Source organism: Anabrus simplex, chromosome 1 (assembly GCF_040414725.1).
Source record: "Anabrus simplex isolate iqAnaSimp1 chromosome 1, ASM4041472v1, whole genome shotgun sequence".
In the NCBI taxonomy this organism is placed as follows: domain Eukaryota; kingdom Metazoa; phylum Arthropoda; class Insecta; order Orthoptera; family Tettigoniidae; genus Anabrus; species Anabrus simplex.
This window is the reverse complement of record NC_090265.1, coordinates 306539651-306683829: the sequence shown is the minus strand read 5'-3', so window position 1 is coordinate 306683829 and position 144179 is coordinate 306539651.

The following is a 144179-nucleotide window of genomic DNA, read 5'->3' as shown; positions in this document are numbered from 1 at the left end:
CATCTAATTAACAGTTCTTATAATATCATCTATACGTATGAAATATAGGAAATGATTAGTTGCAAACTGAAGTCTTTCAAGACAATATTATTTATTTCCTTAGAATACTTCCATCTTACGTCCCTGAATTTGCTATTTACTCTGAAGTGTTCTCGCCTACTGTAGCAACTATTTGTAAGACTTGTACTCTGTTCATTAAGAATTGCACCGTAGAGTTTAATATACATCGATTTCGTCTTCGTTTAGTATAATTCTGGATTCCTCTATCAAATCTGAAAGAAAGAGCACAATAATTGAAAATAAATAAAAAATCCGAGAAGGAAACAGAGAATCGAATAAGTTACAGTAATCCCGCATGCTAAGGCAGAGAGGATAACCATATTTATAATGATTAGATAAGTTTACACGATTTGGTAAGTTACATCTCCCATACACCGATACTCAGTAAATAACTAACTTCAAAAGCCCTAACAAACAAAATTCCCCTTGCATGTATGAGGTCCTCAGGATTTCTGCAGCTTGTAATTACTAACTGGACCCAAGCTGCCTGTCCTTTCTGCTACCGGTACTCGTTCAATCTAGCTTAGCAGATACAAGTGGATTTCATTAACCCCATCAATCCTAGAGGGAATTGGAAACGATCTATTTTTGACTGGAGTCCAGAAAGTCCTTGATCATTCATGGATTCTGTTCAATTAAACAACAAGATAGGTAGTATGTCAGTCATAAGCCATTTCTCTTCTTCAGTATGATGAAATTGGTTAATATTTAACATCATCAACCCTGAGGATAAATATAAGGGTATTTTCTGAAATAATGATAAGAACTTGTATGGGGTCAATGATACCAAGACATAAAATTAAAATATAATACATCTCGGAATCGCAAGATCGCGGCTTCAACCCGGCAGAGGTAGGTGGGTTTTGGAAGGCGAAATACAGTCCATTCGACATTCTTGTCGTACGATGTCGACATGTAAATGAGCTCTGGTGACACATTAGGTCTTGACTCGACAAAACTAATAACTCAAGCACACATCACCCAGCGGACATGTGGTTCACCTTGGCATGTTGTAGAGTTAAACGGAATGGTGAAATTGTCGCTCAGGCTGACTGAATATCGAAAAATTGAATGCCTACACTTGGTATCTGAGGTCATATGATGATGTTGATTATTATTATTATTATTATTATTATTATTATTATTATTATTATTATTATTATTATTAGTAGTAGTAGTAGTAGTAGTAGGTGTAGTTCTGTGGATAATTATTATGGCTTATTCTAATTGTGTTTTTTTTTTTGCAAGCTGTTTTGTGTTTGAATCAATTGCTGCCTTCTATACTTGGTCTATTTCTTCACTTTTCGTTCGACTAATTTTTTATTACAATTTTAATACAGTCAACCAACAGGCAAGCAGGATCAGACTCTTTATAAACTTGTCATCCACCTTCCCAAGCCTGTATTTACTCCCGGGCAGTTGTAGATTTCATTCAGTAGTGTCAAGAATCCGGGAGATTTGCAAGTAGTAACTCAAGATACAAAGGACAAAGGCCTAGAAGGTGATAGAGTAAATACAATGAATTGTTTATAGAAAATTATTGTTGTATAATCATTTAACTATGCAAGTTATGTTCGGCATAGGTAGACATAACACAGAAAATGTTCAAAGTGACTTACTTCGTTAACTCCGATTCCAATAGCGTTACGTATTTCGAACGGTATAGATAAATATTACAGTATACATTCTTCCTAATTTTTTCTACTTCAAACAATATAGGGAAATAATATCATTTATCTCTGTTGGTTCTGCATCTTACATATGATACTAACGGATTGAGTGAGGGTATGAGGTGTTGTTCATTATAAATATAAATGTTCTGTGGTCAAATGCGTTAGGTATGATTCTAACTTTGTTTTGTCCTTCAAGTAGGTTTGTGTTTCATACGACGGCTGTCTACATTGTCATAACAGAAAGTTATTTTTCCACACTAATCCAATTCTTAATTTTTCATAAGTGGTATTATTGTACAGAAACAATTTTTAAACCATCATTCAGTAGCAAAGCAGGGATAGACACCTCATAAATTTGGCCTCTAGCTTCCTGAGCTTTTTACTGACAGACTACTGTATGTGTGATTCAGTCCTGTTAATCCTGAAGATTTACCAGTTAAAATTCAAAATACAAGTGAACAAAGCATTTAAGGTGAAAGAGCAAACACGAAAGTTTTGTTTTCAGGAACAATTTTTCGACAAATTATTTAACTCCGATGGTTACGTATGTTATGTATATAATATAGACAGAAAGAATACAGAAACAGTGTTATGTGAAGCTCTGATTTTACTTCTGCTTCGTACTTCGAACAGTAAAAAGAAATATTATTTTAACCTTCTTTCTAATTGATTTCTTTGTACATAAAACAGGAATGGGAAATGTAACTTTCAAATTATACCACCCTGGTGGTACTGCATGTTATAGAAAGGGTGATGTGTTAGAGGAATGTTTCAATATAAAGAGAACAATGGTGTTTGCGGTTATTTGCGGTATGTTTAGTTATAATTTTGTTATACCTTTCAAGCAGTTTTGTGTTTCAATCAATAAAATTGATGCTTTCAGGGACGCAGCTGAAAGGCATTCTGTTTCATTTTTAACAATCCCTTATTGTAATATATAATAATTTATTCATTAAAATATTCAAATATTCGTCCAATAGGGAAGCAAATCTTGCTACTCCAGACCGCTTGTTTTTATTATCTTGTCATAAGAAACTACAGCTAAGTAAGAAGCTAATGGGTTCATATCTCGTTTATTAGACCCTATTATTAATATCCCCGTACTCAAAAATACTTTTTTTCCTAGTTGTTTTATGTCGCACCGACACAGATAGGTCTTACGGCGACGATGGAACAGGAAAGGGCTAGGAGTGGAAAGGAAGCGGCCGTGGCCTTAATTAAGGTACAGCCCCAGCATTTGCTTGGTGTGAAAATGGGAAACCACGGAAAACCATTTTCAGGGCTGCCGACAGTGGGGTTCGAACCTACTATCTCCCGAATACTGGATACTGGCCGCACTTAAGCGACTGCAGCCATCGAGCTCGGTAATACTTTTTATTTCTTCACCATGTTCAGTAGAAATTCATGATCTAGTAATATTCCCACTGAACTCTACTTTCTCAATCATCAAAATACTGTTCCAGTATACTTATTATTGTATTACCATATGTTGGCCGAGGTTACGGGCGATGTATAGTAAATTCATTTAGGATACAGTGTCCACCTCTTCTAATTTAGTAAATAATAGCAAGGCTGTGTAGCTTAGACAGTAGAGCGCTGGTTTTCTGAACTCACTCACCAGCGGCGATATAGAAGACAAGAAGGCCATGCAAGGCTATATCGTGTGGAATCTCGTACATTATCTCCATACAGTTAGGATATGTATATCACACCACAACGTGCTTTCTCCTTTCATCTTTTCATCTATTGTAGTATTTTCACTTTCCAGTACGTTATAGAAGTCTAATGAAGTATATTTGAGGCATTTAGAGTCTCTACCACTTAAGTCCCGTAATTAGGAAAGAACGCATACTTACATCACTATGGACACACACAGTTTCAGAATCACATTCTAACGATTGTACACAATGGCACAATTTTACTTGCTGCTTTGTGAATCAAGCTGCCGCATAAATAATATATTTTAATATCGCCTGCACGTGCTGAACTGTTATCATTACCTGACAGATCTTTAGGTCTGAGGTCTCGTTCAATATCTGTCAGTCCAATCGTCCATTTTCATGAATATTTTCATTTACCTCCCTACTTCTCCGTCTTTCATCGCATGGCATCGATCTTATCTGTTGCTTGAAGTAAGACAGCTTGCGGTCAATAACAGCGAACTGTGAGTGGTATTTTAAGTGGTACGTACACAGACTGAAGCAAACGGAGGTGAAAAATATCTGCAAGAGGTGGGACGGTCGTCCCTGATTAAGCTCCGTATAAGACCAAAGTGCATTTCAGCGGGGTGTTGGTTTAATTTTACTGTTAAAACATACGTGTATCCTGAAGACTGAAGAAAGTAAGCCAAATATAGCGTGCATTTCATGATGATTAGAAGCGATTGCAAAGTCACAGTAGATGTAAAAGTTTAACCACTACGTTCGAAAATTTCGTGGAACTCTTTAAATGTGTTTTGATGCTTTTCATCACTTTTGAACCTCCTCAATCAGTACTTTCAAATCCATAACATCGAAAATATTGTTCATACCACGTGTAAATATTTCACTTTCTTCGCTGTTTTCTAAGCCATGTATACCAAGTTTTCTACAAAACGCCCGATCTATCACATCTGACGTGCTAAATACCTGTGTTGCCAACTTGACATCTTCTGAAAAACCTTAGAAATAATTTATCTACCGTTCCCATTACCATACTCAGACTTACAACTTGACGCAAAGCAACGTGGCATTTAGATGATGATAATTTATTTTAATAATACACAACGTCGCATTCAACCACTACTGGTTCATACCAAATAATGTGTGTGGTGCGTGGTGTTGAAATATGGAACAAACGTTCCTGGACAACGAAGCTTCACGTAAGTTCCAACACTTGATCATCTATTCGGCCAGATATTATTAATAATGTATTAATATTTTTGATTGCCTATTGTAGTGAACACTAGCTATCATATCCGATACCACAAGACTGTACCAACATGAAATATGACGGTAAAACATTTAATACATTGTGATACTGCTGGCTCGAAACACTTCACGTTTCTTAATTCTTGGACACATTTCAATAATCCCGTGTATCCCGTATGGTATTTCAGGTCTGAAGAATTAGGGGACAATTTTTTCGAACAACTCATAGTATTCATGATGACAAACATGGTTTTCTAAAGTCCAAAATAGAATTATTCCGTGTACAGACTCAGGGGATGCTCGCGGTGGAGTGATTGGGGGATGAGGGACGTAATGTGTTTAGCATTTCGCTTCCACCCAAACGTGATTTCCTGTCGCCTTAAGGTTAATGATCAGCCACATGTTCTGAGCAGCTTCGAGCATCCCTTCGGCAACACAGCCTTAGAAATTCCCTTCACAAGTTATAACAACTAGGTATTATATCCCCTACAATATCTAATCGACTGTCCCTAAATACGAGTACATTACAAAGGCAAACTGTTTATTGAAACGACTTTGGGCCTATACTGTACAAATCTAGAAGCTTATCTTTTTACCTTGAGAATTTCATTAGTCATACATAAGGTCACTACCGACCTACATGATTGTTTTTTTAACTTATATCTAAATAACACAGACCTGTCTTAAGAAATGCACAGAGTACATAGATACACAAACATACATTATAGACTGTTATGCCTTTAGACGCTCAGTCTGTAAGATTCTATGAATTAAATATGTGCCTCCCCAATGTTTTATTTTCAACTAACCCTTTCACCTCGTTTAATACTACTTCAGTTACCTGTAAATCATGGAAACCTGAATACAACCATCATCGTTTTGGCCTCAGTATGCTCCTCTTATCCAGAGTGGTCGGGGCAACCTACCTTCCTTCATCCGCATCACATGTCCCACCCGATCAGAACCGGTTTATAAGTATAATTTCATCCATCCAGTTTATTCCCAGCAGCCTCATACCGAAAATGCTCATACCGTTGTTCCAAACTGCTTTACCGTCAATCGCCAAGCGATTGGCTGCGTGGTTTGGGTCACGTAGGTGTCAACTTGCATTCGGGAGATAGATGGTTCGAACCGCAATGTCGGCTGCCCTGAATATGGTTTTTCGTAGTTTCCCATTTTCACACCAGAAAAATGCTGGGTCTGTACCTTAATTAAGGCCGTGGCTGCTTCCTTCCTGCTCATAGATCTTTCCTATCCCATCTTCGCCAAAAGACGTACCTGTGTCGGTGCGACGTACAGCAAATTGTTGACATTTACCGCCAATCATTCTTCCTTTAGTATGATTCTTCCAATTTATGAGTTAAATATCCTGATCCCACCCAGCTTTCACTCCCATACATAATAGTCAGTCTGAATACAGACTGAAGTGGAGAGAGTTTCATTTTGGAGCTGACTTCTTTCTTACGGAATACAGATTGTCGCATCTAAGAGCTTACTGTATTAGCTTTTGTGCAACTTAACACAATTTCCCTTAGTGCACTACCATCCTTGGTGAATATACAGTATAGGTTGTCCCGGCAGGAAGGGGCCATGCATTAAGAGGTGATAGTATTGGTAATTCTCAAGCGAAAACATCATATGTACATGCTATATTTTCATTAGTTCCCGAGATACAGGCCGTATTATGTGATTGTCATTTGCCTCTTTCCCTTTGCAACTTATGTGTAATTATTGTGTAATTGTCCACTTACCTTTACAATTTATTCTCAAAAATACTCCCACAAAGTTCAATGCATTTTACAGCTTTTGCAGACAGATGCTCTCTTACTAATCGGAACTGATGTCTCTCTTCTTTCATGTGCGCACAAGCATTTAAAATGCGAGCAAGCAAGTCCTCCGTTGTTTGCACTTTTCCCTGTAGACATTGTTCTTTAACCAACCCCAGGAGCAAGAATCCAGCGGCGTGACCCTGGTGGCCATGCAACATCACATACTTTATTTCTGAGAGCGAATTTCCGTCTACTTGGTGTCGTGTCCGAGTCACAAGTGTTAAAATATCATTTACGGAGCCACTTCGCTCGTGTACCAGCTCCTCCGCGCCATTTTATTCTTGATCTTCGCAAGAATTTTTCAACGTAGATCTTAACCAGCTGGCAATTTTTCAGTACTCTTTTTCATTTCTACGTTGGACATGATCATACCATTTTAACCGGGCGAGTTGGCCGTGCGGTTAGGGGCGCGCAGCTGGGAGATAGTGGATTCAAACCCCACTGTCTGCAGACCTGAAGATGGTTTTCCGTGGTTTTCCATTTTCACACCAGGCAAATGCTGGGGCTGTACCTTAATTAAAGCCACGGCCGCCTCCTTCCCACTCCTAGGTATCTGTGTCGGTGCGACGTAAAGCAACTAACATACCACTTTAGTTGGTCAGTATCCATGTTCTCGATGATATCAGTGATATCCGTTGATCCTCGTAATATTGTCATTCTTGGTCCGAAATATATTGTGTATAAATTCTTGGTACTTGCTTAAAGAATGTACAGTTCAACTACGTTAATTCATACACACCGAATTAACTTGTAACGTTTTAATGAACGGCATTGTTCATTTTACGCTGATAGGGCTATGAGGAAAGAAATAATTCAGTGGGTTGGAAATTGTTTACGCGAGAAGAGTGGCTCAGGAGGTAGAAGCACTGGCCTTATGAGTCCAACTTAGCGGGTTCGATCCTAGCGCAGTCCGGTATTATTTGAATGTGCTCAAATATGCCAGCCTCAAGTCGCTTGATTTACAGGCACATAAAAGAAACTCCTTTCGGGCAAAATTCCGGCATTTTGCCGTCTCCGAAAACCACAAAGGTAGTTAGGACGAAAAATATTATTATTATTATTATTATTTTATTTTTATTACTACTCACATTATACCGAAGGTATACCCACTCAGTGCATTTAAAACGATCGCCTTTTGAAAGGGCCATCTGTGATATGAACTGCGATACTTCCAGTGTAAAAAGTTTGAACGTTAATTGTCATATGTCTCTACTGTCAATGTATGTGCTCCCTCTGGTGAGAGGATGAACAGTTAATTTTCTAAGAAGTTTGTAATTTTGAGGTTTTCAACACTGAAGTGTTGCAAATTCCTTTTGTGTTCTTAGATTATTAGCACTGCTATCCCTTCCTTCTACTTCTAAATGTTCGACCAATCAGGAATTTTTGATATTTACTTGATTATCCAGTGATATTTGAGGATGCGTCCAGGGCTTTGGTTCAAAGAATTCTGGAACATTCCTCTCTGCTACAAGAGCTAGGACCTTTCGGGTCATATTATCTTTCGATCGCTCCAGTCCAGCAGTAGAGTGTGTTCGTAGAGGATGTAGGAGAGGGCATGCTTCATCCATCTCCGGAAGGTCCACCAGCTCAAGGTGATGGCAGACATCTTTTACTCATGTAATAATCTCTGAAAACTAGTTTGAGGGGTAGATTGCAGAATCCGTTCTTAATGGAATTCTTCCCAGGTAAAACTTTAAGCATAGTGTAATGATCTTAGTCTGACCCTCCTCCCACCCCCCCCCCCCATTCAACTTGGTATTGAGGTGACTATGATTCCGTAAACTTTAAAATTTATCTCTTTCTTTTGTAATTTAAATTTTCTGTCAATCCCGTCACCTTAGCCTCTGTAACGTCCGGCCATAAGTCCACATAGGGTTGTAATTATGTTCTGGTGAATTTCAAAGGAGTGCAAGTGTTGCCTCCTAGCATTTTGATTTTCGGCCAATAACGTTAACCCTCTCTTTTTTTCCACCAAGGCCATGTAGAATGGGTATAATTCCAAATTTTGAAATTTTAAATTAAAATTCGATCTTCTCTCTATCCACCCATCCATGCCCGCACCTTCTTACACCTCTATGCTCCATGATATTCCTGTTACTATTATTATTATTATTATTATTATTATTATTATTATTATTATTATTATTATTAGGTGCTCGAGGAACTATACCTACATTTTTTGTCAACTTCTGCAATACCTTTGGGCTGAATTGAGATTTCATATATAACATCGCGATTACCATACTCAAGAAGTCCATCATGATCTTCAAGAACCATGCTTGAGGACCTCAAACAAATGTTTGACATGCCTCACTCGACTGCCTACACGTAACATCATACGATATTCATATATTGCTTTTAAGGTACTCTTTGTCTGTTGGCATCCTGCAGCTGTTGCAGGAAGGTTGCACAATAAACAATATTATTATTATTATTATTATTATTATTATTATTATTATTAGTTTTTAACTATAGTTTTGAAGTTCTATCATCTGTCTGCATGACCTATATGCATTTCATATTCACTGTTGAGTAGTTCTGAGAACTGTTAATATTCTTGAGAGACGAAAACATAGAATTGACTTGCCAGTCTAGAATAGGAAAGGTGACTTTACGTCAAGAGAAATTCCATTTCAAACAGTTAACGTGCAGAAGTAATCTGCTTGATCAATACTCCACTGGTTAATGTCAGCTGAGCAAGGGAATGTTATTGAGATGAGAACAAATGAACACTTGGCACCGAGTGGCATTCCTACGCGCCAGCTTATATCGGATGAAACATTCATTATCTCTGTTGTTGCTTTGGGCTCCTTTAGGTTTCTTCTGAGAGATTCAATTATTAGATGCCGTCACAAACACTGAAGGTGGAGAAGCATTGCAATTAATTTGACAGTAATGGGATATACGTGAATGCCATGCCTAATGATGTGTTTGCAAACACTAGTATGGATCATAAATTGGTTGAGTGCCAACAGCAAGATAAGATCGGCCTTGTTTGCCATAAGTGAGTGGATCGCTACAAATCGTGGCAGGTTATGCTAGGCGACAGATACTTAACACAGATGTGTACTGTACTTGGCTGCTGTTGCGATGGAATATGAGCAACAAGAAATTCATGTTAGTGTCAATGTTTACCTCGCCAAATGGTGTTAACTGTGCACTAGTAATAATTTCACTTTTGGCAATTGTGAACGTCCAGTAGGATTACCTAACCTTGTCCACGTCAGCTCATACAACTTCCCCTAGTATCCCATTCATATTTGATTTTTACCTGCTATCCCTAAACATAAACTTTTAATATAAGCGCACTATCCTCGTAACGACCTGCAGGGCTTTGGTAACTGCAAGTGACAATGTTAGCGCAGTAGCGGAACTTGTTTCTCCTCACCGCAACAATAAGCTGTGTCCATTAATTTGTCTCATTCTCCAATAGCAGCGATGCAGCAGCATACCAACGTTTGCATGTCTACTACACGCACAGCGAGCTCAGCTTGACAAAAAATCGACATTGAGGTCTAATTATACCGCCTGATAACTGTTATCAAAAAATTATCGAGTTAGGAAGAGGAAAGCAATCTTAACAAAATGCTAGTTTGTGAAAAGGGTTATGATTATATATTCTTTAAAAATGTTATGCTTATAGATTCTGATATTTACAGAAAACGCATTGAACTCAGAAAGGTGTATATTTTGAGAGTTTCTAATGGCATAGATTGGTTTATTGCCATGAGAGCTGACAGTGTTAATGTAGAGGAAATTATTTCATGTGAAAACGAACTCATGCGAATCTGTGCTTGCAGACCTAATATTGAAGAGAACGAATGTGTTGACTGGGCTGAAAGCAATTATTAAAGGTGCTTTTGATCGTTTGAGGTTCTTGATATACCAGACTGGTCACTGGAGCTATGAGATTAGTACTGTAGGATTCATATAATTTGAGCCTCCGTGGCTCAGGTGGCAGCTCGCCGGCCTCTTACCGCTGGGTTCCATAGTTCAAATCCCGGTCACTCCATGTGAGATTTATACTGGATAAAGAGGAGGCGGGACAGGCTTTTCTCCGGGTAGTCCTTTTTTCCCTATCATATTTCATTCCAGCAACACTCTCCAATATAATTTCATTTCATCTGTCATTCATTAATCATTGCCCTAAAGGAGTGCGACAGGCTTCGGCAGCCGTCACATTTCCTATCCTATCCTCGCCGCTAGATGGAGGCTTCACTCATTCCATTCCTGACCCGGTCGAATGACTGGAAACGCTGTGGATTTCCATATTTTTCCATATATATAATTTATAATTTATTGTTCTGCCTGCTGTCATTTCTTGATGGATACAATACTTTTACATCCATCTTTTGGCACAGGCCAGAGCAAAGTGTAGCTTCCACTGATGTCCCATCTCATCCATGGCTGTGACAATATGGAAACTGCTGGGGTATGAGTGGTGCTGATTAATGACATTCACAGCACAACCAGTGTGTCTGAGTGTCATGAAAGGTGTTGCTCATAAGGGTAGTCGTGCTACCGTAGTACTGTCTGGCCCAGTGAGGAAAGCAATGGCAAACTACCTTATTCCTCATCTTGTCTAGTACGCCTCATTTTGGTACTGCCATTGGTTTTTGTGGTTTCCCTATAACTGCATAGCCTTTGGTGGTGCTATTTGAGGATCCAACCAGCCTCCGGGCGGATGACCTAATAGACAGACAGATAATTTATTGTATTGCAGAGTCGTAAAAGGTCAATAATTGTCTCTGATGTGTTTTATTACATCTTGCAAGGGTCCGCACACATGCCACAACTTCGTTAAAATTTGAAATAGTTCACCGAAGAATGGTGCTCAGTACGTGTTCCTTCGGAAATTGACATATTATTTTAAAAATATATCTCTCTCACCCGGGATTTAACCCAGTATGTATGTGACCGAGCTCGATAGCTGCAGTCGCTTAAGTGCGGCCAGTATCCAGTATTCGGGAGATAGTGGGTTCGAGCCCCACTGTCGGCAGCCCTGAAAATGGTTTTCCGTGGTTTCCCATTTTCACACCAGGCAAATGCTGGGGCTGTACCTTAATTAAGGCCACGGCCGCTTCTTTCCAAGTCCTAACCCTGTCCTGTCCCATCGTCGCCATAAGGCTTATCTGTGTCGGTGCGACGTAAAGCCAATAGCAAAAAAAAAAAAAAACCCAGTATGTTGGCAAAAAGAAAACGACAACGACTACTGTACTACGTCACTGGGGTCTGTAATATTATTAGTATACATCTGTCCATTACATTAAACCAGAAATGATAAAATGATAAACAATTAATTTAATATTCAAGTAATATTGCTCCTTGATTGCTCTGCAATGTGCTCTTTCGTAAAGAAAAACACACTGCATTATGGAGGCTTCGTTACTGAACCAAGTTAGTAACTTATTGTTAGTTCCCCTGAAGAGTCCACTCACCTGTTCTGCAGGCAAAGCAATCGAGTGCTCCTTCAAGTTTGACGGCAGTCCTTGACAATGGCGCTCCAAGCGACGTCTTGTTATTGTGTCTTCGAGTTGCAGAGTACTCATCACTCTTTGTTACGACCAAATAAAGTGCAAATTTCTTCATTTATCCTCAGTAACGACTTTGCATTAGGTCCTTCTCAGAGCAGTTATGACTAGTTTCTAATAGTAAATTGTGCCAAGATGTACAATATTAACTGAACTCAAAGCAGAACCAGGACATCTTACTCGTCACTCTTAGTTTGAAGTAGCGAATCCAGTATGTTAATTGTGTTATAGACAAATCTGTTTAAAAGTTCAAAATTAGACAAAGTTATGTTTCTATCTGGAAGAGATTTTCTTACTTCTTATCATATCAGTAATGTTGCTAATGTATTTGCTATTTGCTTTACGTCGCACCGACACAGATAGGTCTTATGGCGACGATGGGATGGGAAAGGCCTAGGAAGTGGAAGGAAGCGGCCGTGGCCTAAATTAAGGTACAGCCCCGGCATTTGCCTGGTGTGAAAATGCGAAACCACGGAAAACCATCTTCAGGGCTGCCGACAGTGGGGCTCGAACCCACGATCTCCCGATTACTGGATACTGGCCGCACTTAAGCGACTGCAGCTAGCGAGCTCGGTCCAATGTATTTGAATGAAATTGCCTACCTACGTTGTTGTTCATTTGTGAAATATAGTTTTAAAATTCTTAGTCATATGTGCTGTTTATGTGTCTACCGACATTGTGTGAACATCTCAGTCATCAATACAGTAGTGTTGTTTAAAGTCTGAAGTAAGTATTAGGAGATGTGGTGTAGTTTCTTTCAATTTCAAGGATAACCAACGTTTGCAAATGGTAGCATAAAAAGAGGGAAGTCCTGTAAGGTGTAGGTAACCTAGAAATCTTCAAACGTTAAATTCTCCTCAGACTGAATATTAGTTCTACAATAATATTTGTTTTCTACATAGTTGAACAGAGCTCATTTGACATTGTTTCCAATCGTTAGATCCTAAATTATGTTTACTATGCATTTAGCCTGTAATGAAAACACACCTCTATACAATTAGGAAACTATAAACAACTTTGTAAGTTCTTACTCGGGCAATATGGATCGTCCTAAAAGAGGAAGGTTTGTATTATGAGGAGCAATATATATTTTACTTAGTATAAAAATATGTATCAAATTCTATAACAGAATGTTTATTTTGAAGAAATAAGTACTGATCTTAGCGAGCACAAATCATTTTGTTTACGGAATCATTTATATTATAAACTAGCATGTAGCCACGGCTTCACCCGCGTTTTTTAATTAAACAGCTAGATGTTTTTGAAACCATTTACTTAAAAGCAAAGCAAAGAAAGTCTTCTGCGTACAGGCCATGTTGGCCCTTGGAGGGGTGGAAGGTAAAGGCTTCCATTATCCGTAACCTCGGCATTTGATGCGGTAGATTGGTTAGCTCTACGCCCGGCCGCCTTTGCCCCCAGGAATTAACCTGGGACTCGTTTTTGGTGTAGGCTGAGTGAACCTCAGGGCCATATGCACCTCCGGAAGTGGAAATCTCATTTCTTACATTTTACGACTTCCTGACGGGGATTCGAACCCACGTCCTTCCGGGTGAATCGAGCACGCCTTTACCGCCTCGGCCCTATTTATTTATTTATTTATTTATTTATTTATTTATTTATTTATTTAGAAGCTGATCTACAATATTTATTAACACACATCGTGTTTATATAAATTACATTATTTTATTGTTAAAAACATTGCAACTCCAAAGCTTAAGACGTACCGGGTTGTTGAATGGTACAAATAATATTAAAACAGTATAACAGAGCTTCCGGATAAATTATATTAATTGCCCATTCATTTGGAGCTAAGATGTATAGTGTGTTTGCCTTTCGAACTCTTGATCAACCTACATACAGTTCACCATTGGAGAAGCACAGTTTTCGATGATCCAGTCCGACAACTTTAAGCGATTGCCCTTGTGCCTTGTTGAAGTGGATATCAAAACTGTACGTATTCGTTCAGCAAGTACTGGCAGTACAGTACGCTACATAATACGGCTATTGAAACGCATGATAACGCTTCAGATAGTCCTACTCTCTGGCTGGCTGTCAGTTTGTTCGTTGTAGCCCTGAAAGGCCGTCAAGCCATTTCTCTCTATATCCCTCTGTCCATCTCGCCTGTCAACCATCGCGTTTTCTGCTAGGCTGATACTATTCACTCACCGATTCTTTCTGTCAAGGTGTCATTGTAAACACACATATTCTTGTCTCGTCTCTTCATTCATCTGCACGTAATATTCATTGCATAACGTTCCTAGGCATAGATATAAGACTTTTATTGTATTCTGGTTCGAGCTGTCACGGTTGTAGTTTTAACCAGCAGTATATCCCAGTTCGAAGCCAAGTTGTTCAAAATCTAGACATAGGAAAATTAAGTGCTTTGCAAACTAGTACACATTTTTTCAAGATCCTTTTTTTTTTTTTTACTAATAATGTTATGTTTGAAACACTGACTACTATGACTAATACAATAATCCACACTCCCAAACAACCCCCTTGTTATTTTTTGGTGAGCATGTTCCTGTCATCTAGGGTGACAATATCTGGACGCTAACTACAAAACACTACACTCCGAGGGCACCCCAGGTCAAATCTCTATATAAGGATTATACACGGACCTCAAACTAGACCTTTTTCACTTTTCAGTGTATACAATTTTACACAATATAAACGGAGAATGTATCAAACTAATACTCATGATAGCAAATATGTTAAAGAGTGCTTTGTAGGTATGACAACCACATTTTCATCTGCTCTTTGGCAAGAAGAATCTGGAGAAAGTATACAAAGGGATAAGATGTTTATCATATGAAATATTTAGGATAGCTTTATGATGACAATGAAACTTCAGTCCTTTTTCATGATAAAGTGAGTTTCTGATTCGAAATAGTCAAATGCTTATTGCGGATATTTTACTCCGACTGATTAAATCATTTGTCCTACAGAATAGTATCCTAGTATTGAGGATAACGCCAGCAGTGAAAATCTTAGCATCGATCACTAATAGTCTCAGATTTTCTTGCGAAACATGGAGGATGTACTCTTAAATCCCACCTATTCGATTGGCTCTGTCCATTTCGACTTTTACTGCTTTCTAGGGATGAAAATATCATCTGAAAGAAAGTCATTTTGCATCACGAAATTAGGTTGAGATCAGCATCGCAAAAGGCATTACGGGAAGTTGTAGAAGATGGCTTTTGGGGCCTGTTTAAAAAATACTTCTTTAATTCTCCAGTTACTAGTTACCAGTCGCAGTATATTTTGTTTCTTTAAAAATTTTACCAATCTGGTAACTTGCAATATTTTCATTATTTGTACTAATCACCTGTTTACAATAATTTAATTTTGTTGTTTATATTTTGATGATAAACATAAATAATGTACGTAATTTTGTATCCAATGCCCTTGATAGAACACGATATGATTTTTCTTAACATGGTAAAAGAATTAAGTGAAAAATTGTTTGATTCGTTTTCAAACAGTTTAACAAAATAAGGTAAATCAATAGAATGGATAGGGAATTTTGAAATTTTGTGGAAATGTGAGCTAAACCGGCCCTGAAAAGGTTTTCCGTGGTTTCCCATTTTCACACCAGGTAAATGCTGGGGCTGTACCTATATTAAGAACACGGCAGTTTCCTTCCCACATCGTCGCCATAAGATCTATCTGTGTCGGTGCGACGTAAAACAAATTGTAAAAAAAAAAAGGGAAAGCTAAAACCACTTAAAAGGAATTTATTTCACTAATAATTTAGTCATCACAAAAAAGTTGTAACTGATAATCAGAAACCGGATACTGACCTTTTAATCTATTTTCACCTAGCATGTTAATTAGAAAATGCATATAATTTATGATGATTACAATGCGAGATGTTATTGAAGCTAAAAAATGGCTAAATGGGACTTTAGAACGTCCCTTTTCAAAATCCGTTCAGTAAATCCAATTATTTCCTCGAGGTCATGTGAAGCTACCAATTATTTTGATTTTTACACGGATTGCGCATATTAAATGGTAGCTGTAGAAGTGGGGCTGCTGGCAGATTATAAACGGAAGGAATGCAATATCCCCCGGAAAGAGAATAGAGTACAGTGGGTCATTAACCTTGCCTCTACAAACAAAAGACTGAAAGGCGAATTTCACTTTTGGAGGTTGGCCTGAGTTTCACTTTACGTCGCCTTTCTGTCACTAGTAAGTGCGTACTGAAGTTGCCTTGTGATGTTAGTATCTTAAAATAAGAGTATAGGAGTCATTCTCTTTCTCATTGGGGAAGAAGCCAATTTCACATTGACGGAAAAAGACATTTTCTGTTAACCCTGTCAAAAACAAGTAAATGATCTACATAACTATGTTTGAGTTTTGTCGCTAGGATTATATTTTCTAATGAACAGCAGAGTATTTTACATGATACTCCACATATTGATTATAAGATGCGATAAGAATTGACATAATTGTGTCATAATGCATATCCTCCTAATTCCTTTATTTATATAGTCTCGTCCATAAACTTGTCTTACAATTTCTATGGAAGTGTAAGATAATTTTTAAAACCTAACTAAGTCTACTCTGTGATACGAAAATGAAAAAATGTCTTTCATAAATTGTGGACTCTACGGATAGTATAGAAATTACTAGTCTTCAGAGGTTTCTAGCAATACTCCTGTAAAATACAGTCTAATTTAGCGTTAATTGAGCTATGAAATTGACAGATATAGGAACTAGCACCTTAATGTTATTTTGGAAAATTCCAACTTGTAAAACAAGCAAGAAATACTAATGTAGAGACTAGTTAATGATTTCTGAAAAATTGGCCACGTCAGTTCATTCAAAAACTTTAGCAGCACTAGAAATTAATTCAAATTTTAAAATACAAGCATTCCTACTTGACATTTCGCAACAAGCCCTGCATAACTTATGATGCAAGTAGATCGCTTGTACTGCAGTCACTTCCATATTGACCAACAAGCGGCTACGCGGTTCGAGTCACGTAGATATCTGCTTGCATTCGGGAGATAGTGGATTCTAACCCAACTGTTGGCAACCCTGAAGATTGGCTTCCGTTGTTTCCCATTTGTTACACGACCCTAACCAAGGTCACGTCGAATGATCTAATGACATTAGATATACTTCATCTATATATATTTTCTCTCCTTGTAGGTATTTACGAGTGACATACATATAGCTACTACAATCATTCACACGTGCGTGCCTTAGAACTCTAATTCTCGAATTTATTTTTTTAATTACCACTTTGAACAATTCGATATTACTTTGAGGAAATCTAAGTCTAAATAATGCAAATAAATTTAAGATGGAGTAATTATACGAAAAGCTACATATCATAATATAGAAGATGTTGACAAGAGATATTTGCATGGAGGAAAAGAGAATATTATGGTCACCGAAATGTTTAACATTTTAAAGCTAAATGTCCCCCTTTTGAGTTCATTACCTTTGTAAATAAGGATAAAACTCATCACAATTTTCTCATCATAACTTCTCTTTTCTATCTTTTATCTTCGATATGATCATACCCGCAGTCAGTCTCCAGCATTTCAGAAAAATGCCTCATAATATGCACGTACATTACTTACTCCACTGACTCGAAACCCACTCTTGCTAGCCTTGAAGATGTTTTCTTGGTTTCCCATTTTCACGGCAGACAAATGCTTGAGTTGTATGTTAACTACCGACACGGTCGTTTCCTAACCAGTCCTAGCCCTTTCCTATTCCATCGTCACCATAAGAGTTATATGTGTCAGTGTGACATAAACCAGATCGAAAAGAAAAGAAAACGAAAGCATCTCTCTCCTCACTGTGAGCCCAAAATCCTTATTATATAGCATTAAGTTCAGGTAATTTGTTTCTTATCCGATTTACTACGCATGCCAGTATGACAATACAATATTAACGACCAAGTGCTGTGTACACATTAATCCAACTTACTAATTGTTTTATGCTACAAATATCCACAATTTAGAAATTGGGTTGTCCCGGGTTGATCTACGCTTTTTTTTTACAAATGCTCGTGTCTACAACTTAATCATGTCGAGTTATATTAAGCACCTCATTATCAATAATTAGTTTATGGAGTGAACGAACAGAACTTACCCACATTACACAATCCTTTACTTCGTTCATAGTTGGATCGTGACGACGCACGCTTTCAAATTGCATAGGAATACAACTTCCATATTTACTTCACGAAATACTATTGCAATCGCCTGAAACAACAATCTTTTATTATGGAATTGCAAATTACTCCTCGCTATCGGATGTACAGAGCTCTAACTGGTTTCGAAACAATATGGTTTTAGTTCATTCTTGTTCATACTGATCAGGTGATTATTTGACAGCTAGATTCACGCAGTCTAGTTGATGAGTCACAAACTACGTAGAGAATTGAAGTATTGTCATTAACAAAGACATTACACCTCTTATTTTTAATCCCAGCTCCTTCAGGAATTTCCTCATTCGACTCTTTGTCTTGAAGCCTGTAACGTATATCCAGGTCTGATGTCCCTTATTCCCTTGTGTCCTCTATGTTCTGCAAACATTGCCCACACAACCTGCGTTGTATCGAGTTATTTTCCATACATTCGGAAGTAGTTTCTGCAAAACCCGTGACAGTTTCCACATTATCCTTGCTTGTACCAGCTACTGCCTCAACAATATTTTTTTTAGATAAGCACAAGTACCATGTTTAGATTTAGGTAAGTCTGAAGATTTGTCTTTCAGACAAAGAGTTGTCACCGCTTTTCTTTCCAGTTGAGTACTACTTTTATAGACTTACATAAAATTTTCTTTATTGAGGTCTTGACGTCATCCTTTGTTTGTTTTAAACGCACTACACTTGTTTTTAGAAGATGAAGTTCTTTGTATTTCAGTTTCCCAGCATTTAAGTAATTTGGGTGACTTTTCACGATTAGAAAACCGATGAAAGGAGATATCATTGTTCTTACCAGGATTATAATTACAACGAAATACACAAAACAGAAGGATCTCCGATTTCTTTACAGCCATCTCCTGATTGATGTTTAACTACAGAATAGTAAGGGTAACGGAGAGAGAGCAGCTTATCTACGAAAATCACCATCGGATTTTCACTGAAAAAGTACGGTTGTGTTTCTGTATTAAAAACTTTATTTTTTGATTTTATATCATTTTTCTCTTGACTCTTCCTTTAAGATCTGAAAGATACAAGAACATAAGTGCAGTCCTTTAAATCCACCTCTTAGTTTACTGGTGCGCTTTTTACCAACGACTTTGACATTACTCTCTCATACTCAAACATAATCGTACTATCTTCATCTATATTCAGTACATGGCTCGGAATACCCTTCAAAGTAATGCTTTCACAAGCTGAATGTCTGTCTATATCGGTCCCTCAATCCTGAGGATCGTGATCTCCATCCTCCACGGTCTTCTGCTATACGGGTAGATTATGCCATCTGTCCCATAGGTGTTCGCCCACGCTCCATCTTTTCAGGCACGTTTCCCAAGATGATGTGCTTTTGAAAGCTTCCTTCTCCACGACGCATAATATGACTAGATAATTGGAGAATCTTCTGTTGACATTTTGCCGATAACCTGGTACTGATGTTCAGCTCCTTGAGGATGGATTCATTGGTTCGAAATTCAGTCCAAGAAATGCAAAGCATTGTTCTCTAGCACCACATCTCGAATGAGTTGATCTTATTCAAATCTGAAGCTCGTAGAGTCCACGTTTCAACACCATAGAGGAGGATAGGGAATACCAGTGTCTGTACTAGTCTCATCCTTAGTTTTACAGAAATGGAGCGATCCTTCCAAATATCAGATAACTAAGACAATATTCTTGGCCAAAGCAATCCTTCTCCTGATTTCTGTTTCACAGCTGTCAATAATTGTTACAGTATTTTACATTACATATTTTGAATTAAGGAAATGTGAAATGAAAATTGTCACTAAACTTATTTATGAGAATGTGATACTAGCACACAAATATGTGACCGTTCTAATTTACTTCAAAAATGTATAGAATATTCAGTTTAGTTCCAACCCATTGAGTTACCATGCCCTAAAGAAGAGTTCTATATTTAACTGTATAAGTACTTCAAGTAAGTTCACTGAAGTATACAGTACACATTGTACATTACCTTAAGAACCTCTTACAGCTTAACTACTGTGCTGAGTCATCTCCCGTTAAAGAGCGAGTTTAAGATCAACTTAACTAATCTCCCCAAGATTCACAGTTTCCTTGACACCAGACAAAGTTTCAGAGAGTAGCATACTATCATATGAAAGCTGCCAAGCGAATTTCAAACTTGCAGGTTCATGGAATAGTGGCTTTAATAACGCAGTTGGTTGGAACGGAAGTGAGAAGCCCTTGGGGGAATATTAAGGGTACGATATCTCCTGGGTTGTACCGTTAGGCTATGTGTGAACTAATGAGAATGTGCCTCTGTATGAGAAAGTACAATCCTCAGTAAGCTTTCACGAGAGAATCACACAACTCCGAAGTTAATTCACTATAATTAAACCTGATTAATATATCTGAGATGTAAATTTTCTAACATTTTGACCAAGTAGGTGTACAGATCTTGGAGGAACTGTTATCATATTTGCATTGCACGCTGAAATTAAATTTCAGTTTCTAAAGACATGATAATCTGATAAAAATCTGTAAATTAGAATTCTATTCCAGTAAGGAGATGGCAAACTCGTGCGTCAGTAATTTTGTTCCGTAAAATCAATTATCATTCTGAAGGCTAGTTACTAGACATTTTAAAAGATATTTGATTGAATATCTAAACATCCTGTGCCTATTTTCATAGCAGTCAAAAGTAGATTTCTACTGTTATTAAGGCCACGGTCGTTTCTCTCCCTGCCCAGTCCCATTGCCTCCTTAGGGCATATATTTGTCGGTGCGAAGTAAAACAAATAATAATAATAATTGGAATGCACTAGAGTAAAGTGTAGTAAAAGGCCAGAGAACGTACTATACTACCAACTTTAGTGGTGGTACTGATGTGCAATTAACACTTAGTATTAGCAAATGAAATAAAATAATTGCTTTTAAATCCTGAGAGCAAATGCAACATAAGTATATGAGTAAGAAGAAGAAGAAGAGACGGAGACAATGGTAAAAGGGTAATCGGGATTAGGAGATAAGGACTAAGTTAGGAGTATACCTGACGGATGACGCTATGTGCATAAGCATTCTTCGGTGGCGGGACAAATAGTGGAGTGTAGGTTATCTAGGAGGAAAATGGACTTGATCATGGAGAGTAACAGAACTGGAAGGAAACAATGAAGAAAACTAGTAGACCCAGTTTTTATATATTTACTTTAATGTGAAACTAAACGGGACTACAGAGCTAGTTGAAAATATAGGACGGTGTATCTACATGAATTTTAAAGGACTGGTGGACCACTCTATTTTTAAAGCACCAAGATCCTAGCGTAGATTTATGTTTGCAAGACGGGACATAAATCACCACTGGACTAATATGACAGTAGTATTAGACGCATACTTAATTCATAGAGACTTGCATATTGAATGCTGAAAGTTATAACATTCCATAATATGTGAGTCCCTATACAGTATATGTACTACTAATACTACTGTCATATTAGTCCAGTGGTGATTTATGTCCCGTCTTGCAAACGTAAATCTACGCTAGGATCTTGGTGCTTTAAAAGTAGAGTGGTCCACCAGCCCCTTAAAATTCATGTAGATACACAACCCTCCTAACACCGCTTGTCACTAAGGTTCTTTTTGAAAGCTACGGTACATGTCAGCATTAAACTGGCCAATCTTGCCCAGAAATAATAACGTCTATATGACATCTTCGCGTCAAGAAGAAAGGACTAATACACAAACATACTGTTTGCTGAGTGTTGAAATAATACGAAGTTAGTAGGTTGTGCAAATTGATCTGTTGTGACAGAACCCAAATGAACGCTGTCAATTATACATAAGAGGTGTGACGGGGATGAGATATGAACATTGTTATACGGTTGGAATCCTGCTCTATGCAAATATTTTTGAGGGTATTCACAGCTTCATTGTACCTATGTTGTACGCATGTTCCGCTGAGTGTTTCGTATGAAACCGTGACGTTGTGCTATATGAATGGTGCCTGAAATTCATAAGCATTAAACTATTTACTAGACAGTGATTATTCGTTCACTCGTGTAGTGAAAGCAAAAATATAATTTATACTCGCTGTGCATTTAATTGAGAAGTACATTGATATGTTCTCATCTTTGGAGATATATTACAGAAGTCATTATAGTCGCAACGCCTGTTTCACAAGCAATTTCCTGAGAGAAGGAAACCGACAGCCAATATTACGGAAGCTTGAAAGACGTATGCGTTCAATTGGGGAGCTTGAAGGGAAACCTAAACTCCGAAAAGGTCTGGTTATGATGAAGAGGTTCTTCTGGACGCTATTGGGATTGTAGCGGTATATCATATCGATAAATACACAGGCATCCGACTCGTTGACTGAACGGTCTGCGTATTGGCCTTCCGTTCAGAGGGTCACGGGTTCGATTCCCGGCTGGGTCGGGAATTTTAACCTTCATTGGTTAATTTCAGTGGCTCGGGGGCTGGGTGTTTGTGCTGTCCCCAACATCCCTGCAACTCACACACCACACATAACACTATCCTCTTTCACAATAACATGCAATTACCTACACATGGCAGATGCCACCCACCTTCATCGGAGGGTCTGCCTTACAAGGTCTGCACTCGGCTTGAAATAGCCACACAAAATTATTGGTAGTACACAGGCACTTGCACAACAGACCAACATCATCCGTTCATCTGTTATGTAATTATTACCTAACAAAACATTTCATCCGTGTCTTCTCTAATTATATTACAAGCTTCTCGACATAATTGGGATGTGATGCAGCCCTTTTTATCAATTGTCCTCTTTTCGAATGAATCATGCTACGTACTATACAACTATAAACGGACCTGTTCATTCTTTGGAAGTGAATATCTATGTACCCATACCATGTTCTCAGTAAGAGACAAGTAAAATAAAACTTACTGTCCGGTATTTTAATCAGCCGCTGCATGGCCGCTTTCTTAACCATACATGTGTGTGCTTTTGTTGGTTTAGTCAGTGCGAGGTTTAGCAGTCTAAAGGAAATTTTGAAGTATATGCAAAATGTGTTCGTGTTCTTAAAGAAAACTTTTCCTCTTCTAACACATGCGTCATTCGCGGGTGTGATCGTTTCATGCATGCATTACGGATTCTGACTTTGAATTACCATAGGCTCAATTTCGTTTGTATTGTCCAGCTTAACGTTGCACTTATCTTATTTATGGTCCGGATCCATGGCTAACTGGTTAGCGTGCTGGCTTTTGGTCACAGGGATCCCGGGTTCGATTTCCGGCAGGGTCGGGAATTTTAACCACAATTGGTTAATTCCGCATGTACGCGGGGGTGTGTGTATGAGTCGTCTTCATCATCATTTCATCCTCATCACGACGCGCAGGTCGCCTACGTCCGTCAAATCAAAAGACCTGCATTTGGCGAGCCGAACTTGTCCTCGGACACTCCCGGCACTTATAGCCATACGCCATTCCACTTCATTTCCTATCAGGAACAGAAACCGATATATTTAGGTTGACTATAAAGTGAGGGTTGCATAAAACCTAATTTTTAGTGGCTGGTGGACCACTCTTTAAATCCGAATCTTTGAATTTTACATGTTTCTGATATTTCTCTCTCTATATATAGCCTATATATTGCAATTTGCATTACGTTTCACAGTCACAGATATGTTTTACGGCGACGATGGTATAGGAAAGGACTAGGAGTAGGAACGAAGCAACCGTGGCCTTATGTGAGGTTCAGCCCAATAATTTGCCTGATATGAAAATGGGTAACCATAGTAAACCATCTCCAGGGCTACCGACAGTGAGGTTCGAACCTGGGTGAATATTGACTGATCGACAGTTGAACCACACAAAATACGTGCCTGACCTGAAATCCTATCTAGAAATAGGTCCAGAGTGGATGGACCGTTCTTTCTGGAGGTTGTGCGTTCGAACCCCATTGTCGGCATCGCTGAGGATGGCTTTTATGATTTCCTATTTTCAAACCAAGAAAATGCCGAGGGTACACTTAATAAATAAGACCAAGGTTCCTTCCTTCCACTTCTATAACTTTCCTGTTCTATTCCATCGTCGCCATAAGACCTGTTCATGTCGGCGCGAAAACAAATAGCAAAATATAAAATTAAAATATACATGATTTGTTGACGTATTATATCTCATAAACTTATCCTTATGTCATTTATTTCTGTTCCCTTGCTATACTTTGCGGGCATGTCCTGATTAAGTCGTACAGTGATTTCTGCACTGTTTGCGGATCACAAGTGGAACGCCGGTAAGAGTTGGGTCGAGCATGTGGAATCAACCCCATTTTAGGGCGAAAATCCTTCCTTGACACCAACTGTATATTGAGGGACGTCTTTCTGTAGTGCTTGGTAGCGTAGTGTTTTGTGTGAGTTAGAAACAAACATCACCCAGTCCTTCGGCAAGAGAAATAATCAGGCGTGGACAGAATTGCCGACCCACCTGAGAATAGGACCCGGGACCCGGAAACTCTTGGAATGATAGAACTTGTTTTCTTCATTACGATTAGATGCTACGATAGAATCTGTGTAAGAATAGGACAAACCAGGAAACGGAATGTTCGAAATCTATCTGTAGTTATATTCCCAACCATGTAACTAGGATTTGAATGACTGTTACGATAAACCACACTACTCCATGTGACAACGTATCCCTCTGCATCTGCGATGCGTCCTTCCTCTTTCGTAAGGTGTCATCAATACTGTTTCAGCTTCAGTTCCCATCATGGTATCCGTACCTGTAGGTTCTCAGTGGAACAATGTAGTGACATTCAGATGGAGCAAGGAGGCTGATATATAACACTATTGTAAATTATATAGTGTCGTCACCAATGTGCCACTTACCTGAATCATATCCTCATACAGCACAGGGACTCATACTACATCATTGGCTCTTACGTTTAAATATTGAAATTTCTCTAGTGTGAAGCCTGCAGAGAGAAATAATATTTGCACGTCTCTTCATGTACCTCTTATTCTTATTAACCTTTTGCGCCCGATGACCCAGATAAGAGGCTCCTTTGAAACAACACGCATCATCATCATCATCATCATCATCATCATCTTCATTATTATTATTATTATTATTATTATTATTATTATTATTATTATTATTATTATTATTACTATGATGATATCATCCGTTCAGTCGAATCTGACCATCGGCATTTCTATGAATTAGTGATCTCCAAGTTGTCCTATTCCACACTGCCTCCTTTAGTTGTTCCAGGTGAGGGTTGTGTCTGTTTTAATGGTGTCTAACCAACGAGTCCTCTGGCGACCTGGTCTTCTTGTACTGATGATCATTCCTAGCATGATTGTTTTTTCCAATGCATCTAATCGCATAATGTGGCCAAAGTATGCTAGTCTCAGCATCATAATCTTACCAACCAAGTACACACAGGGCTTGATGAGCTCTAAAACTGCCTTATTGGTGAATTTTGCGGTCCATGGTATTCGCAAGATTTTTTGCCAACACCAGATCTCAAAAGCGTCGATCTTCCTTTTGTCTGCCTGTTTCAGCGACCAGCTCTCATATCCATACACGAACAGTGGGAATATAATATCATTGACTAATCTGTACTTGGTAGCCAAACTGATATCTCTGCTCTTCCAGATTGGGGACATAGTCATCATAGCGATACGTCCAAGCGAAATCCGTCTTTTGATATCGGGATTGCTATCTCCACTTTGACTGATTTTGGCTCTTAAGAATATCCCGCACTCTCCCATTTAGCTTTAGACAAACTGAACCACACTAATCCGTAGTAAAAAAATTGGCATTTTTAGTATTGTGATACAGGCCCAATTTTCACTTTCATCATTGAGGTGGGAAATTAAACGCTTTAGACCTTCTTCTGATTCTACCAGCAAGATTGTATCATTAGCATATCTCAAACTGTTTATAGTTCTTCTTCCAATCTTCACACCAATGTCGATTTCCTCTAAATTTAACTTCCGCATAATTATTTCTACATACAGATTGAAAAGAATGGTGAAAGAATGCGTAATTTACGGACACCCTTTTCAATTTTAAACCATTCAGTGTCGCCATATGGTGTGCGAACTGCTGCCTCGTGTTCTGTATAAAGCTAACGTATCAACTGAGTCAGATGTAAGGTTACCCCCAAGTCCAGCATGGCTGTCTTGCTCGACACAGTCAAAGGCTTTTCTGTAGTCAATAAAACACATTTAGACAGTTTTCTGTGGTATTCACGTGCTTTCTCCATGATCCACTGCAGATTAGCAATATGATCACGGGTGCCACGACTTCGACGGAAACCAGCTTAAGCATCAGGTAACTGAGCTCCAAGGATGGGTGCAAGACATTTCTGTGAAAGTCCACAATTAATGAACAAAACGTTGAAACCATGGTTAAACTTGTACCTACGAAAACAATTACAATTTTCACATTTCTATATGTTATGAAATATTACAGAACGGATAGTCATCACTCAATTTAATCCTCTCAGAGACATCAATTTTAGGAGTTTGGTGTGCCGTACGATGTTACAAGGTGGCTCATTATTCAGGTCACAATTCTTAACCGTAGCAAAAATAACATTGTTCCGATAAGAATCGCGTTTTTATATAAAAATCATGAATTAATTACGGTAATTAATTAAATAAATAACTTTTCTGATTTTATTTAAGAACAAGTCTAAACAAACTGATTTTTTATTTAACTGAAATACGTTTAAACTTTCTACATAAATTAGGGTTAGTAGTCAGTAAGCAACTTCATTTATTGCTCAACATTTAATCATAATTTGGTTAAACTACATATTGAAAAATTTCAGTGAAACGAGATAGAAGACAATACTTCGTTCTGCCACGTGGTGCTCCATATTTCTCTTTTCTTCCGTGTTTTCCTAATGCCATGAGGCGTAGGGCCATCGTCCAGTTTCTTCACTAGTACCAGGCCTACTCTGAATAAAGTGATTTCACTCTACGGGGGCAATCAACACTATGAAAGCTAACTCGAGAATGGACTGAATCCTTACCACTGTTGACAGCGGGTTAAAAAATATTATTGTTATTATTATTATTATTATTATTATTATTATTATTATTATTATTATTATTAATATTATTATTATTATTATTATTATTATTATTATTATTATTATTATTATTAAAATTAAAATCGCAGTTGTGAGAAATCCAGAGAGCAATACCTCCTTACTGTAGAACAATAACGAAATTATCCCAAATTAAAATCGAGAAACAAGAAAGTATATAACAATTAAATATTACTTACGAGTACTGTAATCTTCTTCTCGGTCCATCCGAGATTTGTTGAGCTCAGCACTTGGCGTGGATATGGCCCAGTTTTAAGTCTGGATGCTCTTCCTTACGGCAACTCTCAGTAGATTCATTATTGCAAGTTGCGTGGTTGTTGATAATGTGTTTCTTATGTAGATGAAAAAAAAATTATTAAGATGAACATACATACCCAGTCCCGAAGCCATAGGCAATAATTATGCGGAGTTAAAAATTAACCATAGGCGTACGCAGTTAAATTCCGCAGCCTGTTTGGGAATCGAGCCCGTAATTATTTGAACTGGAGGTCAACACCCTGAACATTCATCCTAAGAAGCGAACATTTACGAGTAGTATAATATAATAATTAAAATATTTTGTATACAATTTCGTACAAAATTAAAAAGTTATATTAAATTATTCTGTTACAGGTTACATAACATAATCACTAATCAGTCACTCAGAAATACACTCAAAATTTACAAAATATTCCACTACATGTAGCGTACCACAATAATAGTACGAAATCACATACTAATTCACGGATAAATTAAATATTTCGAATACGTTAACAAAACACTTTATAGTAGATTGAGTGATACAGTGACTCTCAACGTTGTAAATACAACTCCACCACATATGATTTTTTTACAAAATGTACAGGACTATAGGACGTACTGCTCTATTTCCTACCATTGTCTTCCTAAAAATTTGGAAGTTCCCTACTGAAAAAGAGGCAGCAGTTTCCCTCCCTATCAACCCCAAAGAAGGAGAGTGAATCTTTCGCCACTTACACCGGTCTAAAATGCATGCAATTTATTTATTTATTTATTTATTTATTTATTTATTTATATATTTATTTATTTATTTATTTAATTAATTAATTAATTAATTTATTTATTTATTTATTTATTTATTTATTTATTTATTTATTTATTTATTTATTTATTTAGTTGATAATGTTATTGGTTTTACGTGTCACTAAATACTTCTGCATTCGGAGATGCCGAGGTGTTGGAATTTAGTCCCGCAAGGATTCTTTTACGATCCAGTAAATCTACCACCACGAGAATGACGTATTTGAGTACCTTCAAATACCACTGGACTGAGCCAGGATTTAACCTGCCAAATTAAGGTCAGAAGGCCAGCGCCTCAACCGTTTGAGCCACTGAGCACGGCATTTTCTTTCTTTCTTTCTTTCTTTCTTTCTTTCTTTCTTTCTTTCTTCCTTTATTTATTTATTTATTTAATTTATTTTGCTAGCGGTTAGGTGCTGATGATGTTGTGGTTACAAGTTTTTACGAGGAAGTAGAATGCTGGTTGTTTAACACTGTTCTAACACACAGTAGGTTTGCGGAAGCAAAAGGATGGGGAAAGCCTAGAATTGGAAAGATATTGGATAGTACGATAATTAATGTATTTTTCAAGTATTTAACTGATATATAAAAATTTTATGACTGCCAACAGCGGGATTCAAATTTGCTATCTCCCGTGACCCGTTATGATGTCGCTGAAGTCTTGATCGCAACCCTGGTAAAGAGTCTATACGAGGTACTACAAGGAGGAACCAACTGGATTGAGACTTTACTCCTAGCTTGAGAGAGACATAACCTTGCTTTGCATTGTGGGCTCAGACTGGCGGGTTTCTCTGTCCTTTTAAGAAGTTAAATTTCATAATTTTTAAGGCTCATATATTCTTTCACGCTATGCGAAAAGAATCAGATTTAAATGAGGTAAAATGGTCAATATAAAACATTTTCCCGCCTTAACGGCTCGTGCGTATTAACGATTATTGCACACTGTACATTTATGAATTAAGATCCTATAAAATGTTTCATTCGATCACCAAACGTAACGAGTTATCCGTGCAATAATTTATGTATATTTCCACTTGATCGCACCGTTCGGGATGGATTAAGGTGTAGACCTTCGCGAACCACGGACACCATTTTGATTGTATCGCGGTCTAGTTAGCCAGTTCCCACCCTCGGGACTTAATCTGAGCAACCGGAGGGCTCGTTAATACTCAGCACGTATTTATGTACATAATTAACCCTGAATTGTGTGGCCACGCGATAGTCACTTGGGAAATATACAACTTAATTTACAATGCATAGTTAACTCAATGGTTTGTCCTCCTTGTCCCCAGTAGATAGGTGCAGACTGCTTGTTGCTAGCTAATAGTGAAAAGTCTCCACAGAAAATAACACTAAGTGTCCGAACAATGCCTATAGATGGTACTGAAGCTGACGTTAAATTTGGACATGTTATGTTTTTCTACAAGTTGCTTTACGTTGGACGGATACAGATAGGTCTTATAACGACGATGGGATAGGAAACGTTTAGGAGTTTGAAAGAAGCAGCCATGGCCTTATTTGGGGCAGAACCCCAGTATTTCCCTGATGTGATAATCGGAAACCATGGATAACCGTCTTTAAGGTTGCCGATAGTGGTGTTAGAACCCACTACCTCCCAAATGCAAGCTAACAGCTGCGCGCCACTAACCGCATGGCCAACACGCTCGGTGGACGTATTGTACCCATCCCGGGCATATTAGGGCAACTATAACATAATTCGGTTTCACAAACAGGTGCATAAATGGAATTGCTGGATGAGAACCTTCAGAATCAATTCCTGGGCTCGAAGTCTCGTCCTCCCTACTTCCATTGCGTCAACGGCTAGAGCTCCAAAGCATACGGGCAGTGGAATGTTCGTAAGAGAAAATAGGCACTACATAAAATATAACGAAAGTAGGGTTCTCTATAACGTGAGAGGAATACACTAATATTATTACATGAGAAGAATCTTTGTTGAAAATATTTGCTAAATATTTTATTATACTGATAATATCATTCGGTAAGTACACGAGATGATGCCATATTACAAAATATAAACAAAGAAATAATCAAGACAGAAGCAATAATTATATAATAGTATGCCTTAACATCATTTTAGTTTATTCACAGTTGTAGTTGTCGCTTGGCATACCTTAAATCATTTGATTAATACACACTGATACGTGGATTTATTTATCTATAACAGTGATATTAAATGCCATCTATTATTTTAATAGGCTAATAAAAATGCCACCTTGTTGAATCATATCTTTATTTAACTATCATGGTTGTGGAATGTATGCATTCCATTAGTACACTTACTTTTACACACGAGATTGCATCACCGTATATCAAACACATGATCTATTTGACCACGACAATTACATATTACGCTGAACATATACGCGTATCCTGAGTTTACCTAATAAATTATATTCAAAGTAAAATCAGCCAACGCTGGTATCGAACCCATCACCATAAAACATATTAGGAACAATAAAACACGTAAACACGTTACATAGAAAAATATCAAACATATATCACACAATACATCTTGAAGATACGGCTTAATCAAGCCATAGAATCAGGTTAAACGCATGGTTGCGACATGACTCGAACTCAAGTCCTTCAGCTTGCGAGGTAAAAAAATCTGAAACCCCTATCACGAGCTAATTTAATGCATAAAATGGGGGGAATCCATCCTTCGCAAAATCATGCAATTATCCACGTTACTCATAACATATCATTAGAATGGGATCGATACTGCACTGGCAAATGAAAGAAGTCTTGCGGGTAAACGCTAAGCTTGTTGGAAACAACACAATCTCACTTCAGACCCTACAAGTCCTTACGTCGTAAATCCGTCAATCATGACAATAGCTGTCTCTCCAGCTCTGTGGCTACGAAAACACATTGTACTCCTTATTTCTTTCTTTCTTTTTCCTTTGTATCATCCCGGCTCGGTCTCAAGTACGCATTCATTTGAGAGCCACTACTTCTTATTATTCATTATCTGGCTATATATTCATCCTAATTCAATATATCACAACAGCCATAATTAATATAATCCTTTATCATTCCAACATCTCAAACATCTCACAAGCTTCACCTTCTCATAACATACCACCGCATCTCAGATCCGTTCTGTTAATTTACAGAGAAGACTCCGTTCTCACAGGTCATTTAACTAATTTAATTTCACACGCGTATCTAAAAAAATCACATATTACCTCGGTTTGAACATCTTCAATGATCACTTATTATTATACGGGTTTTATATACAGAGTGAAGCGTTATTCGCGCACTCGGGCGTCGCAGTGCGACTCCTCACATGCCAGCAATACAAAAATGTCTCTTACAAAACTTCGTCTTGCGAGTATATCTGGCAGAAAAACGACGTTGAAAAGTAGCAATCTGGCAACACTGTAATCACATGTAGGGTAACTACCTCTAACAACAGAAGTTAGTCGTACTGTACAGTTGGTGCAGTGGATAGAGTTTTGGGTTAGCATGCAGGAGGTCGAGTGGTCGATTCTGTGTTGGGGCGTATGGTATGGTATGGTATGGTATCTGGCATCTTAATCGTCAACAGCGATTGCAGTGGGTCCTCTAGAAACCATTTGCACTTACATACTACGATCCTAGAAATGGACGAACAATCGTTTTCATTGGTCAGCTTTGAAAGGCGCACTTTCCACGTCGTGGGCGTGAATTTATTCGCACCAGTTCATCTACTAGATGTGAAACCTGTTTGTTTCAGCTGTCTATTTCTTATTAGTCTAACCAGGTATTTGTTGTTTCAGCGTTACAAAATATTGTAAATGTACGATACATGTGACCTCAGAAACGGTGTCTTACTGTGTTACAGTAGGTATGTCAGATGGAGTCCGCCTCTGTGGTGTAGTGGTTAGCGTGATTAGCTGCCACCCCGGAGGTCCGGGTTCGATTCCCGGCTCTGCCACGAAATTTGAAAAGTGGTACGAGGGCTGGAACGGGATCCACTCAGCCTCGGGAGGTCAACTGTGAGTTCGATTCCCACCTCAGCCATCCTGGAAGTGGTTTTCCGTGGTTTCCCACTTCTCCTCCAGGCAAATGCCGGGATGGTACCTAACTTAAGGCCACGGCCGCTTCCTTCCCACTTCCTTTTCTATCCCTTTCAAACTTCCCATCCCCCACAAGGCCCCTGTTCAGCATAGCAGGTGAGGCCGCCTGGGCGAGGTACTGGTCATCCTCCCCAGTTGTATCCTCCGACCCAGAGTCTGAAGCTCCAGATTGCTACTCGTCAACGTCCGTTTTCTACCGGACATACTCGCAAGACGAAAATTTGTAAGAGACATTTTTTTATTGCTGGCATGTGATGAGTCGCGCTGCGACGCCCGAGTGCGCGAATTACGCTTCACCCTGTATACCTGAATCGCCTTGAAACAAACATATAGTCTATATTCAAATTACTATGGAAATATTTACCAGATAGTAACATTACGAAGAAATTATAAATTTGGCTAAAGCGCTATTCTTCTCAAAATATGTGCTTCATATGCAATAAGAATTTATGGGATCTATATAATAATTCATGCAAATAAGCCTGCTAAATATCCATGATTATTCTTGAATCACCTAAAACCCCTAACTAAAATAATAAATAATCTTTTCCAGTCACACGCGTATAGTATTCCCTACATTTAATATTATTAATTATAACATTTTAATATTTACAAAATAAAAATTGCTACTGGCATGAAAATCTCGTGATTTAATATATTAAAATTAAATGTACTTATCGAATGCTGGGTATGGTTTGCTGTCATCTCGAGGTACACTTGAGATTTTACACCACCATGATGACTGCTCTTCTCTTTGATAGTTCTTGGTTCCTCTTCATCCTAACACGATCCATGTCTCGAACTCTGGTCTTCTTAGTGGAGTCCCTGGACGTTTCCTGAAGAAATGACTGCAAGCACTTAGGCGCGTTTCTCGTAGGCTCCAGTCCTCGGGGTTCGACGATCACTCACGAACATACAGGCAAAAATCGGAAAATCAGTTACTAAACACTCTTTATGTGCTTTCAAAGAATCTACTGGTGATAAGATGCACTAAGAACTTTAAATAGATTAATCCAAATAGTGGCAAGTTTGTATAAATCACTATTCATTTCCCCATTAATCACACAGTCTAATTAATTATCACCACAAGTATCCATGGAGTATGCAAACGCTAAATTTGTCAGGAATAATTCTTTAATTTTACTGAACGTCATTCACTCTTAAATGCTTTAGATCGGTCACTATTAATTACTGAACGTAATTGGCTGTCTCACTACTTCTAAACAACCTGATGCGTTTGCCCTTTCACTAATGATTGCATCATGAGCCGCATCTGAATGTCGTTGATATTTAAAAGATTAAATGTTGAGATAAGACTTCTATTCATCACCACTGTACACTATATTGTACTACACGGCTTATTTCGCGATATATTTAATCGCACTGATATGTTTTTCTTCCTCGACACAACACTTCATACACTGATATCAAGGTTCACTCCTAACGTGTGAGTACTGCGGCTACACAAATTGCAATGGGATACTGTATCTAAGTCCAGGTTCTACTTATAGCATCCGGACTGAGTGGTCGGGGAGGAGGTAAACCACGCCCCTGGTCGTAATGAAGCTCCGGTAAACGGAATCTTTCAGCGACGTGAAAGTAATCAAATTATATCTCGTGACCCCCTACTTTCTACTGATCTCATTAAAAACCAAAACGATCAATGGGTCATTCACAATCTCCAAAGCGCCCTTTTAGAAATTCACACGTCATGGTTCATCACGCAAGACCTCCCACTTTTTTCCACACGTTGTCAGATTTCGGCAGTCATCTTTAATCTGCGTACTACTATATGACAGGCGTCATTACCGATCCACTATTAAAGTATTGCATTTATATGCATCAACAATTAGCATTAAGTACATCGGTTCGAATGAGACCTGACTCAATAATTTCCAGAAATTATCTCAGGTGAAGGTGTTCCTCTTCTTCCTCTTTTTAGTTAATTATGGTGAAGTGGCACCAAGGGATGCGGTGTTGAATTAGTAAAGGATATTTATTTCTTGGGGGTTAACACACTTTAATTCAGCCCACTCTCCGATAACGTACATTTCCACGCGTAGCGTCCTCTCTCCTTCTCGCTCGCATGAAAAGAGAGAGCGATTTCAAAGTTCAGCAGTAATGCGCTATCCTTTTCTCGTTACAACGCAGAAAACTGCTCCCTTCGGGCTGGCGAATCGCAAATCACATCCCGGTTCGGCATGTAAACTGCTAAATACGACATTATATGTCGCAGAATGTTGCGGAAAACGGCATTTATGATTGACTAAACCTCCTAAAATGCCTATGGCATGGTGATTAACGGTCACAGTATTATTGAATGATCAACACTGAGGCCTTCGATCCAAAGATATATTCACTATTTAACCGGGCCCGGTTAAATGCCTCTGGCTCGGAGACTCGGTACTTGTGTTCGTATTTGATCATACCTATTCATTCAAGCACACACTGCAGATCGCCAGAGAATTACGCAATAGTGAATATATCCCTCCATATTTATGGTTGGCATCAGGAAGGGTATCCGGCGATAAAAATGAGTCAAGTCCACGTGCGACACAGGCTTTTACCGTTACTCCATCAAGGAGTGGGAAAAGCGGCATAAGGTTATTATTATTATTATTATTATTATTATTATTAATATTATTATTATTAGGAAATATACCCGTGCTTCGCTATGGTATAGTATATTGTTTACGGATATTGATTTGTAAAATATTAATTATAATGGCAGACATACCCTTTCAACGTCATTTCTTTTTTTTTTTTAATTGCAAGTCTCTTAGCGTTATCCAGAAACAGCAGGGGGAGGTTCACATACATTGTATCCAATGTAAAGTGCGAGTTGCGGAGTTGTGGTTATAACGACAGACTCAATTGCCTACTGTCATTCACAATCGAGTAACGAAGTTTTCATTATTATGGCAGGCCCCATTACCTACTGCGCGGTCACAATCGATTTGCGGAGTTTTCGTTGCAATGCCAGGTCCCCTTTCCTACATCCATACCGATTACAGTTGAAGAGTTTTTATTATAACGGCAGACACCTTTCCTACTGCCAGTCAAAACTGAGTTGTGTTGTTACTATTATAATGGCTGGCCCCTTTTCTTAATGTCAGTCACACCGAGTTGGTGAGTTTCCATTATAAGAGCAGGCCATTATGCCTAATGCCAGTCACATTCTAGATGGGTAAATTTGTTTATAATGGTAGGCACACATGTCTACTGCCAAACACAATCGGTTTGGGGAATTTTGAACAAAATTGCCCGCTCCCTTGACTTCTGCCAGTCAAATCGAGAAGGGAAGTTTTCATTTCTATGGTAGCCCCTCCTTACTAATGCCCGTTACACAAGAGTTGGAGAAGGATACCATTCCTATTGCCAGTCAAAACCGATGTGGAGCATAATGATTACAATAGCAAATGCCCTCCTGCTGAGAGTATTGATTTGTAAAATATTAATTATGATGGCAGACATATCCTTTCAACGTCGCTGAAAATCGACTTCAGTGAATAATTATGGTTCCGTGAGTTTTTCTTGCAGTTAACTTGTCACCCTTTATCTCGAACCACACGTTTTCACACCATTGTACTTCAACTCCACTTATCCAGAGAGGATTTTCAATGCACCAGTAATGGATTTATGACCATTTATAGTTCCATTGTTGCGAAATCTGTAAAGATAATGCCCAATAAGAAATCTACGTCAGCTTCTACTCGTTTCAATATCCATTTTTTCGAAGACATCTCTGTGACGTTCCTGGTATAGTTGTTGATAGTAAGGGCTGTACAATATGCGCAGTATAGATACATGGCTGATAGTTAGTTCATTCTCACTGTACGCAGTTGCATTATGAACAGCTCCTTCGTTATTACGAGACGTCGCTGGAGAATTCCGAACGGTTAAAGTATGAAATGATACCGTTGCATGCAACTGTATTTCAACTCTATAAAACATATATGCAGTTAGCAGTGTTAAACCAGGATATCGTTCTTGATACAAGCATCTGGCTTCCTGTGAATTCTACCTTGCTTCCCCATAAAATACTGCCATATGCACATAATCATCCCATGAATACCTAATGTTTGTGTAACCGCTTTAGGCTTGATTACGGAAATTAGAAGTAATAATAAGGAATGAAATTCTAAACAGTAAAAAACTTGAGGTTCAACAAATGCATCGCAGTACAAAACGTAAACAAACAGGTTAGGAATCATGACAACTACAGAATGGATGTGGAAAGCGGCATGGAACACTGAGAGGAGATGGAACGTAGTATTTTGCAAAGAAAGGAAACGGGAAGGGAAATAGCCCTTGGTTTACACACATTCATTTTTTATGAAGTAAAGGAATTCGAAATTCAAAATTGAAAGATCTTTAAAATTGGAAATTAAAGAGTTATTAAGCATGACTGCAGACCTGCACAGTGTGCTAAAGGAAATTTAATCACTGAATCTCAATCCATTGAAACACTATTTAACGATACATGTCGAATAAAATTAGGGCTAGTCACAGTCTACACAAAAATAAAACCAAGCCCACAGATACAGTAAATTTGCATCACTGTCTGAAACACTTCAGGTAATGTGCATAGATTTTCCGTACTTATGCAAGGTGACACAGAAATACCGGGAGGCACACCCGGGAGATAATTACGTTACAAGTTACAAAGGTAAGAAAAATGGAATTGCTTCCGAAATAAATAGTATAAGATCTTAGCTGAAAAGCTAAATCATTTCGACAAATTTAAAGGTGAACGTGAAACTCGAGGGTAAACTTCTGCGTAAGAAAAATAAATGATCACATCTGAATGAAGTTAAAAACCGAAATAAACGTAGAAACACGTGGGAACCGAATGAGGAGCACGTCCGCTCGCTAAGATGGTCAGATGATCAAAGGCACATACCCTACCTCGCTCCCACCGAAGGAGCGCTGTAAGATCAAGAAACAGGAAATGGTACAACCACCAAGAAGAACCGATCAGAATGCAGTCTTTACCTCCGACTTTCGTATTCACCAATTACATTTAGTCCTATTCCCTCCAATAAAAAGTCTCTTCTTTCTTGCTGACACAGTGATAATAAATGTTCAAAATATTCTTCGTGTACGAAACAGGAAGTGAGCTTCCAATACTGCGCGCGCAGTATAGTCTGTTCCATAATTTTAGACAAGAAGGAAAATATTAAAATTCACAGATAAATGATAATGTTGATACAACCCATAAAGAAGAGTTTCTAAAACTTAATGTAAAATGATCTGAATAGGTCCAGGTTTATGAGATCAAGACCGTTATTCCACGTCCAAAGGTCCAAAGAGAGTAAAATCTCATACAACGAAAATAATCTTTTAAAGCAATAAAATAATAAATTCCAATCCATTCCCACCGCTGTCTTTATACTGTCCCAGTTAGCTTTTGCGATAACCCTGACTGATACGTATGGTAGGTGCAAAGATTACGATATGCTGATTCATCTGCCCTGCGTCTTAGATCTGGACATCTGTTAGTCGTTCTTCAAGTTGAACGTAGGGTGTCATAATAGTGACAATACATGCAGTATACTTCGTTTATCGCAGTCGTTTCTCATATGAAAATCGCAAGATATTGTTCCTTTCATACGTATGCTTTCTGTCTAAAGGTGAAAAATGGCATTTCAGACAACAAAGGTAAACCTTAATTACGAATGCCCCCATGAGTATAATTAGGGAGAGGATTCTTATGTGCTAAAATGTGAAAAATATTTATTTTTTATGTGCTGAAAAACTTTATAATATGTGATAAAAAATGAAATTATTTTCCTTTAAATATCACATAACTAGTCGCGCTCAAGAAGTAAATAATTATAATGTTTTGTATTAGAATATGGTGCTACCAAACGTGCTCCTTAAGGCAAAATGATGTCTGTGTATGGAAACGAACTGTATGGTATATTAATTTTTGATATGCCAGCGTAGATATTATGAATGTTTATTTTTTAAAGGTAATGTTTTGTTTAAATATGGCAAAAGCAACCTATCATCTTTGAAAAAATAGTACCAGTTCGTACTCACCCATCACACGCTGGAATATTAGTTGCTAGAAGTAGTCTCAGAATTGCAGTGAACAACAAAGGTCATCTCCAAATTTTCCATCACAAATGCATGCCGATTATCTCTAAAGAACGCCTTACACTGAAAAAACGTTCGCTGCACATCACAGGAAGTCAGACGAGCATGGTTAAAGAGAGGAATGTCACCAACAATAACGCCATCAATTTCGCCAACATTAACACCCTCTAATACATTAGCAATTTGGCACATAGTTTGAAATCCTCTGTTTTTCCTGAACAAATTTTGATATTTGACCTTTAACAGTCCCTGCACCTGCGAATCCGGGAGTGAATCTAATTTATTTTCAACAGCACGCACTTCCTTCACTGTTTCGGACAACAAGTTAATGGATTTTTCAAGTATGTCTACAGTTTTACACAAGAAGCTTAGATTGGCAGATATAAACGCCAAATCATTTTTCAAAGAGCTGTCCTTTAGTATCTCTTGAAGAATCTCAATTGACGACGCGTCGTTTTTATCTAGCACGTTCATAACGGATGCAAAACTTTCGAAATTGTCTGCGTAGTATACCACAGCGCTAAGCCAGGTACCCCACCGCGTAACAATAGGCAGAGGAGGAAGCGCAAGATCCGGGTTTTTCTCTTTAAAGAGATCGATTCTTGAGGGTGCTTTTACGACGACTTTTTTGCCATTAGACACTAATTTATCCACTTGAGGATACTGAGCCCGCACAGTTTCACGTAACCTGTATAGAGCATGAACAACGCAAGTTACGTGTATCATTTTCGGAAAGCTCACAGAAAGGCCTTCGGCTGCCTTTTTCATGTAAGCTGCACTGTCAGTAAGGAAAAGCAATACATGGTCGTATTTTATACCTTTTGGCCAAAGTAAGTGCATGGCTTCATTGAATAACCTAGCTACAGTGACATGGTTTGCAGCAAGCATTTCTTTACACGCTAGCAAATAAGAATGTTCGCAAGCAGTTTTGTCATTCTTCAACACACCAACTACAACATTTCCTACTTTTCTGCCACTTGAATCCGTGGTTTCGTCAATGCTCACCCACAGTTTCTCGCTATCACATACTGCCCGAATTCTCCGTAAAGTTTCTTCGTAACATTTTGGGAGATAGTTTTACCTTAATGTGGATTCGTCTGGAGGTTCAAAATTAATGTACTTTGTTAGGAAATTTCTCAGTCCCGGATTATTTATTTTACCAAGAAGAATGTCGGCGCAAACAAATGCTCTGCACACATCTAAATAATACTGGGAATATTTAGATGGGCCTGCATTTGAAGTAGCTGTTTCAGCTATTAGTAATTGTCGCGAACTCACACGCAAAGTAGCCGCAGTATGCTTATTTCCAGACAAATGCTGGATTACTTGAGAACGTTGATCTGCACGTACTGTTTTACCACACGGTTGGCAAAATAAATACTTTTACATCGGTAGTGAAAATGCTTTTAAATTCCACTACATATTGTTGAAGACGCGACCTTGTACTCGACTTCTCTTTTGGCATTATTTTGCAGGTTACGACACACGCATTTACGATGAATCACTGTTTCAATAAAAGGAATAGCAGCGGACACTGAAGGAAATATTTCTTATAAATCCATACAAAATCACACGACCACGGGAATGATATATGGACCCGAACAGCTAACCTTATTCTTAGGAGTGATGAAATTCCAGTACCTAATGGTGGGGCAATATTCATCCGAGTCTCCCATGTCGTAACGGAATTACGTCACCTTATCTCTCCGTGATTGCCTTTCGCTGATATTCTATAAACAAAACCCGAGAGCGCTGACTCATAAAGAGTTGAAATGACATCATGCAAAGAAACATCTTGTGCAGCAAATCAAATCGCTGTCTAAATGTAACGACGTAGCCAGTGACCAGCAAGTTTTAGAACTTATGGAGGGAAGTCCATAAATAGCCGAAACATTCAGATACATTCTGTTAAGTACACTGTTAAAAACAATGCCGTAATCGTAAAATGAAAATATGAGCATTGTTTTATGACACAGAAGCATTTTAAATTTTATTGATCAACAAATATTGCCGATTTATGTGCTTATTATAGATTTTCTTAAAATATGTATTTACATAAAAATGTGAAAATATGTGTTTTTATGTGAAATAAGATTCAGTTTTTACACTTGGGGATGCACAATAGAAATAATGAACTTCGTAACTTGCGTTAAAACTTACGCAAAAAAATATGTAATTACATAAAAATCCGCTCCCTAAGTATAATGTAAAATTTAAAATGTTCGAAACTAAATTAGAACTCTCATTCCCTTGCAAAAATTCGCATTGTTTGCACTTAGTACCATCTAGCCAATAGAAGGGATAGGAAGCATTTTTCATAATTCTGCCCTGGGAATGATCTCGGCTATCGGTTCGAAACTGATGTTACAAATTCTGAATTCGAATGTGCAATAGGCTTGTCTTAATGAAAGCACCGCAGTGCGCTGAAGAACCATATCTCTCTTAAGCCCACAGAGCTTCAGCCATTTGCTAAGCGTGAAGTATATACCTATTTATTTATTTATTTATTTATTTATTTATTTATTTATTTATTTATTTATTTATTTATTTATTTATTTATTTAATCAATGCGTTTACTCTCCAGGATTAGTATTCCCCCGGACTCCGTGAGGAATCTCACTTCTACCGCCTCAAGTGTACTGTCCAGGAGCGTGAGACATTTGGTCGTGTACAAAATTGGGGAGGAGAAACAGTACCTCACCCAGGTGGCCTCACCTGCTATGCTGAACATCGGCTTTGTGGTGGACGGGAAATTGGTAGGGATCGACAAGGAAGAGAAAAAGAAGCGGCCGAGTGCGAAACAACGAAAAATCACTTCGAGAATACCTGAGGTGGGAATCGAACACCTCTCAACTCAGTTGACCTCCCGCGGCTTAGTAAAGCCCGTTCCAGTCTTCGTACCACCTTTTAAATATCGTGGCAGAGCCGGGAATCGAACCCGGGTCTCCGGGGGTGGCAGCTAATCACACTAACGACTACACCACGGAGTATATACGTTCTACTTGGTTGTATTAGTCCAGCTTGTTGAGAGTGGTATTCGCAATGTGTTTCTCCGTAGTCAGTGCTTTCGTGACGATATTTATTACGCGTGTCCGACTCGTTGGCTGAATGTTCAGCGTACTGGCCTTTGGTTCCGAAAGTCCTGGGTTCGATTCCCGGCCGGGTCTGGGATTTTAACCTTCATTAGTTAATTCCAATGGCCCGGGGGCGCGGTGTTTGTGCTGTCCCCAACATCCCTGCGACTCACACACCACACAAAACACTATCCTCCAGCACAATAACACGCAGTTACCTACACATGGCAGATGCCGCCGACCCTCATCGGCGGGTCGGCCTTACAAGGGCTGCACTCGGCTAGAAATATCCACACGAAATTAATTATGTGTATTTTATTTATTATAACTTCATTGTAAGTATATCTGAGACTTCGGAGAGGAAGTCTTCGTATAAAGAATGCCTACCCGAATACGAAATATAAAATAAAAAGATATGAGAGAATGAAGGTGTGAACCTTCTCTGCAAGTAGCCGTGTGGATCTACCATGCATAATTTTACGCAGCTATTTCAAGCGTGAAGTTTAAGCATTACTGCTCTTTATTTGGGAGAAGAGTGAAAGAGAGCAAAATTTCTCGCTTCGAAAAATTCCTGATGTGTTTAAATCTTTATTGAACGCTTAAATGGTAATAATTACATGGCGTAAGCTACCACATCTACCGTACAACGTTTACGTATCGCATATGATAAATTAAAGTGAGAAAATATCTATCAATGCCACTGTGATGAGACTGTACAAAATGGCAGCGAATTGTTGTGTCTGTAAGACATCCTAACCTACCACGTCTTCTACAAATCCGCGACCGCCCTTTTCTATCAAATGTAAATGGCCTCTTTGATCAGTCTGGTTTGCAGTTCTCTGGCGACATTTGTAGGGGTGGATATCGTAAAGTAGAGTAATATAGACTATCGTAAAAACGATTAGAGAATTCGAATCCGCTCTATTTAAAGCGGTACAGTGTTTTAGAGACGGGCTTCACGTACTAAATCTTACTAACCGAAGGCTATTGGATTTTATTCCCTTGATTTTTATTCACTCATCTCGCTGCCGTATGTAGGAGTAGGTATAGGCATTGTTTTATATCATTTTAGGAGTGTTTCTTATCTCTGAATATTCAGCTAATAGTTCAACACATATACTTAAATTGGTATCCAGCTTTTTGTTGAATGATGAGCATACTAGCCTTCGGTTCAGAGAGCACTATTTTCCGTTTCCGGCCGCGCTGAGAATTTGATCTGATTATGGGTGATTCCTTTGGCTCGGGGACTGGATGCTTTTTTCGTTTTAGTACATTCTTCTTCATCTACGTGAACACCACACTATTCACTGCCAAAATCGCGCGCACGTAGCTTTGGCGACTAGACGGGCACCCGGCCATAAAACTGCCCAAATATACATCAAGTGCCGACCCAATAAATTGAAAAAAAAGGCCAGCAAGGTGACGGTACACTGAAATCGATTAAGCTGCTTCCTCAGGTCGATATCAACGTTGAAGGAGAGTTCACATTCATGTGGAGACATTTTCCCCTGCCTGACCGTTAATTACTAACTTTTAGCTTTACTCTAATAGGATACTTCCTTCCCCATACCAGAACTTTAGGGAGTTAAAGTAACGACATCAGACTAAAAGCTGGTTATCGATTACTATCCTTAAGCTAATGTCTCTCCTCCCGCTCCAGAAGCGGTATTGACAAATGAAACATCTAAATTACACGAGCATTACAGACTCTGTGAATGATAATAACTCTAATAAAAATGTACAGGACGTTGGAGGTATATGCTTCTTCACAAGCATGTGGCGTAAGAAACGGTGTCAGTTTAATTTAACAACTTGCACATGTGACATGGATTAGAGTGATAAAGGATCAATAAGACTTGCGATTAGTCCAAACATTTCCACATGATGTGCAACAGAACAAACTTGCCCAGAGATGTATAGCGTATAGTCTGCTGAGCAAGGTTGAGATCAGGGAAATGGTGTGCGGATCTGCTATATCGCCCATAGGTAGGATTTGTGCATTCATTCCCCCCCCCCCTTGAAATCTTGTTATAGTCTTCACGGGTTACTTCTCTGTACACCTGGCTTCTTACAGTGAGGAACATGGGAGCCGAGTGACATTGTCAGTGCTTTCTTACTAAGTTGGTCGAGGTTTGAAATTAAAATTCATGTCATGGATTTGCTTTATGGGCCATAAATAGGAGATGTGCATTCATTTCCGCCTCGAAATGTGTAGCATACTCATGATGGGTAACGTCTATGTACACCTAGTCTGTTACAGTGTATAGAGGCACTTTGTCGGTGCCTTCTTATTAAGAAGTGGTCGAGGTTTAAAACCCGACGAAGCTTTTGAAATTATAAGTCAAGCCTCTTTTCGGATTATTCGTAAAACTGGAGTTTATAAACCTATGGTCCACGAACCTGCTACGTTGGCGTAGCAGGGGGAGAGGTGATACTCCCACGTGGCGCGTCCCATGTGGCGGATAGGGGGGTCCTAACCGGCTTGCGGCGGACTTGAGGGAAATAAAATACCTCTCGCGGACCAAACACACACCCCCTGTGGGTGGGGGAGGCTGACGAATAATACACCCATGGTATCCCCTGCCTGTCGTGAGAGGCGACTAAAAGGGACGACCAAGGGATGATTGAATTAGAACCATGAACCTACTTTTGATTCGTACCATCACACGGGGAACACCATGGGTTGCCTGTACTTGCGAGTTGTACCACTCTGTTAGGTACGAAATGGGTTTGTGTTTAGTAGTAGTCATGAGCTTGGCCTGGGGGATTCCAGTACCCGTGCGTCGTACCCATGTGAGCACCACCGCGGGTCTGGGCGTAGCCTGTGACTTGTACCACTATATGAGCGACACCGTGGGTCTGCGTTGCCTTTGATTAGTATCCACTATGTGAGGAACACCACGGAGCCCGTGGGACCGGCATCCGTGCCTAGTATACCTAGGTGAGGAAACTCATTGGTTTGCGTTGGCTATGAGTGGCGCCAATGTGTGAGGAACACCATAGGTCTGCGTTACCTGTACGAAGTACAATACTTGTGAGTAGTACCGTCTTGTGTGGAACACCGTAAGTTTCGCTACTTTTGATTAGTACCCCAACATGCCAATACCATGGTTCTACTTTACTCGCGACATGTACCATTCTGTGGGGCCCTAGACATGGATTTTGCACCCCTTTAGACATCAAGCATCATCGTGCTTTATGAGTGGTCCCTTGGTCAGTAATCAATTATGTATGATCTTTGTTTGAGTCTGATCCACTGTATTTTGTTTGTTTGTTTCCTTTTCCTTTTCTATTTTTTTGTTGGGTTCATGTCCATCCATTCAATCTTCATGACATTATTATTTTGTTTGGTGAGTGGATGAATTTGACATTTTTGTTCTTCCATTTCGTACCATTAGGGGCCGATGACCTCGATGTTAGCATCATCATCATCAAACCTATGGTCACGATATCAACAGTTGATGAAAAGGTAACAGCTTGCTTGCTTGCTTGCGTTAATCTCTTTTCTATGGCAAAAAAAAAAGGAGGTGACTGGGGTGATGATATGGAGGAGAGTAAGTAAAGAAACGTGGTCCAATACACTACTACTGTGTATTAATTACGATTTATCAAAGTTGGTGAAGAATGCGCATTGTTTTGCATTGATTCTAGCGTGCCGACGAAAGTTCCATTTTTTCTTTTTGTTTTACTGGTGTATTTTTCTTAGGGTCTGCCTGGCCGAGGCGGTAAAGGCGTGCTCGGTTCACCCGGAAGGGCGTGGGTTCGAATCCCCGTCAGGAATTCGTAAAATTTAAGAAAAGAGATTTCCACTTCCAGAGCTGCATATGGCCCTGAGGTTCACTCAGCCTTCACCAAAAATGAGTACCAGGTTAATTCCTGGGGGCAAAGGCGGCCGGGCGTATAGCTAACCACTCTACCCCATCACGGGCCGAGGTTAACAATGGTGGAAGGCTTTACTTTCCACTCCTCCAAGGACCTTCATGGCCTGTATGGAGGTGACTTTGCTTTTTGGTGTATTTTTCTTATTTTTCTCTCTTTGTTTTCCTTGTATTTTATGTTTCAGGACAACACCCATACCCATTCCCCGGGCCAGTGGAAATAACCAATTAAGGTTAAATACCCCGACCCGGCTGGGATTCGAACCCGGGGCTCCTTGAACCAAAGGCCAGCACGCTAAACATTTAGCCATGGAGCCAGACATTAATAATACTAATGTTATTGGCTTGACGTCCCAATAACTACTTTTTCTGGTTTTCGGAGACGCCAAGGTACCGGAATTTTGTCCCGCAGGAGTTCTTTTACGTGCCAGTAAATCTACCAACACGAGGTTGGCGTATTTGAGCACCTTCAAATACCACCGGACTGAGCCAGGATGCAACCTGCCAAGTTGGGGTCAGAAGGCCAGCGCCTCAACTGTCTGAGCCACTCAGCCCGGCACTTCGCAATTGCTGTGGAATTGTTTCTCACCCTGCCCAGCCTAGACCTTATTTCACGAGGCTCCCGCAGCTTGCTGTACGATAAGGCTCTGTACACACCCACTACGACCTCTTCCGTATAAATTCCATATAGACCTATCATGAGTGATTGTTACTAAGGAGTGACAATTGCTCTAGTGTCATCAGATGCGGGCATACGGCTGCAGTACAAAAAAAAAGGTAGTGAATTGATCTATACATTTTTTTCTATTTGCTTTACGTCGCACCGACACAGATATGTCTTACGGCGTCGGTGGGATAGGACAGGCCTAGGAATTGGAAGGAAGCTGCCGTGGCCTTAATTAAGGTACAGCCCCGGCATTTGCCTGATGTGAAAATGAGAAACCACGGAAAACCATCTTCAGGGCTGCCGACAGTGGGGCTCGAACCCACTATCTCCCGATTACTGGATAGTGGGCGCACTTAAGGGACTACAGCTATCGAGCTCGGTGATCTATACATCTTGGCTTTGTCATTTTCCCAATCACCTCTTAGCATTTTGCCATAGAAGAGTGATTTGTCTTGTGTTTACTAGTATGTAAGCCTGACTTCGACTGTAAATACTACTACGTGAGAAGTAATTGGGTGCTCGAAACATATTGTTGGATTACACTCCCCAAACCCAGGGGCAAGAATTCTATCTCGAGCTTATCACGTTGCATACTCGTGCATGGTGAAAGTAGTTAATTCTCTAAAAGAATATATTTTCCTTAATAGTTTAAATATGGTGGTAATCATTGCATCGATCTTTTAAACTATATCTGCCGCTAATGTACAGACTTCCAAACGTACTCATTTTCTCAGTATCATCGCGGAAGGTGAGAGAACTTGGGGATGGACGTAGATCAAGCTCGTACCTATAGATGTAACTGTGCGTGTTAACATGGCGAAGAAGACATAATTACCTTACTGAAGTAAACATATTTTTCTTTTATAAAGTACAAAAGTTGTCGTTGGTGACTTGTTCGTTGTATTTTTCTTCAAAGGCGAGATAAAAGCCTATATCCACTGCCAATTTTAGCTGTACTCGACAAATTTGTGCAAGACAAACATACATAAGATTTGTATATTATGAAGAAGATTCGTCTACGTGTAAAGCCCAACACCATCTTGTCCCACATCATATTGTTCTAATATCTGTAAAAAGGGTAAAAAGTTTCACATATGTGTAATGTCGTGAAATATTGGGCTAGTAACTAAGTTACAGTTGTTAATATTACATAACAAACAATAAAGACCTTTGCTTAAAAAAAATACTGGTAGAATGGTTGTTGCAACCTTTTCCAATTACTTAAAGATAATTGAATCCAGTTTGGAAGTAACTTACATCATTGCTATGACTTTCCTTGACGTTTCATTGTTTCATAGCTCTTTAAACTGATATTCATGAAAATTGCATACTTCAAAGCACATTCATCCAAACATCTGAGTGAATTACTTAACAAGTATCACATGTAAAAATGACGTAACAATTAAATAATAGGTCAAAAGCCATAGCCTTTGCGATAGTTCCGCTGCCAGCTGACGACAGAGGGAATGCTTTTAATATCTCTGTCTTCAAATCCGCTACTATCAATTCAACACTCGTTTTAGAAAAGTATGCGGTAACGTGTACGGAATTATGTTTTGACGCAAAGCGTCTCTAGCATTCTGGATCGGAGGATAGAATAAATAAGATTCAAATTTATATCTTCGACGGTTGAGGACTTACAGGTTATCCCATTTTTCGAATGAAAAATGTGCCATTTTTTGGATCAATTCAACTAGAGCTTTCGAACACCATAGGAACTGTAGAAATCTGCCCACTTAAATACTAAAAATAGGCGTTAAACCTTAGCCTTTTATACAGGGTGAGCCATCTTAAATTTTCACCCCAAATAGGCCTATTTCTGAAATGTAAGGTGCTGTCGACATGCTGTTTCATAGAAATGAGGTTGAATCAAGGGCCCAGAATTGTATTCCATACACACATTTTAATAGTTATCATAATGGGATTATTTTACAATTGAACAATGCCTATTGTCATTAACAAAATAAAACTTGAGAAAATTTGACTGTCAATGCTTTTCTTCATCTGTATCCACCTATGCGTCACTGGGAAATTATATTCTGTTGCACTGCATGCAGTAACTACAAGTTCTATTCACCCTTCACCACCCTACACTACGTCGACTATACGTCTGTTATATCGGTCATCAAGTAGTCTGCCATCATGATATGATTGCCGGGCTGAGTGCCTTGGACGGTAGAAGAGCAGGCCTTCACAACCCAAAAGGATGAGTTCGATCCCGGCTAAGTTTGGTGATATTTGAAGATATCCAGTAAAATCATATCCGTTGTGGTTATGAAGTCCAATTTAAGAGTAGAAGGTGTAAGTGTATCTCCAAACCTTGCCGACTCGTTTCCAAAGTGTATAACTTCTTGACGGTAAACCGAACGCATTTACTTCCAGAGGAAACAATAATACCTTCATTACCGCAATTAACCATCTCTCTATGATGACGATGATGATGATGATGATGATGATGATGATGATGATGATGAACATACAAATCCAGAGCCACAGGATATAATCAGATGTGATTAAAATGTCCAACGTGACTGGAATTCGAAACGGATATACTTTGAAACTAAGGATCGTTATTATTTTGTTAATACTGGTTCATATTATCACCTAACTCTCTATCACCGAAAATTTTACGCAGCGTAAACAATACTGTTCATGCATATATATATATATATATATATACATTATGTAAGTGATCTGATAGAATCTGAGGATGTTCTGGTAGAACGAAACCTGTCAATATTTGTATAAGAGTGGGTACTTTTTTACAGGCGTGTTTATAGTGTTATAATTTTTTGAAATGTTCGTGCGTTTGACAGACTGGAAAGTTTTCATGTTACATGAACATTCAGCCAAGGACTAATAACAATACTGATCAGAAAAAGAAGAAGAAGATATGTGGAATATTTAATAATCATCATAATCTCACTAATTATACGAGTCCATATGAAATTAATTTACATATTACAGTACCTATATGTTGCATGTTACAGACCAGAGATTGTTTGGATCCTCATAGCATTACCAGAGATTATATGGTTATTGGAAAACGCAAAAACTGATTGGGGCGCTAAGATGAGACGTACCAGGCAATGTTGGGAGTGTGGTAGTTTGGAATTGCTTTCCTCACCGAGTCAGTATGACTGGTCGTATGAGTAACACCTTTCATGATGCTCAGACGCACTACTCGTTCTCCTAAAGTCATTAACCTGTTCACCTACACCACAGCAGCTTCCATATTGTTATAGCCATGGATGAAACTAGAACTTCGCTGGAAGCTACCTTATGCTCTCTTCTGTGTTAAGAGACAGTTGCGCCCGTCAAGAAATATTACAGGTGATTTACTTACGTGCACTGCACGAGAAATAGCTAACACTGATGTAATTACTAAGGAACATAGAAAGTGAAAGAGAAATATGAACCTTAGAATTACTGAAAAATGTTTTATTACACTTCGACTTTGTAATTGTTGCAGTCTCAAAGTTTAGAGTCTCTAGTTCTCTTAAAAATTTAATTACGAACCTAACTAATTTTACAAGAAATATTCGCTTCTTTCTTATATTTACGGAGCGTACCTACAGATAAAAGATTTATAACTAAGTATTAAAACGCAACTGCGAAACTTCTCAATTTCACTCCATGCGTGGTAAGTTTTTATTTTCTCATTTCTGAGAGTAATATTTAGACAGCAATTCTCCTTGAGGAAAGCAGAAAGTTTAATTACACCACTCTTCCGTTGTAATTTCTTATCTTCCCATGAAAGGAAAACTTTCTCTTTTTTAGCTACTGTGACATTCTACGTTCGCTCTTATTTTCTACTTGTAATAGGTATATATAAAAAATAGAGAACGTTATTATGTATTCTTGATTGGGTATCAAACAGAGGTTTAATTAGATATCATCTTATTCGAGAGTGATGTATTTCTGTTTTTCATTAAAGTATATTTTGATTTCGATTTATGTAGACCTATATACAGCAATTCGTCATAATTATAATGCAAGTTAAAACGAAGAGTAGCAGTTTTGATTGTATCCTTCACTTTCAGACTTTCTCAAATATTTCCACATCGGCTTATGATACCAAAATTACGTTTTCGCTGAACACTGCCACAATTTTTTAACAGGTATAGACATATTTAAAATGGACACGTGTGAAATTCCACAAAGGACTTGCGGCGGATATGTGAACTGACACAAAGCTACCCTCCTGCAAGTGTCGAGGTGGCGTGATTACCGCCGACTGTTGTACGTCGCTAAAGGACCCATTGTCTGTCCTGTTCTGCTTCGTGATGGAGGCACACCTGTTGTACAGCCAAAATAGTAAACAGCTCTTAGTGATCAGTTAGTTTATATTTTATGTCCACTACACATCTAAAAGTCATAAGTGTACAGTCGCTCAAAATAATGAGCGCATGGTATTATACAAGTTCCTCGCAAGTAAACTTTCTTCATAAATATTCTAATTGAACCTATAGATGTAATATTGATGTGTGTATCCACTGAGTTTGTATCTACATGGGAGGTGAACACGTTAATAAGTTGAAACACGTTGAAACTACTGTGTTAAAAATAATTGTAAATATGAAATTAACATGTTAATGTATGTTATTAAAATAAAATTTTAAATATACTGTTAATATTTCTAATGAATGAAACCTACAGTTTGCGTGCTACATATGCGGCATTTGAATTGAATCAGAACAGCTATTATAGTATTTCCTTACAGACCATAATCAAGTATAGACGGAAGTTGCTTTTAAACGTCTGCGGATCTATGTAATCTTCAGAAAGGGATTTATGCAACTGTATATGAAGTTAATTCTTGCGACATAGAAGACTAAATTTAGAAGAAATTTACTTAGTTTAGGAACAAATGGTATATTTCGATTAACAGGTGCTAAATATGTTCTTGAAATCAAGCACTACCTTCATTAAACTGAACCCGTCAGAAAATGTTTATAGATAATATTTTGTCTAGCTTCAGTACACTAAATCTTGTTCCGTTGCACAAACCAGCCTAATTACCTTATTTGACATTATCGCACTCTACGTAGCCAACACTACTGCAAGTTAATTGGTCATCCATGAAACTCTTTAGAAACTGTTGGTTGAAGAATTTAACTTGTTCTTTTGATGAGCACAAAATTCCTACTTTAAAACTGAATTCTCACTTGGATTACAATAAGAAAACACTAAATTCCGTAATATATATTTTGAAATCTGGTTTTGGGGAATCTCGATAACGCAATTTTGACCTTAGTTCTCCGCTGCTGAGTTTTAGGAGTCATTCACTGAAGTTCGGATGCACAGCTCTTACATTCTTTTTATTAGTTAAAATATTATTTCGAACAATAGAAAAGAATATCTTAAACTTTCCTGAATAAAAGATGACCTGTGACTGTAAGGAATTACTGGCAGGCACTGTCGAAAGTCTCGCCAACCAATATCACTTTTCATTATATTTTGAAATAGGTGATCTACTGCTGAAAGAGCGTAATCGAGAGAAATGATTGCTTCGTCCTATACGATTATCTTAGCCTGTCTTATTTCCTCTGCATATTCTGTTACCATTCTCATGTTAGACGTAAAGATACGCAAACTAAGCATAATACTCTCACTTTCCCGTCTTAACGTTACTCAGTTTCTCTCCAAATGTATCGTTTTGGATTCTGTATTTCCTCCCCGTAACTGCACATTGTTTCAATAAATGTATCACTTTTACCTTCGTTTACTCTTTTAGATCTTTAAAATTTGCTGATTTAACACAGGAAATTCGTACAACCTGTGACGAACGAAGATTACTTTCAAGCAAGACACTATCCAATTTGATATTGTAGAGTGCTTTTTATTTTATTAAAATTGTCAGTACACAGTTAACGCATGCTGCGATTATTTTTACATGCTTCTGTATCTTCAGTTTATGAGCCCTGAGTTGCAATATACAATGAATACCTTGAACACATTTTCAAGTAAAAAGATTTCCTATTTTCAGCCAACAATGCCTTGTACTTTGAAAACTTCGTTCTACTTCAGCTGACACAAGAGACCATATTTCAAATGGACAATATCATTTTAATCTAATTCTACATGATTACGAGAAAGCTTTTCACCCCACACAATGTGTGATAACCTTCGTTCTTTTCTAACACCTTTTCCATTTTTTAAATACGTCTTGTCCCACTTTACCACAAACAACATTAAATTTATTCACAGTTATTTTCACTAGTTCTATCTGCTTCACTAGTGGCACTTCTGATTACTCCAGAACAGTTACAGTAGCAGGAAGAAAACCAAAATTTGATTTAATGTATGAAAGTTGACCTGAAATGTCAGAATTAGACATTAATTCCTGGGCTAGTCCACTTGAAGCGGCTTCACTGCTATCACTGGTAGTTTTCACAATGTTGTAGTTCTGGCAGTAATAGTTGTATGATACAATCCAATGAACTAGCATCAGTGAAGTCCATTAATTAAAAATAATGTTTTCATGAATTTATTTTCATGTAGTCAGTTTTTCTTGTTTTCATTTGAGAATATTATTTTCAACGTAACCAATGAAGCTAGCTCAATAATTCTAGTACATTTTCATATTTTCTAAGAAATATACATACATGCAAAATTTCATCTGAAATTTCAGAGTTATTAGGTAAACGGTTCTGAAAAACAAAAGTTATGGGAAACAAACTACAAACTTACCAATAAATGGCTTGCTTGGATTACAAGGTTCTATGATTTTGGGCATAACTTCGCAAGTATAGGAGATATTAACAAACATTTTACACTGTTATAAAGAGAAAAGTTCAATTTTTAATTACAAAATAAATTTTAAAGTCGCATTTGTAAATATTACAGGGCTTGGCAGCTAAATATTAAACAATCAGATCATCTGAATACAAATCTATAACGTTGAGTAAAATGTTACGAGAGAACAGGGGAAACAAATACTGATATGAACTCATGCAGTACATTTATTATTAGGGAAGCAAGAAATCAGTCCAGAATATTATGGCCCTCTGTGACTGTAAAAACTGCAACATAGGAAATTAAGATGTTTTGAACTATTTTTAAAATCAGCGGGCGTAGAAAATTCTCAATTCCTACATGAATACCACAGTTCAGATAGCCACGAAGTCGATGACGAAGAATCTCTTGTAAGTGAGGCAGACATACGCCAGACTATGAAAAAAATGAATATTGACAGCGCTCCTGGGCGTAATCGAGATTTGTTGAAAGTGGTTATCGAACTAAAATTTCACAAAATCTAGTTGTATTGCTAATTTAATGTTAATCTGTGTAAACATTTTCAGTACTAAGAAGGTTCATACAGAGGACACCTGAGAGGAAGATTAGGCGATACTTCGATTGGTGAGAACTACAGAGAGCTTTTATTTCATTGTTTGGTTCATTCATTAACTCTTCACTCGTAAACGGCTGCCTGAGAGAAGTAAAGACAAATTAAAACGACTGCTGTGGTACATTCTTTGATGAATCGAAAGTAGTTGATACAATAGGCCATAAACATCCAGAGTTAACTTTGAACAACAAACACATTCCTCCACGTCTATGGTATTTAGTGGAACACTAGTTCCGAATCGCTTGGAACTGAGGAAGGAGTAATCATTTAATGCAATTCATATTATTTTGATACTTGCAGAATTATCTTTTGTCATTTAAATTTATCTACTGCTATCTTAAAAATTCCAATTACACTGATACTTCGTATTACAATTTATGTCCGGCTCCATAGCTAAATGGTTAGCGTGCTGGCCTTTGACCACAGGGGTCCCGGGTTCGATTCCTAGCAGGATCAGGAATGTTAACCATCATTGGTTAATTTCGCTGGCATGGGGGCTAGGTGTATGTGTTGTCTTCATCATCATTTCATCCTTATCACGACGCGCAGGTCGTCTGTGGGTGTCAAATCAAAAGACCTACACCTGGCGAGCCGAACATGTCCTCGGACACTCCAGGCACTAAAAGCTATACGGCATTTCATTTCACTACAACTTATGACAAACAATACAGTCAATGTCTAAATTGATATAGCGACGCTAACCAAAGACATTCACTTTCGTTGAAGTGTAGCTCATTGTTCACCCTTTTTAGCTCTATTATCCAATACTAGTATTGATTTTATATTGCTTCTGGACTTGGGCATACACTTGCGGATGATCTCGAAAATTTGGTAGCGCTGGGCTTCGCCAATGATATTGCCCTGGTATCTAATGATGAAGACACCGCTGTAATTATGATAGATATGATCAACTAATGTATTGTGCAAACTGGCCTCAATCTTTAGGTAAGGTAAGGGTTATTCTGCCCGAAGGCAGGTCCGAACCTCTACAGAGGTGTTCCTGAGCCGGAGTTTACGTGCGGTAGGGTGGCCAGTTCCTGTCCGCTCCTCCATTCCCTTACCCCCCACCAACAGCTCGTGGCAACCCATCCAACTCCTGACCACGCCCAATGTTGTTTAACTTCGGAGATCTCACGGGATCCGGTGTTTCAACACGGCTACGGCCGTTGGCTCTCAATCTTTAAACTGATCAATACATATATTAACATATGTGACCCAGTTTGGTATATTTGTTATAGTGCGCCCCCTTAGCAAAATTCGGAATCTGGAAGACATTGTTACAGTTAGTCAAATATGATATGAAAGGAATAGGCTTAATTGGTTCGTGTGTTACGGTGGATTCATGGGAAGCATTCCGTCAGCACATTAATATATCGTCACTGCCGGGACAAAACCTCCTATGTGAAATATTTTGGCTTAGAACGGCCGGTAAGGTTCTCTCATCTAAGGTGCAATATTGTGTGAATATTGTCAAGGCATTCTCGCCCTTCATAATGTATGTGCTGCGGGACAGTATATCTCCCAAAAGTATTATCACATAGGAGGTTTTGTTCCGGCAACGACGATATGCAACCGCCTTAAGCTCAGTCCAAATATGTTTTAAAACCGTTCCGAAGAAAATTATAAATAAACTCCGCGATAGCAATTTAAAACGAGGAAGGGTTTACCCGATCGCGGCAGAGTAGTGTGTCTTTTCTTGGAGTGGAGGAAATCTAGTGGTTAGAATATGGGCAAATTATGGGTTACCTTCTTTTCAATGGACGAACGTCATAAAAATGAACATCAGTGCTGTCGCAGTTCGTAGTGTTCCCTTCAGCAGCAGTTGCCGTGAGTGCAACGACATTGATACCCTTCCTCACAGGCTTGGTTTCTGCCACAAAAGGGGAGCTCTTAAGAAACAGCAGGCACCGTAGACTCAGAAGAAGGATAGTGGACTGCTTTAGAAATGCAAAACAGTTCGAAGGTTGAAATAAAACGAGCGGACATTGTAGTCATCCATAGGAAATCCATCCAAGGCGTCATTATCGATCCAATCAGATTTGAGGGAGATAAAAACCAGTCGAATGAGGTTGATAGAGAACAAAGAGCACTATGTGCCTAGCGTTTGTGACGTGAGACACAATTACTGGGAAGTTATTGGTATGTTGATTGGTGCGCGCGGAACAATCACAAAATGTCTTTGTGAATATTTTCAAGCGGTTTCGACTCACTAATAATGTTCTGTAAGATTATATCAACTGCGATGAGATCTTCCCTCCAACTTGCACAAAAGCGTATGTATAACTTAAAGTAATTTGAATGAATAGAATACCTTAGGGAATATCTGCGTATATAAAAGGTATTTCCGAAAAGATATTAAATGCGAGAAATAATAACATGCGCTTATTCCTTTCCCTAGTGACACAACATAGCGATAAGTGGTAATAGAACCTAAAGACGCTGCTCTGGAGAAGTATATCAACTACTTTTTGGACAATTAACATGAGTAAAGGCAACATTTTCCCACCGGAAATCTGGTCACGTTTTTCATTGCGTTCAGCGACACCACGAATGTCAGCGATTCTTTCCATTGAATTTTGAATGTAAACTTCATCATCATCTACATATATTTAACTTTAAAGAAGTGTTAAATGCGTTCAAAGGAATACTTACGTAAAAATAGGCTATGGCATGTTATGCAACAGCGAAAAAAGTAAAACTTTGTTAAGGCCATGGATAAGTATTCATATGGATAAATAACGGAAATTATTAAGGAGTCCCACAGAAATAAATGATGTTTTTTAAAGTGTAATTTTATGGGCCCCCAAATTAGTCTAGTACATTATTCCGTTTTATAATGTTTAATGACGGTGACAGCACAGCTTCCCTGGTTCCGCTACCCTGTGGTGCGCCGTGCTGTATCCATACGACTGTCTTACACCAGCTTCACTCAGGAATTACTGGAAACAGTAACCATTCCTCTTGTAGTACTTTCACTGTCAATAAATATCCTTTAGTGGAATATCGAAATCGACTAATTTTGCTTTATCGCCTGGACACATACAATTGCACTTTAAACAGAGTTTGCTTGCAGTGAGAACCAAGAAGTAGTTTTCCATTGACGCTGGATTTCGTATGGTATACTTGATGGGTAGTCTTTGTTTGGTCTGACTCTATCTATACATTACAAAACAAAAATTGAAAATAACTTCCAAAAATCCCGAGAAAAGGCACGTGGCTGTTCTTAGGTGAGATACCTGAAATATATAGACGCTACTTATTTATGAGCTGAAAATTCTCATAACAGTACATTAATAAAACGAGAGAAACAGTACTTTCATAGACTTATGTTCGAATAATCTTTGAAAGAGCCTGGAACAGTGTTTTAACAGCGACCCACACTCAAGCTGCTATAATGGATTCCAAGATATATTTTATTTTTACAAGTTGCTTTGCGTAGCAACGCCTTTACGTATTATGGCGACGATAGGATAAGAAACGACAAGGAGAGGGAAGGAAGCGGCTGTACCTTAATTAAGGTACAATTCCAGCATTTGCCTGGTGTGAAAATGGGAATCCATGGAAAACCATCTTCAGGACTTACGGCAGTGGGGTTCGAACCTACTATCTCCCGAATGAATCCCTTGCCGCACGGCCAGCTTGCTCGGTGATTTCATCAGAAAGCATACCGAAAATACTTATAATTATGGTGATGCAGCTCGACAGAATACAAACTGCGTCAGGAATGGGCGAAAATCAAACACGATTGGCTTTACACGCCTTCAGAAGGAAATAAGAATCACCATTTTTTACCCTATCATTAGTCTTGAAATGTGTCATGAAAACGCTCAGGTAATGTGTAAATGGAAAGGAGTTCGTCGCAACATGGGGCGAGTGATGTTTATTTCCATTTGTAAACAACACTGGCAGAGCGTCATTGCGCTGTGGGCCGATCGAACTCAGTCATATTTACACACATCTTAGCGTTTTCCGTTAATGCTGGACGTCGCACTACGTACAGGACGAACCGTTTTTGTTTGGGTTAACTCTACCTACACATTACAAAAATAAAATTGAAAATACCTTCCGAAACACCACAATAAATGTACCTGACGATCCATAGGTGGGACACCCGGCATATATTAAAGACGCGTGGAAGAGCTGAAGGGCGAATAAAGTGATTTTCATTTGACACCGTGGATTTCTTACCAATTGGTAATTAGTTATGAAAAGTTTTGTATAACATGAAATTTTTATAGATTTCCATAAAATTCATGCAATTTTTACTGGGTAATAAGATCTCAAGATTATAAATCACAAAAATTATAATTCCACTCCGTCTCTAAATATCCGCAACAATGGCATAAGTCATTTGGACAACTAACATAAAAATTCAATATTTTTGAAAACAAAATGGTCTTATTGTGGTATCAGGATCTCTCCAGTGAACCATGGGCCTACCAGGAAATAGGAAATCTGTGGTGGTACTGCGGATGGTGTCTGTAGTGATTATTGTTTTAAAGAAATATGAAATTAAAGCAGGCTCTCTTTGTGGACATAACCAACAAGAAAATCTTGTATAAGAATATACCAGTGTTTCCAACCTTAGGTCAAACATTAAAAACTAAGTTAGCAGGTGATTCTGATCCTTTGTCGCGGGTGATTCCAGTCAATTATTCGCGTTTATTTTAACGACTTAATCTGATTTCCTAGAACTGAAAAGAAAAAATAGTGACATGGAAGAAATTAAGTTTATTTAGGGAAGTGACGTGCCACTAACGCGTGAGCTCTCAGATGAAGAAAGAAAATATGTCATGATCTTTCAAGGACATGTGTGATGATGTCATCTCTGAGGCTCGTAGGTAGTCCGTATTGGTGGAGAAAATTCTCAAATGACTTGGGGATAGCAACTCGTGCACAAAAAAGGAGGCCAACTAAACGCACACTTTCCCGTCTATACTGATTCTTGAAGTATGGGAGGGTTTTTAATTGTTCAAGTTAATTTTATTGTTGTACACTTCCAAGGTACGCCAGGATGACAGAATTTTAACCTGCAGGAGTTATTTATCCTGGTGGAAGCCAGTGACAATGATCTGTCACATTTAAGCACCATCGTACGTCAGCAACTGCGGTTGGAATTGAATCCGCTACTTTGGAAAGAGAAGGACGACGATATCAAGAGAAGTCGAGCGAATAAAATGAACTAAGGAAACACAAATGTACTAGTGTCCGTTACAAAGTAACGCCCTCTGTTTTCCACAACGAAGGCACCAAACGAAAGCATACACGGTGTAGTTCAGTTAGCGTTGACACCCCCAACTTTTCCTCAAAATATCAAAATGAGGTTACCACTGAATGATAGTGTGTAAGGGAGCGAGTAGTGAGTCGTACAGTTACTATTCATAACGCTTGTAATTACGGAGAAATTGAACAAAATATGGTTTGGAAATGGAAACATACATATTTTCAATTGTATTTGATAGTCATCTCCAATGTGCGACATATAAGTAACTTTGCACGCTACTGTGCTAAAATCAACATGCATTTAGATACTGCGCTTATCATTACTATAATAATATTAGAGGAGAGTAGAGTGAAGCCTTAGGGTTACCTTTATTGAGGAGTAGCGTAATAAATATAACCTATTGCTGTGTGTGTGTGTTTTTGCATTGTTAGCGAGCATACCAACTGACTTAATTGTAACTGTCAAGAGTTGCATATATCATCCGTGTGAATCTTTTGGTATTATAATTTGAGTCGAAAATGATAAACAAAGTCCTCAATCTTTGCAAATTTAGATTATGATAATTACTATTCTTCTTCTTATTATTATCGGTTTACTATTCGCAGCCATGGTCCGTAAATGCTCGCTTGATTAATTCCCCTCCCATGAGATCAGGTTTGAACTGATCCTTAATTTCAGTCGCGTGGATTGATGTGAGTCTCACACCACTAGATGTTGCCCTTCGAACTGAATTACATAGATTTCAAATTATTTCAAATTATTTCAAACTATTTCACTGGGTGAGAACTATCATTTTCTGACAATTTTTTATCAAGAATACCATTTTAATAAATAGCCTAATTTATGAACGGAAACTCTTACATAACTGCCTTCATGCACAAGTTAATTGGTCTATTTAAATAATGCGTTGAACGGCGAGAAGGCATAGCTAGTAGAGAATTCAATTTCTTAGTAGTCCTCCCTAAGTAGAGGCTGTCATGGTGTGGGCAAAGTTTCCATTCCATCTCTAGTGATAATAGTTGCGAGGATAATTCTCATTTCTTCCTTTTCGCTGTGAATTTTGCTGTTTGTTAAACTTAGTTAGCTTTTACAAGCTTCGAATATAAAAATGACGCTCTCATACCTTGTACAGTAACGTGAGATATACTGGGTTAAGGTGTGGCGCTGTCCTGAATAATAAAGTAACTTCTGTGGGAGTAGAAATGCACTGTGACGTGACGTTCAACTCATAAATCATGGCCATATTTATTTGTTAGCTTGCTGTCTGATACCGCTGCAGTCAAAGTTAATCTCTGTGAATATGGGACTTCATCATTCAGACATGACGTCAAAGGGTAATGAAGGGAGATTCACCTCAATCCACGTGAATGGGCTTTGGATACATTTCGAGACTGATTTCGTTTTTTACTGGTTTTCAGCTTGATATTCTAGAGGGATATTTGGGAGAGTACAAACACCCTGCCCCCAAGCCAGGCAAATTAACATTTAAGGTTATAATCTTCGACCCAGCCGGGAATCGAACCCAGGGCCCCCTGAAAAGAATTCGACTACATGGCCCATTGGTAGGTTAGCGAATTTCTTCCAAAATATATTAAGTTTCATGAAAATAAATATCAATTGCCGTAAAAGATACATTTTTCCCGCAACATGTGGTTTCTAAGGACAATTTAGCAATTCTGCGTTGCTCTCTTCTACCCTGACTGCACAATTATCGATAGATGGAGCTGAGGTCGTTTTATTGGATGAAAAACGTAACCTAACCTATTGATTGCACATCAGTTCAGAGATATCCCACTCTAGGTCAAGTGCCTCATCGGGACGAGCACTGTGCTAAGGTGCCAGTTTTAAAGGTAAGTTGCTGCACATTTTTTATTTGTGGTACTCGACTCTCAGCTTTGACAATAAACAGCTGCACTAATTTGTGGTTATGAAAACAGGAAATCTTCCGGTAAAGTCTTGTAATTTTGTGGAAAATTAACCCAACGGAAACTTTAAATTATTTTGAACGACGGAGTCTAAATATATTTTGAATTCCAATGACCCTTCAGTAAGGAAAGCTAAGCGTATTCTGGTCAATATCTTACAGTCTGCTTGTTAGATGGTAATTTCTGTTTGGTTTACATATAGTAAGAATTTGTACATGTTTGACGATCTTATTCGAATTGTTCTCGTATTGTCTGCATCATTATATTATATTAATAATGTGCCGTGTAACCTTGTGCAATATGGCAATGTGAGTGCCCCGAGGCGAGGCCAGCAGGTGCTGATAATGTAGATATCATGTAGTGTGTGTATGAACGCGCGTGACATGCAAGCAGCACGCATGCAGAGATTAGGCACACCTGTTGGTGAAGATAGCACTTGTATCTATAGAACTGAAAAGGGAAGCTAATTTTTCACTTGTAAAAACCATTCTCTGATATTTCAACCACAAGAATAACCAGGCAACACTATATTTGTTTTAGAGGATGGTCGGAAATAACGCGAACCGCGTATATCAACGTTAGAGCGTTGATCAAACTAATAAAATTCTGAAGAAAACGATATCTCATTCCGTTGTAATTTTATCAGCTGCTGAAGTTACCCGATCAGACAGTTTATTTATTTATATTTATTTCCAAAGGGTCTATACAGTGGTCACCTCCAACTTAGACCCTGTGTTCTTAGTAATGAACACAACAAAACAAATATACAGTTATAATAAAGAACCATGCTGTGATAGATCAGATATTCGGCGTTTGCCAGGAATTTCGAGGCTAATCACGATGTTGTAAGGATTTTGAAATAAAGGAATATTAGCTCCCACCAGTGGTGATAACCACTGGATGGAGTCTGGTGATTAACAAAGACGAAGAAAAGCGTAGAAGGAAAGATTATGCAACCGTGTGTAGGCCTACATCTACAATTTCATCTGAACCCGTCAGCCTGTCTGGTAGTAACTTACCAGCCCACGCTAACCTTATCATAACACGGTCAGACAGTTTATCGGGCGAATTCAAATAGGTTTTCCGAAGTGGTGTTACTAAATCTTCACGTGGCTTCAGACCAGCTTGCGAGCACCAATCGAAGTAAAAATCTTCGCCTGGGGTGGTACGTGAACACGACCTTCAATCTGACAGGATCGCGGTCATAGCAGTACGCTACGGATGGCACCGGCTGACTCATGGTGTGTTTGTGTTCGGTATGGATGTCAAGCCAGTCTTATGTTACGTATACATTCAGAAAAATCACCTCAAAAAGCCGTTTTGAATTCGCCCGCGAAGTGATCTGATTGGCTAACTTCAACAGCTAATAAACCGAGAACGGCGTGGTATATCAATTTATTTTTCAAATTATTTATTAGCATGAAAGACCCACTAACGCTTATATATCGAGTTCACGTTGATTCCCACCACCCTGTATATCATTTACCTTTAAATTATCTGATCACCACGGTGATTATTCTGAAACAAAATAATGGCAGAAAATGTAATCGACCCAAAGAAGACGGAAAGAACACCACCAGTCCAGAATCAAAAACATTGGTAATTATAATTATCAGGAAAATGATCAGTAGGCAACAATCATACTTTAGCACAAACCAGAGGAAAGCAAACACGGGGTGGGCTGTGATCAGTAGCGGGAATTGGGATTTTATTTATCGTATGACGAAAGGAGGAATATCGGCTATTTATAAAATGTGTACAAAAATACACACATACACACCCACTCTCAAGTTCACAAGAATATTCACAATACTATGTCCATTTGGTTAATCCGCTCAACGGCTTCTTTTGTTAGGTTGTGGAGGTCTTTCATTGAGCCTCTAAACGCTCTGAGGGGACATTCGAGCACTATATGATCCATGGTTTGCTGTTCTTCACCGGAGTCGCAATGAGGAGAGGACTTCCACCCCACTCGTTGAGTATTGCTCCGCACCTTTCCTGGACAGTCCTTACCCTATTCCAGGGCCTCTCAGGGTGCATGCGCGTGGTGCATGCACTGTGCACGGTGCAAAAGACGACATGGCTTGGTTGATCAGAGTGCAGACCCCCCACTCCTCGATTTGGAGCAATAGCGCTAACTCTCTCTTTCCTCACGCCTGTCTCGCTCGCTCCCCCTGTCTCCCTCTCCCCCACTTGCGCCGTAGCGCTCCAAATCCGGGCTGAGTTGATCCGAGTATAGCCGAGTAGAGCCGAGCATAGCCGAGTAGCCCAGAGACGAAGCGTTGATCCGAGCCATACCGAGCGGCACCGATGCACAGTGCACGGAGCTCTTGCGCCTCGCTCTGCACGCGTGAGATTTTGGGCGTTTGAGAGGCCCTGCCCTATTCAGTACACACCACTGTCGTCGAGGTGAATGAAAACCTGCGGGCTGCTCCCAAGGAGTTTTAATTAAGTAATGATGTGTCAGGGAGTTTTGGTTCTGCCACTGATTGTCCCATGTATCTAGTACTTTGAAGTGAGTCTCGCAGATTGATTGCTGTTCACCATGGTGGTTGTCTGGACTTTAATCGCTGTGGTAATAATACTGGACAATCTGAATGCATTGGTAACAGTGGGTTGTTTTCAATTTTCTTCCATGTGTTCAGAAATGGCTGAGACCTTCTTAGGGGTGGGGGTGGGATGTTACTTAGAACCGATAGCCAGTGCGTGTTAGTAGATCGGATACACCCGGTGATGAGGCGCATTGCTTGATTGAGCTGCGTGTCAATTATTTTAATGTGAGCACTGTTTAACCATGTAGAACAGCAGTATTCTGCAACTGAGTACGAAGTGGATCTAAGGACTGATCCATTGGCACCCCAGGTGGTTCCTGTTAACTTCTGTAATATGTTGTTACGGGTTTTAATTTTAGCTGCTACATTCTTGAGATGCATTTTGTATGTCAGTGATCTGTCCAGGGTCACTCCTAGGTATTTAGGTTTACTGCAGTATTGGAGAACCTCATTTCTGAAACTGAATATAGGAGTGTAATTTGCATGTTTGTTTCGCAGATGTAAAGTTGATACAACAGTCTTTTGAGGGTTCGGTCGAAGAGAATTATGTTTGAAGTATTCATCCAATATCTTCAGATCTGATGTTAATGTTGCTTCAGCTTGGGGGAAGCTTTGATACTGGGCTATCAAGGCAAGATCATCAGCGTAAATAAATTTCTTGGACTTGGTATTCGGAAGATCGTATGTGTACAAATTAAAAAGGAGTGGAGCTAGCACAGATCCCCGTGGGAGCACGTCATTTATTTTTGTGCACCCTACTTGCAGAGTTTTTTGAAAACACTTGGAAATACCTATTGCTCAGCAGATTGCCTATTATAGTGGTTAGTTTCCGACAAGGGATGACACTAATGAATCATGCCGAACGGTGTCATAAGCATCAGTTAAATCTAAGAAGACACCCATGCTTGTCAACTTCTTCTCAAAACCATTTTCGATATGAGTTGCTACTGCTAGCACCTGTTCCCCACATCCTCTTCCTGGTCTAAATCCAGCTTGTTCTATAGGGACAACCTTGTTTATGGCTGAGGAGATTCTACTGTGAATCAGTCTCTCTAGCAGCTTGAATGTGACACTAAGGAGTGCAATGGGGCGGTCGTTTTCAACTTTTAAAAGGTCTTTGTTTGGCTTTAATATAGCATTGATCTTGGTTTCCTTGAATAGTGGGGGCAGATAAACTGTTTCTACAATGTTGGAAAAGAAGGTGTTGAACCATCTGATAGTAGCTGTACGACAGTGTAACAGAAATTCGGGGTAAATGCCATCAACACCTGCTGCCTTTCCAGGTTTCATGCACTTCGTTCCTTCTATAGTCTCTTCTAGTTGAAATGGGGCAGATAACTCAGATGATTGTGGAGCTCACCTTTTCCTATTATTTAATTGATGTCTGACTTCTCTCATGATATGTTTTTTTTTAATTTCTTGACTTGGAGGTAGTGATCATGTGTTTGGCCATGCCATCTAAGTTTATGTTACATCTTCGCTTTGTCTCACCCCTGTACAACAAATTCGATATTTTGTTTATTTAGCCTATTATTTTATATCTCCGCCCCCGTGCCCCCCAATTCGAATTGTTTTGAAAATAAAATACAGCCCATGTTACTCACTGGCAATGTAGCTTTCTATAGGTGAATTAGTTTTTAAAATCGGTTTAGTAGTTTTTGAGTTTATCCGTTGCAAACAAATATACAAATTTTTCCTCTGTGTAATATTAGTATTCCTTTTTATAATATTAGAATAGATATTAGTCTCTAGATGATCAGTCAAATAAGTTGGCAACGGGTAGGAAATGCTCGGGGTATATAATTAGCCACTCGTGTTGTTATGCGAAAAGTCAGATATGTTAGGTCGCAATAAATAAATAAATAAATACATAAATAAATAAATAAATAAATAAATAAATACATAAATAAATAAATAAATAAATAAACACATGAATAATAGCTCATTCTGATTTAGATTTGTTCGTAAAATAATTGTAATAAAATACCCAAGAAACATGAAAACATAAGTAAACCCTAAAACACACACATAGTGTATAGCTAATATACACTTTCTTTGCAGATTTTAAGTCATAAAAGTTAAAATCTAGCTTTCAGTGAAAAGGAAAGTGATGATATAAACAACATGAAGTGAACTTGATGAGATGAATCGAACACTAAAATAATTGCCAGGCTACCTACATCGAGTCAGAGAAAACATTTGAATACTCCAGACCGCAGCATAACTTAAACGTGACAACTGAGTCATCTTAACGCATCTCATCACGTGACCGGACTGTCCCTAAACAACGGCACAATCAAGGAAAATGCAATAAGCAGCAAGCTAGATTGCGACAAGTGAAAGAATTAAATAAAAAACAAAGAAATAAGGCACCAGAAGCGTGTCAAGTCCCCAAACGTTCCCAATGAGGTACATCGCACAGTACCAGCCAGGTTCCCTCACAGCCAGCACCGGCCACTAATTCTCCAGACTGATCTGTTCATACCCATTATCCTCTCCCACCCGAGACCACGATGGAACTTCAACAAAGCAAATTGGACAGAATTTTCAAAGCAGACTGACTCCAATATAAGATGGATTAAACCCATTTTCAACAACTACAGCAGATTTATTGGTATACTAAAATGTGCAGCAAAACGATGCGTACCAAGAGGTTACCGCAAAGAGTACATTCCTGGCTGGAATGAAGACAGCGAAACGCTTCTCAAGGAATTCGAAGACAATGGTGATCCTGCAACTTCCTCTGTCCTTCTATAATCACTAAATGAAAACAGAGGAAATAAATGGCAAGAAACCGTAGAATCCTTGGACCATACTCACTCCAGCAGAAAGGCCTGGTCCTTAATCCGGAAACTGGATACAGCAAAAAAAAAAGTACCGTCAGGGGGTGAAAAGAATAAGAAAGCGGGCGAATGTTTAAAATGAGAATTTTCTTCTTCTACCGCTTTACTCACACCTGAGGGGTTGCGGGTGCGAACTGCTTCGCACATGTGGATTTGGCCCTGTTTTACGGCTGGATGCCCTTCCTGACGGCTTTCGTATGTGTAGGGATGTAACTACTATTGCGTGTTCCTGTTGTGGAAGACGAGAATGTTGGGACAAACATAAACAACTGTCCCCGAGCCAGAAGAATTAATCATACTTGATTAAAAACCCCGACATAGCCCGGAATCGAAGCCGGAACCCTGTGAACCGAAGACTTAAACGCTGACCACCCAGCCAACGAGTGGGTCAGTTTTTATGAGTATATCTACAGTATATCTCATAAACGTAACATGTTACAGACGTGAAAATTGGTATTTGTAGTCTTGAAGAAATATATACTTTCGGTTTTCGGAAAATAAACTCAAGCTGGAGATCGAAAATAAGTGAAGAAGGAGTTGAATTATCTTTACGAGGATACTTATATCTCAAAAACTAAGACGTTATAGACGTGAAATTTGGTATTTGGAATCTCCTTTAGAAATAAAGAAAACTTTTTTCGACATAAAAGAGGACTGTTTCTCTCACAGATAGTTCCATGTCCCGTCTTCGAGATTTAGGTCTGCCATTAGCTTGGTCATCTTAGCCCTAAAAAGGCAATGCCAAAAACGTGGTTTACAAATAGGTTCTGGGGTAAATGAAATGCAGTTTTTCGGTGAGATTTTATACTTTACGGTTTTTCAGGTGAGTGCAGTACCGAGGAACATGTAATTCTTATCAAATTATGAAATTCTCTCGAGCGAAGCCGTGGGTAGCAGCTAGTAATAATTTTATATAGCCCGGGCTTGTCCTCCGTATTATTCCGTACCAGTCGGCCTGTGTACTTATGTTATGTCGAAAACCATGTAACTTCCACCCTTATGGTCTTAAATATACCACAGTGGTACGTTATGTCAGGCGACACAATCTCAGTTCAGTGATACGAACTTTCTGAGTCCGAATTTACATTCAGATATCGTTATGAAGTAAATTAAGAAATTCTCCTCTTTTCCACTACCCGTAGGGCAGCTGCCGTGGTAGCCTCATGTCGCGGTACATTATAAAAGGGACTCGATATTGATATTTCGATAGTCGATTGCTGATTTGGCTTGTAACTGGCCAATAAAGCTATTATTTTAGTTATAAAGTCACTATGCGTGTTTGTTGTTTATGATTTCGGTTATTGTATTAGTTAGTCTGTCTACGCACTAAGTAATACCATCAATACTCCGACCAGATGAGTCCATCGCTCGCTGCAGTGGTTCGAAGCGTACTGAACCATGCAAAATCAGAGGTTTGTGAGACAATAACAATCTCCCCCACCTCTCTCCACGGCCTGATGTCTTCAACATAGTGAGCTTATCTGTGAAATATGTGGTCCGAGGACCGACCTATGCATTGGTATATTTACATTAAACGTACTGCTTATTGTTGAAAGGTAATTTCCCAAGGATGTGAGAACAACATTTCGTAACGCTGAGACTTAGGACGTTGTAAAGTCAAAATGAAAGGGTTACGACTTTTCGAAGAATGAGGCGTATCGATGAAAGAGAGAAGGGCCACGAAGGACATGAAAATGAATGATGTGCCACACGCCTCGCCAACCTTATACCGTTGGGTTCGAAGAGTTGACCAAGGGAGATCGGATAGGCAAGATGGAAGCGAGGAGGCCGGCGGAAGGAACTAGAAGCAATGACAGACTTCAATAGGGACCTCGTGATCACCTAACTATGCTCCCACCTTGAGAGTGAAGTCCCTGTTCCTACCAGACAGGGAGTCCGTGGATGTATTCTACGCCCTGTTGAGTTTGAAATCAAATGACCAACAGTAAGTTATATGTGACTGTTGAAGTCGTGATCATGGCTACGGTACCTCCATTTGTACGCGGAATCCGAAATACAGGAATGTAGTCTTCCATTTCGAAAATACCATATACATGGACTGTGAATCAAACCGTGCATGTACCGAGCAAGTGGCAAGTTATCAGCTTACATTCGCTAGATCAGGATCAGCCAACTGCGTGTATGTGTGATGTTAGGTAACACGTCACACACTCTGTTCGGGCAGCGAAACGAAGTACTTGGTACTGTAACTGAGAAGTGATGGCTAGAGGGGCGAGGGAAAACACAACGTCATTCGTAGGGTGAGGCCCATGGTCTGCAGGTACAATGCGGTATGTGTAGTATATATTTCTCTCTATATATTTTATTGTAACGTAACTTTGTTATGAAGTAGCATAAGAGTTATAAAGCAACTTTATTTCTACGTATACAAACTAAACATTTAGCTATAGCATTCCTATCATTTTCAACAAATAAATATAGATCTTCCCATAAAGTTAAAAAGATCGGAGGGGTAGGTAGCTTGTCGCACCGTGATGTGCCCGGTTCATCCATACGTACTGTACCACTACCACCAGCACCACGTATGGCACTGCACGTGTTTACAACAAAGTGAGGATGTCTCTTCGTCTCACTCTACGACAGAGGCTCCCCACCTTCTACGCTCATACGTCACATGGGCTCTCCGATGTCACACGGGCCTTCTTACACCACACGCCAGTCAGTTGGCTGACCCTGCGCTAGATAGTGTGTTCGAACCTCACTATAGCAGCCCTGAAGATGGTTTCCCGTAGTTCCCCATTTTCACATCAGGCAAATGCTGTAGCTGATCCTTAATTAAGGTCACGGTCACTTCCTTCCCTATCCCATCGTCACCATCCCCGAGCTCGATAGCTGCAGTCGCTTAAGTGCGGCCAGTATACATTATTCGGAAGATAGTGGGTTCGAGACCCACCGTCGGCAGCCCTGAAGATGGGTTGCCGTGGTTTCCCATTTTCACACCAGGCACACCTGGGGCTGTACCTTAAATAAGGCCACGGCCGCTTCCTTCCCAATTCTATCCCTTTCCTGTCCAATCGTCGCCATAAGACCTATCTTTGTTGGTGCGATGTAAAGCAACTTGCAAAAGAAAAAAAGACTTATTTGTATCGGTGCGATGTAAAGTAAAATTGTAAAAAATAAAACAAGTGCCACATAAATGAGATTTAAAAAAATGAGAAACTAAATTTCACTCGGCTTGTAAGCCCTTTAGTTTAAACACCGTTCATCTCCTAAGCATGTAAGCGAGCGATGATTATGCTCCATTAGTGCAATAACACGTTATGCAGCATATTCCTGAAGCAGTTCGTCACCGTTTATTTCAGTAGAGCATGTGTGCTCACCACCGTCTTCAAGGACTACCGTTAGGAAATCATAACAAGGCTACCAGACTGCAGTAGTTCATCGAAGGTTGATAATGCAGTGAGGAATGACAGAATCTGTATGGTATTTCTCTAATAAACACTCTTACGTTTAAGCACACTACGTTCGAACGCAAGGTACTGCTGGGTATGAGACTAAATCACTTTTAGTGTGCACACTTACCACAATTGCAGGTGCCCTTTGTGCCAATAACGGTCTGTAACATGTAGAACTTCCCGTTCGTGTCAGCCAATCCATCAATTTCTCATGCTGATGACTCCACGCAAAAGCCATTCTATCCGTGCCGTTACTTGGAAGATCATTAATGATCTTTGCCAATTAAAACGTCTCGAGCAAGGGCATACGAAGGGTGTACAATATTTCACATATTTATCCGTAGGCCTATATTCTCAACATTTTCTGACACAGGAGAGAATTTCTTGTTCTTTATTAACTGGCTACATATCACCCTGCCGAGGCCACTAAAATTCTACTTTCACATAATTTATCACATGCGCTATATAACAAATGGCGTTACTCATGTTGCTCATACCTCAGTCATTTTCATATTGTGAAAACCAAAGATAAGTCTGAGGCAGGTTCATGAAAGTATCCAAGTTATTCTAGCTCATGCATTATAAAGTACACATTTCAGTTACCAGCCGTTCTGCTTATTGTTGAGCGTCGAGGACTCATTCCTCCGCTCCTCTGATAGTACTTCCTTGACGATGCGTTGCCGGTCAGAGCGGTCCTCAGCTCTCTGTAAGATAAGGTGAAGAGGTAGGCCGGTGATTTTCTTTACTTCATGGAATCATCTACTAGCTGTCCTTCCTCGATGACTGCTGCCTCCCAGTTTGCCTTGTAAAACCAGACTTTTACAAATTCTTCCCTTCCCTCCTTAAAATATGACTGGGGGACCGGAGGTATCTTGCACTCACACGGGAAAATAGCCTTGTAATGATGTTTCTATGGTGGAGTACTCGAAGGGTCGGAGGAAAAACAGGTGTATCAACTTCCTTCACGCCTCAGAAAAAGGACATTTTAATTTCAAAACGTTACTAAATAAACAAGTAAAAAAATTACAAAAGTATATGCTTTTAATAACTGAAGTCAGAAATGTAGTAAACTGAATTAAGCTTGGTTCGCTGCCCAGTATATCACCGCTAACTCGATTACGACAAAAAAATTTGGCTTACCTGTCTTCCCCTTGGCCCTTCATTTGTTCTTCTCTCCGTCCGCTCCACTCGTAGCATTCTCCGCCAACAACATATCTCGAAGACGTCAATTCTACTCATATCTTTAGCCTTAATCGTCCACGTTTCACAACCAAGACGGAGAATTCCAGAAATTCGACCAGACGTATGTTCGTAGTTGTTAATATTACTTGGTTCGCCAGATATTATAGAGTTTAATCAAAATATATATTAAAACGCACCGTAAATAACGGAGAATAATAGTAATAGTAATAATAATCATAATAATAGATTACAGAAAGGCATTTGACTCAGTGCCACATTCCTGGCTTGTTGAGGTCCTTAGAATATATAAAGTTAATCCTAAAATAGTGACATTCCTAGCAACTACCATGCAGACTTGGAAAACTACTATTAACCTCCACAATGGAGAAGAATGTATGATAAATAACCTCATACCAATTAAGGCATTTTCCAAGGGGATTCCCTCAGTCCGCTATGGTTTTTCCTTGCTCTGAACCCAATATCAGAGTTACTGAGTTCAATAACATATGGATTCTCTATCAGAAATAAGCAAAGAACAATCTACAAAATTTCACATCTACTGTATATGGATGATCTGAAACTGTATGTTGCATCACAAAGACAACTTGAACACCTTGTTTCAATTACCCACAATTTCTCCACAGACATCTGCATGAAATTTGGACTCGATAAATATGCTACTCAGACAATTAGGAGGGGCTCTTTCTCGGCACAGGGCATCCACTCTGAAGCAACGGATATCTCACCACTGACAACAAATGAAACATATCGATATCTTGGATATAACCAATCAGCAAGTATTCAACACAAGGACATAAAACAGGCATTGAGAATGACATATATTGAACGAGTAAGACGAATCGTGCGTTCTAAGCTCACAGGAAAAAGCATCGTTAAGGCCATCAACACGTTTGCTATACCTGTTCTCACATACTCATTTGGAGTCATAAAGTGGACTACAACTGAGTTGAAGGATCTTCAAACGAAAGTGAATGTGATACTGACAAAACACAACATGCATCATCCAAAATCAGCCTTAGAAAGACTCACTCTGCCTCGTTCTGATGGTGGTCGTGGACTAATAGACCTTGAGAAATTACACAATGGACAAATTACATCATTAAAGTGCTACTTCAAACATAAACCAGAAACCTCTGCCCTACATAGTGCAACGGTTGTATCAAATAACGGTTTTACACCCCTCAATCTGAACACCACGGCTTCACTTACAATGTCATTCTACACAAATGAGGAAAAGATAATTCTGTGGAAAAATAAACCTCTTCATGGACGGTATCCAAATGAGTTAAATTAGCCATATATCGGCAAACAAGCGTCGCATGAGTGGCTGACACACTCGGATATACAGTATACCCAGAAACAGAGGGCTTCATGTTCGTCAAACAAGATCAAGTCATTGCCACAAGGAACTACAGAAAGCATATACTCACGATCCGTCTGTCTATTCAGATCTGTGCCGACGATGTAATACATCTCCAGAAACCATTCAGCACATAACCTCAATTAATGGTAAACACGGACTACAAGTACAGACATGACCAAATTCCAAAAATCATTCACCAGAAATTAGCCCGACAAAATAACCTAATCCATTGTATCACAGCATATTTGAAGTACAAACCCCAATCAGACTTGGAAAGCAAAAATTACAAACTTTACTGGGATAGAAGTATCATTACTGATAAAACTATTACCTGCAATAGACCAGATATAACTTTTGTAGATAAAAACAAGAAAATCTGCTACATAATTGGCATAGCATGCCCTAATACTCACAACCTCCAATCAACACATACAGAGAAGATTTCCAAATACACAAATCTGGCCACATAGATAAAAACCATGCGGAAACTCAACAATGTTATCATAATTCCAGTAGTGATTGGACGTAATGCTATTATACCAAAGACACTACACAGGAGCATTGAAGCCCTTAATCTCCACCCTCTCACTTATAGAGAATTACAAAAAGCAGCAATCCTGGCCACTTGTCATATAGTGAGGAAGTTTATTGGCATGAACTATCCACCATATACAGAGGACTAATGAAAATCGACCACTAATAATGTTGACCATTTATGTATTGTAAATATCTCACTAATATCTGTCAAATTTATTTGTTAACAATGTAAGTATATGCCGATACGTATGAAGCATATGTGCGTATGTATTAAATAGTACTTCTTCCATATACATTGTACCGAAGAAGGTCATAAACCCAATTATAAAATTGTGAATTATACATAATAAAATATAATAATAATAATAATAATAATAATAATAATAATAATAATAATAATAATTTCTAACGCTCTTTATGAAAGATCACTCAATTACAAAATAAATAAATAAATAAATAAATAAATAAATAAATAAATAAATAAATAAATAAATAAATAAATAAATAAATGAATAAATAAATAAATGAATGAATGAATGAATGAATGAATGAATGAATGAATGAATGAATGAATGAATGAATGAATGAATGAATGAATGAATTGTTTTTTATTTTTATTGAGGACTAACATCTTTTTCAGCACTGATATTCATCGACAGACATTGTGAATAGAATGACTGTCTAGAGTGGTTGGTTAAGATAATGTTTCCGTAGTGGCATCAAAACTCGGAACGGATGATTAGCCCTTGACAATTCTTTTTAAAGTGAAAAGCTCTCATGTGTTATTTTTCTGGCCCGTTGAAGATCTCTTCACATGTTACCATTAATGCTTTCACGGCCTGTACTTATAGACATGTTACTGTGTAGGCTTTTGGGTTTATGCCGTGTCAAAGAAAATAAGGTGAAATTCTTAAGAATTTAAAAATAAGGTGAAATTCTTATTCTTAAGAATGTTTAAATTCTTAAGAATTTCACCTTATTTTCTTGACACGGCATAAGCCCAAGAGCCTATAAAATATCTCTTCACAAGGTCGGAGGGTATTTAGGGCTTACAATAAGGATGTAGAGAAGGGGGCGCATAAGTCTCTGGCAATATCCCGGTTAGTGTATACTCTAGTTCCAGTGTATGGGACTCATACCATTACTACTTCATACGAGAACTGCAGATTGATTGATTGATTGATTGATTGATTGATTGATTGATTGATTGATTGATTGATTGATTGATTGATTGATTGATTGATTGATTGATTGATTGATTGATTGATTGATTGATTGATTGATTGATTGATTGATTGATCTCCTTTCTTACTATGTAGATTGTACTTTGATGTCTTCAACAGCTTCAAGTTTGATAACCTCATAGCATTGAAATTATTGTTTTAATTTTGAATATAAATTATTTCATTGTTGGTTCTTAAGATATCCACAATTTTCCTCTGAAAGAATTTCTTACAATGCCCATCGGTTACGGGATATTAAACCTAGTTGGGAGAAAAAATACATTGTAATTTGTTCTGCGTACACATAGGAATCTATACAATATCTATTAAAGGTAATGGCACCAACTGTAAAATATTGACACATTTCATATAGAACAAAAGCACCTTTGAATTTTTGTATTCATAGTGTGCTTTTGCATATTATTTGGTTGATGCGATTTGTATCGCACGGTAAAACCGTCCTCACCATTATTAAACTATACGGTTTAAATAAACGGATTTACTATATTTTACCTGTTATTTCTATACCATGCTATAGGCTGGAGTTCCTCATTCTGCTCTGTGTTTGTTGGCATCGCTGTTCAGGCACGTTCGTCGTGGGAACAGGTAATCCATTTAAATCCTTCAAGCGTTATTGCAATTTGGTTTATATATTCCATTATGTTGCTACAGCCATTGGACCTGCAATTTTAGTTCTCCAACACCAGCAATGTGACAGAAATAATTCAATTATAAAAAACACACTGCTAGCGCATCTTGTAAATTGGTAGCATAAAATTGTCCTGTCATATAATGGAGCGGAAAACGTGATGAATTTTACACGTCATTAATGATCACTTTTAAAGTGTGCTAACGGAAAATGTGACCTGAAAATTAAAACAAAACCTGATGAAATTAGTAATGTTGAGCAACGCTAATAGCTAGAACAATGTTCATCATTTGAGATATATCCGACAATGAAGTTTACTCGTGATAAGATGAAGTGAAGGTTCTAATTGAATTTTAAGTTATGAGGCTAATAACTGAATGGGCAAGTAACATAGTCCTGTTGCTAAACAGCGTTAAAAAATTTTAAATCCAAATAACCATTGATTTGCACAACTAGTGAAGACTGAAGTAAAACTAACCGAGGTAACTGGCTACCATGATTAACAATTGAATTAATTGCAAGTAATATTCTACTACTACTACTACTACTACTACTACTACTACTACTACTACTAATCATCCCTACCCAACGATAAAACGGGTAGAATGCCTGCCTCCTTCCCAGAGGGTGCAAATTTGGGCTTGTCCATGGATTTAAATTCTGGACTGAGGGTGGGGTCGAGGTTCGCTGTCTCGTGAGATCAAAAGTGAAACTCTGTGTTATAAGAGGTTACGGACACCGTCAGGAAATCAAAGCACTACTCAAGCTAGACAGCAATCATTTTGGCAGTGAAATGCTTCCGATGGACGGGATGTGGCACAGCTACTTTTACTGATGATGCTTGCTTGTTGTTTAAAGGGGCCTAACATCGAAGTCTTCGGCCCGCTACTTTTACTAGCAAATCTATGAACAAGACTTCCTGCACTGAATACTCTTACCCCGATGGGGCATAACTTTGTCTTTAGAAGATTTCCTTAATATTAGTTTCAATGGTGTGCTTGGTTTTGCCCGAAAGGCCACCGGTTATACTTCTTGTCTGATGTCAGAAAATTGTACAAACGGAATCACTACTTCCAATGATACACATGCTCCTGAGGTTCAGTCAATCTACAGTAGCAGTAATTGCCTAAATTTGCTTTACGCCACATCGACACGGGTGGGTCTTATGGCGATGATGGCATAGGAAAGGGCTGGGAGTGGGAAGGAAGTGGCCCGAGCGTTTGCCTGGTTAGAAAATGGTAAAATATGGAAATCTACCTTCAGGGCTGCCGGTATTGGGGGATCGAACCCACTATCTCCCGAATGCAAGGTCACAACTGCGTACCCTTAACCACACGGCCAACTCGATCGGTGGAATATTTGCCAAGATTGTACCTAGAATCAATCCCGCTACTATGAGCGTATTACTATATGAAATTAGCAGATTGTCCAAGGATATTCTTCCACCCCTAGGTTGGGTGTGGTAGAAAACACCCCTATCTATCTGAAAGGGGTGATTAAACGGGGCACTCTCTCATATGATCGATTTGCGGCCATACGGCCTCTAACTGAGTCTGAAATTGTTTCCATTCCTCGCGTTGACCTTTACTGTCCGGCTTCACTTGGTTAATATTTGTTCTGCTTCGACCTCAATAATTCCGGTTTACGACGCCAACGGAGTTTTCTTTCACGCCCTTTGTGTCCCTTTAAATTCATTCGATAACTCTATTGTCCGAATGGTCTGAACTCTTCAGTTTTCCCTCTAATTATTGTTATGAGAGGATGGTTCCTAATTTTATTTCCTCTTTGAATGGCTTTATAAAAAGGTAAACATAACTTATTTTAACTTTTATAAAATAAACGTAACTTACTAACACACAGGACTTAGTAAACCATGATTTTGTACCCTAAGATGAACTGTTTTGGAGATACGGGACTCACTGCATGTTAGCACAGTACCGCATGATAGTTCCATGCGCCATACCCCGCCATTTTCGCCATCACGATGGCCGAGCACGATCGAGGTACGTGCATATATACATACATAATTATATTAGAAAGTATTTGAAAATAAATTACCGAAACTGTAAGAGCAGATTCTGCTCTGAACCAAAAATTGCTGTCCAGTTTTTTTTTTTTAATTTCCTCCGAGCGAAAGCCAGCCAGAAATTCTACAGAGGAATGTAAGTTCAATCATGAGCAACTTCTGCATCAGCGTGTGCAGCGTGTGGCCGCCCGAGCTGCCTTGATTGGTAACATGGGGCGGTGCGCTACCGCAGCATATTTACATGTAACTCGCTCACACGCAACCTCGATAGTAATAGCGGCGTATCACAAAACATCATCTGATCATCATACGTGGATAATGTAGCGTCTTCATATTGATTTCCATGCGCCAAGGTGTGCTGAACTGACTGGCGTGCAAAACTTACGTCCTAGATTCTAACACTACTCTCGTTTGGGGTGAGCAAAATGCGGCTGTTTTATGGAGTATGTAGGTAATCATAGTATAATTCGTGCGTGTCAAGTTCGCAACTTTGGGATAGGCCTATTTGCAAAATAATGACTGAAATGACCTACACCCTTAACGTAAATTTTGTAATAAAAGTAAACATTACAAACGCCGAGCTGAGTGGCTAAGAACGTTAAGGCACTGGCCTTCTGACCCCAAGTTCGAGCCCCACTGTCGGCAGCCCTGAAGATGGTTTTCCGTGGTTTCCCATTTTCACACCAGGAAAATGCCGGGGCTGTACCTTAATTAAGGCCACGGCCGCTTCCTTCCAATTCCTAGGCCTTTCCTATCCCATCGTCGCCATAAGACATATCTGTGTCGGTGTGACGTAAAGCAAATAGCAACTTCGCAGGTTCAAACCTGGCTCAGTTCGGTGGTATTTTAAGGTGCTCAAATACCTGAGTCTCGTGTCGGTAACTCCTGCATGGACTAAATTCCGGCAACTCGGAGTCTCCAAAAACCGTAAAAGTAGTTAGTGGGACGCAATGTCAGTAACATTACTATTAGCATTACAAGCACGTCCTGTAGTAGTGACAAATATTAAAGGATATGTTTATTACAGAGTATCCCAGGACATAGACTAATAAAATAATGTTCGACGTAAATCTGTACATTATTGTTGCATCTTGTTGCACGCTCATGCCTACTTTCTGTTCACTACTAAAGTTTATCGTCATTTCTGCGTATCTTATGCAATTTCCTCGGGAATTTGGAACGCTAATGCAATATTAACATTCTTCACTGCTAATGTTATGTTACGAATTCTGTGCAATACATCACAGGACGTAAGAGATATTATACCTGTCCCGGGCATTGATTATGTACTAAGTATCAAAACCTGCTTCACAAATATGTCACGGGTGGAGATCTCATCGTTGAAGAACTTCGGAGAATCAAACCCGAGCATCGAAGTCCCATCATCCCTACTTTCATTCAGAGCAAAGGCTACGCTCGAGAGCACATGGGTCATGGTTCTGTCCGGTGAAAATAAATTGGGCATGTAACAGAAATATCCTGAAAGTAGGGCACTATAGTAACAGGAATACATTAATCTATGAAATGATAAGAATGTATTTATGCCAAATTAATAAACACAATTACTTTAGTCACTGAGAGATCATTGGTGAAAAATTCTATACACACATGAAATGATACCGGGCTGAGTGGCTCAGACGGTTAAGGCGCTGGCCTTCTGACCCCAACTTGGCAGGTTCGATCCTGGCTTAGTCCGGTGGTATTTGAAGGTGTTCAAATACGCCAGGCTCGTGTCGGTAGATTTACTGGCACGTAAAAGAACTCCTGCGCGACTAAAGTCCGGCACCTTGGCGTCTCCGAAAACCGTAAAAGAGTAGTTAGTGGGACGTAAAGCAAATAACATTATTATTATCACCCATGAGATGACAAATAATTGCCTGCAGAACAATTTTTAAGATCTGCTACACGTGACATCGCATGGGTAATGCCATTTAATGTGTTTACGAGTTCGTTATAAACTCTTTAATTACATTCTGACATTGCAAAGCCGAAACCGCTCACAGCTGCATATATTTTAAATTCAGTTACATATTAGGGACTTTTCCCTTTCACTTGAATAATGATATCATTTGGATATCCATTGTATTGTGAAAGAACACATAAATTGCATGAAAACCGTGGCATCGCGAGAGTTTTATTTTCTTATGTCGTGAATTGTAAAGTATTTGAAAAATACATTCCTTATTACATCAAAAAAATTCCTAGTCATGAAGATTCCGCTGTCACCAATCATTAATGGCTCCTATTAATATCATATTGCACATTACCACGCTACTGAATATATGTGTCTCTCCGGAGTAACACATTTATCACTAATATTTACAATGCAGACATTAGAATGCTGGTTAGCCTGTAACGCAAAAATGTATCATCACACAATTACACAAAGCACAAACAACAAAATGCATTATATGGTGGAGCATTATCCCTGTAAACAAGACAGTAAATACACTCCAATGTTCTCCAGAATCTGTGATCCCACAGGGGTGTTCTGGTATCGATCCAAGGACTTCAATGCCAGTTGGGTGTCGAACCACGCCTTCTTGACTTCGAAGTGCTAGTTGAAACTCCCTAACTGCGACTTTATTTTAATACCCTAATTGGAGGAGTGCATCAACTACCGGCTTATTAAACAAAAGCCTTCCGCTGGTAAAGACAAATTACTACGCAAGCGAATATTTTAATACTGTGCTTTGAAATGGGAGAGACTATCTCTGCAGGTCAGAAGCACCACATGCCTGGCGACAAGGCCCTTAAGAAACAAACAACTGACAGATCTGGTGGTTTCACCTCCCTATCACCCCTCTACTCTGAGGCCATATATCATTCGTCTAGGGAAACACGCCCTGGCCAAATGCAGCTGAACGGATATACACAATTCCATTCGGAATAAACGATCAATCATTAATTCTTATATCACATGTTTCTAGGTATATTACCCTCCATTGTCATTATTCACATATCATTCACTTTCTCTCAATGCCTCAGCAAATTACACTACTGGCTTATATTATTATTACTTCTCATATCCTGTATATCATCACATATTTTCTCTATCGCCCTCAATTTCAAACACATGTACATAATATCCACAAGACTCAAATACACTCTAGAATATATTAAGATGACCTTTACCGACAAATAATAGCAATATAACATTTTACACACTCGCGTATCTTCCTAGGTCATTAGCTCGCACCACGAGTCATCGTTTTCTTTCTTCATTTATCAGCATCCCTAACTAAGGGAGGATTATCATAACCATGCAATATTTTAACTTGTAAAGCACTTGGACAATTAATAATCGGAACTTAAGAAGATCCTACCAGCAGATTTAAAATGGAAATACATAGAAGTCTGGCGAATTATTTAAATTCACCCATCGAGTGCTTCACTAAACGCACATAACGTATAGGTCAGTAAACACTAATTCATGCGTATTCCGGGGGATAACTTTGGTGATTTACAGCAATCACCCAGAAGACAAGAAATATAAATCTAGTAAGAAAACTGTACCCCTTTGAGTATCACATATCTCGCTATTTACACATGAAATCAAAATGGATGCTGCTTAATTTTCAACAAAGTTAAATTACCATAGTAATGCGACCTTCGTCGGATTTTCATGCTAAGATATCTTTGAACTGTACTTATCATTTCGGTGTGTAATCTGCTGTCATCTGGCGATACTCATATAGGTTTAGTTATCCATGACCGCCATCTCGCTGGTAGAAGGTCCTGGGTTCATCTGGCTCCGCGTTGACTACATTATGCACTGGAAATTGCTACCTCCAAGCCGTTGAAATCCCACGCTGTCCTTCCACTCAGGAATACTGCTGACACATAGGCGCGATCTGGTAGTTGTAGGTACTGGGTTCAAGGGGCACTTATATACATGCGAACACAGATGTAAGTGAAGATATTCAACGTACTGTTTATCTGACTTCAAGATAAATTCAATAATGGTAGTGACCACTCAGGATCAAGGTAGACTACCACAAGTAGTGATTAATGTCCCTGAAGATCGCCACTGGCATCCCGTTCATTTACAGATAGCGATACTTGAGAATTTACCTCTCCTCCGAACTGAGCGTCACATTTCACTTACTCATTCCTGGCTAATATCACTACATTTATTTGGTAGCGTTTATAGCATCTGATAATTTCACATGGGCTAACTATAGCGCACTGATCTTTAGCTCTCCGTACTCACTGTCTTACTACACACTGACTATTACAGACAGCTTGACCTGGCCTCTTAATGAAAATCATTTATTTAGCCTGTATATAATATCACAATAATGACTTGTATTCACTCTATCACAAGAATAGTACTGATCACCCGTACTTGACGTAAGTATTACACACACATACCACACAATGACTCTAGAAAGAGACACTTAGTCAGCACTGTGGCATGAACCACACAAACCCTGATATAGAATGAGCCTCAATGTGCAGGGTGAAATACCTTATATAGTCGACTATTGCCTTTCGCTATGGAGAAAGCGCCTCCCATTGTGACATATTCGCTCTGCTAATAGTCATCTTTCATAGTCCAATGGATGTCCAATTTGTAGCCCTCTACATTCTCTATTTACTAAACTATTTTCATTCAGATCGGATCGCAGGCTACATGGCAATTACGAATGCGTCCTTTGGATTTTGAGCGCGCTGGGTTGGGGTAATGGGAACTCCCCACTCTGGGTTAAGGAAACCCCCAAAGACCATCTGGTCTTCGTCACTGCGACGGTGTATCAAGTTGCGTCATTAATAATGCGCCGAGAAGTAAATCATATTTAACATCATTAAATACTGTAAATTATGCGGACTTCATTGGTCCCTTTTATGTAGTTTCCCTGTGTTCTTGATTACTATTATTATTATTATTATTATTATTATTATTATTATTATTATTATTATTATTATTATTATTATTATTATTATTGTTAGTGAGCCCGCGAAATCTGTAAGTTGGTATTCAGGAAATAGGCAGGGTAATAACGGTAATATGCAGTTCTTAAGTTGAAACCATGTAAATTAACTACGCCTTCTGACACAGACATCATTTTAAGTCTAGCGTCCTATCGCTATCTCTCTTGCACTATAGAGAGGGTAATACCAAGGTCACGCGGTACTCCGAGCTTCTCATTCTCCTTACGAGTAATTACGGCTCCCGCCTCTGAACTCGCGCAGCGTCGTTCGTGTCCTCGACAGGGAATAAAATGCTACTTACAATCTAATATCTCATAAATTGATGCGAAAAATGGCACATATATCTTACTATACTTCCCGACATGTCTAACAAGTAGTATTGAACGGTTTCAATATGAAGCAGTTTTCGCTGGCAATTAAACCAAACGTGTTAGGAAAAACTGGATTATTGATTCGATCATACATAATTGGGTACATTATGCCCATGAATTTTCTGTAATTTATTTCAGACATTGTATATTCGTACATAGAGGATTGTTCCAAGATAGCTGATCAACTGCGATATTGTAGATACTAGAACAGAAACGATTGAGAACACTTCTGCAGACTGATGTCAGCGAGTTAAAAGTGGAACATTAAGCATCTATACTGCTAATAAAAAGAGTTGGCGTCTGACATTTCTTAGAGGGAGGTCCGTTTACTGCCTGCCGAGGCGGGATAAAGGGAGTGGCTGTGTGGTTGCCATGGAAACGAGGGTGGGGCGACTGCGGTTGCCATGGAGATAACACTTCAGGGCAGCTCGTCCTGCTAGGAGTTGCCAAACCTGTCACTGTCACTGATAAGAACCTGATTGTTTGTATAAGAGTGATCGCAAATGGGACGACACCGCCTAGCCAGGTAGTCTACAACAGATCACAGCGGTCAGAATGAAGGAGGGAACAAGTGAGCCGGAAGCGAGGAGTAAGAGTATGTAGAAAGGAATGTTGGAATGTGGCAACATCGTGAAATGGCACGTGCAGTGCTCCTCCCTCCAACCTTATCTGTCAGACGCCAACTCTTATTATTAGCAGTATAGGTAGATGCGCAGGTCATTGGTTTAAGGTTCCATGACATTTGTATGCTTACCCGCCATTTTAGTTCGTACTTGCGCGAGAGTCACGTAATCAAATTTAAGTTTCTCACTTCATTACGATCGCCAGAATTAGATTCAGCCACGGTAATATTCCCCGTCATTTATTCCGTACTCATGTTGCCAACGCTTCGTATTGTACATGCGACAGAATGCCTCGGAGTACCCTGATCACATATTTTTTCAGTGCAACCGATGTACAGAACTTCTCTCCTCAGTAACAAAGTAAAGCAGAATTGTAAAATACATATATCTGTTTTATTTGTTTTGAGTTTTAGTCTATTTCATACTATGTATCTGTATTGGCTGGATGGTAATCACCGGGCCGTAAATCAAAGCATCTGAACGAGAGTATAAATGCATTACAGTAATTGTTTAACGCATATTATGTATCACAAGAACAATAAGATATGTGAAAATCTTCACGTGACGTACATTGCCCAAGTCTTCGTGCTTTTTTAGAAAAGTGCAAGAGAAACATAGACGATTAAAATATTTATTCTAATAAATCGAAATTCGATAACACCAGTCAAAACTCAACCCCTCGTGTGTAGATATATCTAGATAAATCTTTAGCACTTCAGGATAGCAACCGGCAATCTGATTAAAGTAATTTACGACGGAGAAGTAAACATAGGCCTAGTATATATTTGAGACCCGTATAAAAATAAAATAAATGAAATCAGTGTTCAATATAGAACGTCATACATTTTTTAAGTGCTCACTTCCCCAGACTAAAAAGGTAGTGCTTTGATGTTATAAGGTTAGTTTGTAACTGTGAGGTAATAATGATAATTTCGTGCGGCTATTTCTAGCCGAGTGCAACCCTTGTAAGGCAGACCCTCCGATGAGGGTGGGCAGCATCTGGCATGTGTAAGTAACTGCGTGTTACTGTGGTGGAGGATAGTGTTATGTGTGGTGTGTGAGTTGCACGTATGTTGGGGACAGCACAAACACCCATCCCCCGGGCTAATGGAATTAACTAATGAAGGTTGAAATCCCCGACCTGGCCGGGAGTCGAGCCCGGGACCCTCTGAACCGAAGGCCAGTACGCTGACCATTCAGCCAACGAGTTGGACAACTGTGAGGTCTTATACAGACATTGTAGGCAAGGTTTGATGCAATATGGTGCGAATTTATTTATGTGAATGATAAAGGAACTTCTTCGAAGTTCGTTTATACGCTGGGATGGATTTTAGGCATACAATACATTAGGAAAGTCTTCATCTTGCCCCCACTTCCTTCTGATATCTTCTGGTAACAGGCCAGTTTGGTTTTAATATTCGCGTCGTTTTCTCCCCAATTTGGAGTGTCGTTATGTCCTGCCAACTATTTCTCTCAGCAGTCATTCAAACGTCCGTACTTATCAAACAGCTATCAGACTAAAACAATATCGTTATAGAAACTATTCGTGATAAATTTAGATTCTTAGCCGTAAGTATCCATTTTGTTATTAATGATGAATTAGGAAGGAATTGAGAAAGAATGTATCCGTTGTTAACAGTTTCCTAACAACGTGGGAGATGTTATTACGCAGACAACTCGCTCGGCGATTTTGGTGTTTACTTTGGTCGATTTGAGGTGAACGTTTTCTAACCTCTTATTTGCACTCGTTTCTATGCATATTACTGTCGTATACTTACGAAAACAGTTTAGGTTATTCTGATTGATTGACAGGTTATGTATTAGGCCTACTTTATTGTATCTTATAGTGGGTTTCATTAAATTTATGTGTCAGATAATTTTATAATGTGCGTATTTGTTTCAGCGGGTTTCCGTTAACTCCTGAGGAACAAAATGTCTGGGACCTCCACGTCTCCGAAAGCCGTCAAAATAGTTACTAAGATGTAAAACCTATGATACTTTGTATTATTAGAAGGAAGAGTATTATAGTATTATCTCAAAAATACGTTATTACAGTTAGTTAAACGTAAAAATCTCCGATCATAAACATGTTTGCTTCTATTCTCTATTTTCTTGCCACCATCGCACAGACATCGGACTGCTGTGGACCCTTGACATCCGCCTAATACATGTTTTATTAAGTTACAGAAATTGTACAAGTAAGGAATGCATAACCAGAGATGTGGAAACATAATTTCCATTCCATTCAACTCAGTATGCTGAATGCTGGGAGCGTCTTATTGTGCACCCTGAGGATACGCCAGCCGGTACGTAATTAAGTCATATTGTGGTTGTCCCGACCTCCTTCTCCCCCCGCTGCTTGCTAGCCACTGCCTTAGGGTTATTGCCGGAGCGACACGAATTTGTCATGCAGATCACTGACATAAATAATGCATGACGCAGTTCTTATCATCAGTTCCTTTTTATATCACTCGAGTCATTTATTTCCCAGCTAAAACGAAAATACATTACGTCAGTGTCGACCGATAATCACATTGACAGGTTGACATGAACAAAACCAATGGGGAGGCTGCTGAAAGTTGTCATGCTAGAAAAATCACGTACGTTGTGTTATTTTTAGAGCTCACGTCACAAGCGACTGTAAATTTACAACATATTATTTTTAGATTTCTACCCACAGTTATGATAGAAATGTTTTCCTGTCCTGTCTGCCTAAGAACGACATATTAGAATACTTCATCATGCAATGAAATTGATTTATGCGAACACTTCCGTTCGAACGAATTTTGTTTCTATACTTATACCGGGTGGTTCACCAGCCCCTTGCGATTTAGTTTTATGCATCCCGCCGCCTTAACTACTTTTTCTTCTGTTTAATCTGTTTACCGTTCAGGGTTGGTTTTCCCTCGGACTCGATGAGGGATTCCACCTCTACTGCCTCAAGGGCACAGTGCTGGGGGGCGAGGTGAAACAACTGGAGAAAAGGACCAGTACCTCGCCCACGCGGCCTCATCTGCTATGCTGAACAGGGTCTTTTGGGGGGATGGAAGATTGGAAGGGATAGACAAGGATGAGAGAAGGAAGCAGCCAAGCCCTTACGTTAAGTACTGTACTCTCCCGGCATTTGTCTCGAGGAAAAGTGGGAAACCATTGAAAACCATCTCTAGAATGGCTGAGATGGGAATCGACCCTCTCCCCTCTACTCATTTGACTTCCCGAGGCTGAGTGGACCCCGTTCCAGACCTCGTACCACTTTTCAAATTTCGTGGCACAGCCGAGAATCGAACCCGGGCCTTCGAGGGTGGCAGCTAACCACTACACCACTGAGGCGGACACCGCTTTAATTACAGTTCTGAAATACATCGGCCCCTCTCCCTAAATCGGGGCAATAAATCGAGATGTGTGTTTAAGGGCTAGAAGTAAGCAGGAATCGTAGAGCCACTACTAATTAATTATGGGTACCTCGAACGAACCCGTAAAATGAGCACAGATACGAATAACACGTATCGTACAACAGGAGGTGCATACGCAGATAAGGAGAAGGTACTGTATAGGCCGGAAACTGCGCGCTTCATGCGAAGCCTCGCAACAGCTCACTTGGCAGAGGCGCGGTGGGAGTTATCATAATGGACTGTCCTCGAAGATTCGAACCTCACGCAAGTAATTTTTTAAATTTATTTTGCAGCCGATTGCCTGGGATATGGTAAGGTTGCATTACTGATAGCTTCCGCAGACTGAATTGTTTATTTAGCCCTGTAATGATGGTCCAAGCTTCGTAGACAGCAGATAGGGAAAGGTGATTCCTATTGGAACGATAACAACATGCGATGGCAGGTAGGTATATACCAGTGCGAATTCCTCACCTTCGAGGCAAGTCACAATATAACACAATACAACACAACACAACACAACACAACACAATACAAAACAAAACTTATTCACTGCCTCGTGATGTATTCCTACGAGGAGTATGTGAATATGTTCCTTATCTGTGGAGAAAGTAGACAGAATACATACCAAGTACAACACCTGTATCAAAAACGCCGTCCGGACGACAATCGACAAGCATGCCATTTTGAAGTGTGGAAAGACATCTGCAGACGACTGCGTCCGTGGGAAGGGCACGGCCCGTTTGAAATCATCCCGTGATATCTCCAGAGGTTGTATGAGACACTGTCCGACATAACCCTCAAACTAGCATGTGGGCCATTGCACAAGAAACGAACATCAGCAGGGCGTCTGTTATGCGGATAATGCATACCAAGCGGTTTCACCCGTAGCATCTTTGCTTACAACAGCAGCTCCACGGTCATGATTTCGAATCATGGGCGGCGTTCCTTCAATGGACCATACAGCATGTGGACTCTGATCCTGCCTTTTTAACCGAGCTCGATAGCTGCAGTCGTTTAAGTGCGGCCAATATCCAGTATTCTGGAGATAGTGGGTTCGAACCCCTCTGTCGGCAACCCTGAAGATGATTTTCCTTGGTTTCCCATTTTCACACCAGGCAAATTCTGGGGATGTACCTTAATTAAAATCCCCCCAACCCTACTTAATGTTGAATTTTTTTACAAATATTTGTTCTTTCCCGCTTTATCAGACTTACAAGTCTCTCTTTTGTTGAGCCCTGTATACCAATTTTCGAACACCATATAGCGTATGGTTGACCCGCCCCTTGCGATCTAGTTTTATGCAACTTACAAGTTTATTACAAGCAATAGTATACCGTAATAATAACCTCTAAAGAGATATGTAGTTATGGGCTAGGAGCGCCACTATTAATTCATTATCCGTACCTCGAACGAATACCTAAAAGGAGCACAGATACGAAGAACATGCACCTTACAACAGGAGGTGCACACACAGACCAGGAACCGGTATTGTATATGCTGGGAACAGCCCGGTGTATGTCAAGCCTCGCAATAGCTCAATTTTCAGGGGCGCGGTCGGAGCTTTGAACGTGAGCAGTGTTCGAGTGTTAAGAGGTTCGAATCCCACCCAAGCATTTTCTGTATTCTTTTCACAGACAGTTCCCTGGGACTTAAAAAGTACTTAATAGTTTAGACATAAATTTGATTATTTGGCCTCGGAAAGGGCCGTTGGTATGGTGGCACATGGTATGAAGCTGGGTTGGAAGAGGAAACATGTGACAGGATTTCAGTTAATTACGTCGTTTAACGCAGCATCTGCTCAAACTGAAGACCTCCGTGGTCGACACAGAGCTGCGCGCGATGCTATAAGGACCGTCTGGCACGTTACAACATCTCCGGTGTAACAGATCGGCATGTCTCGGTGATGAGCTCTCTAAGGTTACCAGGATTGCTCGCTCCTGTGCATACAGCAGTTGTTTTACATGGTCCCACAGAAAAAATCAAGGGGCGTAAGATAAAGGGATCTGACGGGCCAGGGGACAGGTCAACCCCTTCATATGCATGTATCAGGATACGTCGCGTGGAGAGCACAGCCGCGTGCGGTGGAGCTCCGTGATGTTCAAACCACACCTTGCAGCGGTCAAGGAATGGCACGTTTTCCAAAGAACGGTGGAGAAACTGCAGATGGCGTTCTCCCGTCAGAGGTCCCTCAAAAAAGGGGGACCAATGAGGTGATCATGTACAATGCCACACCATGCCTTCAAATCCCACTGTACCTGAAAAACTGACTGTCGTACCCAACGAGGATTATCCACACTCCAATAATGCATATTATGTCGATTAATGGTTCCATTGTTGTGGAACCGCGCTTTTTTAAAAATAAAATTGCCGCTAAAAAGGTAGGCAATTTTTGTTTTGCAAGTTGCTTTACGTCGCACCGACACAGATATGTCTTAAGGTGACGATTAGACAGTAAAGGTCTAGGAGTGGGAAGGAAGCGTCCATGGCCTTATCCAGTTCTCTGCGCTAAATAATTCACATCTTAAATTAATCTATTTCAAACTTAATGCACGAAATGTATAGATATGAATAGAATATTCTTTTAAATTCGGCTAGAAATGAAAATTCAGTTGACGATAGGACGTGAGTGTGAACACGTAAGGAATAATTACTTCGTTAGGAATTTTGTGTTAAAATGTAGCTCACGAGCTGTCGATGAATATGGAAATGTAGCCAAACGTAACAACTGTTGCATTTTCCACCAAAATGCAATATGGGAAGAAATAACATTCGTGGATATGTCCAAACGAATGAACGGAATACTGATTTGTAAATTCATTCGCATACCTGGTCACGGGCTCATTTCAATAGATGCTTGGAAATCTACATCCTGAGAATATCGGAAGTTTTAAATATTGAGGCAGCACTGGCTAACTTGAATGTTTCTTCCCTCCTTGTCTTCCGCACGTCCGGTCAAAAGAAATTCCAGGTTTGTAATGTGCCCATTTTAAATACTAAGTAGGCCTATATAATCCATTCCTAGTTGCGCGACCTGAAATTACTTCAAACACTGCTAGATATGGTGGTGGTGGTGGTGGTAATTATTCAGGCTACTTACTAATACAGATATTAAGATAATTTCTACATATATAACTCAGATATACATATACCACACTGAAGGTACTGTATAGACCGGAAACTGCACGCTTCATGCGAAGCCTCGCAATAGCTCACTTGGCAGAGGCGCGGTGGGAGTTATCATAATGGACGGTGCTCGAAGGTTCGAACCTCACGCAAGTAAGTTTTAAATTTATTTTGCAGCCGATTGCCCGGGATATGATAAGGTTGCATTACTGATAGCTTCCACAGACTGAATTGTTTATTTAGTCCTGTAATGATGGTCCAAGCTTCGTAGACAGCAGGTAGGGAAAGGTGATTCCTATTGGAACGATAACAACATGCGATGGCAGGTAGGTATATACCAGTGCGAATTCCTCTCCTTCGAGGCAAGTCACAATATAACACAATACAATACAATACACACGACAGATGGCCAGAAATGACCATCAGGTTCCTAAAGATTGTCAGAGAACATGATAGCCGTGTGGTCAAGGTGGCCGCAACTCGGTTTCCGGCCAATGCATATGGTTCTGATTCCCTTAAATAAGGAAATCTAATCTCAGTTATCACAATATCAGCAGTGACTTAAAACTACAATCTTTCCCACTTTTTTAAAATCATCATCAACATGAAATTTATTTAGATGTCAGTCTGCATCTCTCAGCTGACTGGAAGGATTCCGTAGTAGGACTACTTGTCTTTTTTGTTATTTCGTTAACGTCGAACTAACTCATACCGGTGTTCAGATACGTTAAAACAGGAAGCGCGAGGGTTGGAATAGTAGATGTGGCCTTGATTGTGGCATATATACACTGACTGACAGAGCAAATGCAACACCAAGAAGGAGTGGTCAGAACTTTATGCCAATTGCAGGGTAGACTGACGTCATTGAGGTATGCTCATGATGTGAAATGCGCCCCTGTGCTGCGCACGTAGCGAACGATAAATGGAACACGGCGTTGGCGAATGGCCCACTTCGTACCGTGATTTTTCAGCCGACAGTCATTGTAGAACGTGTTGTCGTGTGCCACAGGACACGTGTATAGCTAAGAATGCCAGGCCGCCGTCAACGGAGGCATTTCCAGCAGACAGACGACTTTACGAGGGGTATGGTGATCGGGCTGAGAAGGGCAGGTTGGTCGCTTCGTCAAATCGCAGCCGATACCCATAGGGATGTGTCCACGGTGCAGCGCCTGTGGCGAAGATGGTTGGCGCAGGGACATGTGGCACGTGCGAGGGGTCCAGGCGCAGCCCGAGTGACGTCAGCACGCGAGGATCGGTGCATCCGCCGCCAAGCGGTGGCAGCCCCGCACGCCACGTCAACCGCCATTCTTCAGCATGTGCAAGACACCCTGGCTGTTCCAATATCGACCAGAACAATTTCCCGTCGATTGGTTGAAGGAGGCCTGCACTCCCGGCGTCCGCTCAGAAGACTACCATTGACTCCACAGCATAGACGTGCACGCCTGGCATGGTGCCGGGCTAGAGCGACTTGGATGAGGGAATGGCGGAACGTCGTGTTCTCCGATGAGTCACGCTTCTGTTCTGTCAGTGATAGTCACCGCAGACGAGTGTGGCGTCGGCGTGGAGAAAGGTCAAATGTGGAGCGCCCTACCGCTAGACACCGCGGCATCATGGTTTGGGGCGCTATTGCGTATGATTCCACGTCACCTCTAGTGCGTATTCAAGGCACGTTAAATGCCCACCGCTACGTGCAGCATGTGCTGCGGCCGGTGGCACTCCCGTACCTTCAGGGGCTGCCCAATGCTCTGTTTCAGCAGGATAATGCCCGCCCACACACTGCTCGCATCTCCCAACAGGCTCTACGAGGTGTACAGATGCTTCCGTGGCCAGCGTACTCTCCGGATCTCTCACCAATCGAACACGTGTGGGATCTCATTGGACGCCGTTTGCAAACTCTGCCCCAGCCTCGTACGGACGACCAACTGTGGCAAATGGTTGACAGAGAATGGAGAACCATCCCTCAGGACACCATCCGCACTCTTATTGACTCTGTACCTCGACGTGTTTCTGCGTGCATCGCCGCTCGCGGTGGTCCTACATCCTACTGAGTCGATGCCGTGCGCATTGTGTAACCTGCATATCGGTTTGAAATAAACATCAATTATTCGTCCGTGCCGTCTCTGTTTTTTCCCCAACTTTCATCCCTTTCGAACCACTCCTTCTTGGTGTTGCATTTGCTCTGTCAGTCAGTGTATATTGCAATTTACTGGTGTGAAAATGAAGAAAACACAATGAAACTTCTTCTGGGCTGCAGTGTGTATTCGAACAAATGAAATTATTATTATTATTATTATTATTATTATTATTATTATTATTATTATTATTATTATTATTATTATTATTATTAAATTCATTAGAATGGAGAAGATTCACAGACTAATTGTGTCGCACAGCAAGATTTCCATGCCACTCCTGCTGTACAAGAGTGAAAGCTGGGTAGGCGCAGGATACCATGTGAATAAAGCAATATACACAATCATGGCATTACCCCTACTAGGCAAGCTGGTGAATTGTTAAATCTGAGAACTGCACGGAGCTCAGAAAGCCGAGCTGGAATAGAACGACTAGCTAAAGCGCTGTCTTTGACAAACCTCAGGTGATGCGTAAGCTACAATCTGAACCGTCTGTATTAATTTGTAAGGATATGATGCTAATACTTGGTGTAATACGCATTCAAACTTACATGTTAATGACACGGGATGACCTGTAATTTAAGTACTTATTAAAATTAGCCATTCCGTGTTAATGGACAGTAAAAACAATTATTTAACTTCTTTCTGTCTTTCTTTCTTTCTTTTTTCATTATGTATTTATGCTCGACGATGTAGAAATATAAATATTATATGCCAGAAAACTGGATCTTGATGAGGCTCATCATAGTTCAAGTTTCACTGTAATACAGGTTCTGCACCAATCAGAGTTCAGATTTTCATTATGATACAACTGTTTGACCAATTAGGTACCTGCGCTCAACGCACTAGCATCGCACGCGTTTTCAAAATTATACAATTTGTATCTGATATAAAGCTAGGTTATGACAACCTTCTATCAAAGCTTTTAAATCATATGGCATAGTCAATGTCTCTGATCCATTCAAGAAAAATCAATAACCCAGCACATGCGCCCTGCGCTCTGTTCAGTAAACTGAACTGTCAAGCGACATCTCGACAGAAATTTATGAATATTTAAAAAAATAGTGTTATAATTATCTTCTAGCATAAACCGTCGTATGCAACTCGCCTATAATGGTAATCAAGACACTATTTCATTTATTAAAAACGCATGGATATCTTGTCGTACGTAGAAACTTCACCACGAGACGAAAATACGTGAAACCCGATAATATCATATGAGTATAATCTACTATGTCATATTATTAAAACACGGCCTTGATATTCATGTTCTTGAAAAGTTTGATTCCTATATTCTTGTTACGGTACTGGATACTGCAAGAGAAATACGTTAATCCAAACTTCAACAATGCAGTGATATTAACCTATTGTAAATATGTACTTGCATTCACGTATTGTAACAATCATTATAGTGGTAGTCTGTCTATTAGTCAACTGTAGAGTTTGTGAAGACATCGGGATGAAGTGATTCTCCTCCATGTATGATAAATAAAAAACGTTTGGCGTATTTATAGAGAAGAAAGAATATAGGCTGTATATTCGTGGCTTGCATCTGAGAGCGACACTTCCTGCAAACCCGAACGTGCAGTTTGTAAGGGAGTAATTTATTTTGCTCGCAGAGGAGCGATGTAGAACAAATATTCGTAATGTCTTATTTTTTAAGTGTCCATCAGGGAATTCTTATCACATATTTATGATAGCGAGACGATAGAACGCTGGATTGGCACTGTCAGCTACTTGTTCAAAGTCTTATATTTCCAATAATTGACTATGGTTCAGTCGTATACAACGACTTATCTGAAACTTTGAACATAAAACTACAGAGGGTACAAAACGCATGTGTTCGTTACGTTACAAATGCCAGGCGTGATGAACACATAACACCCTATTACATACAGCTACAATGGTTAAAACTCCATGAACGTCGGGAAATCTCAGTAGCTGTTGCTACGCAGAAAATTCTCAAACTGAAGACACCATCCTACCTTTATAATGCATTTAAACCTATGGAGTCGGTACATAACAGAGATAATAGGTTTACAAAAACCACCCTTCAAATTCCCCTTCATCGTACCACTAAATTTAACAAATCCTTTGTTTGCACTGCATCACGTATCTTTAACGTCTTTAATCTTCACCGTTTCGCAAGTAACACTAACTGTACCCAACTAAAGCAGTTCTTAACATCTATCTTTCTGGAGGAGTACGCAAGAGGCTGAGATCAGGCATTCTTGTGTCGAACAATCAGGAATATGTATATTTCGAAGAAAATTGTTTCTCTGCTTTAGCTTTATATTCTTTAAACCCATGTAGTCCAAAATAGCAGAAGGGCTTAATGATTTACTTATTACTAGCGAATGTACCCGTGCTTCGCTACGGTATTCTACATTGTATTCGAATATCGAAGTAAATAGTGTACATGCAGTAAATAAGTTTTAAAATTGCATGTCTCTTAGCGTTATCCGAGAAAGAGCATGGGGAGGTCCCCGTACGTTGTTTCCAATGTAAAGTGTTTGTTACGGATTTGTGATATAACGGCAGGCTCACTTGCCTACTGGCATTCACAATCAGGTTGGGAGGTTTACATTATAATTGCAGGCCCCATTGCCTACTATGCGGACAGAATCGATTTGGGGAGTTTTCGTTAAAATGGCAGCCCCCCTTTCCTACCTCCAGACAGATTACAGTTTTTATTATAATGGCAGGCAATTACCCTACTATCACTCGAAATTGAGTTGTGCAGTTATCATTATAATGACAGGCCCCTTTTCCTACTGCCAGCCAGCGTACTGCCAGTCACACCAAGTTGGTGAGTTTCCATCAAAATAGCAGGCCACTATGCCTAATGCCAGTCACATTTTAGATGAGTACATTTCTTTATAATGGCGGGCACCCTTGCCTACTGCCAAACACAATCGGGTAGGGGAGTTTTAAACAAAACTGCATGCTCACTTACCTTCTGCAAGTCAAATCGAGAAGGGAACTATTCATTACAATTGTAGGCCTTCCTTACTAATGACAGTTACACAGGAGTTGGAGAAGGAACCCTTTCCTACTGCCAGTCAAAGTCGGTGTGGAGAGTACTGATTACAATAGCAGACCGACCCTTTCTCGATCGCTAAATCGACATCAGTGAATATATATAGATCGACATACGAAAGTATATGCGTGTTTACAATATTGAAGACCTTCATTTACAGATTAACTGCTACTAAACGTACGTCATATCGACAAAGGATTATACCATAAGACACGCCGGATTTAGTGGCCTAAATGGCTGGTCCAATGATATGTCATCTATTCTTGGGTCAGATTTAGAAACGTGGAACAGGGTAAAGGTTTTGTAAGATCATCTCACATTACATTACTTTTCGGATAATAATGTGACAGCTACATACGTAGCATTTGGCTCACATATGGCTACTGAGTGGGCCAATTTTCGTGAAGAGTTTGATGATTCTGTATTTCATATAAGTAATTGAAAGTATGAATAATGCATGTGAAAATTCCAAATTGACTTAACATCGATTAATAGAGAAAAATCAAACGTAAAAGGGATACAGATACGGCATAAAGTCATAAGACCAAGGTTGTAGATGATTCCAAATTGAACGGAGATTGTGCAATCCGTTACGTGATAGGAATTTCCGAAGGTCTGCACCATCATTAAAATTGCCTGCATATTTCGATATTCTTCGGGGATAAAAAATGAAAAATTTAATGATATAGGATTTTTCATTCGTTACAGGCTAAAACGTATAATTTTGTCAAATTTCAATTATCTTCTTATTCTTCTGGCAGATTATGCCACAATGTGGATTTTGGGCGAGGCTGGTAAAAATTAGGACTTTCAGGAAATCAAAAATTATGGAGATTGTTATTATTACCCCTTAAACGGAAAGCTGTAGGAAAATTTCGCCAAAATAGTCAGTGTAGAGGTACACAGTCGTTACGATTTGATTTATATAGATAAGGAATCTGCTCCATGTAAAACACCTTTTGGGCTATGTCCGCTGGACTTAACCTGCAAAAGTGACCATTCATGATATCTCCCTTATTAATCCTCCTGACGAAAAAATGCACATGAAAAAAAAGGTTTAGAGGTGGAATTCCATCAGGTTTGGTCGATTTCCAGTCAGGTTGGTCTTGTTCTGTATATATTGTGGAAGAGTAAAATCACCATTTCGGTTCCTTATAAACCGCCAGTCCATTCCGGAACATGAAATGTTATTTACGTTTAAAACCTACCTTTGGACAGGTGGATGCTAAATATAAATTTTGGTTCGAATGTCTTCAGTAGTTTTCAAGTTGTAAGGAATACGCTTTACACGCACCCGCTCGTGAGTTAAGTCCGATGGGACTTGTACAGAAAAACGGTCCTTTAATGATATCTCCCTTATTGATCCTCGTATCGAAATGATGCACATGAGAAAAAAAGGTTTAGACATTAATTTCTACCAAGGTAGGTAGACTTCCATAAACTTTTGTTGTGTATATTTTTTGGAAGTGCAAAATCACTGTTTCGGTTTCGTATAAACCCCCAGTTAGTTCAGGGATTTAGAAACAATATTTGCCCTGAAACCTATCAAGGACAGGTGTATTCTAAATACGAATCTTGGTGGAAATGCATCCAGTAGTTTCTAGCATTCACGTACATACGGCGTAATTAAGGAAGAAAATAATACAGTTAAGAATGTTGAAACTAATAGAAAATGGATTATAACTGAGGACAGCCGGATAACGACAAATAAATAAATGCCGTGAGTTATGGATATAATAAAGCGCTAACAGAGGAGAAATTTAGGTTCAGTGATTCTTAGGTAAACAAATATGAAGATGACTAATGGTGTTATTACTTAATCTATTCGAGGGCGGTTATAACCTCCAACGATATTCCGCCAATATCCCGCAGATGAGCCGATTGATGCCTCTCTTGCCATCTACCCAAGGAACAACCACGAATTTAAAAGCATGATGAGGAAAATGGCAATACGTTACTTCCCTACTGGCATGCAGTCAGAGACGTTGCCATGGTAACCTGTAGGTTCGTTGTCGGTCTGTCGGTCACTAAATGCAGAGCATGATACCAGCAGAAAATTGTAAATTTCTCCGTCATGTGAAGAGTAAGGTAAATTATGAACATAACGAAAGTTGTTTATAATGAAGAGACGTTTCACGTACGGTAAACGAAGTTTACAGAAAATCAATAGTATAAGAGAAAATAGAGTAAAACCACTGTGGTTTTCCTATAAACACCCCGTCTATTCAAAGATTTTAAAATTATATGCATATCGGAACCTTTCCTGGGATGAGTATACTCTAAATATGAAGTTTGGCTGAGATCTATCCAGCCGTTTCGACGTGATGGTGGGAAAACCACTCTGGTTTTCCTATAAACCCCCCGTCTATTCAAGGATTTTAAAATGATATGCATATCTAAACCTTCCCCGGGATTAGTATACTCTAAATACAATGTTTGGTTGAGATCCATCCAGCCGTTTCGACGTGATGGTGGAAAAACCATTCTGATTTTCCTATAAACCCCCCATATATTCAAATATTTTAAAATGATATGCATATGGAAAAGTTCCCCGCGATGAGTATCCTCTAAATATGAAGTTTGGTTGAGATCTATCCAGCCGTTTCGACGTGATGGTGGAAAAACCATTCTGGTTTTCCTATAAACCCCCTGTCTATTCAAGGATTTTAAAATGATATGCATATCAAAACCTTCTCCGGGATGAGTATACCCTAAATATGAAGTTTGGTTGAGATCTATCCAGCCGTTTCGACGTGATGGTGGAACAGACAGACAGACAGACAAACAGAAACAATTTTATTTATCCCCGCCCAAAGGAGTCCTATGAGTCCCTTACACAACAGTATATTTTTTTCCCAGATATTAAGTCTTATTTGTACCTATTTTGGTTGACAGCTATGCCCAAACGTACATGCATAATCTCACTGCTCTAGAATCCTGGAGCTGACGTTGCCATGGTTACGGCAGTTCATTTCTTTATCCGATTCCTAGAGCAGGGGTAGTGTGGTGCCAATATCTCCGTAACGGTTGGTTTTAGGGCCTTAAAACATGGTTTTCGGGCCCGTAGGGCTTACTGAGTTTTGTTCTTTGCGTCAAGAGGATTAAATTGAGCTTTGTCTCGTCCTTATACGACAAATTCGATATTTTGCCTATAATAGTATAAGAGAAAATGGAGGAAAACCGTTTTTCCTATAAAACCCCCGTCTTTTCAAAGATTTTAAAATGATATGCATATCGAAACCTTCCCCGGGGTCAGTATACTCTAAATATGAAGTTTGGTTGAGATCTATCCAGCCGTTTCGACGTGATGGTGGAACAGACAAACAGACAGACAAACAGAAAAACAGAAACAATTTTATTTATATAGATATAATGTATGTCTTAACCTTACTGGATTTGGTATCTGTATTTTCATTTTTTTTAAAGTTTCTTGTTTAGTTTAATACTTTAATATTATAAAAATGTAGTTACTGTTTTCATAAATCTGCATTGTATTATAAGAAGACGCTGCATAAAGGGGCTTTTCAGTCTCAGTGGCATGTAAATCATGATCAATAAATTCAATTCAATTCAATTCAATTCAATTCAATTCAATTCAATTCAGACAGTACAGCAAGCGTGTAGCGCGCTGATACCATGCATACAGCAGCCTGAGTGGATCTGTGGTAGTGTCCCGCTCTTAATCCCGTGTTCGTGGTCTCGATCACCTTGAGGAAGTTGATTTATGACGGATGGTCAGAAATTCTGGCACTCCATATCTCCGCCTCCTTGCTAGATAGCAGGAAAATCGAAATGTCGAAATTGGTAACCAGACCGGCTACCTACAGTAGATAGTAACACTTCAAAAGGTCTGCATCACGGTAGCTTACGTCGTGCCGTTATTATTATTATTATTATTATTATTATTATTATTATTATTATTATTATTATTATTATTATTATTATTATGCATAGGAACTCGACGAGCGAGAACTCAGAACGCCGCTATGTGTTGTGCGTGGTACTGTACAGTATGTGTTAAAACGACGACATAGTTCGCCAAAAACGAGCTGGCACTTGCAGTTATTTGTGAGTAGTTGAGATGAATATTTGTACTTCGTTACTAAAATAACTTACGATTGTAGGAGCAAAGAAAACATGACACGAAGACTACCCAAAGCAAGGAACGGTTACCTGAAGAAGGTAAATTTCGTCCTCCCCAATGTAGCAATGAATGTCAGGAAGATGATTCTGAAGTCATTTGTGTGGAGTGTAGTGGTTTTTGAAATTGAATCATGGACACAAGTGAGCCAAGAAAGAAGAGAACAGAACTCCATGAAAATGCTTCTTAAGAAGAATGTTGAAGGTGAGATTGGCAGATTACATCACAGATGAAGAGAAGTTGACAGGATATATCTACAGACATCCTGTAAGCCTAGTTGCCAAATTTTCGCGAGAAGTTTCGCGTTGAGAGTACTAGTGGGAGGCCAAGAGTTGATCATGACAAGTCGATTATAGTAAACGCAGTTTTCATAGATTGGTAGCTACGCAAGGATGAAGTGGTTAGCACGGGATAATCTGATGTAGAGTGTTGAGTCAAACCAGTCTTTGGACAGCAATGAAAAATGTTCAGCAGAGATCGTTGAAGAACGGGTGGAAATTTCTGAAATGTAAGTTTTATCAAGATAAAAATGAAGTGGTCTGGAACAGTGCTCTACTCACTCGACTTTCAAATCGAAACGTTTCGAATAGAATAGAACGCTTAGAATTTTCGCTAGGACTAGCACGTTGCAGCAGAAAACCAAATGAAGAATTTGATATTCAACTAAATAAGTGAGGATAGCAAATCTGAAGAGACTGTGTAGAAAATTAATATAAATGTAAAAATTAATCTTAGTTATGTCCGGCCTCGTGGTGTAGGGGGCAACGGGTTCGATTCCAGGCCGGGTCAGGGTTTTTTAATTGTAATGATTAATATCCCTGGCCTGGGGACTGGGTGTTTGTGACGTCCTTAATCTTCCTTTCCTCACACACAACATTCCACACTACCGCCATTCGAATTACACGCAGGTTCATACAAAATGGTGTAAGTATGGGCAAAAGATCCACATGGGTCGACGCCCCGAACAAATAGCATTTTGAAAAAATAAAGAATCTTAGTTATAGAACACCGACGCAAATTATGTTCGTATATTAAGTGAAATTGCTAGGCGGTAGCCTGACGATTGAGAGAACAAGCACACCACCAGTCTAAAACCAGATTAGTCACTTATTACCTACAGTAGCCTATTGATGGTCACTGTTTAACTCTAAATGGAGACGTTGCCAGTTTCACCGGTAACCTAAGTGCAACGCTTGTACAGCAATGATATATCGGTGTGTGGTCCACAATTTGTGTTGGCCATTGTGCTAGTGGAGGCACTTCGCCTTTTTTACGGTTATTTTTTCTCTACTTTATTACATCCACTATATTTATTGTGTTCCACTTCCTTTTTGTCGTGTTGGGACAACAAATACGCTACGTTTTGGCTCATAAAAGTCTCTTCAAGGAAGTAAAGGTACTAGTCCACGGCAACAGCTATATCTGCCTGATGTAGGACATCAAATGAATGTACTGGCTGTGCTACTTACTTTCTTTCAATTAAGAACATCGTTATGCTCTCCATACTACTCCTCCTGTGATTAGAATACATAAAATGATTCCTCTGCCGGAATTAAGATATTCCTAAGGTTGGATCCTAGGGGCTCTCAACTAGGGACCGTGGGTTGGCGATCACGTGGCCACTTTGTTTCCACTTACTTTTACATGGCTTCTAATTTTCACTTTGCCTATCCAACCTCACTTGGTCAACTCATCTCTTCCGACCCCAACAGTATTAGTTTTACCAGATGTAGTGGGCTTTCACTTTCACGCCTTTCATGGCCCTTCTATTTTCTTTTACCGATAATGTCGTCGCCGAAGGTTGACCTCTTTCATTTTCCTTCAGAGAAGATCGTTGCCCATTTGTACTTTAATTTCTCTTAAAGCATAGTAGGTTAAATAATCTCTCTACGTACATGGATTTGTTGTGTAATCATTGTCCTTTCGATATTTCAGCATTTAACGGCAATGTTCATTTGTATTGTCCGGCTCCATGGCTAAATGGTTAGCGTGCTCGCCTTTGGTCACAGGTGTTCTGGGTTCGAGTCCCGGCAGGCTCTGGAATTTTAACCATCATTGGTTAATTTCGCTGGTACGGGGGCTGGGTGTACGTGTCGTCTTCATCATCATTTCATCCTCCTCACGACGCTAAGGTCGCCTACGGGAGTCAAATTAAATGACCTGCACCTGGCGAGCCGAATTTATCCTCGGACACTCCCAACACTAAAAGCTATACGCCATTTCATTTCATTTCATTTCATTTCATTTCATTTCATTTCATTTCATTTCATTTCATTTTAAATTTCTATTTGCGCGTAATTAATATTAGTATTAATAATAAAAATATATATTTAAATATTTAGTGTAACTACATTTCTATACTTTCAGTTAGACTGTATAATTAGAACACACCTAAGTAGAATAATTGTCGTGTATTTATTTTATCACTTGGTATCTTGCTTTACTGTCGTGAAATCTTTGTGTAGTATATTTTTATTCACGGAATACGCTATTTTATAACTGATTATATTTTCATTCTATTTCATATTTCTGTGAAGAATATAAAAGGATGGCGGAGGGGGCGGAGGTCGGTATAAGACAGTAGGTGTTAAGGAAAATGAGGGAAGGGGTGATGAGTTTGAGGAAGTTAATTATGATTTTGATTATGCTTGTTGTTTCAAGGGGCCTAACGGAAAACAGGGGTGAAGGTAAGTCTCCCTCAATTGATGTACAGAATACGGTTGGAAGGAAGGAATGAAAGAGGCTGCCGAAGACAAAAGGGCTAATATTTTAAGGGAAAAGAAAACGAGAGCCAAGGATTCTACAGAAATGAGTTCAGGAGAGGTATCGGTGAGGACTCGGTATGAGTCACTGCAGGTAGAACAGTGGTGGGAATATGGAAAGCAAGCAATTGTTACAGAGGAGGGGAAAGGCGACATGAAATGGAAGGATAAGAAAGGTACAGTAAGAGGAAAGAAAGAGGGTAGTGAGAGAGAGAGAAGGGAGGAGGGAGTAGGTTCTGTAGCCGTCCGGGAAGTTAAGGGAGATTAGGAGAGGACGGAATATAATGAAGTGTGTGGGATTGAGGCTCTAGCCATTGGCGACTCTATTGTTAAGCATATATAAAATATATGTGGAGGAAAGGGTACCAGGATAGTGTGTTACCAAGGAATTACTTGATGACAGATGTTGTGGAAAATAGAAGAAAAGCAGGAGAGAAGTTCTGGAAGGGTAAAAGTAGTCAGAATGCTACTATGATGTATTTATCGTATGGGTTTTAGTGCTGGGAATGTCCGAGGACTTGTTCGGCATGCCTGGTGCAGGTCTTTTCAACTTTGGTACCTACAACGTAAGGCAAGCAACTAACATATTTATAACAGCGTGTAAGAAGTTTAAAACAGTGGAGATTATTGTCTGTGGATTGCTGTGTAGAAGGGATACTGACTGCAGACTGATCGGGGAATTAAATGTGACTACGGAGTGGGGAACTGGAAGTAGAGAGTGAGATTTGTAAATCCTAATGGATGGGTAGGAAATTAGGATGTAATGGCCTTCACACGTACTACAATGGAACGTAGAAGTTAGGTAATTTAGAAGAGTTAGGGGGGAGGAACATTCAAGGAAACGGATTGGCCTAGGGAGCGGTGATGAGAGTATAGGGAGCTGGAAGTAAAAGAAGAGTAACATAAAGTGGTTAGAGTTAAATTATAGAAGTAATTTAAAGAAAGAAATATAATGAAGAAGTTTAATATATTTACTTAACAGATAATTTAAAAGGAGTTGAATCATGGCTGTGAACTGGTGTTGTGTATGCGGAAACTTTCTCATGGAACTGGAGTGTTTATCATAGACACAGGATGGGAACTGTAGGAAAGAGGAATTTCTTCAGAATTTGTTGTGGGATGTAAATGGAAGAATTAGTAGAATGGCGAGGGATATAACTAGAGCGATTATACCTTCTAGCTTATTGAGAATTGATCATAAAATGGCATAAACGAAAATGAAACATAATCCTGGCTGAATATATATGGGTGTAACTAGAGAATTAGCAGCGGTGAAATTGTATGGATCTCCTAATATGTAAAGTTCTGGAAGGGTAAAAGTAGTCAGAATGCTACTATGATGTATTTATCGTATGGCTTTTAGTGCTGGGAATGTCCGAGGACTTGTTCGGCATGCCTGGTGCAGGTCTTCCTATTTGACACCTATAGGCAACCTGCACGTGTTTGGATGTGGCATGATGATGATGATGATCACCATCAACAGTGTCATATAACCTCACTCCATATCAGCACTGCAGAGAGGTTTGGAATTCAGTCCAGGCTTTTGGCACGCAATCTAGTGATTACGAATTATATACCACCACCTTACATATCCTGCCGGCCAACATTCTGATGGTGAAATTTTTTCGACCGACGGCACTCGAACCGGCTAACCGCGGTGTCAGACCACCGAGCATGGCCACCAGGCGGGCTGTTACTATGAATTTGGGAATGGAATAGTTTATGTTCGACAAATGTCCGATGTTTTTGAAATCATAGAGAAGGCTAGGGGAAGTGTTCATAAGGAATCTGTCACCTGGGAGACAGTCCAAAATTCAGTTCGATGTTGACTTATTGATTCCTCTTTAAAAAATGATCACCACCATCACCGTACCACCTAATCGTTGTGTCTCGTTATGTTCAACGGATTCTTCAGTACTGTACGTGAACAAAGAAGCACTGCTGTAATAGATTTCGCAAGGTGCGATTAAACCCTTTCCAGAGTAAAAATTGGGTGATATGAATGACACATTATAGGCTTATCTGAATACCTAAATGATATGTAGAAGTGGAATGTACCATGCTTGTATAAAGCATAATTCTGATTTAGAGAGCATCTCCTAGTCAAAAAGAAAAGATCGCAGAATTATAATATAACTGACGTACGTGTACTGTCAGTTACTGAGTTTTTGAAGCCGTACTAGAGAGTTCATACCATCTTCCGCTGGGAGAGAGGGACTGTCTATGCATCATTAACGCGCAGTTCAGTAGACATCGTGTTGGAATATGGTCAGGCATACGGTGGGTATATTCTGTGAATAACCATAAATAATCCACTAGACAGTAGTAATGCATATTTTAACTGCCCATACTGACTCTTTCGCTACAAATAAGCAGTAGAGGTAACCCGCGCGTGACTCCAAGATAGTTGTTTGCGTGCGTGTGTGTATATGATCTGCAATTACTGAAGTATTGAGATTGTGCATTTGTGTTTGTTCCTTGTGCAATGAGAATTGACTCAAATAAGGTGTAAGACGTTTTACGCCGGATTGAATTACCGTCTTCTTCACGAGAAGTGCATGGTACTTGAAGAGAAATTGCAACCACTATTGATGACAGATGTGGAAAATGATCGATAAACTTGAGGACGCCACTATTACTGAAATCCCGGAGAATGAATAACTGGTGCAAATGAGTTCCAAGGAAACTACTGTTAGCAAATCTGTTTATGACTCTTTGAGTGATGATGTAGCTAAACTCTATGCTTCCTTCGATTATGTCAAGAAGGTAACTGCCAGGCTGAGTGGCTCCGACGGTTGAGGCGTTGGCCTTTTGATCCCAACTTGGCTGGTTCGATCCTGGCTCAGTCCGGTGGTATTTGAAGGTGCTCAAATACGTCAGCCTCGTGTCGGTAGATTTGCTGGCACCTAAAAGAACTTCTGCGGGACTAAATTCCGGCACCTCGTCGTCTTCGAAAACCAGAAAAGTAGTTAATGGGACATAAAGCCAATAACATTATTATTATTATTATTATTATTATTATTATTATTATTATTATTATTTAGGTAATTAAAGCCAAAAACGAAGGATGCTCATTGAAACAATCGTGCATCACTTTAGGAGGGTCGAGGACAGTAGCCATCTATCTGTCTCGGTATCAGTGATACTGTTATATAAACAATGAACAAAACATGAAAAACCAAGGTCATATCGGACCATCTGTAACATCACATTCGTATACAATTCAGTCTAGTGTATCCATGGAATATAAATTTATCTCTAGAAGTGACACATTTGGTACCCTTGAACAACAAAATATGATCCGACCTCCTAACGTATATATTTGTTCAAAATCAGGCAAAATGGACAAGAGTGTTCTTAAACAATGGCGAAATAACTGTCTGCCCCCCCCCCCCCAACACACACACACACCTCCAGAGTTGGAACAATGTTTTGTTTGGTTCTAGATTCATTTTCACTCCTTCAACAAAATCTGTTCGTACTTTCGGATAAAAACGTACAGGTAACAACCATTCCGCCTGATGAAACCTACTTTTAAACCTTAGGATACTATTTCCGTCAATGGGAGAAGTTTGCCAAATTGTTTTTTAAGCGATTATTACTCGACAACGATGACCTCCAAGCCATAACCATATCATCAACCTTCATGCGCTTATCCACAGTCAGTTCAGTGTCATCATATTCAAAAACACGGCTAAGCATACCTAGAAGAAAGCTACATTTCCAGTTGAATATGATGCCTTTGATGCTCCTGACATTGTTATTTGGGGCACTGGAAAATCGAGTTGCTCAACTCCCAACTGCACAAATACACGTTAATAATTGCAACTATGCTGTAACAATGTCCTGAAACGCAGCCAGGCGATATAACGTATACCTGGAAGATTATACCCAAGTAGTCAGTTATATGCTGAAGCAAATATATTTAATGTGAAACAGCTCTATGCCTTTGAAATATACAAATATATTAACAAAAACAAAAATATAATTGATAACATTAAACATGAATATTCAACACGCAGTAAGATGTACCACCGTTGTATGTTATACAAACCCAAACTTAGCATAACAAAGCGCAATTTCTTGTACTTCATTCCAAAATTCTTTAATGCCCTTCCCGGTTCTTTACAAACTACTTCATTAGGTCATAAAATGAGTCTGAAGTGTCTTAAATCCTTTGTTAGGGATAATAAAACTGTTATGGAAGAAATAACTAAATGAGAATATCACGTCACCATATCCAATTTCTATTCAATGCTCCACCATGTGCTGCTGTTGATCATATCCGTCATTCACTCATACCCATACTCGTACTTCAGGCATCATTTTAATATATATTGCTCTCTATATAATTAATATTCTAAATTACCACACACAAGGTTTCACCTTACGTGGTATTTTACTGATATCTACTAGACTCTGTTGAGGTTGGTGTGATTTTGTATAATAATAATAATAATAATAATAATAATAATAATAATAATAATAATAATAATAATAATAATAATAATATGTGCAAGAGATAGTTACAAGTTCAATTTATTTTAAGTATTAATATGTTAATAATACTACTACTTATGTAATATATGTGGTTTAGTTACAAGATTAATATTTCTCAAGTAATAATGTTATTAAAAGAGTTATGTATATATAAAACAGAGTACTGTAAATATGTAAACGACATGATGAATGAATAAATACTACTACCACTACTACTACCTGAGCTAGCTTAGGTATCCACCCTCCTTCAGCGTAGACCAACTCGCCCTCCGCACGCCATGCACGTGGAGCGACAACAAGAACGCAGTTTTGAGCACGCGCTCGTGGAGAGTACATCTGTAATGATTTCGAGCCAAGATCAGAGGAGCTGATTGAAAGTTGAATGAGCTAGAGGTCGCAATGCAAGGTAGTGTTACGAAGGGTTGCAAGAGGCATGCGGTGAAAGTACAGTACTGTAGCACGGTGGGTCAGAGCCTTCAAAGACGGACGACAAAATGTGACAGACATGCAGTGGCCTGGTCATCCTTGAGTAAGTGGTGACGATGTACAGAATGTGAACGCGTTATTACTGGCGGATCGGAACACCACAATTATGCATTGGCCAACGGTACAGCGCTGACGCCTTCGACTGTGCTGCAAATCCTGAAGAAGCGGCTGGGAGTGCGAAAAATCACTTTCAAATGGGTTCCAGAATTTTGGCTGCGAAATGATGCACCTCGTACGCACTTGGAGTGCTATTAACGCGAAGATGAGACCTTCTTACGACGGATAATCACAATTGACGAGACCTGAACCAGCGCTTATGAACCGCACCTGAAACGACATTCAAACGAGTGGCGTCATCACGGGTCCCCGCGAAAAGTAACGGTTTGGCCAACCGGAACCAATATGAAGTCCATGCTGATCGCTGCCTACGACTGGGATGGTATTATCATAAAGCATGCCGTTCCCAAGGTCGTACCTTCAGCGCGAAGTATTACTGTGCATTTTTTCAAATGAACCTGGTAGCAGCTCTTAAGCTGCGTTTACCCTAAGCGTAATTTCCTCGCGAAATAATTTCGCGAGGGAATTGCGCCTAGTGTAGACGCTCCCTCGCCCCTGAGTAATTGCGGAGTGAGGGCCCTCGCTGCGAGTCGGAGGTCAGTCGGTTTTTGTCCGCGCATCAAAGGGTTTCGCTCATCGAATTTCTGTAAACGTGGTCCCCGTAGTTGCGCGAGGGATGAATCAAGAACAGTGCTTGCAGCTCATCGAGATCTACAAAAATAAAGATTTTATGTGGATTTCGAAAAACAAAAACTATTTCAATCGCAATAAAAGAGAAGATGCGTGGAAGGAAATTAGTTCTCAACTAAACTTTCCTATCTCTACAGTGAAAGCGAAGATGAAAGCGCTGCAGGGATCATATCGAAGAGAAAGATCGAAAGCAAATAAGAGCAGAGTCACTGGATGAGGTAAGCAATTACTATTAATTTATAATGCAAAACTGTGTCATTTCAATACCTTTTTGAACCTACCGGTACCTATTTTGAACCATTCTTGGGTCATTGTGAAGAACTTCCACTAGTGGGCAGACAACACCACATTCAGAAGGCACAAGCCCTGAACATTTGGATTCGTCATATTTAGATGGGCTATTGCGATTGTGACTAATTTTACTTGGTTTGTGATTTATTATTTCTTCCATTATTTTCTCATTATTTTACATTTTCACCCATTTTTTGTATTGATCCACAACAATTAAGAAATATATAAAACGCTATTTTTTAAATGGGTGCGGTTTGGATACGAAATGTATTTCTAAATTGAATTAATATTGTGTGATTTTTAATTATTAGCATTCCTATTTGTTCATTTGACTTTTTTAAAATACATACATAATACCGAGTCGATTTACTGTTTTAAATTCGATTAATTATTTTCCTTACCTTCACATAATCCTGAAGTGTTTCAATCAACGCATCACAAACTTCTGGGACGATTTTTGATATTGTGCACTTCGATATTTTAAATAAATACTGCAAACTTGTGTATGAATCAGCAGTTGCTAAGAAACGCAGTGTGACAGCCAACCTTTCTCTCACTGTTACTGCTTCTCTGAATGTTGTGTCTTGTTCTTCAACTTTTTGACTGATCAGTGAAACGAGTGGTTCAAAATCTTGGGTACCCATGCGGACGAAGTTCTTAATTGTATCACCAATGGGTTCCTGTACCTTTTCTTTCATAAGGCTGCTTCCATATTGGCTTCTTCCGAGGAATAATTGTTTGCTCCACCATCGTCGAACGCGCCGATTTTTCTTCTTCCCTTTCTTGATCAAAAATGACATTGATATGATGGAAAACGCTGCTGCATCGGCTGGAGGGACAAAACAAGTTTCCATGTTGGCTGCAAAACAAGAACAGGAGCGTTCAGGCTTGTCGAAGGCGGCTCGCTCCACTCGCGCTATTTTTCGCTCTGAATTGCGCTCTGTTTTGGGTAGTGCGAAATTTCACTCGAAGCGAGTAAGTTTGACCCGAGCGACTTTCGCGAGGGAGTTTCGCTAGTGTAAACGTAGCTTAAGAAGAATGACACTGCAAGGCCGCATGCAGCAGGAGCAGAGACTGAGTTGTTCAATCGCAGGGACTGAGAAGTGCTTTGCTACCGCACTTAGTATACAGATCTGAGCCCCTGTGACTACGATATCATCCCTAAAATGAAAGCACCACTTAGATGGGTCTGCTTCTACACAGTGGATGACATTCACCAGACCACTGACCGCTACGTCTGCGACCTCCAGAGATCAGGCGTTCTCAACGGCATCCAACGGGTGCCACATCGCTGGGAACGAGTGCTGAATAACGGTGGTGATTACTTCTAAGGCCTGTAAAAATCTCAACATTGCAAGTATGCTGTGTATCTAAATAAAAATAGTTGCCACTATTAAACATCAACCTATGTACATAATTCATCGTATGTGTGTATTGCCGTTTTTGTATGTGCTTAACAGGTGTATTCATCGAGACCCATAAACATGTTTAAGTATATGTAACTTAATCCTCTCGTTCTCACTGGAACATAGGGCATCCGTTAAACGTCTCCATTGTGGTCGTCGACTTGCCAATGCTTTAAATTCCTTCCAGGTCTTCCCTGCTTCAAGAGCCTCCTCTACAGTTCACTTCCAGGTCTTCCTAGGACGACCTCTCCTCCGTGCCCCTTGCGGATTCCATTCCAATGCTGTGCATTCTATAGATCCTGCTGGCTTTCTCAAGGTATAACCTATCCATTTCCATTTCCTCCTCTTAATTTCCACTGCGACTGGAACTTGGTTTGTTGTTCTCATAGCTCGTCATTGGATATAATTTCAGGCCATCATCAGATCAGAAGTATATGTAAGGACAGCAAAAATTAGTAGAATAATAGTTATTTATAGCTGGGATTTCTGTATTTTTCATTGCTATACTAATATTTAATTAGACTAATACATATGTATCTATGGGAAACTGAAATTGGTAAACTGAGTATTGATTAGAACTGAGCTTTCCGTCATATTTGATTTATACAATTATCAGTCAGGCATTTCGTGAAGGCTTACGCTCTCTCCATGGAATGAGTACGGTGCGGCATGCAACGTGTCACTTGTTTGTCTTTCCACACGGCTGCTGCAGCGACTATGCCATACGCCTTGTGTAGCCACAATTTTGACTTCCCCACAACACATAAGAGAACGAAGAGCAAAGAAAATATCGAAAATGAACCCGAAAGCGAAAAATGGATCCGCACGAAACACTGATAATAACAGGTGTGGATATTGTGATGGACTCTTCAGCGAGTACCAAGACGGGCAAATCTGGGTGTGTTGTGTGAAGTGCACTATGTGGTGTCATGAGAAATGTGCAAATGCACATGGTGTAAAAGATATTGTGTGTGAAAAGTGTTCATAAACAGAATTTCCCATAGACGGCCATCTCACAAGACTGACAAGACGGCCGTTTGGCAATGATCCTGAATAAGTTCAAGTATGTATGTTGGGTATTCAGCCCGATGGCTGGTTTGATCCACCACAGTTCCACCAACAGCTGATATAGATAGCGTAGGCATCACTGTAGAGGCGTACTAGGGAAATGAGCGGTGAGGTAGTTTCCCGTTGCTTTCCTCACCGAGCCAGAAATTGCTATTACATATCAGTCTGCCAAGCCCACTAAAATGTATGCACCAACGGACCCTATGAGTCATATTTTCACACCATTCATAACCGGGACTGGCTGCATAAGGAATGGTATTACTAGCATCACTCATACCTCGGTCACTTTAATATTGTCAAAGCCAAGGATGAGACTAAGACAGGTCAATGAAAGTATCAAATTTATTCTAGCCCATTCCAGAAGACATAGTGCACTGTAAACACTACATCTCACCAGGAAAGGCATAAGTTCAAGTAAATTCATCTATAATACAGTTGTTTTGAATTCCTGCATACTAAACATTTAGTAGTTATGCACCTTTCACTTCCACTTTAATTTGTCTTTGTACTTCTTTTCATCTTGGAATAAAATATACGAATATAGTATGGTGGCCGTATTTGAGAACCTGACCCTACCAATAAACGAAATAGAAACGGGTATTTATTTCCTATACATAAAATACGTACTGCCGAAAAACACAAAAGCATATTCTTACCTAAAGGTTAAAACCGATTATTAGACCATATTTCTATTGGTTGATGAATGAACACGTGATAGTGACGACTGGCGAAAAAACTTATCGTTCATTTGAAGTTCTGTTCAAAAATAAAATAATAATTGAATAATACAATTTGCTGATCAAATGACGGTGATCATCGCTGAAATAAATATCTCTCTCCTATGAAGATCCGTTCAGATATAGAAAACAAATATATTCTTCTGCTTTGGATTACCAAATGCCAGTGAATACTACCGAAATATAGATAGTCGCAGTCAAACCAGTGATTGGTGGCTATCTTCAGTATATGCACAAATGAAGAACGCACTTGTTGTATACGATATTATATGAACACAAATGGGGAGCACAATTGCTTAGCCTATACAGTTTTATAGCGGTATTTGTCGGCAGCCCTGGTTTTCCGTGGTTTACGATTTTCATACCAGGCAAATGCTGGTCACGGTAGCTTCCTTCCAAGTCCTAGCCCTTTCCTATCCCATCGTCGCCATAAATCCTATTTGTGTAGGTGCGACGTAAAGCAAAAATTCGTCAGAAAAATGCAAAAGCATGGTATTTGTTTTCTAACGTCATGTTTTAAATTTCAGTAGTGAACGCCAGTAACTTCATTCGTTTTCTTAATATTTATATGTACGTGTTTGTAAAAATTAAGATATTATACCTGGCAGGCAAGAAAGCAGAAAATTGTAATTTTCAGGGGGGAGGGGGAATGTTGGTGGTGTGTTTAGCGGCGCGCAGCTCTGAGCATGTATTCTGGAGATAGTGGGTTCGAACCCCACTATCAGCTAACCTGAAGATGGTCTTCCGTCGTTTCTAATTTTCATACCAGACCTTAATTAAGGCCACGGCCGCTTCCTTCCCACTCCTGGGCCTTTTCTATCCCATCGTCGCCATAAGGCCTATCTATGTCGGTGCGACGTAAAGCAAAGAATTGTCATAAAAAAATCTTTTTTTCTGCTAGGGGCTTTACGTCGCACCAACACAGATAGGTCTTATGGCGACGATGGGATAGGAAAGGCCTAGGAGTTGGAAGGAAGCGGCCGTGGCCTTAATTAAGGTACAGCCCCAGCATTTGCCTGGTGTGAAAATGGGGAAACCACGGAAAACCATATTCAGGGCTGCCGATAGTGGGATTCGAACCTACTATCTCCCGGATGCAAGCTCACAGCCGCGCGCCTCTACGCGCACGGCCAACTCGCCCGGTGTCATAAAAATTAAGAAGCATGGCCTCATTCCAAGGTAATGATGCATTCCTTACCCTGGACGTACGTTCAAGAAGGGGTGGGGAGGAGGAATGGAAAGTCGAGGTTAAACGATTGTAAATCCCTATATTGTGGAGAGGAGAGTAAGGTTTTCCTCGTCGACAATCGTATAATCACCCATCATCGTGAGGTATCTGCATTAAATGTGTTTTAATTTTGGTCGTGATCGATCAGTATCCTGAGTTAAAAGAGTATGGTAGTACCAATTGGTGAAGTAAAAATAGGTACAATGCAAGACTAGGGTCAAGGACTCTTCATAGCTACGAGAAGTGGAGGTAATGAATATTCTGTAAGCCACTTTGTCAAAGATAAATATTACGATTCATACACCATACATTTTCCCCTCGGCTGTCTGTACATAGAACAAGTGTCACGCACTCTGACGACAGAAATAGACTGTGTCCAAGGTCAACCCCGTATTGACTGCTTGATTGCTGCTTTTGCACTGGGGTATTGTGTAGTTTTGCGTTCTTCGAATGACTTACGTATGTATACCCGTACGAAAACTAGTGCACCTATGAAAAAGAAAAGAGACTGGAGGAAATTCAACATTAATATTATCATAAGAAGGTTCATAATTTCATTATCTTTCTTTCGTAAAAGGGAAAATGTGTACTACAAAATAATGTTCAGTAAATCAAGTTCAAGGACTATGTTTTTTTTACAAGCTGCTTTACGTCATGCAGACACAGATTAGGTCCTATGGCGACGATGGGACAGAAAAGGACTAGGAGTGAGAAGGAAGCGGCCGTGGCCTTAATTTAAGGTACAGCCTCAGCATTTCCCTGATGTGAAATTGGAAAACCACGGAAAACCATCTTCAGGGCTGCCGACAGTGAGTTGCGAACCCACTATCTCCCGAGTACTGGATACTGGCCGCATTTAAACGACTGCAGCTATCGAACTCGGTGACAAAGTTTCAGTGTAACCATAAATCGATACTGAGAGTGAGGTGACAGAGCCTCTATTCTACTAACCTACTTAAACTAGTGCTAACGACGAAGCCATGTTAAAACACCGAATCCCTTGATATCTCCTGGAAGTAAGGCAACATCTGGCGCATTCAACACTTGGACGAGTAGCCCATGTGCTATTGGCTAGGGGAGGAGGAGTGGGATCGAATTGACCACCCTAACATGTACAAAAAATCCGATTACAATGCCGGATCTTTGATCCTTGGCTGTAAATGTTTTGGAGGCTGACGATAAATCCAATGAGTTTCTTCCGTAATATTAAGAAATGAATTTGAATTTTAGTAGTAATATCAGTAATAACTGTAACGTCTGAACGGACTCTTCCATCTTTAAAGCAAATCAAGATATACCTAAGGAACAGAATCGGCCAGCAGAGACTGACGGACATAGCTCTGATGGCAACCTACAGAGACATCATCGTTCCGTCAGCTAGAAAGATTGAAAAAGATGTTATAGCCTTTCCAATTGTTTCTTAAATTTTATTCTCGAACCACGTCCTATGACTACGTAGGTGGTTGGTATACAATAAGCTTAAATTCAATACAGACTTGTTTCTGGAAAGAAAGTTGTGGAATCGAGAGATATTCCTGAGAAACTACCCGGGGAACATCTCGCAGTACGAACGACATAGAGCATATAAAAAAGTGTGTTTCAGGTCAATATACGGCATGTAGCTTGTATATTCGTAGCCGACACTCCAACGATTTTAATAATAATAATAATAATAATAATAATAATAATAATAATAATAATAATAATAATAATAATAATAGGAAAACCTACCCTATGTCTTTCTATTCTTGGTCTTCCAGTTTGGATAAGCTGAGGTGACCTCGAACCAGCCCTAAATTTATTGATTACTAGGCCTTGGAGTCTGAGGTAAGTGTTAGCGGACAGAGGACAGAGGAATTGGTATTTATATGAGGTCTTGTTCGACATCAAAGTTGATCAGTGGAAAACCTACTTTCAAACCAATCAAATTAGAGAGTGATGACAGAGAGGTTGACCATTTAGCGGATGTTTCTTAGTTAGATGTGTTCTGCACATTATCATGTACATTAAACGCAATCTACATCAGAATAGCCGTGGCATAATTATGCTGATGTTCATCCGTTTTGATTTAAAGTTATTTATACAGATTGATAACAGCACGGCTCAAAAATATATTGAGTATCTGAGTGGTGAATTATAAGGTATTATTAGGCCTAGTGTTTATTTACTACAATTCTGACAACAGAAATGTAGAAGGTTTAGAAAAAAAACCACGTAAACATAAAATATTTCCTAGATCGGTGTTTAAAATTACATATTGTTTGCAACATTTTTATGATTTACTAAATAAATCACGTGTAGTATATACATACAATTTCTCACAGTTTACTTGTTTTCTCAGTCTGTCACTCACTCGTTCACTTTCATATTCTCGTGTACTTCCGTTCACTCTAAGAGTCTATCATTCACTCATTCTCTCACGTATGGTAGCAGCTCTCTTATGAACCACTTATATTGAATTTCTTGCATATGGAGCCAGAAGGTGAATTTCGTATTTAATATCAACGTTTGGACTGAAGTACGAAAGACAAAAGTCGTACAGAGACCAGGGCTAATAGCATAATTTTGGCATTTTACAAGTGTTTTGTTCCAGATGGTTTATATAAATATTTACTAACTCGGTGGTCTGTCTGCTTACAATCTTATTTCTCTAAAACCTACAATTATACCAATTAGAGCATGTTATTATTCCGTTCTCGTACTCAATTACCTTTCTTCTGTGCTGTCGTATTCTGCCGCCAAATGACATATCATGCGTTTGCAAGTGTTTCATTAACATGAATCAGTTTAACAGCTTTTGACATTTTTATTCTGTCCCATGTGATGACATTTATTCTACTCTTTTCGCTAGTGATTAGGTGGTACGAGGTCGTTTTGGTAACTGAATTTCCTAATTTGCATTTTCTTGCTAAGTGCCAAGAGAGGAATTTGTTTCAAGTAAAATACTATTTCAGCTACATAATGGTTTTCCAGACAATCAATAATACCATTGCATAATTTTGAAGATAAATATTGATAATTATTCTGAGAACACTTATTTGCAACAAAAGCGAAAACTTTTAAAACTCTTTTTCTTGGATGTAAGATTTTTGACTTACTAGGTTTTGCTTGTAAACCCACGATATGCGAAGATCTTCATGCAAGACATATCAATATGCAAGAATGATAACCTCCGAAGTCTGATTTTTTAAAATTTCGATATGTCGAGATGTTCAATGGAGAAAAGTAGAAAACTGAATTATACTGTCCTCCATTGGCCAGTTAATAAATCACGTATATTTCAGTAGCAAGAATTGTGTGTAAAATACTCATTGACCGGTCATGATGATTAAACATTTTAGATTTAGTTGTCTGTAATTGTATTTATTTAATTAAACAAAACGAGGAAGATCAAGTTGTCAAATTACCTGTTGCAGTCAACCAAATTAAGTAGGATTTTCAAGTAAAATTTAAATTATTTTCAACTTTAATGCATCACACGTTGAGTCTCTGAAAACGTGTTTAACCGCGAGGGATCGCATCGAAAGAGTTACGTGATGGGTCTCGCACGGTCTATTTGACCGGGGAGTATAAGTACCAATTTTTTTAGAAAAACGCATGGTATCTTTAAGCAAAAAAACATGTCCATGAAACGAAAAACGAGTTTTTCTTGCAAATCACAATATGTTGTGTAAGAAAATTATATCCAGGAAACAAAATACTAACTTTTATAGCAAAACAAGCTGTATTATTGATGAAAGGTATATCCGAGGAACAAAATACCAATTTTCTTCCAGAACGAATTGTATTGTTGAGTAAAAATATATATCTATGAAACAAAATACACAGCAAAACATGTAGTAATCTATTATTAAAGAGAAGCATATCTATGAAACAAAATACCAGTTTGTAATACAAAACATATTGTATTATTAAGTAAAAATATATCCTGGAAACTAAATACCAGGTTTTGTAGAAGAACACATTTTATTATTACAGAAAAATATATATGTGAGAGTAAATAGGTGCCGGGTTTTGTAGCAAAACACACTGTATTATAAATGAAAAGTATATCTGTGAAACTAAATATCAGTTTTTGTAGTAAAACACATGGTATTGTTGAAGAGGAATATATCCATGAAACTCACAAAACACTTCTATGCCGAAAACAAAGACCGCGGACGGCGAACGTAAGGAGTCGCGCACGGTGGAAAGGACCATTCTTACAGAAATCTTTCCACTGACTGACTGATGACAAAAATGGGGAGCCGGGGTTTATTTTTTATTCCAATGTAATAGAGCATTTGTTGATAAAAGGTTGTCCAAGTTTTTGTTGCTTATGGCCGGTTTAACTATATTTATGTCTCTTAGCTTACATTATTGAAATAAACATTTTCATTAGCATAATCATCATTACCTCAGCAGGAACAGCGAACGTAAGTACGGGTAATGGACGTATTCATTGGAAGGTACAGGAAGGGATGAAGCTTTATCCGTGAAACTATTTCTAAGAAATAAAAAAATATATGCTCCCGGTCTAAGAAACCGTGACGCGACCCCTCGTGGGTTAAATATAATGAGCATACCTCCATAACTCTTAACCGCGAAAGTATGAAAACCTCGCATGTCCAGTAACAGTCGTATTATGTAAACATTTTTAAGTAATCAATAAATGCATTTTCTGGTATGTATTCTGAGGGTCACAGAGCCAGTATATTGTATATTATTTTAAATATTATGTCATAAGACTGTATGAATGAAATCATTTGCTACTTATGATATATGGGTGAATTTCTTTTAAGATATGATGCGGTTTGCCATATATATATTCGAAGAGAAAAGTCTGCAATATTATCTCAGGAGGTGATTTTATAGTGTAGTTTTGCTGTTAGAATGCCCGATGGCCATGAACTCTTTGTGATAAGTGCCTTTGGCACATAATTTTACGAAGAATAAATTAAGGAAGTGTGTGCAACTTCAGAATGTCCAGCTACAAGACATAATCACTCGGCTGATAGTTGAACTTTATCCTTTACTTCAGTAGAGGTAATTAACGAAATGCCTCAGGTTCTGCCTTTCCACGCAAAGCCGTGGTTTTGTTATCTCTTTAAGGTAGGAGTAATAAGGTTCATGCTACGGACCTGATAAGGGAGATTATCTTCCAAGTCTCGCTCTTTGACTGCTACCAAGTGGCTATTAAAACTGCCTGGAAATGTGTAGTCTAGAATTTCCCACTCTCTAATAAGATGGTTCACGTTGTCCGTTGGTATCGAAAGTACAGTAGGTTAAGGAACTTGAGAATTGCAGACTTTTGTTCTACAGGGTTAAATTTGGTCAGGAATAAATTGGAGATCAGATGGCTCTCAGCCATGTCTACTACTGCTTCTCTTATTTGTACCAAACACCTCTCTTTCATTTATCCAGCTTAACCTAATTTAATTTGCTCTTGATTTGCCCCTCTGTCGACGTAAAATCGACCTGCAGATTTTATAATTTTTCAGTTCACCTTCCTTCATCTTTCTCGAAACTTACGAACTTTATTCCGTAGTAAAGTGTATTTTTTTTTTTTGCTATTTGTTTTACGTCGCATGGACACAGATATGTCTTATTTCGACGATGGGACTGGAAAGGCCTAGGAATGGGAAGGAAGCTTCCATGGCCTTAGTTAAGGTACAGCCCCAGGATTTGCCTGGTGTGAAAATGATGGTAAACCACGGAAAACCATCTTCAGGGCTGCCGATAGTGCGGTTCGAACCCACTATCTCCCGAATACTGGATACTGGCCGCACTTAAGCGACTGCAGCTATCGAGCTCGGTAGTAAAGTGTAATCACTTCCTTCAATTGTATTTAAGCTTTGCTATTCCTACAGATCATCTTGAATGCCATTGATCACTTTCCACACATACTTCCATCCTTCCTTCACCTACTGTAATTCTGAGTGGAAATTGACAGCGCGATACAATGAGACGTCGGAGATACCTTCAAGCTATGTATTGTCTCGTCTCTTTGGCTGTCATCAGAGCGATCTGGTTTTTGTTCTCAGCAACTCGGTAAAAACTGAGGGTACTGAGGTCATACCATTCTCGTACATTCCGTAGCTAAGATATTCTCCTTCTTCCCCTACTTCTCCTTTCTTCAATTTTACCTTGAAGGATAAGGTGAAGGAGTCTAAATTTATTTCTGTTGATATGGCCAAAGTACTGCAGTTTCTTATTTTAGATATTTTAGATAACACCGAAGTAAATGGAAATTGTTCATAAAATCCCTGTTTCTATGGAGTGTAGTCCATTATTTCACACAGTAAGGGGTTTTTTGTATTTGCTATAACTGTTACGGTATTTCTTCTCTATTCCTGCTTTCTGATTTAATTTCTTGGTTGTCTCTCTTGAATCTGTCTTGCCTTTTTAGCCCTAAGTTACACAGTCAGTCGTCTTCGTATCTGAATACTGAACAAGTCCAGAGCCGGAAATTTTCCGCTGTTGCCAATTTCAGAAATCCGTAACGAACATTATCAGAATATTGTAACGTGTTGGCGGGGTAAATAAATGAATAAATGAGTACAGAAGCTGGTAGCGTCCTATTTCTATGATTTATTAACTTAGCACTACAATTACAGATTTACACACACACACACGCACACACACACACAGGCGATAGCCGAGATTACAACTTACGCAAGTACACTTACACGGTTCGTGCTCTCTCTCTTAGTTTCTCATGTCCCATATACAATGACACACACACAGAGTCATCGATTATTTGCAGTACACTCACTCAGCCACTCAGTCACACTCGTTAGCGCTGTCACGGTCCACAGCCTACACGTCAGTCTCGCCGGTCGGGGTAGTATCCGCTGTTCACACAACCCGTCGAACCCCGTTCGCAATCCGCACACGTCGGCACCCAGGGTTCCCTCGCGTTGCTCCAGAACATTCCAGGTTCTCCTCCAGCATCCAGCCTCAAGGGACACACACACACGCGACATCAGGAATACAGGAACGAGTCCTCGGCTCCAACAGGCTGCACTCTCGCAGGCCATCACTGACTGCGCTCCAGCGAACTCAATCTCGCTCTCACTAACTAACTAACTGACTCCGTCTCTCACTGACTGACTGACTCTAAGTTACTCCTCTCCTTATATACCTGATCTGGGCCTTCCAGAACAGTGTGGGTGTTATATGTATCCAGGAACCTCGCGAGATAGAAGACTCCAGATTAATAGTCGAGTAATTTCCGTCGTCCCATGCGACACGACCACGGATAGAAGAGAGAAGGGCCGGCCCAGCACTTAAATGTTGCTCGCGATTGGCGCGGTCGATTAAGGGGAGGTGGGGCGATGGGTGACGAGCTCGGCCCGCTGCAAGTTAGCATGGCGGACGCTATAACCATTACAATATAATGAAAGACATTTCAGTGTTCAAGTACATCTACATGGCATTTACATATTTTTCGTATCCTCATGTATTATCCTATTTTTAAATTTTCAGTTACCTGTCTCAATTTCCTCACGTGTATGAGAAAGCTAATCTCAAAACGTCTGTTTTCCATTCTTTGAGAGATATTATGCACTATTTCTTTCCTACATTATTTTTTTCATAATCTATGACTTTTATAGTTAAGTCGCATAATGTACCGTTAACTGGAACTTATTTAGAATCAGTGGGTAGGTTCTGATATTTTTGAAAGTTAGCGTCTTTTACTACGGGCGCTGCGAAAGTGGCTACCTTTGGGCAATCAAGGTTCAAAGCTTAAAAATGAGATTATTAAAGATGCCTGAGACTACTTCTCAGCGCAAGCCCGGGCATGGTTTTCAGAGAGAACAACCAATCCAAGTTTAGAACGTCTGAGAATTACTTTTGGCCGTGAGGCTGGACTGAATGCGGACGAACTTATGAAGAAATTTGGAGGGCGACGCTGATAGCCAGGTCTGTTTTAGCTCACAGAAAGAACGCCATTCTAGAGCTAGGGTGACTGAGACAACTTTTCAAGGTTTATCTTTCTTTTTTACGTCGCACTAAGAGGCGGAAATTCTGCGTCGCAGGAGTTTGTTTATGTTCAGGTAGATCCAAACGAGTTCGGTGGGGTTTATCTCACCTTAGTCACTGCTAGCCAGGACTCTAATATCTTACCCATTCAGCACAGCAAGACTGCTTCATAGAGCGACAACAGGCTCTCTGCCGGTAGACTTACGAGGATCGTTGTTCGAGATTCTACTTTTTAGAGGGAAAAGGGTTCTGAAAAATATTTGAAAAATCGTCCATCGCCGGGATTCAATCCAGCGATCCCGTGCTTACAAAGCGGAGCTCTTGCCGCTACGCCACGAGCTCGTTGTCTTCTTTCGCTAAGATAGCTTGCACATAAGCTCACTGCAAGTTTTCATTAATTACTTTCTAGGAAACGGCTGAGAATTACATCTTACTATTTGCACCTGTACCGAGCTCGATAGCTGCAGTCACATAAGTGCGGCCAATATCCAGTATTCGGGAGATAGTAGGTTCGAACCCCACTGTCGGCAGCCCTGAAGATGGTTTTCCGTGGTTTCCTACTTTCACACCAGGCAAATGCTGGGGCTGTACCTTAATTAAGGCCACGGCCGCTTCCTTCCTACTCCTAGCCCTTCCTTGTCCTATCGTCGCAATAAGACCTATCTGTGTCAGTGCGACGCAAAGCAACTAGCAAAAAAAGATTTGCACCTGTTATACTCCTTCCTGGTCATGCCCTACACGTGTACCAAATATGCATGGAATCGGTCACCGATGCGCCATAGCCTACCCTTGTTAGGTCAGATCCAAAGTCAGGATTGCTTCCCGAGTTCCTACATTCCTTCTGAAACCGAACATTTATTCTCCCAACTCAGCTTCAACTTTGCAAATGTGTAATACTAAAATAATGGTGCGGTAATTGTCACACGTGTCAGTATCTGCTTTCTTGGATATTCTGTCTAAAATTAGATTGCACTTCTCCTGTATCATAAACAAAATAACCTCGCCATGCCGGATTCTCCTAAGGCTGTAATTAATTCTGACGGTATGTCATCAGTTCCAGGCGCGTTGTTCCTCTTTAGGTCTCTCAAAACTCTGTCGAATTCTGACTTCAAAACTGGATCTCACATTTCTTCAGCTTCAACAGTTCCATCTTGTTCCACCATCTTCACATCTACTTCTTTCACTTGATACAATTCTTGAATATGTTCCTGCCATTTTTCTGCCTCGTCTTCTTTCTCTCGAAGTGGTTTTATATCTGAGCTCATAATATGCATTCATCTAGTTTTCCTTTCTCCAACGTTTTCCTGGATTTTTCTATATACAGCATCTACCATTCGTATAACAGTACAACATTTGACATCCTTGAACTTCTCTTTCAGCCATTCTTCCTTAGCTGGCATGCTTTTTCTACCTACTTCATTCTTTAATCGCCTACATTCTTTTCTGCCCTCCTCATTTTTTTGCATTCTTGTACTTCCGCCGTTCGTCCATCAGGTCTCCTGAACTATCCACTGATTCATACTTGATTGCAGCTTTCTTAAGATTTCTTCAGCAGAACTACTGATCGTATTCTTCACAACAATCCATCAATTTTGTTTCTTTCAGTATTTTCATTTATCCCTCCTGCAAAATATTCCTTGGAACTAACCCTCACTCTCTTCTCCTTCGACTCGTCTACATCTCACCTCCGTGTATCCTTTCCTTTCTTCAATTTGTTTAGCTTCAGACGGCACTGCATGATCATCAAGTTGTGGTCGGAGTCCACGCCTGCTCCTGAGGTCTTGCAATCAACCCTTGGTTTCTGAATCTCTGCACAATCACAATGAAGTCTGTTTCATACTTTCTGGTGTATTCTAGTCTTGTACACGTATACAGCTGTCGATTGTGGTGTTTGAACCACATATTAGCAAGGAATAATCCGCCTCTGTGGTGTAGTGGTTAGTGTGATTACCTGCAACCCCCGGAGGCCGGGGTTCGATTCCCAGCTCTGCCACGAAATTTGAAAAGTGGTACGAGGGCTGGAACGGGGTCAACTCAGCCTCAGGAGGTCAAACGAATATAGGTGGGTTCGATTCCCACCTCAGTCATCCTGGAAGTGGTTTTCCGTGCTTTCTCACTTCTCCTCTAGGCAAATGCCGGGATGGTACCTTAACTTAAGGTCACGACCGCTTCCTTACCTCTTTCTTGTCTATCCATACCAAACTTCCCATCCCTCCACAAGGCCCCTGTTCAGCGTAGCAGGTGAGGCCGCCTGGGCGAGGTACTGGTAATTCTCCCCAGTTGTATCGGACCCACTGTCTCACGCTCCAGGACACTTCCCTTGAGGCGGTAGAGGTGGGATCCCTCGCTGAGTCCGAGGGAAAACCAACTCTAGAGGGTAAAGGGATTAAGATAATATAGATAGATTAGTAAGGACTAAAATAGTATCCATGCGGAATTCTACCAGCTAACTTCCTGTTTAATCCCTTTGTCCTAGCGCAAATTCTTGCAATACACTACCTTCTCTTCCTAGGCCTACTGCTGTATTCCAGTCTCCCATAACAGTTAGATTCTATTTTTTTTTTTCTAGTGGTTGAACGTCGCACTAACACATCACAGGTTTTCGGTGACGCAAAGATGGGAAAGGTCTAAGACTGGGAAGGTATCGGCCGTGGCCTTAATTAAGGTACAGCATTTCCCAAATGTGAAAGTGGAAAACCACGGAAGACCATTTTCAAGGCTGCCGTGATGGCATTCGAACCCACTACCTCCTGAATGTAAGATCACATTTTCGCGACCCTGACCGCACGGCCTACTCCCTCGGTACAATATTAGTTTCTCGTCCCCCTATAAATTCTTTCGATATCTTCCTCATCTGCAGAAATGGTAGTCATATATAATGTACCTGCACTATTGTGCTGGGCATTGGCTTGGTGTCTGTTTTGACAATAATAATCCGTTCGGAATGCTGGTCATAATACTTTACCCGCTGCCCTATATCCGCATTCATTTTTAAACCAAATCTTGCATTTCCCCTGTCTGATTTTGTGTTGGTAATTCGGTAGTCGCTCGACCAAAAATCCTGCTCTTCCTGCTAATGTACTTCATTTATACCACCGACATTTAATTTTTAGTCTATCCATTTCCCTTTTCAGATTCTCTAACCTATCCCTACGATTCAGTCTTCTAATATTCAACGCTCTGATTTTCAAATCTTCCTGATGACTGGGAAGGTATCGGCCGTGGTCTTAATTAAGGTACAGCATTTCCAAAATGTGAAAGTAGGAAACCACGGAAAACCATTTTCAAGGCTGCCGTGATGGGATTCGAACCCCGTCTCGTATATTCTCCACCCGGAGATCCAAATGGGATGCCTTCCTACATACAGAGAGAGCTACATGTCCTCTGGAGTTAGCTACGGCTGTAGTTTCACGCTCCTCAACGTGAAGCAGTCTCACCATATCTATGGCATAATAGGTATTATTTCAAGGCCATATCATTCAATTATCCACACTACCACCCTTGCAACTTCCGAAAGGCTGCTACCCCCCCGTTTCGATTAACCATTCTAGTTAGGTCTTGTCTCTCGACCCATACCTATACCCATACCCATCCGATATGATTTCATCTACGGATCGGTTACCAGCTTCATTGGGACGCACAAACCTACTCAATCTGGCAAGGTCACATGGTTCGCAGAATATCGATACATGCAGTATATTGTATATTTTGTTGTCCGACTCCCTGGATGATTAGTCTGCGAAGTCGTCTTCGGTTTAGAGTGTTCTGTGTTAGATTACAGGCAGAGCTGGGTATTTTTGCCACGTCTGCATAATTTCTCTACGTAAGGAGCTGGGTGTTTGTGTTCCTCTTACTACGCAGCACACTACCAACCACCACAGAAACACGCAGCAGTGAAGACATCCTTCCTCGTAAGTTTGGCATCGGGGAAGACGTTCAGCTGTAAAATTGGGCTTGACTGGGTGGTTTGGCCATGTGGTCAGGGGCGCACGGCTGTGAGCTTGCATCCGGGAGATATAGGGTTCGAATCCCACTGTCGGCAGCCGTGAAGATGGTTTTGCGTGGTTTCCCATTTTCACACCAGGCAAGTGCTGCACCTTAATTAAGACCACGGCCGCTTCCTTCCAACTCATATGCCTTTCCTAACCCATCGTCGCCGTAAGACCTATCTGTGTCGGTGCAATGTAAAGCAAAGTAGCAAAAAATATATTTAAAATTGGGCTTAATCAACACACAATACTGAACCGAAGTAATTGGGAAAAGAATTGGGAATAAAGGAATACGTTATATACCTGAGTGTTCTCCTACGCCTCTAAAATTATTTTATCTGTAATAGCTTTTTCCACCCTATCCAGCCTTGAATTGTTCAGTTCATTACATCTGGATGTAACCATGAGCTGGGTGTTTGTGTTTAGTTCAACGGTAGACGTCACGCTTCAAGAAAACAAATTGTTATAACTCCTCTCAATTTTTTCTGTCTTCTATGGACCGTTGCCATATTTCCATTCAAGCAACATTCTAGATCTACCATCTCATCTTGTGCCGTACACGCTTGGAAGTTTTAAGTTTTGTAGTTCCGATACATCTAAGTATTTATGGTGTACGTCTGGAAAAGTAATTGTTCCCAGAGGTGTTGTTACAGAGAGCGTCTTCTGCTGCATGCGAACAACGGTAGTTGAATTTTAGGATATCGTTAGAGATTTTTTATAGGAAAATGGAATTGTATTCGTAGCAGAAATGCATGTGTTTGAAGTAATATTTCGTATGTTGTCACAAGAGGGAAAAAAATATGATAAATTTTATACTGCGAGAACCGACACCGCCAGAATACAAGATCAAATAAAAAGTTGCTGCCCAAACAATGCTCGTGAAACGTTAGAGCGTGCGTTCCTAAGTATTTATAGGGAAGCAATATCACCGTAGAAATAAATGTCAAGTTTAAAATCCATCACTACACCAGTTTTCTGTTTGGTAATACGTGCTATATTCTATTAGTAAGCCAATGAACAGCATCAATGAACACCATCTTAGTGCACATAGGTCCGAATCCTTGCTATGATAAAGAATTTTAAGAAATGTTTACTCCATCTGGTGTTTTAAAAAAATGCTGAGGCAGTTCCTGGGAGTTTCTTAACAGTACAAACTCAGAAATGAATCGTGGAAATAGCAGATAAGACACTGGAAAATGGTCGATGGACGGAAGATGAAAGCGATGGAAAGGTCTTGTTAAGCAGCTCTGGAACGACACTATCAACCGATATGTCTTCTTTTCTGTCGTCTTTTTCAGACCATGGTGAGGTAATGGGTGTAATCTGTGTTATATTTATTGACATCCAGTTTTATGGTCAGTTGCGCTCCGCGACTCCAGTCCTCTGAGGAGGAATGTTCAGCTATTATGTGTTTCTGTGATGTTTGACAAAGTGATCAGTTTTGTGTAAATAAATAGATGTATATTAATATAAACAAAAAATACCCTGTGGAATTGATTAGACACGAATAAAATCCCCTGCTCGACTGGTATTCGAACCCTGAGCCCTCTGAACCAAAGGCCACTGCGTGGTTTATTAAGTCCATAAATTGAACACTATCACCACATATGACGTAATAAGCCTGAAGGTTTGCAGATTTATGCCGGAAAAAATGGAGAGAGTTATTGAGAAGAGCAAGCCAAACAGCGTATTTGGTGAAACCTCGAAGAAAACAATATTGTTGAATACATCAGAGAGTCAAAAATTTAATTCTGATCACCAGAGTTACCTGTAATTGTAAAACGCGTTTTAACGCTTGCATTGCTGTGGTTTTTATAGTAAAACGTTGTTAGGATTTGACCTAGTATTTGCAATGGTGCCTCACGACTTGAAAAGGATCCTTTGTTACTTGTCGCAAGTCTCTGAGATCATCAGAAATACCTCAAAGTTCTCTATAAAACCACGAAATCATTTTATAAGATTTACCTCTTTGGATTATCGGAAAATAGGCAACATCTCAGAAGTAGATTACCAGTGAAGCTAAGTGCAGGACACAGGAGTGTGAGTGAGAGGCAAAGACGATGACTTTTAATTCCATACTCTCTTTTGTGGTACCGACGTTCTATATGCAGAATAACTGGCTAATGCATATAGGAGATTATTATTATTATTATTATTATTATTATTATTATTATTATTATTATTATTATTATTATTATTCTCATCTACTGTTGTAAATATGAGCATGTGGAATAATTAGACCCAAGGCAATACGAAATTTAAACTCCGATTGCTACATTCGTCACGCCCAATAAATTAGCCACGCATATCTCAATTTAGCCTAGGGCGTGGTTTCAGTAATCTAGTGCACGCTTTGATGCATAACCCTTGAATACCCATTAACTGAATAAGAATTTGCTGTTCGTTGCATGCAACAAGCATATATAACACGAGGAATACAGAGTTATCATGCACATGTCCGATTTGAGATCTTTATCAACGATATACTGCCAGTTGTATAAACTACGCTTACTAAAAGAAATATGCTACAATACAGCTATGGTGAGAACTGCATAAACAAATGACTGATAACAAGTAGAACATCTCCTCAAATACATGTATCATCATAACAAGGTATCAATGATGCAATAATACTCCGTTATGTACAACACACTATTATTATTATTATTATTATTATTATTATTATTATTATTATTAAGTTATTATTGTTGTTGTTGTTGTTGTTGTTGTTGAAGTACTGCGCCGGTTCAGCGGCTTAACTCATAGACACCCAACTGAAGTATTTCGGATTGGAATCCCAGTGACTTCGGGTGGGATATTCAGTGAGACCAGAAACTGGCGGTAGGACTAGATACCTGGCGTGCCGCGTGTTCAGTTTTTCGATACCTTAGCCTATTGCTTGGCTCTTAATATTATTGGCGATAGTAGAACTGGTATTAGTATTAGTCTACTATTGGTATTATTGCACTGGCATCATGTTCTTTTAAACCCCTCTTCTTGAACGAGATGACACTCTCCACAGTTCATTCAGAGTTATCATTTCCATTTCAGAACACACCACGATGTTTCCTCTGTGATCTGTGACATTTCTATACCCCTCAATCATAATTACCGTTATATGCCAGTGGCTGATGTAACCGTGCTTCGCAACGGGATTCTCAGAAAGACAGACTTTGAAGTCAACATAGGTCATTAGATAGATAGATAGATAAGAAATGGGTGAGCCCTGTTTTCGCAGAGCTCCACACGTAGGTCTATGAAGACCCTTTGTGCCCCTTGAACGGGTTTGCCTAGTCCAGACCTAGTGCTCCTATAAAGGATACCAGTGTCCGGATTTTGGCGTTCCTGATGTCCTCCAGGCTCACAAAATGTGAGCCCAGGTATCGATGTCTAGTGCCTGCAAAAGCCTCGCACTGACATAACACATGCGCGGAGGTCTCCTCCTCCTTACCGCATCTTCTACACATCGGATCCTGGGTGATTTTCATGATGTGTAGGTGTCTCTGTAAGGTATTGTGGCCTGTTAACAGTCCAACTACCATTCTCATTCTGGTCCTATTCAAATTCATTAGGACCTTTTTATAGCTTTGACTAGGCCCTTTGATAAGTTCACGTGCCTGTCTTGCTATGGTTAACCTCTTCCAAATATCTAGGTGAGACTGGTTTATCCATTGGGATATTGCCAGTCTCACACTTCGGAGTGACACTCCCAGGAAGGGCTCTGGTCCTGTGAAGGAACCCATTGAGCCCTGTTTCGCTAGTTTGTCAGCTTCTTCATTTCCACTGATTCCTGTGTGCCCAGGAACCCATAATAAGGTAACTGAGCTAAGCTCACACAGCTGATCTAACATCCTTTGGCATTCCCAAACCAGTTTTGATGTTGTTTTAACTGCACATAGTGCTTTTAACGCTGCCTGGCTATCACTACATATAGTGATGTGTCTTCTGTGTCCAGGCATTTTCCATATATTTAAAGCACAGGCTAGTATTGCGTATACTTCAGCCTGGAAAACAGTAGCATATTTACCCATAGGAAGGGAGAGCCTTGTCTTAGGCCCCCAGACCCCGGCGCCTGTGCCCGCCTCCGTCCGCGAGCCATCTGTGTACCATGTACAGCCCCCAGACTTAAGACGGGCCCCAGCGTCCGCGGCCCACTCCTCCCTTGTGGGTATCACCACTGTGAATTTATAATTCAAATTAAAGCTAGGCTTCATCAGATCCCCGATCATCATTGTCATAGGGCAAGTCTGGTGAAGCCTTGTAAGAATAGAGGCATGACCTCTATTCGGGTTTTTGAAGGACCATCCTCCGAGTGACCAAAGGCGATAGGCACTCATTCCCGCTATTACCTTAACATATAAATGTAAGGGGGGAAAACCTAGGATGGCCTCCATTGCACATAATGGTGTAGTATCCAGTGCCCCTGTTATTCCTAGACACGCAAGTCTTTGGACACTGTTTAACTTGGTGCTCACAGTTTTACTCTCTGAGCCTGGCCACCAGACTATAGATGCATAGGTGATCGTGGGCCGTACAATGGAGATATAGAGCCACTGGACCACCCTAGGTCTTAGGCCCCAAGTCTTCCCGACGGCCCTGCGACAGGCCCACATAATCTTGCGAGCCTTATCCACCTTATGATCTATATGTTTCTTCCAACTCAGTCTTGCCTCAAGGATTACCCCTAGGTACTTAACCGAGGTTGCCTTAACTAATTTTTTTCCGAATAGGAAAGGCTCTGACAGTCCGTCTAGCCTCCTCCTCCTGGTAAATACCACGAGCTCCGTCTTATCGGGATTAACCGACAAGTCTGTCTCGTGACACCATCTTTCCACCCTACGTAGAGAGCTCTGTACGAGTTCAGAAACCGTACTGGGGAAATTTCCTACCGCCATCAGGCTTATGTCGTCTGCATAGCCTTGGGCGTATATTCCTCCAACATTTAACCTGGTAAGTAGTTCATCCACTACCAGACACCATAATGTTGGTGATAATACTCCTCCCTGTGGACACCCCCTGTCTATATTAGCTCTCAACATTACAGCGTTGAGAGTAAACAGAACTTGACGGCCCTGCAGTGAGGCCATAATCCATTTTATGAGCATACTGCTCACTCCTCTTCTCTCTAGACTACGTTCTATGGAGCCCAAAGATGTATAGTTAAAGGCCCCTTCTATATCTAGGAATACAACCATAGCAAGTTGTTGCTGATCCAAGGCACTCTCCAGCCTAGAAACCAGCTGGTGTAGTGCCGTCTCAACCGACTTCCCTGGTTGATATGCATGTTGATGAGAATGCAGGGGAAAGTCTCTTAATACTTTCTCCCTGATATGTCTATCCACCAGTCTTTCCAAGGTCTTAAGTAGAAAAGACGTTAGACTAATGGGTCTATAATCCTTAGGTCTAGTATATGAAGACCTTCCGGGTTTAGGTATAAATACCACCTTCGCCTGACGCCACAAGGAGTACACGTACCCCATAGTGAGACAGGCTCTAAAGATTCTGACCAGGTATGGTATAAGGACCCCCCCCCCCCGCCTCCTGAAGAAGCGCCGGGAAGATCCCATCCACACCTGGGCTTTTGTAAGGGGCAAAGGATTCTAATGCCCACTTAACCCTTCTTGGGGTAACAATCTCTGCGGCTTCCCTCCAGCCACTTTTATCGGGTCTGAAGGATCCGCTCGATTCTACCTCACTATTCGTGATTACCGAACCTGGAAAGTGGGCATCAAGCAGTAAGCTCAGGGTCTCCCCCTCTGTGGATGTGTATCCACCAGAAGGAGTCTCCAATGAGCCCAGCCTTGCCCTTCTATCCAAGGTTAAAATTTTATGAAGCCTTACCGCTTCATGTTGACTTTCAATGGAGTCACAAAATTGTCTCCAAGATTTCCTAGAAGCCTTCTTGACTTCTGACTTGTACCTTCTTTGAGATTCTTTGTAAGAATCTAGGCTTTCTTGATCCTGAAGTTCCCTGTATTTATTCCAGAGCCTTCGTGTATTTCTCCTCAGGTGTTCAAGATAACTATTCCACTTGAAGCTTCCTGTTACTCTTTTTGCCTTAACAATAGGGCAGTTTAATTCATAAGAGGTAACCAGTGTCCGTGTGAGGAAACTCACACTGAGCTCCAGCTCCTCTTTGTTTTTAATTATATTTGAGGGTCCTCCCTCCAGTCCCCTCCTCAAGTCCTCCCTAAAAGATATCCAATCGGTTCGTCTAGGGTTTCTGTAAGACGGGATCTCGATGGAGCCCTCTATATAAAACACAATGTGTCTATGATCTGACAAGGAAGGCTCCAGAGAGACCTTCCAGTCTTTAAATTCCTGCATGATTCCCATGGAACCCAGGGTAAGATCTATGATCCCTTCGCTCCTATTATTAATGAAGGTAGGGGTATCACCAATATTCATGATCTCAAGATCAGTTGTACATAGAAATTCTATGAGGTGCTCTCCCCTTCGGTTTGTATTTTTACTTCCCCAAATGCTATGATGAGCATTGGCATCACATCCTACTACGAGGTTTAATCCTTGTTTCCTACAGTATATCACCAGTCTCTTGAACTCCTCCGGCGGGGGTGGAGATTCAGAGTCTCCTGGGAAATATGCAGAACAGACAACCAAGTCTCTTGGCTGTCCGCCCTCTTCATATCTCATTAGGACTGCTACTAGGTCTCTAGTAATGAAACCCGGTATAGCCCAAGCGTTATGATCCTTAACTAGTATACATGCTCTAGGCTTCTCCTCTGCTATTCCACTGAATAGAGTGAAACCTGCACAATTTAGTCCCATGATATGTCCCTGTCTAAGCCAGGGTTCTTGTATCAGGGCGACCGAAAACCCGCCTTTCTGGATACTTCTATTAAGTACCCTAGAGGCCGCTATACAATGTTGTATATTTGCTTGTATGAAAGTAATCATTCTTTACTTTCATAGAATACTTTACCTTATGCGGTCTCCGGAACTTGCAGCTCCGTCTCCCGCGATGGATCCTGGGGTTTGGCTGGCCCCGATTCCTGTCCGGGCTCCAGCTCTTCGCCCCTGCTGGTCTCGGTTTTATCTGTGGTGGGGTTGGTCCTCTGCTTGTCACGCTTGCCCTCCACTAATGTGAAGGTAGCCACATGCACCCCGCAGAAGATCTTCTTCCCCACCACTTTCTCCACATCCCTGGAGTCCATGCTGACCACAAGGCGGACGCCTCTCTTCTCCTCCTTGCGGTCGTAGACCCTCCAGCTGGCGGGATTTAAGCCATGGTTCTGGCGTGCCATTCTTCCCAAAAGGACGTTATTGTCCTTTGGTTGTCCTGGTATCCAGACCATGACTCTCTTGTAGGAAAGGAGTTTGTCCATGCCCACAATTGTGAGCCTGGCTCCTTCCCACGGTTGTATATCTGTAACAAGGCTAGAAAGCCATGCTACAGTTTCATTGTTCTCCGCTATGATGACGGCCGCACCCCTTGACAGATAGCAGTCCAGGAACTGAGGCTTAATGGGCCCCTGCTCCGGAAGCTCGTCTATCAGATTGGTGATAGCCTCTTCCACAGCTTCCACCTGTTTCTCGGATAGCTGCTGGTCAGGATATCCCACAGGTACTATGGCCATCCTGATCCCAGCTTTAGCTATCCTGGCGTACTCCACTTTGGGTCTCTTGCGGGTCTGCCGATCTTCTTCTGGGGTTGCCCCCGACAGAAGTCGTTTCCCCGCTGGCATCTTAGTGGGTGGGGTCCTCTGTGCCCTAGAAGCAGAGCCCTTTTCAGGGTCCCGCCTCTTGTGCCCATTGGATCCCTCCACTGTTGTCGCTGTTGTGGTAGTAGAAGTCCCCTCAGCCCCAGGAGTTAGGCCTTCTTTGGCCTGCTCCCGGGCCTTTAAGGCCTTCTTGTACCTCCTCTTTTCAGCGCCAGAGCGCTGTTTCTTCTTCTTCTTCACCTGCAGATTGCCCACCTCTTGAGTGAGCCCTCTAACTGTTGAAGTCGTACTGTCCGAGGGTATCTCCGAAGAGTCCCCTTCGGTTGTTGTTGTGCTGGTATTTCTCTCGGAGGCCCCAGAAGAGCTCTCCGGTTTATGGGTGGCTACGGAACTCATGTAGGTCCCACGAGTAGCTAGGGAAATATATGTCCGCCCAGGCAGAGCCCCGCATACCTGGGTAAGGCTACTTACTTCGAGAGGTCGCCAAGTATCTCGAAGGCTCCGTTCAAGACACATCTCCCATGTGCCATGCACCCCATCGGCACGGGTCGCGTTACACCTTAGGGTTGGGCGGTGCTTTAGCTTCCTCCTCCTTGTATGCCGAATGGTTACCCAATAGGGCTCCATTCGGCATCGCAAGAAAGGAGCTACTAGTCCCCCTCACCGCGAAGAGGATCTTCAATTGAAGAGGGTAACCAAGGTTAGCCCCCTACAATTGTAGAAGCACACACGAGGGGGAACATAGGTCATTACAGAAACGTCAGTGGGAATGTAACGATAAAAAGCAATGTTAACACATAAAACACTCGATCAAATGAAAAATAGCACATTTTCTCACTTTCAATGAACAATAATACGGTGCCGATCTAACAGTCCAATATTCCAGAGCTGGAAGGACCAGGCCGCAGACAGCCGTGAACACTCCTCTGCCATTCCGTTATATGCACACTGTTCATTCGAATCAGTGCCTCAGAGTAGCGATTGAATTGCTCGAATGCTATGATGAACGAGTTTGTTACGTACCAATAGTATCAGAAAATTTATGAACCAGAGAAATGGCATGCTAAAGAAGAAAGTTATCTAACTCCCAAGCTACTTCCTGCCAATATTCAGGCAGGTTGTTACACTCTGTACGACCGGAAAAGTTGGCCGTGTGGTTAGGGGCCCGCAACTGTGAGCTTGCGTCCGGGAGATAGTGGATTCGAACCCCACTTTCGGCAGCCCTGAAGATGGTATTACGTGTTTTTCACACCAGGCAAATTTTGGGGCTGTACATTAATTAAGGTCAAGGCCGCTTCCTTCACACCCCTAGCCCTTTCTCCTATTCCATCGTCGCAGTCGTTCGATGCAACGTTAAGGATATTTAAAACAATAATCGGTACGCAACAGTAATCCTACCTATCGGAGATGAGTGGCAAAAGGAGACACAAAGCACATCACAACAAACAATGGTCAATGTAATGTTATTGTTGATCAATTTTATAAGCTTTCTATATTGTAGGCCTGCACATATATTTTTTTCCGACTCTGTGATATTACGGAGTCTTGTAAAACTATTTATAGCGTAGACTGTAGTTCCTTATTCTCCGACTTAACATACCGATTTTCGTTAAATTCTGTTTACCCATTTTCTCATGACTCGGCGCTGATATGGACTTCGCAACAAAAATCCAAATTCATGAATTTCTCTGTGATAATAGCCGGTACAGTAACAATATATAAGACATAAATGATCGGAAATTTAATACTGTATAACTTTAGTTATGTAGCATTTATCAATACGATCACTAATAATGTAAATATTTGAGAATTAAATTTTAGGCCTTTCCCTAAACTACCATTTTGCTCAGCGTGAATAAAATTATTTATAACATAAATTATAGCGACTTATTCTCCGACTTTGCCTACCGATCTTCATCAAGATAAGACAACTAATAACATAAATATCTGAGAATTAAAATTTAGGCCTTCCCCTAAACTACCATCTTAATCACCGTGAATAAAATTATTTATGGCCTATATTTTAGCGACTTATTCCCCGAAATTGTATACCGATTTTTATTAATATACGACCACTAATAACAAATATTTGAGAATTACAATTTAGGCCTCCCCCTAAACTACCATTTCACTCAGCGTGAATAAAATTATTTATAATATAGATTATAGCAACTTATTCTCCGACTTTTCATACCGATTTTCATTAAGATACGACCACTAATGCCATATATATTTGAGAATTAAAATGTAGGCCTTCCCCAAAACTACCATTTTACTCAACGTGAATACAATTATTTATGGCCCAGACTATAGCGACTTATTCCTCGACTTTGTATACCGATTTTTATTAAGATACAACCACTAATAACATAAATATTTGAGAATTAAATTTTAGGCCTTCGCCTAAACTACCATTCCTCTCAGTGTGAATAAGCTTATTTATAGCCTAGATTGTAGCAACTTACTCCCGGACTTTATATACCGATTTTCATTAAATTCTCTTCAGCCGTTTTCTCGTGATGCGTGTACATACGTATATACAGACAGACAGACAGACAGACAGACAGACAGACAGACAGACAGACAGACAGACAGACAGACAGACAGACATTACGGAAAGTTAAAAAGTGCATTTCCTTCTTACTGTGGACACAACTGATACAGAAATACCATCCTTTTCAAATTATGAGCAATGTACAGACGAAACTCTTATTATTTATATACTGTATATATATATATATATAGATGTACGACTTATTTATACGCTTCTTTTCGTTCTTTCTTTCTTTATTTATTTCTTTCTTAATCCATTTTCCCTCCAGGGTTTGATTTTCCCTCGAACTCACCTGCTATGTTGTACAGGGGTATTGTTGTGGGGGTGATGGGAAGACTTTTTTCCTTTGCTAGTTGCTTTACGTCGCACCGACACAGATAGGTCTTATGGCGACGATGGGACAGGAAAGGCCTAGGAATGGGAAGGAAGCGGCCGTGGCCTTAATTAAGGTACAGCCCTAACATTTGCCTGGTGTGGAAATGGGAAACCACAGAAAACCATCTTCAGGGCTGCCGACAGTGGGGTTCGAACCCACTATCTCCCGGATGCAAGCTCAGAGCTGCACGCTCCTAACCACACGGCCAGCCCGCCCGGTAATGGGAAGACTGGAATGGACAGATAAGGAGGAGGGAAGGAAGCGTCCATGGCCTTCAGTTAGGTACCATTCCGGCATTTGCCTGGAGGAGAAGTAGGAAACCAAGGAAAACCACTTCGAGGATGACTGAGGAGGAAATGGAACCTCCCCCTACTCAGTTGACCTCCCCAGACTGAGTGGACCCCATTCCACCCCTCGTGCCACTTCGTAAATTTCGTGTCAGAGCCGGGAATCGAACCCGGACCTTCAGGGGTGGCAGCTAATCGCATTAATCACTACACCACAGAGGTGGACGAATAGGCCTACAAATCCTACAAGAAATAAAATCTACCAGATAATAATAATAATAATAATAATAATAATAATAATAATAATAATAATAATAATAATAATTCCGTGTGGCTATTTCTAGCCGAGTGCAGCCCTTGTAAGGCAGACCCTCCGATGAGGGTGGGCTGCATCTGCCATGTAGAGGTAACTGCGTGTTATTGTGGTGGAGGATAGTGTTATGTGTGGTGTGTGAGTTGCAGGGATATTGGAGACAGCAAAAACACCCAGCCGCCGAGTCATTGGAATTAACCAATGAAGGTTAAAATTCCCCGACCCGGCCGGGATTAGAATCCGGGACCCTCTGAATCGAAGGCCAGTACGTTGACCATTCAGCCAACGGGTCGGACATCTACCAGATACTGAGTGTCAAAAATTCAGAGTAGAACGAGCCTTTTCCTCCTTTCTGTACTTCAAGGAAGTCATTATAATAGGCTTATATTCTTAAGGGGCCCATTCACAGTCGAGCGGGTTGGCGAGCCCGTTCGTGACCTTGGTCGCACTGACCGGCTCGAAGGTGTATGGGGGGTTGTTGAGGGTTGGGCTCGAGGTTGGGTCCGTGTTGGCGGTTCGACTGCTAAACCAGCGAACCCGACCGGTTCGCCAACCCGTCAGTGTGTGTATGACCACTACCTGACCGGCTCACTGTGGTTTCGTCTATAGCTTAATTTGGTTTCTGTGTGAGTTAATTAGGCCTACCTCAAGTAACAATGACTTTTGAGAAGAATAAGCAGTTCCGGGAAGAATTTATTGAAATGTACCGGGCGAGTCCTGGAGCTTTCCCATCCTTGCGTCACGCAATGCCTTCCATGTGTTAGTGCGACATTCGAACACTAATAATAATAACAACAACAACAATAATAATAGTCATAATAGTAATTTGAAGAAGATGAATCCATAGTCTCCCGATATTCTCGTACAAATATTATTAGCCTATAGACCATTGTGCTATGACATATATGACTCTCGCGCCTCTGCACTTAACTTGTTAATACTGTAAGTATGTATCATACATTACCGGCTCGACTGTGAATGGGCCCCTTTACTGAAGAAAATTTTCAGAATCCCAGAGCGTTCTTGACGGGATACAGATACATTTACCCCACCAAAATTAATGAAGATGGGAGATCTTGAAATATATCTTAAAATATGTTTTATCCTTACTATACTCATTAATGATCTTAGTGTTGGATGACTTCTTAAAGGGAGTTCTGAAGTACTGTAAGAATTGCTAAAGATTTCTTAAGGAGAATTATTCAAGTTATTCTAATCAATCTAATACTATCCCAGATGACTTCGAGAGGCTTTATACGAAACGAATTCTGACCAGCTCCATAGACAGACTCACACAAAGGCACTGTTCTGCTTACATTCGAAAGATTGTTAAACGACATTTTCGTGTTGTGTTGAGTTGTTCTCTCAGCAGAATCTCTGTATGTTACAGTTAAAACCGAGCTCGATAGCTGTAGTCGCTTAAGTGCGGCCAGTATCCAGTATTCGGGAGATAGCGGGTTCGAACCTCACTGTCGGCAGCTCTGAAGATGGTTTTCCGTGGTTTCCCATTTTCACACCAGGCAAATGCTGGGGCTGTACCTTAATTAAGGACACGGCCGCTGCCTTCCCACTCCTAGCCCTTTCCTGTCCCATCGTCGCTATAAGACCTATCTGTGTCGATGTGACGTAAAGCGACCTGCAAAAAAAGAAAGTTACAGTTAAAGGTAGAACAGGAAATGTTTACCGAAGTGACAAACTGGAAGTCAACTATTTTTGTTGAACCTAATAGAGTACATTAATTCGAAATTGTAATTTTGAATATTGCAGTACTAAATCAGCTTCTGAAACAGTTACGTTCGAAATTCCTAAGGGAGAATTATGTGGTCTGCTGGCTCTTGAGAAGCGTTGCCTATACTCCAAGAATGAAAACGAAATAATCACAAAATCCATACCAATGGGAAATGTGCGTCGTTCTGCGCGTAATCTAACAGATCAGTTTTATACAACGGACATGCTTTATAATGTTAATTAATAATATTAATTTTCATGACGATCACAGTCAACCGGATTTCTCTACCATCTAGCTGATAACAAATAGAATATCTCCTCAAAGTATGTATCCCCATAACCATCGATATGTAGCCTAAAAGGTGCTCTTCATTCCTTTCCTATTGTATGGCTCTGAGTGCTGGTTAAGGCAGAATACATTTGTAGTTTGTGGACCAATGAACTAAATGTTAGGTCCCTTCAAACAGCAAGCAATAACAAACTCTGGGTGTGGCCAGGCATTAAGGAGTATGAGGAACGAGTTGGAGAGTTTGAGGGAGATAATTAAGATTCTTTCAGAAGACAATCGAGATACGACAATACTACAATAAATCATACGACCAAAGTTGATCTCTCCAATTGAAACGGCGATTGTGCTATCTATTTTGTTTTCTTTAACGGTATACCGATATTAGGGACACCTTGTGATTTGGATTTTACTTGGAGCATTGTAACCATCACAAGTTTTCTCTTCTGTGTAGATTTGTTTATAGTTGGTGATGTTGTATTCTACATTTCCAAAGGACATGCTTCTAATCCGTAAACGTAAGTAACGGAGCCAAGATGCGACTGGGCTTGTCCGACACGAAAAAAACTTCATCTGGATAGTACAAGGTTCCATCTAGTTGCAGATAAGAACTTCTTGAGATAGTTTTATATTTTAAGCTCCCTTATCCCATTCCTAAAGCAGGACATTAATAAATTAGTTGTGACATGACTTACTCCATTTCGACGTGTGTAAACAAGCTAGAGAAGCTACTGCACGATGCTATTGCGTTTGAAATGACGCCGTAAAGGGAACAAAATTTGATCATCGTTCCACAGCGAGCGTATTTTCTAAGATAACGAGCAAAATTTTAACTCCTTCATAGTTTTTATCTCGTCATAGAAGTGGTTATAAAACGGAACGTAGGACTAGCATCCTCGAGGCGGGTAAATATTACTTGTGTGTGGATATGTGTGTGAGAGGAATAGAGTAGCTCCTCTCTCTGTCTCCCCCTGTGTGTGTGTGTGTGTGTGTGTGTCCGTGTGTGTGTGTGATCCTCGTCCATAGCACTGATGACAAGCGTCGAGTTTTATTTTTTCGTCATACTCCTCCTCTTGTGTACGCTACATTTAAAAGGTAGTTACATAAAATAAAATTAAAATGGTAACATAGACTGTTCCTGTGTCTAAATGCTTTTTGAAGCTTGCCAAATGGTGATTCCAACCCAAGCAAGCACGCACACACTCACATTCTGTGTTTTATATATAAAATGAGATTTACAAACAAAACTTAACTTCTTTTTGATGAATCCTCCTCTAATTTTAGACGTCTGTAGATAGTTATCTCCATTCCTAAGCACTAAAATTCATTTTAGAATTAATATTTCAACGTACAAATCCAGTGGTGGAGATCATAGTTCAAACACTCGAACACTTAGGGAGTTGTCGGCGCGGTATGGTGGCATACCTATGAGCATGCATTCGGGAGTTAGAGCGTTTTATCGTTCTGCGATGCGATTTTATTTTGCGTAAATAAATATCACACGAGAACACGCTCACTTCCTTGTAATAACTACTTCATTTACACTGTAAGTCACAACACAAAATTACACAGACTAGCAAGTGACACTGCAACTCTTTAATAGCGGAGTACCCTGAAGTCGATTCTGACAAGTACAAAAATCAACAACAATGACTCGCGCCCTATAACATGCACTCTTTTGAACTCACCGACTCCGCCTCGGAGCTCAACAGTCACTCGCAGTCCATCACTTGCCTTCGAGTCCAACCTGACTCCGAGTCCAACGCTTACTCGCAGTCCTGACGTGACTCAAGGTAGGTAGAGTGACTTCGCTCTCTCACTGACTCACAGCTCGATATATATACTATTCGATCAACCATCTAGAATTATCGATTTCTGGAAGAGTTCTTACAACACTCTAATGGAACACACTCGAAACATCGATCGACCAGCTATTTGAATGGGTACTCGAACTTTCGTTTACTGTTTACAATACACATAGAAATTTCTCCAACATTACTAATGTCTCTACATGTATCTGGATAATAAAACCTTACAGTAAGTTTCCAGAACCCTTCATATATACCAAGTTATAGTACAAAAGTCTAACATACGAACATTATGGAATTTTCTACCGCTTTCGACTATATAGATTTTGAGGTTAAACTTATACAAAATACGTATTTGAGATTATACAAATTTATACTACATATTTACAGGGAAATCATATACTAGCCACGTTTTACATTTGATAAAAGATAATTTATCATTAAACAAACTACACTTAAAATATATTAAACACAATAATTGAAGGTTTTATACTGCTTACGATGTCGTACCTACGACAGTTTGTATCTCATCATTGGCAGCCTTGATGATGCATTTCCGTAATGTCTTATTTTCACAGCAGGAGAATGCTGGCACTGTACCTTAATTAAGGAACAGTTCTATCAAGTAGTCACCGAAAATGTATGCTAGTACAACGTTAAACCACTAACTACATGTCCTTCAGACTTTGTCGGTCACCACGTTGCAACTGAATACGAGTAGTACTGCTCTGGATCAGTAGTAGAATGTCAGTCTTCGGATTCAAACCTGGCTGAGGTTTTCAGGAGATGAAAAATCCATCACATTCTTCACATCGTACAATGTCAGCAAGTAAAGGATCTGTGATGATATATTCGGTGTTTGCCCGACACAATTAAACTCAATTAAACTCGCAGCTACAAAATAGCACAAGAAAGCGGGTTTACATTGTGAAGGCACTTACCTAAAGGAGCTTGTATGGTTATTTTAAGCCCCATTTCATGGTAGATGTGTTAGATTACAACTGGAACGACAGAATATTAAGTGAAATATTGAAAAGTTTGCGTTGAAATAATCCTGTTGTGAGCAGCCATCTTGTCAAAGATCAAAGTCACGTAGAAGGTACACTGCGGTAGAAAGACGATCGTTTTCTAGTGTAAAAGCGCTCCCAGTGCCCACCCACAACTTCATCTCCTTGACTTAACACACGGCCAACTAGACTCCCATATTGGCATGATGGCAGAAGCAGACATTCTGCGTGATACGGTGGAGCTCCCTGGTGTATCAAGGGAAAGTATCCACAATGGCCGAAATGGTAGGAGTATTGACCTAAATCTGACTGATGATATCAGTCGGCAGATAATGCAGAATCAATACAAAGAAGAGGTGCATCTTGAGACTGCAAGATCACTGTTGAAGATAATGGCTATTCCTCTAAAACACCTAAAAACGGAAATAAAGAACGGCCTCATGAAGCTGGAAGAAGCTTTAGAGGCCGGAGCAACATGCAGGATGTCGTGGAAGAAATATGCAGAAGAACTAGAGCAGAGACCAACTACCACGGAGAATAAGGAATTGTCCAACACATCACCAGTGACATATGACTCGGAGGAAGATCAAGGAAAATGGGAAACGTTTCTGTCTAAGAAGAAGAGAAAGAAGAAGAGTGAGGATAGGAAGCAAGGAGATATCCCAACGAAACAGGTCAGTATTAATCCTGAAAGTACAGTGCTTAGCGAAAGTGGGAAACGACCTCATTCTAAATCTAGGAGTCGTTCAGAAGCCGTAATCATCAAACCAATGAACGGTAAGACTTTCGCTGATGTTTTGAAGGATATCAGGGACAGGGTGAAGCCGGAAGACAGTGGAGCAGGCATTCGATCTATCCGTAAAACAAGAGCGGGAGCTGTTCTTCTTGAATTTAACAAAACAACTAAGATGGAAAATAGGGAGGTATTCAGTAATTCTCTGAGAGATTCCCTCGGACGAGATGGCGATGTAAAGGCTTTAATCCCCCGAACTACACTGGAGATTCGAGACATGGATGGCGTCACTACCGCCGCAGACGTGGAGGAAGCCGTAAGATGAGATTCCGGCAACCCCCATGGAGAACTGAAAATATCGGTCTCGAAACCAAACAGCTGGGGACAGAAACTTGCCATCTTCGAAACCAAAGACGAGGACGCTCAGAAACTACTGGAAGCAGGAAGAATCAAGATAGGATGGCTATACTGCAGAGTACGAGCTAGAACTATGTTACCTCGCTGTTTCCGATGCCTATCATATGGACATCTGGCAAGGAACTGCACAGGCCCCGACAGAAGCAAGCTCTGTTTTAAGTGTGGAGAATCTGGCCACAAGGCAGTAGACTGTAAAAAGAACAATCCGCGATGTGTGCTTTGTTCAGACAAGGGTGTCAATGAAGCTGAACGAAATCATATTCCTGGATCGGGGGCATGTGCAATATTTCGTGAAGCTCTGGAAAAGGCAAAAAATCATAGTAAATGATGCGAATACTTCAAGCAAATATGCACAGGAGTCAAACAGCTAACGATCTTATGACACAGCTGATTTACGAGATGGAAGTAGACATTGTTAATATTAGCGAACCATATCAAGAGAGAGACCATCCAGGGTGGTTTGTGGATAACCTCGGAACAGCTGCAATTTGGATACCAGATCCAGGAAAAGTCCCAGTAACACAGCATGGATGCGATGACGGTTTTGTTTGGGTACAGACTGGGGGAATCACTATTGTAAGCTGTTATTTTACACCAAATGAATCTGTTTCCAACTTTCAGATGAAACTTGATGGTCTTGAGGACGTAATACGCAGAATGGAAAACAATCTAGTGGTCGCTGGTGACGTAAATGCTCAAGCGTTGGAATGGGGCATGCCACAAACAGACTCCAGAGGACGTCGTATAATGGAGATGGTAGCCAGAACAGGTTTGGTGGTCAACAACATTGGAAATGTGCCAACATTTCGACGGCCAGGATGTCAGGGAACAATACCGGATGTAACCTTCTCATCAGAGGATATTACGCCTAAGATTTGCGAATGGAAAGTGATCGAGAACTACACGGGGAGCGATCATCAATACATCATCTTTCGACTGCTCCAAGAATCTCCTCAAGAAAGAAACATCTTGCGCAGGCCAGCACGGTGGAATATAGCCGGTATTGACAAGGAAAAGTTCATTGATGTAATTCGGAATGGAATAGACAACATCACTGAAAAATGTTTTGCTCGTAGAGGGAAAGAAGCAGCTGGTGTATGTGTTGAACTCACTATGCAGCTAATCCATAAAGCATGCAACGCCTCAATGTCCCGAAGGAGACCACGAAACAGCAAGCGCCCAGCGTACTGGTGGACCGAAGAGATTGCTGAACTGAGAAAGAATTGTCTGCGACTTCGACGCAGGGCTCAGAGGATGAGAGGCAGTCAAGATAATACCTCAGTCACAGCGGAGTACAAGTCAGCGAAGAAGGAACTCCGTAATGCAATCAAAAAAAGTAAAGCCGATAAATGGTGGGCACTGGCTAAAGAAGTAGAAGATGATCCATGGGGACAAGGTTATAAGATTGTCATGAAGAAACTCGGGACATTTTCAACCCCGAGTGCGGATCCGCAATCAATTAAACAAATTGTGGATACACTATTCCCAGATCATCCAGAGAGGATTGACTGTGACGACGAGAAAGAACTGGATGATATACCCCTCTTTACTGTAGAAGAGCTGAATAGAGCTATTAGCTCTCTTAGAAACAAGAAAACCCCTGGACCAGATGGTATACCTGCAGAAGTGCTAAAGATAATAGCAGAACTATGCCCAGAACTGTTGCTGAATATGTACAATCATTGCCTGCAAACGGGTGTTTTTAGTCCCCGATGGAAAATGGCTCGTTTGGTTCTGATCAGCAAAGGAAAACTTGGTGGTTATAGACCTTTATGTATGCTGGACACAGCTGGAAAAGGCCTGGAGAAACTTCTGCAGCCCAGAATCCTCTCAGCAGTTCAACTAGCAGGGGATCTATCTGTTTGCCAACATGGATTTCGGAGAGGACACTCGACGCTAGATGCAGTGTGGGAGGTGGTGAATACAACAGAAAGGGCACAAATGGGCAACCATCATTCCCGTAAATTGACACTTCTTGTGACCCTGGATGTAAAGAATGCCTTCAATTCGGCAAGATGGAGCGACATGTTGGTAGCTCTTGAAGAAACTTTCAAGCTACCACAATATCTTATGCGCATAATGAGAGATTACTTCAAAGATCGCACTCTGTTGTATGATACGGAAGATGGGGAAAAAACAAAGCGTCTGACGGCTGGTGCAGCGCAGGGATCGATCCTTGGTCCAGATCTTTGGAACATAATGTATGATGGCTTGTTGCGTTTGGAGATGCCAGAGGACACGAAGCTTGTGGGCTACGCTGATGATGTGGCCGCCTTGATAGTAGCTCGTAATATTGAAATGGCTCAAATTAAACTGAACCATGTGATGCGGCGCATGAAAGAATGGATGATGAGCCACAGTTTAACATTAGCCGAACACAAAACGGAGATAGTTCTTCTGACGAGGAAAAGGATCGAAACTCTTGTACCAATGACTGTTGGAGAGTTAGTGATAGAAACATCTGCGAGCACAAAATATCTAGGAGTGACACTTGACTCCAAGCTCACATTCTGGACTCATATTCAGAGAGTGACAGACAAGGCAGTAAAATACATGACTGCACTTAGCAGACTAATGGGAAATATTAAAGGTCCGAAATCCAGTAAACGACGTCTTCTCATGTCGACGGTTCAGTCAGTGCTTCTATATGGTTCTGAAATCTGGGCTGAATCCTTGAGATTTGCTTGGTATCGGAGAAGGATAGGTGCCGTACAACGGAGAGCGGCTTTACGTATTGCATGTGCATACCGCACTGTTTCCGAACCGGCAATCCTCACGGTGGCAGCAATAGCCCCAATAGACCTACTTGCATTGGAGCGGCATGAAATCTGGCGTACCAAAGGAGAGCTGGGAAATAAATGTGCAAAGAAGCGCGCCTTCAGTCAACTGATGAGGCGATGGCAACTCAGATGGGAAAGTGACCCTCGAGGCAAATGGACCAAGCGACTGATACCACGCTTGGATATCTGGGTTGAAAGGGTCCATGGTGAAGTAAATTACTACCTCACGCAGCTTCTAACAGGACATGGATATTTCGGGAAATTCCTGCATAAAGTGGGCAGAGCGAGTGACGCAGCATGCATATACTGCGATGATATTGACGACGTATATCACACCTTTTTTGTATGCGGCCATTGGACAATTCAGAGAAGATGTGTGGAAACTGAACTAGGAGATTTGACAACAGATAATGTCATTTCGGTGATGCTGCGAAACCAGGAATCCAGGGATCGCGTGGCAGTACATGTGGAGGACATCCTTCGTCAGAAGAAGAAGGATTTGGAAGCATACGAACATTCGTAAAGAAGAAATGAAGAAAGAAGACGTCTGAAAGACAAAGCACGATATCACTTGTGGAGTGCGGACCCTTCACAAGTGTCTTTTTGAAGATTTTCCACAATCCCCCGTAAAAAAAAAATACAAAATAATATTATTATTATTGGACTATTCAATTTTAACCGGGGGCGTTATGAGTGAAGTCGAATAGCCGCTTGGTTGATTCTGTGATGCAATTTCAACTTTAAAAATTACGTGTTCTAAAGAAAAGTATCCGACATTAAATTCTGAACTAAAATAAAAGAAACCAGAGAAACCTACCATAAGCATACGTTACCGATATTATAATTTCTCTCACCATTCAGTCTTTACAGTGACCTCATTTACTTCTCCTTCTTAA